We start from the raw sequence: 101,353 nt of genomic DNA, 5'->3' as shown, positions 1-101,353 counted from the left end.
AGAATCCAGACCTGAATCTGAGCTTCCCCACGAGTGCACGGTTCTGGTTTGAGACCCATCTCTAAACACTATGTACAAGGAACAAAACAATTACAGGATAGAACTCTCAAAACGTTTATAGCTGGAAACAGCCTTCCATTTATAGCAGGAAATGCACTGCTTCCAACCTAAATGGAATTAACCTGGTATCATTAAGTATCATCTCTCAGTGCTTGATACCTTGTATTGGCAGGGGGAGGAAGGGAATCATGCACAAAAGATTGGAACTGAGAATCCCCGAGAGAGTGAGCATTTTCCTCTTTTCCACAAAAGCTAAGTGTAGGGTGACAACATCTATTTTAATATATTAAAGCAGAGTCAGGCCAAAGATCTTGGGGGGAGGAGGAGGGGGGGGAATGCCAAGAAGTCAGTATGGTATACACCCTACCACACTGTTGTCCCCTCCACTGAGGGATAGGTGGTGTTTGGGACTTTGGAGAAGGTTGATTCATTGCTGGGAGAGAAATTATTGACAGAGGGTGAAATTTGGCCTTATGAAGAGAGCCAAACAAGGCATAGACCTTATGCTGGTTCACTGCTCAGGGCTGAATTTCATCCTAACATCTAAGCTTTGTGCCGCCTCTCTACATAGGGCCAAATTTCACCCATCATGTACACAAGTCCTGTTTACCTCAAACAATAGTGGCAAAACCAACAGCAAAGCTCCTCGGCGAAAGTTTCACTTCCAGGACTGCAGTGATAGTACTGAGCACTGTTAGCCATCAGATTCTCAAGCCATGTCTGTCCCTCTCTCCTTCTTCCAGAATTCTGGCTGCAGTGTCCTGCCTTATCCCCCTTTGTTTTAAATGTTGCAACCAAACACATAGTGGTGTATTATAAACAGTGTTAAAATTGTAAACTATTACTTTAAATGCTCAGGGGTTATTTCTGGTCCTGCTTGCAGACTAGAGGGCTTTGTAAGGAAGCAAGGGATGTGGGCCTAGCAGAGTCCATGGTCAGAGAGCCAGGCTAGAGTCAGGTGGAGTGGGTTGTGCTTTCTGTTTTGGGTTCTTTTGTGTTATTATTCTGAATTCTAAGAAATAAAGCAGTGTTACATTGTGACCTTTCAGCAAGAGTAATTTATGATTTTATGTAACGTGTGTGTGTGTGTGCGCGCGCGTATGCATGCTGGGAACGTAACACACACACACTTAGTTAGTTATTTCTCTTTTTTCAGGGGTGGGCAAACTTTTTGGCTGGAGGACCACATCTGGGTAGGGAAATTGCATGCAGGGCCATGAATGTAGGCCTGGGGCAGGGGGTTGGGGTGCAGGGTGTGGGAGGGGGTGCAGTGTGCAGGAAGGGGCTCAGGGCAAGGGGTTGGGATGCAGGAGGGGTGTGGGGTGTACAAGGGGGCTCAGGGCAGGGAGTTGGAGTGCAGGAGGGGGCTCAGGGCAGGGGATTGGGGTGCAGGAGGGGTTTGGGGTGCAGGCTCTGGCCTGGCATCGCTTACCCGGAGCGGCTCCAGGGTGGCAGCAGCTCCTGGAAGCACAGTTTGGCAAAATATGGCCTATGACACTGTTGTTATCCTGCTGGTAAAATATTTGTTTAAATAGACTTCTAGATAACACAGTTCCAACTCCAGCATAGTCCAGGTCTAACACAGTCTGTGTCCTAGCTGAAGGTTTCTTCGCTTCTTGGGTCACAGCACTGTGCAGCGTGGGGGTACTGTGTAATATATTGGCTCTGTAACACAAACCCCCTTACAACTCTGTGCATGTTTTATGAGTGTCTTATACAGCCATCTAGTGGCTGGCACACAGAGGCTAAGGGACTTACTACTAGCAGTCGATACAATTCTCCTTTGTCTTAAGTGGTAGAGGCCTGTGATTTTGATCTGAAAGACCAGGTTCTAGTCCCAGTTTCATGTGTGTGTCTGATTTATACAATCGTTGTTGTTTGTACTACATGGATTTGTTATAATGTCACCTTGCATAACACACCTGTGTACAATTCAGTACTAGTATGTAGTGATTTCTCTGCTTCTGGAGAAGTTCACACCTCTCTAGACATTGTCCAGCCATCTGTGACAGAAATAAATTTTATCTCCGGGGCTCATTAAAGTACTTCTGATTAGTAATTTTGCCATTGGAATGTACCAGTGTAAAACAAATAGCAGGTGTTTTCAGAAGATGTTCTTGGGATAGGATAACCAAAACTACAAGCTATTTCCCCCTCATGTTTTAAATTATATACATTTAAGTGCTTTGCTCTACAATTAATCCCCTGCCTGCACTTACAGATTTAGTCCTGGGTATAAAAGAAATGTTCATAAATCACAGAAGTATTTCAACCATCTCCAGATTTTGCCCTTTGGCATTGTTTAATTATTCAAATTCTAAGCTGATGGGTAATGGAATTTGTATTTAGAAATAACATTAAATCAGTTCCAGAGAGAGATAGCGTAAGTAAAATCTTATCCAACATCTTAATTTCTTCAAATGTTTCTTATCTAGCTCCAGCTGGAACAATGTTTTATTAATATGAACCACATTCTTTTTCAGTTCAAGGTCCAGAACATGGCACACTCCTAGGACTTTACATTAGGAATTATACCTATCTTACCATTATTGCCTAATCGAAAGCACTGCATGCTAATGTGTTTTTATCCTAACTTAGATATACTTTAATTCCTTGTTTCTGGTGGAGAGACCTGAAGCCCTGGGTAGTAACTAGAACTTGGCATGAGCTGCATAGTTCAGAGCTAGATTAGATTCATAGATTCATAGATTCTAGGACTGGAAGGGACCTCGAGAGGTCATCGAGTCCAGTCCCCTGCCCGCATGGCAATACTGTCTAGACTATCCCTGATAGACATTTATCTAACCTACTCTTAAATATCTCCAGAGATGGAGATTCCACAACCTCCATAGGCAATTTATTCCAGTGTTTAACCACCCTGACAGTTAGGAACTTTTTCCTAATGTCCAACCTAGACCTCCCTTGCTGCAGTTTAAGCCCATTGCTTCTTGTTCTATCCTTAGAGGCTAAGGTGAACAAGTTTTCTCCCTCCTCCTTATGACACCCTTTTAGATACCTGAAAACTGCTATCATGTCCCCTCTCAGTCTTCTCTTTTCCAAACTAAACAAACCCAGTTCTTTCAGCCTTCCTTCATAGGATCTGAATTCTTCCAAGGGTCTGGGTCAGGGGTCGGCAACCTTTCAGAAGTGGTGTGCCGAGTCTTCATTTATTCATGCTAATTTAAGGTTTCACGTGCTAGTAATACATTTTAATGTTTTTAGAAGGGCTCTTTCTATAAGTCTTTAATATATAACTAAACTATTGATGTATGTAAAGTAAATAAGGTTTTTAAAATGTTTAAGAAGCTTCATTTAAAATTAAATTAAAACGCAGAGCCCTCCGGACTGGTGGCCAGGACCCGGGCAGTGTGAGGGCCACTGAAAATCAGCTTGAGTGCCGCCTTTGGCACACGTGCCATAGGTTGCCTACCCTTGGTCTGGGTTCTTGATGATAGATCATTTCTAATATTAACCAGTTCCCATCCACAGCGCATAGCAGGTATGTGCCATAAAAAGCACACACAATGCTGCATCACATACCTGGTATGTTCCCTTTAAAATGCTTATTTCCCACACAAAGAATTATGGTGATTCACAGGGGCAGAAAGTGACAAAATGAGTAAAGCAATACCATGAAATCTCTGATTGTTGTTCTCCCTCTCCTCCCCAGTCCTTGTGCAACACACATTCTGGTCCCTGAGATGCAAAAAACTCACTTTGCACAGCGGTGGAGGCAGTTTGGCTGAATCTATCTGTGTTGTTGACATGGCTCATTAACTACTGAATATGTCCACATGAGCAAGACATACAGCTGTGTCCACATTCCTGGGCTTGGAATCCTGCCCTTGTTGCCCACAGTCAATGTATGCACATGATCGCTTGGCTACCCATTCTAATACCCATGTGGTAGGATGGCGTAGTGCCTACTCACAAGTGGTAAGCCAATTTCACTAGGGCACAGATGGACACTGAAGATGGACTTAGATTAACATCCTGCTTAATGCTGCTAGTGCCAGCTCCTCTGCTGCAATCAGTCTCTTCTCTATGACAACAATTTCTAAACTAAGGAATGAGTGAAACCAAAAGGGATTCACAGAAAGCACGTGTTTCACTTTACGGAGGATGTGGAATGAGTCATTTATCCCTGAGAGACTTTCCCTGAATATGGGTGTCAATGTGCCCTCAGTACCACCCTGGGCTGACTCCCTCTGAGGTCATTAGAATGGACCTCTTTCATACACAGGTGTGGGGATGGTGTGTCTTGACATTCTACACCATGCCAGCACCAGAGAAAGTCATTGAATCCTGAGCTGTAAGGGGTGACGGGCACGAGATGTGATTGGCTGAATAGAGTCCTAAACTGAGATTGCAAATGCATGCTGATCTCCTATATGTCTGTACAGCACCAAGCACTCTCTATATAACGATGAACAAAAACAAGCAATTAAGAACAAAGAGGGGAAACAAAGAAACCAACTGATCTAAAAGAAATAAATGAGAAGACGCAATCCATCTATTAGTCAATTGCAAAGGATTAAAACATAGACTAGAAACATATGTTATGCTGAGTTTAATGCTGGTCTGATTGTACAACTCTTACTCCTAAGAGTAACACCTACCTAAGTGGTAGTTCAAGGTAGCAGATTCTGGCCTCAAGAAATCCTTTAAATCCTATTCACAATTTAGAATGTGAATTTGTCCTGATTAAAGATTTGGTTTTCTGATTTTCCTTGAATTAGCTGAGCTAAAGGGAATCTGTAAAGAAGTGTCATTGGTTTCTTAAAAAGTGATGCAATGGGTCATATCGGTGATGCAGACAGCCATTAATGATCTAAATCATAAATGTGTGTCAAACACCAGTTTACAATAACCATATAGTACTATATATGGAACATATTATGGTTTCCGTCATTAAGCATGCATTCTTATAATACCTCATCATAGACAAAGTGCAGCCACAAAAATGATGCATATGGACAAAATATCAAATGAAATTATGGGTTTCTATATTGAAATGGAACTACTGACGATGCATATGCCAGACATGAATGACACACATAGTAGAATTGTTAGTAAACCTGAGGTAAACTATAAATACACATAAGACCAGACATCACACATTTTTTCAAGTGACAAACTTTGTATTAACAGAAACAAAAAACCATCACAAATCTAGACAGACAGTGCTGCTAAGTTATATGGCTGCATGATTCATTCCCTAAAGAAATCAATGTCAAGATGACATTTTCCCTCAGGCAGCACTGGCAGTGGCTTATAATTTGGGTAAACTTTCTCTACCCTGTAAAAAAACAAACCATCAAACCAAAAGGTAACCACTGAAATAGCTACCACTTAACCAAAAAATAGTATTTAAATGGAGCACAATATAAACCTGCATGAGTCAGTCTACCGTAAATTTTCAGCAAATAGTATGTGTCACAGGGAACAGCTTCTGTGTTTCCAAAGAATATAGACCTATATGGCACGCTTTTTAGAAACAAACTTTGTTCCAAATAGTAATTCCCTGCTTTCAATAAACCATTATTGTCTGCAACTAGTTCTTTCAAATGACACACACAGCCAAATAGAAGCATTGTAAAAAAAAAATGCCAGGGGGGTGCCTGGATTCATTACTGGAATTACAGAAAATATTAATAGATTTTTTTTAAAGAAAGAAGGGATCATTATTATCATCTAGCCTGACCTGCTGTGTAACGTAGACCATAGAATTTCACCAAATCATTCCTGCATCAAACCCATAACTTCTGGTTGAGCTGTAAGGTATTTTAACATCCCATCTTGATTTAAAGACGTCCAGTGATGGAGAACATGTCACATCCCTAGATAAATTGTTCCAATGATTATTTACCCTCATTGTGTTCATAAATAAATAAATAAAATGTGCCTTATTTCTAATTTGAATTTATCTAGCTTCAGCTCTCTGTCATTGGATCCTGTATATATATATGTGTGTGTGTGTGTGTGCATGAATACATAAATGAATCAATGGCATTCTTAGTGGTAATCAGCTTTTTATCAATAATTTTAGGGCCAATTGCAAAGTGCCATTAGTCCATACAGAATAATATCTCAATTACAACATATACATCACTTTTCATCCTCAAGGATCCCAAAGCACTACTCACCAGCCAGCTCTGGGGTGGAAAGCACATTGTTTACCAGTTCACATCAACAATACACAACAATATAGGATAGGAGGTGAAGATGATGATCATATAATCCCAAATCCAGGCAGGTGCAGGGGCCTACCTGTGTGGATCATTTTGCAGGATCATGGTCTTAAACTGAATTTAGATTGTGAGCTTCTCAGGGCCAGCATATTGTCTTCATGTTTGTCTGCAAACTAGCTAGAATATGCTGGTGCTATATAAATCAATGTAATAAGTAAGTAGAGGGGCTTTAGGGAGGCAGAGGGCAATTTAACTATAGAGTATTAGAAGCCGGTCACACCACATGCTCACAGAAAGATGGCACAGGTTGTTCGTCAATAAGAAGGAAATATTTTTTGCCCTTTAAACTTAAAAATTCAATTCTTACACAGACACATTTCCTCAAAGAGAGGATATTTTTATACCGCTAGCTAAATCAAAATGTGTTGTGATGGGGAAGGTCTTGCCCTAATATATTGTGACCCATCTCTGCTTACTACTTCTCTTGGCATAATAGTCTGGAGGTCCAAAGATTTTGTTCACTGCAGTAGATAGCGCACTTGACAACTCCACAACTGTCTGCATTGGTGTCTTTGGTATTACCTTTAATGTGAAGAGACTGCCAAGATGGGGTCTGGCTGTCTTCAGTGACCTTGGTTGTTCTTATTTGAGTCACCTTTGCTTTTTAGTCAAGGAGACTCAGTTAAAAGGGCTGGATCGAGATCTTGAGATCTTTGATATCATTTTTTGACTTGCTGTTATTTTTTGATGAGATTACAAGGATGGTCTTCTCTATAATGAGAAGCAGTGACTCTGAAAAGGACTTGGGGGTTATGGTGGATAACTGACTGAACATGAGCTCCCAGAGCAATGCTGTGGTTGAAAGGAGTAATGAACTATTTGGATGAATAAACATGGGAATATTGCGTAGGAGTAAGGAGATTATTTAACTTCTGTTTTTGGCACTGGTGCAACTGCTACTTGAATACTGTGTCCGGTTTGTGTCCATTCAAGAAGGATGCTGATGAATTGGAAGAGGGTTCAGAGAAGAGCCAAGAGAATGAGTAAAGGAGTGGTGAGCAACATAAAGAGCTCAGTCTATTTAATTTATCAAAGAGAAGGTTCAGAGGTGATGTGATCATACTTTATAAATACCTACAGAAATTTGATTAATAGAGCTCTTTAATCTAGGAGATAGAGGTATAACAAAATCCAGTGGCTGGAAGTTGAAGCTAGACAAATTCAGATTAGAAATAAGGTGTACATTTTTAACAGTGAAGGTAATTAACAATTGGACCATTTTACCAAGGTTGTGGTGGATTCTCCATCGCTGGAAATTTTTAAATCAAGGTTGGATCCTTTTCTAAAACATATGCTCTAGTTCAAACAGGAATTAATTCAGGGAAGTTCTATGGCCTATGTTATACAGGAGGTCAGACTAGATGATAACAATAGTCCCACCTAGCCTTAATATCTATGAATCTGCATCTGAATTTGTACTTTTTCAAAGTTTCAGGGTGCTTGGGTCTAGGGTTGCTTTACATTGCTTTATGACCTTGAGCAACTCAGGGTTTGAATTTCCCCTAATGGAAAATATTGTATAGAATTTAATAGAAAAGGTTAACTTTTCCAAGGGTGTTTTAAAACATAATAGAAAATTATACCCCTGCTACAGATTTCTATAGGATAGTGCAAAAATACTGTTAAAAGACAGTAGTTCTCGGCTAAATTCGATATGTTTTTAGACTAACAGCTATAGAACTCACTTCAATTTCTATAGATTCCAATTGGTTTAATATCTATGGAACATTCCTATAGAGTTTAATAAGGGTCAATTTCCCCATATGTTTAACGGAAATAATAATTATGTATGAAATTCACCAAGATATCATTAGCTTAATTAATATTTGTACAACACTTTGTGAATGTTAAGCCCTAGATATGATTTTTCATTTTGTTTTTGGAAATAAACTGAATACAAATAGCAAATAATGTAATAAAAATCCTGAGAATCATCTGGAATTGTTTCTCATGAAGACTGTTCTACACCTTTTTGCCAGGCAACAGGATTTTGTCCTTCAGGGCTTTCCTTCTGCCATGGCTCATCAATCTGAGTTAAGTCTAGTTCAGAAGCTCTTGAGGCCCATGTGAAACACAGGAGTGAAGCCAGTTTCTTAGGGAGAAATCACAAGGAGCAGCTGTTGTGTTTAATATTAAAACTCACATTATATGTTAGCAACATCCCAAATAAGGGAGCAGATACAGTTGGTTCCATCATTGTCTTAGCAGGAATATAGCCCTGTGCATTTGATTATGTGATGAAACCTGTTGAAGACCAGCAAAAATTGGTCAGTGAGAGTGATATTTATGGATTTGGTTATACTTTAAAGTGGTCAGTAAAAGCAAGGATTCTAATAATTCTGTCACAGAAAGGAAAATGTCAGTGCTGACTATACAGATGTTCTTGAATGGTTGAAGAGCATCAGTCTGGTTTGTTTTAATCTTACAAGAAAAAATAGTTATGTAGATGTGTTTCCTTAAAAGGATTTTAAACTTCTGAGCCAATTCCACAAGGCAAATTCCCTCTAACCTGTATCAGATGTTCTATGCTGGATGCCTTGATGAATTTTGCCAGTAATTGAAAGAGAATTATTTGAACACAAACTTTTCAATATATCTTTATAAATGGGAATGTTACAAACGTTTTTCTCCTAAATCAAAATGCACCTCTTCTTGGCTTCATAAGAAAATCTGTTGTCATCTGCATCTATGTGTTCTTTGTAGTCATTTGGGAACTATTAACATAATCTCTTGTTTTCTCTGCTATTATTTTTGCAGTACTGACTGACTGAAAAAGGAAGAAACGTGTAACTGTAAGCTGCCATTTGGAAAATCCAAATCTTTTGCAGAAGAGTCATGTGGAAGGTCCCTTCTCTGAACTTTTTGGTGGTCTGTTGAGTCAAGAAAGACGTAGGTCTGGTAATCCCCAAAGATGAACCAAGTAAGAAAAATAATTTATTTTGAAAGGATGTTTCCTCATCAGAGCTCATTGAGAGAGAATGTGTGGCAATTGTTGAGGATAAGGATCTTTTTTCTAGGAATATTCATGGCAGATATTCAGCCTTTCCACTGTATATCTAATATCCTGATTCATACAGGGAGGCCAGATATCCAAGATGATCAGGGCTCCCGAATTTTTTCACATTGAAGTCAACAGTAAAACTCTTATTGACTTTAACTGGACTAGAAGTGACTTCCCCATTCCACCTTTATGCTAATATGGTAGCATTAACAGGAAGAACATAAGAACGGCCATACTGGGTCACACCAAAGTCCATCTAGCCCAGTATCCTGTCTTCTGACAGTGGGCAATGCCAGGTGCCTCAGAGGGAATGAACAGAACAGGTAATCATCAATTGATCTAATCCCTGTCACCCATTCCCAGCTTCTGGCAAACAGAAGCTAGGGACACTTCAGAGCATGGTTTTGAATCCTTGTCCATTCTGGCTAATAGCCATTGATGGACCTATCCTCCATGAACTTCTCTAGTTCTTTTTTGAACCCTGTTATAGTCTTGGCCTTCACAACATCCTTTGGCAAAGAGTTCCATAGGTTGACTGTGCGTTATGTGAAGAAATACTTCCTTTTGTTTCTTTTAAAACTGCTGTCTATTGTTTCCCTCCTTTATTAAAAGGATTTTTCTACACTCAGACTCCGTGCTTGCGAGAGGGGAAGTACTGCCACTTAGAGGCACCAGGGGGGTGGTATATAATTGTCCCAGGTCACTGGGTGGGGGCTCGAGCCGGTTTTTGTGTTATTGAAATGGAACCCCTAGATACTGAACCCGGCCCTTATTGCTGCCAACTCAGATGGGCAAAAGAGTTACAATTATAAAAAATTCTTGTGATTTTTTTGATAATCTTGAACACCTCTGTTGTTGTTAGTAGGCCTTGAGTTAGAGAAGTGCCTTTTTTTTTTTTTGGTCCTATGAATTCTGCTAAGGTTTTGCTGACATACAACACTGAAAATCATAATTTCCCATCTCACTTGTACTGCTCAGGAAAATGTTGGCAGCCTGCCAAAGTAGCAACTGAACACAGATATTCTAAGGTTGGGCCCATGCTACCACCAAAGCATCAGGCTGATAGCTGCTGGAAGAGCAGCAGTGGGGGAGGGGTTTGGGGGAGGTCAGGCTTCCTTACACCACCTTCTTGGGCCCAGCACATGGAATGCATTGGAGATTTTTTTTATTTCAGAAGGTGGAGAAAACCACTAGGGGAGAGGCTGATCTAGATTTAATTTTGACAAATAGGGAGGAACTGGTTGAGAATTTGAAAGTGGAAGGCAGCTTGGGTGAAAGTGATCATGAAATGATAGACTTCACGATTCTAAGGAATGATAGGAGGGAAAACAGCACAATAAAGAAAATGGATTTCAGAGAGGCAGACTTTAGCAAACTCAGGGTATTGGTAGGTAAGATCCCTTGGGAAGCAAGTCTAAGGGGAAAAACAGTTCAAGAGAGTTCGCAGTTTTTCAAAGAGACTTTATTAAGGGCAAAAGAGCAAACTATGCCACTGTGTAGTTTGCATAGGAAGTATGGCAAGATGCCACCTGGCTTAGCCAGGACATCTTCAATTATCTGAAATTCAAAAAAGAATCCTGAAATAAGTGGAAACTAGGTCAAATTACAAAGGATGAATATAAATGAACAACACAAGTATGCAGGGGCGAAATTAGAAAGGCCAAGGCACACAACAAGATTAAACTAACTAGAGACATAAAGGGTAACAAGAAAACATTCTACAAATATATTAGAAGCAAGAGGAAGACCTAGGACAGGGTAGGCCTATTACTCAGTGGGGGGTGGGGAAACAATAACAGAAAATGTGGAAATGGCAGCAGTATTAAATGACATTTTTGTTTCAGTTTTCACCAAAACATTTTAGTAGCAATTACCTAAATGAATGCCAGTGAAAATTAGGTAGGATTAGAGGCTAAAATAGGGAAAGAACAAGTTAAAAATTACTTTGACAAGTTAGAAATTTTAAAGTCACCAGGGCCTGATGAAATACATTCTAGAATACTCAAGGAGCTGACTGAGGAGATATCTGAACCATTAGTGATTATCTTCGAAAAGTCATGGAAGACAGGTGAGATTCCAAAGATAATTAGATAAGATAATAAGGTGATAAGTAACAGTCAACATGGATTTATCAAGAACAAATCATGTCATACCAACCTAATAGCTTTCTTTGACAAGGTAACAAGCCTTGTGGATAGGGAGAAAGGGGTAGATGTGGTATATCTTGACTTTTGTAAGGCTTTTGATACTGTCTCGCATGTCCTTCTCATCAATAAACTAGAGAAATACAATGTAGAAGGTGGGTGCATAGCTGGTTGGAAAACCATTTCCAGAGAGTAGTTATTAGTGGTTCACAGTCAAGCTGGAAAGGCATAACGAGTGGAGTCTCACAGAGATCAGATCTCAGTGTGGTTCAATATCTTCATCAATGATTTAAATAATGGCATAGAGAGTACACTTATAAAGTTTGTGGACAACACCAAGCTGAGAGGGGCTGCAAGTACTTTGGAGGATAGGATTAAAATTCAAAATGATCTGGACAAACTGGAGAAATGGTCTGAAGTAAATAGGATGAAATTCAATAAGGACAAATGCAAAGTACTCCACTTAGGAAGGAACAATCAGTTGCACACATACAACATGGGAAATGACTGCCTAGGAAGGAGTACTACAGAAAGGGATCTGGGGGTCATAGTGGATCACAAGCGAAATATGAGTCCACAGTGTAACACTGTTGCAAAAAAAGCAAACATAATTCGGGGCTGTATTAGCAGGAGTGTTGTAAGCAAGACACGAGAAGTAATTCTTCCGCTCTTCTCCATGCTGATTAAACCTCAACTAGAATATTGTATCCAGTTCTGGTGCCCCATTTCAGGAAAGATGTTGCCAAATTGGAGAAAGTCCAGAGAAGATCAACAAAAATGATTAAAGGTCTAGAAAACATGACCTATGAGGGAAGCTTGAAAACATTGGTTTGTTTAGTCTGGAAAAGAGAAGACTAAGAGGGGACATGATAACAGGTTTCAAGTACCTAAAAGGTTTTTACAAGGAGGAAGGAGAAAAATTGTTCTCCTAAACCTCTGAGGCTAGGAAAAGACGCAATGGGCTTAAATTGCAGCAAGGGAGGTTTAGGTTGGACATTACAGAAAAACTTCCTAACTGTCAGGGTGGTTAAGCACAGGAATAAATTGCCTAGAGGGCTTGTGAAATCTCCATCATTGGAGATTTTAAAGAGCAGGTTAGGCAAACACCTGTCAGGGATGGTCTAGATAATACTTAGTCCTGCCATGAGTACAGGGGACTGGACTAGAAGACCTCTCGAGGACTCTTCCAGTCCTATGATTCTATGATTACTACAGCATCAGTAGAGGTTAAAAGACCCAGTAAAATAGTTGAGAAAAGGCCCTGCTCTTGATCAGTGTACAAAAACTGGGTAAATATAAAAATACTTTTTGCATTCACTAGATCTGAGTATATTCACACTTTCTCAGTAAAAGCTTTTTGACACAATGCCCAAAGGCATATGGACTTCTCACATTCACAACTAATAGTGTTTGTTTAAAACTGACTTTGAGACCTGACAAGATATTGCTGTAAAATGTATCCCTCTTGTCAGCCTCATGTTGCTTGAGAAAATATGCATACTTAGATATTATGGTGACAAGTGCTTTGGAAACTTAATCTACTAATGATAATAATAATAAAAAAGTGGGGGCAAAATTAGTTAGGGATTATTGTGTTCACTCAAGTGCCTTTGTCTGACCGATCCCTGGTGAGCTTGTCAGATCTTTCTTCTCTTGGTTCACCCCAAGAAGATACATTTCCAGGGCGGTGTATGGTTCTGAAACAAATCCTGCCTTCTTGAGGGGGTGTGGAAGGCATGAAACCACTGTGATTCTGCTTTCTAAGGGAAATAGATAATAAAGGGGCCAGACAGTGAGGCTTTATTTTCACTGCTTCATGGTGGCTTTCTTAGCTCCAACACAGAGAAAGCTTGTGAAAAGGATGAGGGCAGATACTGTCCTTACCTGGATGAGTTTACAGTCTTAGGGAGAGACTATGCAAATTACTGATAGCCCATAATAAAAGGAGCCCCAGTGCCATAATACTTCCTGGGGCTGTGAGCGCAGAGCCTCTGCCTGCTCACTGCTACACCTCTTGCAGAATGAAGCTTGCTCCTGATGGAATACAGGGGAAGATGGATTCATGGACACACTTTCTTACCTGCCCTGTTTAGGGCACCGTGGAAACCCCAGGAAACAGGGACCTTTAATATTTAATCTGGTCACATCTCTTGATATCATATCTGGACTGATTTTATTATCTCTTCCTTACACAAACTGTAGAATATCAACAGCAAATATGAATCCACAGCCTTCCATTCACAATTTGTTCTGTCTTAATGTCTCATACAGAGTAAGATTTTCTTGACATTTCCTGACCAGAAATAGTCACTTTATTTAGGTGATAATAACGGAGTGGGTATTGGGATGGCCTTTCCTTTCTTGGAGAGTTACCTGCAGGGTGCTGGAAAAATTTGTACAGTGTGGGTGCTGAGAGCATTGAACTGAACTATAAACCCTGTATATGATGGAAACCACTTCAAGCCAGCACCCCTAGTTCCAGCACCTATGGCTACCTCTGAAGAATTTTCAGGTGTTTTGCTGTGAATTACTGGGCCAGTCCCAAGAACTCCCTCTTGCATGCTCTCTTCTCTCCATCCAGAACACCAGGGATTGGATGAAAGAAAAGAGGGGTTGAAAACACACTTAAGATCAAATTGGTCTGAGTATGCAAGACTAACAAGCCTCTCACTGATATCTAGGGACCCCAAATTCTTCCACTGATTACACACATGGCTCTTCCATTGACATCAATGGGACTGGTGTGTGCATTACTGAAGGAAAAATTTCACCCATAGTCCTTATGACTCTTCCTTTAATATCTACTGTACCCATCGATGATATTGATGATGATATTAGTGACAGGTCAATCTTTTGTTGAGAATAACTGTTTTCAATAAGAGTCCCAGCCATTTAACATTTGTTTTAAACAAAAAAATGTAGGTCAACATCTGATTGTGCTCAACATTTTTACATAATGTGTCCCTACAAGCCTTACCATGGCAGCAGACTTAATTATTAATAGTGAATATTTTATTCAACACATTCAGCCTTTTATGTCCACAAAAAGTTTGATTTTCTTGAATCAGTTTGTTTTTTCTTCAAATTATCTGCCAAGAATTTCTGTTAATAATTCTTGTGGTACTTCCAATTTCTCATGCCAGACATGAGAGAGAGCATTAGATACCATTTCAGGGGAGGATTTTATCACTTGAGGGTTTGATCCAAAGCCTGCTGAAAGTCAAAGTGATTGTTGGTTGGGCAATTTCCCCATAAGAGTTTTTTGTACCAGTATTTGAGGAACTGACACGTCTCTTGCTATTTGTTCTTTATTCTTAGTAGGTTTCCACATGCCACGTTTATGTAACAGTTCTGCATAATAACTAAAACCTGTAAAAATCATCCATGCAATGAGTTCAAAACATGACACAGACATAGGTGCTGGAACTAGTGGTGCTGGGGGTGCTGCTGCACCCCCTGGCTTGAAGTGGTTTCCATCATATACAGGGTTTACATTTTGGTTCCATGGCTCTCAGCACCCCCATTATACAAATTGTTCCAGCACCTCTGAACACAGAAATGGTGGATGTTCCATTCTGAGAGGGCTTGAATGATCAGACTTTTCCATATCAAGTTTTCTCCATTCCACTCAGGAAGTAAATATTAAAACCATCTAAATAGGTAGTTTATAGTGTGTTGAAAATATTTGTGGGATGAATAGTCATTGGGTGGTTGTACTCTGGATATTGCTGTGGGAAAATGGACCACTCAGTGTACAGACAAATGCCAAAATGTGGTCTTGTGGATGTGATATAGAAAATAAACTCTCCTTTTAATCTGACAGCCATTGTTTACCAGTGCTTACAGCCCAGTAGATGAAATGATAAAATGTTGGCACACTTGCTTGTGAAAAAATATTGCCCTTTGCTTTCCATTGGCATACAACTTATTGGATCTGTTGGAGTAAGGCAGTTTCTTTGAATATTTGATGTGGGGTTTTGGTATTTGCAGTCAAGGCGACGTAAACACTGACAAATAGATTCAAGATGTCAGCAGATCTTTTCTTCATTGCCTTCCCCTCCATTTCCCCATCATTTTCTCACACAAGTTTCCCTTTATAGTTAAGATATTGCAAACTAGTAACACAGTTTTAAAGGGGAGGTGTTTTGTACTTCAGCAATAACCACAATAGATAACTGCTTTCCCCTCCTTCCCTTGGACAGTTTCATCCTGAAGTCTCCTAAAAAGTTGTGTCCTCTCCCCAATAGTTATACACTGAGGTACCAAAATCTCTACAATCACTTGAGATACAAGCAATATGTAACACTGTACATCTGCTGTAAAGATCAATATTACAACAATTGCTGAGGTGATTTAAACAATTTTGATGAGTAAGAACATAGCTCACAGTATACTATTCTCACTGAAGAAAACTACTTTAGTAACTAGCTTTAAGTGTCAATAGACAATAATTTCAGGGTTTACTCCAAATCTCTGTCCTTACCCTGAATCATTGTGCCTTGTAACTGCATCTCCTTGCAAAAGCAGGAGCTAATCCTGGTATCAGCTCTTAGCAGCTTGACTTCAGAGGTGCTGCACACCTGCAGCTCCCATAATTAGACTGAACAACAGGTGTGGATGCTAAGTGCCTCTGCAAGTCATGACACAAACCAATATTTAAAAAAAATAAATGATACAGAAAATTTGAAGCGTTCTACACCGGATCTTAACAATGGACAAAAACATGTGCCTTGCAGAAGGACGCTCATTTAAATGATATCTAGGAAACATCTCAACACCCAAATGGTTCTATGGAAGTATGAAGTGCTATTACATTGTGATACCTAAGAAATTAGGGTCTTAATAGCTTCTTTAAGATAGCCACTGAGTCCATTGTCAGCCTGGCTTTCATGCATATATTCCATGTCCATGTAAATTATTGTATGAGACTTTGTAAGGTAGAAACTACTTCCATTAACCACTGAGGCCTGGTCCTGCTTAATTTTAAGCATATGAGTAATCCTATTGAAATCAACAGAAATACACAACTGCTGAAAATTAAGCACATGTGTAAGGCTTAACTCCTTTTTCTTTATGTCCTTAACCTTCCATATAACAAATGTTGACCCAATTGTTCCCCAAATTTGATACCAAGAATGTGCTCTAGAGCTGAGACCTTAGCACAGTAAACACAGCAGAACTATAAACCTCTGAAAGAGAAGGTCGTAATGCACTGACCGTCCCTTAAATGATTGTGGCACTACCAACATCACTTTAACATAACCAAACAAAAATGAAGAATATTTTCAAATTAGCTCTATACAATTGCTTGCTCTATTTGGATCAGAGTAAATAAAACAGTCCAAATCCATCCCTGCTCTAAATCTACTAAAGTCAAATATGCTCCACCAGGGATGAATTTAGACCAAGATGTTAGATATACTTCGATTCCCTAGAATTTCATAATCTATGTATCAGAGGGGTAGCTGTGTTAGTCTGGATCTGTAAAAAGCAACAGAGGGTCCTGTGGCACCTTTAAGACTAACCGATGTATTGGACCATAAGCTTTCGTGGGTGAATGAAGTGGGCATTCACCCACGAAAGCTTATGCTCCAATACATCTGTTAGTCTTAAAGGTGCCACAGGACCCTCTATAATCTACGTAGTATCAAACATGCACGGGAACCCTGGAAGGAAAAACTAAGTGTTGCAGAAAGTGGTATTGGTGACTGAGGAGGTGACCATCTTCACTCACTGAGTCAGTAGTGAAATAATATCCTGCTGTGCTTCTGGAGTTGTGCCTCCCAGGTAAATCCTAACACTGAGGTTCGGAGACTTAACTACCATCCAATCATAAACGATCAGCTGTCACATTTCACAAGAAGAGCAATGTCTCCCTGGGGTTCCTGGCCATATTACATCTGGATAATTGCATACATCCCCTTGTTGCTTTAATTGGCTAAGGCACTTTCTTCTTTACTTCCTTCCCCTCAATTTGTGTGGCTGGCACAGTAACAATAGCTGCTGTGTTTCTAGAGGTGGCTGGCTCCGCTTGATCCCAGAGATGTCTGGCTGCATTTTAATGGCTGATAAAGTGATTCCTATATGTTGTATCTGTTAGTTTTCAAGCTCATTTAGATAAGGACTGTGCCACCTTTTGTGTTTGGAAAAGGTCCAGCCCATTGTCAGCCTTATCATAATAGTAACAGTTGATAAAGCTTCTGAGGTTTCTGCTATGCCAATCAATACAAATAATCTTTGTTACATATCACACACAGTAAGGATTACAAATAAAGTACCCCATGAACTTTCATTCTTCATCCAGCAGAGAAAACAGACAAGACCTCTACATGTCTTAACTTAGGCCAATCACTATATTTTAATTTTAAAGTATTGTTTTAACATTTCCAGCAAATTATCAGCCACATATGTTTGGAAGAGGAGCTCTCAGCAAATGCTCTCATCAGGAATGAGCAATGATTCTATACTTGGCAAGTTATTTTTGAAATAAGACAATTCTAGGTTTCCATTATGGAATAATAAGCATTGCAACTTTCTTTTAAAAAAGCAACATTTGTTATGGTTTTTTTTAAAAGACATGCAACATTTGTTCTGATAAACTTGGATTTAATTTTTTCCTTAATGCCACAAAGACATTTTTTTTAAATGAAAAATTAATTCAGTGCAAGTTTTAAAACTACTTTGAGGCTGAGAAACTGTACACCAAATTTTTCTCTTCAGCAGAGTTTTATGGCTGTTTATAATGGAAAAGTTGATGGACCCATAGCTATTGCTGTGCTATCAGATGCTGCTATAATTTCAGATTAATATGCCTCATGTTATTGGCTAGCTCAGCTGCCTGCATTGCATTCATTATGGTGTTACAAATTGCTAGTTCCTTGGGGATTTTTTTAATGTCACTATCTGCGAGTAGGCGTTTTGGTTTCTACTCCTAATCAAAGTGTTTCACGGGAAACACCCTCTTACTGATATTCATTACGGATCTGATCTTGGTGAGTGTCAAGTGCCTCTTGACTTGGTTCCATTGACTTCTAAGAGCTGAGGGCACTCAGCACCTTGCAGAATCAGGCCCTCCTTGACTTGTGTGAAACTTGTGGTTTCAGCTCACAGAGATTCAGGCAAATTACTTTGTGTTTATTTTTGGTCCTGATCTATGTTTGTTTTGCACCTCCTGATGTTTGTGCTTTGAGTTTCAGGTTCAAGTGAATCCAAAAAATGTAAAAGTGCTTCAAGAGCATCACATTTCCCCTAGCTTCACAATGAAAACATGTAGTTCTGGTACATTTTACAGAATTTTGATGCAATTATTCGCCCCTCCTCCCTCCCACCCCCCCAGCCCACACTGTGTCATATTTGCTTGAAACTGGAATGGGTTCAAAAGGTTTGTGAGTCTGAGCAGATCTTCTGATACACATGATCTGAGTTTTGAATTTGTTACTAACCACAAAACCCAACAAGTTTCATGTGAGTTTTGGCATTATCAGGAAAATTTCATATAGTTTCATTTATTAAGGGGCATATTCTTCCCTGAATCTTTGCCTGAACTCCCATTACTGTCACTAGAAGCTCTATGCTCTCAACAAGTATATCCCCTTACCTTATTCCCGTAATGATTTTTGGTTGTGCAAATACATCCTTCTAACACATGGACCCATATGCTTAAATGGATTCTCCTAACACATGTATCTGAATAAATGGTCCATGTTCATTCCCATTTGCAGATATGGGACAGTTGTTTATTTGCTGACTTTCTGCAAAGATTACAAGAGTGGGTATAAGCAAAGAATAAAACATTTTAAAGTGCCTAAGTGACTTAAGAGCCTAAATCCAGGTTTCAGAAGTTGCTTTGGGCTTGTTTTCAATGCAAAATTAACCTGAGTTATACCTGCCATGGTGTCCCTTAACTCGAGGGTGGTCGTGCTTTTAACCTGAATTGCTGGATATCAAGGGGTACAGGCTAAGCTGGAGTTAACACACCTCTGAGGCAGCACATCTTGTCAGCTTCTAAAATGACCACTCTGTTGTGTGAATGCAGGCTCAAGTACTGCTTGTCGCTTTCTCACAATTTCCCCCATGTGCTCCTGAAAGAAAAGACAAGTTCTCCCACAGTTCACTGGGAAAAAATTCATAGAGTGGCTTATCTTACTGCAGCACAAAGAACCCTGGGGTATGCCCCCAGCAGACGTAGCACCACACACGCGTGAGTGCAGCACCCGTGAGAACACAGCAACTCAAGTGTTATTTCACAGTGCAGCTGCCCTGACTTGAGAGGAATAACTTGAGTGTAGATAAGATTTAATCAAAACAGAGTGTGTGCACTAGGACCTCATCCACATGTTACACATTAAACAGACTGCAATATCCTCTGAAAAAGGGGTTTGCCCTATTATGAAATAATCATCACTACTGCCACCAGCACAGACGGAACTGAGAGTCAGGCCAAAGCATGCGTTTTCCAGTATTCCACCCCCTGAGACCCGGAGCCCGAAACACACAGGGTTCTTGGAACTGCCAACAATATTTGAATTCATGCTAAAACTGGACTTTTTCATTTTTTTAAATACTTGAGTCACATCAGTCAGTGCTATTTACAAATTCTGTTTATGGACACCACAGGTGGACACTGTGACTCATTACACATAAATACTAAATATAGCTGAGACAATCTGGGAAAATCCCATAATGAAAGAGGGAATAACTGCCTGATTGTTACATTTATACTCTTGGTCACTGGATCCCAGTAATGGAAATGGTATTATTTTCACAAAAATCATGTGATGGGATAGTAAGACGGTGAATGAGTGCCAAACTACAGAAGGAGAATACAGATTCCAAGCAGGGTATGGAGGGAAGTTGGTTGTACTGCAGTAGTTTGTAATTCCCATTTGTTGTAGAGTAGTCGGCAACCCAATCTATGTCTGCCAGGAGTTAAGGAGACCCAGTGTACCTCAGTCTGCGTGTATTCACACCTGCTCAGGAGGCCAGCACAAGATTATGCAGAACTTCAGTCCCACCTAAGACCTATTATGAGGATGTAAGTAGTGCATGGGATCCTCTGCACTGGGGCAAATTTTACCCTTTGTAGGTTAGAGATCCAGGGAGCTACTATGTCTGTACATGTTCAGAAACTCAAAAGAAGAATCCCATGTTTACTATACCTGGGTCCTGTTGGGATGGATACTTTGCTGCCAAGGGCATATCTACACAGCAAGTTACTGCTCTGCAAGCTAGGGCATGAATCTACAGCACGCTGGCTGCCACGTGCTAATGTCACTGCTACAGTGCACCAAAAGCCTTGGAGTGTGCTTGGCATACTACTTACTGCTTTTTAGGTTTTCTCTCTTCCTAGCTGCTGAAAGGAAGCTGTCTGCGGCTTCACTCCACCACCTACCTTCCAAAAATGTAACCATCTGAAAGCAAAACAAAGCACATTAATCATTCTCCTAAAGTTTACGCTATGCCTAAATTTTACATTCTTTCCCTGAATGAGCAATAAGTTAAGTACTCTAGATGCCCTACTGGGCATGGGGTAGATAATCAGCTGGACATGTGCGCCTACTGTGATGCTGTGGCCAAAAAAGCTAATGGGACAATTGGATTCATAAATGAGAATCTTTAATAGGAGTACAGAGGTTATTTTACCTCTGGATTTGGCACTGGTGTGACTGCTGCTGGAATACTGTGTCCAATTCTGGTGCCTACAATTCAAGAAGGATATTGATAAATTGGCGATGGTTCAGCGAAGAGCCAGAAGAATGATTAAAAGATTAGAAAACCTGCCTTATAGTGATGCACTCAAAGAGTTCAATCTATTTAGCTTAACAAAGAGAAGGTTAAAGAATGACTTGCTTACGGTCTATAAATATCTATGTGGGGAACCAATATTTAATAATGGGCTCTGCGTGTGTGCGTGTGAACCCCCTTGTCCCAAGGACTCTGCCCTCTGACTTTGGCAAGACAGGGTCATAATAGAAAGACTACACAGTCTGTCAGCCAAATTGTTGGAGAAATAAATGCTCCAGCAATTAGGTATCATTAACTTTTTTGTAAATGAGTCCCCACAATGTTGTGCTTTGATTGGAGAGGCTTTCTTTTTTAAACAGTCGAGATTTTTGTAATCCATTGTGTATACAAATTAAATTTTTTCTCCTAAAATAGAACTTTTTTTCAAAACTACCCTAGCCCTGCATCCAAGATGTTTCCTGTCCTGGGCCAGGTGTACACTACAGAGCTATATCAGTATAACTATGTTGTTTCTTTAATTTATTTAATTTTTAATTTATATTTATTTCTCCTGTTGACATAGCTACTGCTTCTCGGGGAGGTGGATTAACTACACTGATGGGAGAAGCTCTCCTGTCGGCATAGTACAGTCATCATTAAAGACTATATGGGAAAACAAGCCTTTAGTGAGCCCCTCACCCTCGTGTCATTTAAAGTTACTTACTTTGTTGCCCCCAGGGTGGGGGGAATCATAGTTTATTTAACACCTCTTTGACTTGCCCAAGCTACACAGGAAGCTTATAGCAGAATCCAAATCTCCTGAGTCCCAGTCCAAGACCATAACCACTGCATTGTTAGGGAGAAAATGGGAAGAAGTGGTAGCAATGGCACCTTTTTCAATACTGGAGCCAGAGGAGGAGCCCACAAATAGCAGAAAAGGGAACTGTTGCAAATTCATTACGTGTGCACCTCTGTGTAAGGTCTGATTGCTTATGCCGGAGGTGTTAATGTAACCACACACTTCCTGGGTCTGGTGCTCTCTCCCATCTAGTGGCAGACACCACTAAGGGCTTGTCTACACTGGCACTTTACAGCACTGCAACTTTCTTGCTCAGGGATGTGAAAAAACACCCCCCTGAACGCAGCAAGTTTCAACGCTGTAAAGTGCCAGTGTAGACAGTGCACCAGCGCTGGGAGCCACGCCCCTCATGGAGAGCTCTCCCAGCACTGTGCTGCGACTACACAAGCGTTGCCAGTGAAGATGTGCCCTTAGAGAGAGAGATTAAGGAGTCTGCTCTACAGCTATCGCTAATGGCCAAACAGCTTTTCGCCCATGCAGTAGAGGCTCATGTACTACGCTCTAAAGATCCCAGGTTCTATCCTGCCCGCCAACGACCGGTGTCTGTTGGTGTTACAAGTGGGAGCTCATCTGGGATTTCAACTGGAAAGTCTCTGAAGCTCTGGATGCGCTTCCTCAGCTAGGGGAAATATGTAACCCACACACTTCCTGTGTGTGGTTTTCTGTCCCATCTAGTGGCATTGACACCACTTAGAGAGAGAGATTAATGAGTCTACGCTACAGCCTTAGTTAACAGCCATATGGCTTTTAGCTCATGCACTAAGCTCCAGAGGTCCCAGGTTCGATCCTGCCCACCGACGACCAGGATCTGTCAGCGTTACATTAACATAGTTTTCATTAAAAGCTATGTGGTCTTTGGAATCATCCAATCAGGAAGCAGAAATAATATCATCTAACCAATCACACACTGTGTAAAGCACATTGGGTGAAATGCTGGCCCCACTGAAGTCAATGGTAAAACTCCCAATGACTTAAATGGGGCCAAGATTTCATCCATCATGAATAGTAAACCCTCAAAGCAATAGTGGCCGTGAAATATGTTCTCTCAACCCATTCATCAAATAATGCTGAATAAACAAGTGAATGAAAATCAAAGTCAGTTTGCAGATCATTCATGAAAACAAAAGGGTCCCGAATTTCTTGAATACACTGTTCATTGCAAAAAGTTCCCCCAGTTCTAATCACAACGAATAAGAGAGAGATAGCTGTGATCAATAGAAACAGCATAAGAGTAAGACCATGAGGTTGGACTATGGTAGCTAAAGAAATAAACCATTCCCATTAATCAGCTACTAAATTACACTGGGCTTAAATTCCTGTGGAGATGTCCTGATTAAGTATTTTTCCAGAACAGTGAGGTATCTCAAATGGAATGTGATGTAACGCTTTGCACTTCTACAGCGCCTTAAACAACATTACTTTGAGTAAATTATATGCTGTGACTTATGTGCTCAACTCTATCGGTTATGTTGGCTAAATTATTCACATTTTATATCTAACATATAGTAATGTCTTTGTTTATATATGCATCTTAAGCCACAATAATTAGGCTCAGTGATTTCTCTTTTCAGCCATTTCTTTTTAATAAAATGAAATGGAAATTTAATACAAAAATATATAGCCACTGTTTTCAGGTACTGAATTCTACTCACAGTAATTCTCACACCTGTCAAGTCTCATTTGGAACCTTCTTCTGTCATTTAAAAAAAATAGTCAACACGCCACATAGCCTCGTGTGTCATTTCCCAACTCTGTCTAAAGTTCTTAGAAAACAGATGTAAAATACAAACCAGAGCATGAACTGTTATAACCTTCAGGGTTTGGAACTGGTGCATTCTGCAAAATACATGTTGACTTTATTATAATGTACAAGAATATCATCAAAGTGAAAAGGCTGGGGATGTGCAATGATCTCACAGAAGTAATAACATCTGGAATCTAAATGCAAAAAGAACTTTGAAAATTGTTTTTTTTCCCTCTAGTACATAGGAAAAAGAACAAGCATAAACAAATCTGAATCCAAGGCAACAATGACGCTTTTTCAGTAAGGAAATATTAAGGAGAAAATTAGAAAAGGTGGGAACTTGTGCCTGAGGTTGCCTTAAAAAGCAACTGTTAAATTTCAATAAAGCACAGGAGATTTATTTATGTCTCATGTGATGGAATTTAACTATAAACAGAATCCCTATCGAGGGAGTCCTCTGCAAAAGAATGCTGAGGATCCAAACAGGATCAGTGCTTTGCCCAGTACATGAAGAAAGTGAGGACCTTGAGAGGTCATCTAATCCAGTCCCCTGCACTCAAGGCAGGACTAATTATCTAGACCAGTATGGTTATGGATCAGTATGATTCCACTGTTGGGTAAATTTGAATTGGTGTTGAAGTTATGTGCTAAGTGGCAAACACAGGATGCCTTGATCAGTGTTTTTACTATAGGACAAATTCCCAGCTCCTTAAAATAGACATCATTAGATCTTCTCCAGCTCAAGCCCTAATTTCCTTAATACTTAACTTACTATTTGTGACATGGCCATATTGAATGTGGTGTCTCTTTTCATCCCGAGCGGCCAGTCAAAGTTCGGGGCCCTGGGGATGTTCCAGCTGGTAGCTGAAATTGGTGACAGTCAGGTGTTATCTTTTGAAACAATCTCACCTATTTACAAGGAATGTACCGAGTCCAAGTCTGAATGCAGGAGGAACCAAGAACAAAAAGAGCAGTTTCTTCAAACTCTCTCTCTAGCTTTTTGTAGATTCACACTGTGCTCTCAGGCTACTGCTTGGCTTTCTTGCTTTTTGCCTCTCTCTCACTCACTCTCCCACCCCGCACTACTTAGCAACAAACTCCTGGGCATGTTCATATATTTCTTTTGTCCTAGGATGAAGCATATCCTTACAGGTGTTAATCGGAGGGTGAGTTCACACCTATCAATCTCAATGAGGTCTTAATCTACTAATAAGGTTTCACCTAGCTCATAGCAAATCTAAAAAAGCTAGAAAGACGTTTTCTCAGAAGTTCCTCCTCCACACAATACCGTTTTCTTAGGCTTGGTCTATACTAGCACTTTTGTCGTTAAAACTTTTGTTGGTCAGGGGTTTGAAAAAGCACACCCCTGACCAACAAAAGTTTCACAGACAAAAGTGCCGGTGTGGACAGTGCTATGTCAGCAGGAGAGCGTCTCCCGCCGACACAGCTATCACTGCTCACTGGGGGTTTTAATTACGCTGGCAGGAGATCTCTCTCCTCTTGACATAGAGCGGCTACACAGGAGACCTTACAGTGGCACAGCTGCAGCAGTACAGCTGTGCCGCTGCAAGGCCCATAGTGTAGACATAGCCTTAGGTGTGCAACCATTGGCTGAGAAGTTGTAGTACATCCAGTGCAGACACATGGCCATTCTAGGAAGGGATCACCACAGAGCACAATTAAGATTTATTTGTTTGTTTTCTGGCAGTATGCAACACATTCAGGGCCATCTAGGGAGTTCCAGGGACTGCTATAATCCCTGGGAATTAGCAATAACACATTATGGCAGGGTGTTAGGGGAGTAAGTTGATCCACATTAGCTTTTATTACACACAGTATCAGAAAGACCACATACTAGTACATTTCAGTACACCAGTAAGTGTCATTTACACTCTAGCATGAAATACAGGTTCAGATTCTTTGTTTCTGTTTATCTTTTAGTTTTTGTTCCACTGTCCAGTGCTGTAATAAAGAGGTTGTGATTCCAAAGATGTGGATTTGGGTCAGTGCAATGGAGATTTTTGGTTCTATTTAGAGATGGATCCCAAACAAAAATCTCCAGTGAACTCCCCTGAACTTTGGATATGTTGAAAATCCAGATTCTGATACATCTGAAAGTTTGCAATAAACCTCTTTGTAATTCACTGACTCTAAACATCCCTAAACTTTGAGTTATTTGAAATATGAACCCAGAGCTGAATTTTGCTGCTTGAGCCCATATCTAGTTAAGCAATACAGCATGTCTTCTGTGACAGTATGTATTGTTTCTCTAAATATGTTATAGAAAGCCAGGCATCAGTGGCAAGGTTGCTAGGGAAGATTTTAGGAAGACGTTCTGCAGAGAAGCAAGGATAGTGAGAGCTTTCTGTATTCTAATACAGGTCCATTCAATGGTGGAAGAAAGTGACTTTCTGTGTGAAACCCTTATGCCAGGTGTTGTCAGCAGCAGCAAGAGATGGGTTCAAAGAGCTAGAGATTCCACTTAAAAACTAACAAACACCAACAGCTCTAACGCCCGCCTAGAATTATTGAGATCACTAAATACCTTCTCTGGGTACCCTTAGCATGCAATACTTCCCCATTCATAAGCAATGAGTTTGTATGAAACTAGGAAAAACTTTTTTTGGGGAAAGGGAACACAGCATCAACTTGGGAAAACAATAATAATATCTATATGAATGGTAATAAAACACTTCCCCATGGCAACAGTCCATTTATTCTGGCAGTTCATTAACTCTGTTCCCCAACTGATGGTGTAAATGTCCAGTAGGCAAATATCAGTTCACAAGGTCACTTCCCTCTTCACCATCCACTAAACCTCACTCATGGTTTGGTGTCAGTGAATGGCACAGTTCCAGAATTGAGAGGTGTACTGTGGCAGGCCTTTCTCCAGTCTCTTGTGAAGTGCTGCTTGTTCCTGTCCTGAGGTTCCACCACCTAACCCAGCTATAGTGACTTCAGCTTTAGTTAGGAAGGGCCTCACCAGATTTCACTCAGCTCTGCTACTTCTTTCTGCAGCTTCACTGAAGAATACTCTTTGCAATGCATTGAGCCATGCTGTGCTAGCTCTCATCATGAAGCCCTCTCAATAGCACAGCATACTCAAGAAACAAAAAACCAGCAGTAGCTAGGACCCTTAAAAAGGTCCTATAAAGTTGGATCCCTTTGTCTGTACTGTTTAGTTCCACTACCTAGCCAATTCTGAATTTGTGTACAGTTATGGTGACTTCCAAAGTCGCATTGGAGGAATTGTGGCTACAACGCTTATGCAAATTAAGCAGTTCCATGGCCATTCTTCCTCCTAGTCACCAACAGAGAGCTCCTTACCTTCTAGAGCATCAGACCACAGCCTTACATGTGATTTACCATTGTTGCATGGTGTCTTCCTAAAATGCCTTCAATAGTGTTAGGTTTAGAGATTTCACTGGTGTGAATACAGATATTTGGCGATCATTTCACTGGATAAGACTCTGAAGGTGCATGATGGAAAGTATAAAGAGTTTTTCAGCTTAAAATCTATTTTATGTTGCATCTTATGTAACAAGTACAATATGTTCTGTGACTGTATTTAGACAATCCGTGGAGGGAAAGAAATAGAATTTACTGGCAGAATGGGAAAGTCAAAACACCAAGCTATTTTTGACAAACATCACTAAAAACAGTAGTATTCTTGCTTATAGGCATTTTCCCTGCAATAGGAAAAATCTATTCTGTTCAAATTTCACTGCATCCATCTCTTAGTATAACATTTTGTAAGGTTCTAAGTAGATACTACTACTAACAAAATGGCCCTGTTGGTAATAAGAATGAGTCACAGCACTGGTTACACCAACATATAGCCATGGATCAGAGAAAACAGAAATTGGTGAGGATTTTTCCCTCAAATCTTTGGAATTTCTGCAGATATGTTTTATTTTTGACTTGCTGCGGCCAGGCTAACTTACCCTCAAAGCGCCCCCTTGTGTTGGTTAGGGGTATTGCTGCTACCTTCATCTCCAGCATCTCCTGCCAGCCACCTGCCTCTGGTGCCATGTCCTCTGTGTCTCAGCCCTCTGGCCAAGTCACCTAAACTCAGACTCCTTCCAGGGTATCACAAACAAGTCCTAACAAAAATCCAAATGAAACTGAATAGCTCACCTATGCTCTTGGGCTGCTGAAGTCTTTACAAACCCTATCTTAGGGCTTCCCTGGCAGGAGCCTACACTGCCCCTGTAGTGCACTGCTCCCACTGTCTCTGTCTGTGTACCCTAATCATGGGCTTCTCTCAGCCACAGAGACCTGTCTCCTCTCTTGTCTCTCTCAACTGAGCTCCTTCAGTCTACCAATTATGGCTTATCTCTGCCCCCGCTGGCCAGGAGCCAGTTAGCAAGCCACTTCCCCACTTGCAAAGCATGACTAATTGGGTGCATTCGCTAGCCTTCAGGTGATGGGGGTTAAGCCCCATCACACTTGCCAATACCAGATACCCTTGTAACTCATCATCAAAAATATTTCTTGGCTTATTAAACCAAACTCCTTCCACTGATGTTTTATCAAAATTCCTGCATTTCACCATGTTGGAGCTTGATCCAGCTCCGACTAAAGCTGGGGGCAAAACTATCTCTAGTTTGGGACCATAGGAGTTTAGAGGGGTGACATAGGAGGTCCATCCTACCCAACCACTAAACCATAGCTGAACTCACCATAGCTGAGTTAGGTGGTGGAGCTTCAGGTAGGTGCTGTGCAGCCTCAACTTCCATTAGCCTCAAGAGGCTTCACTGAATGCCCACTGAAGTCAATGGAAAGGCTTTGGAGGCATTGGGTTAACCCAAGGGAGTTAAAGAAGCTCAACATCTTCCAGGATCAGGTTCTAGCCTTTTTAAACTGATAGTGAACAAAGCAAAAGCACTTTCACGCATACATAATAGAATATTCAATATCTGCACACCCCACATGTGCTGCATTATTCCTGCACACACTCCTTTCCGATTAGTGCCTTCAGCTAGCATCCCACTGAAATGGGTGGTAGATTTGGTGATTCTTCCCTGAAGTAGAATTTATTTGTTAATTAACTAGCAATTTTGCCTGATTCGTATTTGATGCATGTCTCTGAAGGGCATCAAAGAGGTATGAACCATGAGCTTCCTGAGCAAGTAACAATCATATCCTTGCATAGCAGGTGTGTATGTTGTTTGCCTATGAAGCAATACTAGAAAGCGTGAACTTTTCTTACCATATTTTATCTGATGCCATGGCTTCAGGAAGCCATATAGGGGCAGCTTCCAGGCTACCTTTAGGTGAGACTGTCCAGTGTCTGGCTCAAGGAAGTCTCACAAAACCTGGCTGAGGAGAAGGGAAGTGACTTGGAAATTGAATTGTAGATTGATTTTGACATTTATCACCGGTCGTAGTGTGGAAAGAGGAGCAGGCCCTGGGGGGCCACTACTTCCCCACCAGGCTGATAGACAGGCAGGGTTGAGGAATGTGTGGGGAGCCTTGAATCTCCCTTCCTGTAATGCACTGGTCAGTGGGGTGGCATTTAGGGGGGCATGGGAGGGCTCTGTCCCCTCCCCCCGAGTTTCAGAGGGGAGGTCTACTCACCCTAGCCCCAGATGAAGCTCTTAATTGCAACAGCTTGAGTGTGATATGTGATGAGTTTGGAAGCTGGGAGCAGCACAGCCTTTGGGGCAGGGAGTTTGTTTACAAACGGAGGCAGGGTGATTAAGATAACAAAAGGCTTATCATTAAAGTAAATTAAGGATCTGTAGATGATCCTGAAAGCATTGTCAGGCACTTCAGATAAAAGATAGGAAACAAAGGGTAGGAATAAAAGGTGAGAATGGAGAGAGATAAATAGTGGTGTCCCTCAACTGTCTGCACTGGGACCAGTCCTAGTCAACATATTAATAAATGATCTGGAAAAAGGAGTACACAGTGAGGTGGCAACATTTGTAGATGATACAAAATTACTCAAAAAGAACAGGAGTACTTGTGGCAGGTGTGGCCAGCTATCTTCGAGACACCACTGACTTCCTGAGGAAACTACAATCCATCGGTGATTTTCCAGAAAACACCATCTTGGCCACTATGGATGTAGAAGCCCTTTACACCAATATTCCACACAAAGATGGACTACAAGCTATCAGGAACAGTATCCCTGATAATGTCACAGCTAACCTGGTGGCTGAACTTTGTGATTTTGTCCTCACCCACAACTATTTCACATTTGGGGACAATATATACCTTCAAGTCAGCGGCACTGCTATGGGTACCCGCATGGCCCCACAATATGCCAACATTTTTATGGCTGACTTAGAACAACGCTTCCTTAGCTCTCGTCCCCTAGCGCTCCTACTCTACTTGCGCTACATTGATGACATCTTCATCATATGGACCCATGGAAAAGAAGCCCTTGAGGAATTTCACCATGATTTCAATAATTTCCATCCCACCATCAACCTCAGCCTAGATCAATCCACACAAGCGGTCCATTTCCTGGACACTACTGTGCTAATAAGCGATGGTCACATAAATACCACCCTATACCGGAAACCTACTGACCGCTACACTTACCTACATGCCTCCAGCTTCCATCCAGGACACACCACACGATCCATTGTCTACAGCCAAGCTCTAAGATATAACCGCATTTGCTCCAATCCCTCAGATAGAGACAAGCACCTACAAGATCTCTATCAAGCATTCTTAAAACTACAATACCCATCTGCTGAAGTGAAAAAACAGATTGACAGAGCCAGACGAGTACCCAGAAGTCACCTCCTACAAGACAGGCCCAACAAAGAAAATAACAGAACACCACTAGCTGTCACCTTCAGCCCCCAACTAAAACCTCTCCAGCGCATCATCAGAGATCTACAACCTATCCTGAAAGATGATCCTTTACTCTCACAGATCTTGGGAGACAGACCTGTCCTCGCTTACAGACAACCCCCCAACCTAAAGCAAATACTCACCAGCAACCACACATCACTGAACAAAACCACTGACCCAGGAACCTATCCTTGTAACAAACCCCGATGCCAACTCTGTCCACATATCTATTCAAGTGACATTATCATAGGACCTAATCACATCAGCCATACCATCAGGGGCTTGTTCACCTGCACATCTACCAATGTGATATATGCCATCATGTGCCAGCAATGTCCCTCTGCCATGTACATTGGCCAAACCGGTCAGTCTCTACGCAAAAGAATTAATGGACACAAATCTGACATCAGGAATCATAATACTCAAAAACCAGTGGGAGAACACTTTAACCTGTCTGGTCATTCAATGACAGACCTGCGGGTGGCTATATTACAACAGAAAAACTTCAAAAACAGACTCCAACGAGAGACTGCTGAGCTGGAATTGATATGCAAACTAGACACAATCAACTCAGGATTAAATAAGGACTGGGAATGGCTGAGCCATTACAAACATTGAATCTATCTCCCCTTGTAAGTATTCTCACACTTCTTATCAAACTGTCTGTACTGGGCTATCTTGATTATCACTTCAAAAGTTTTTTTTCTCTTACTTAATTGGCCTCTCAGTTGGTAAGACAACTCCCACCTGTTTATGCTCTCTGTATGTGTGTATATATATCTCCTCAATATATGTTCCATTCTATATGCATCCGAAGAAGTGGGCTGTAGTCCACGAAAGCTTATGCTCTAATAAATTTGTTAGTCTCTAAGGTGCCACAAGTACTCCTGTTCTTTTTGCGGATACAGACTAACACGGCTGCTACTCTAAAAATTACTCAAGATAGTTAAGTTCAAAGCAGACTGCGAAGAGATAAAAAGAGAACTCACAAAACTGGGTGATTGGGCAACACAATGGCAGAAGAAATTCAATATTGATAAATGCAAAGTAATAACAGAACTAGATAAGTTCATGGGGGATAGGTCCCTCAATGGCTATTAGCCAGGGTGGGCAGGGATTCAACACCATGTTCTTCATGTCCTTCACTTCTGTTTGCCAGAGGTGGGGAATGGGCAACAGGGATGAATCATTTGATGATTGCCTGTTCTGTTCTTTCCCTCTGGAGCACCTGGCATTGGCCACTGTTGGAAGACAGGATACTGGGCTAGATGGACCATTGGTCTGACCCAGTATAGCCATTCTGATGTTCTTATATAGAATCCAGATGTATCCTCTCCCCTCTGTAACCTACTAGACCCCGCTCTCCTCTCAGAGCTGAGATATAACCCAGGAGTCCTGACAGGGTCTCTATCTCCACAGAGTTAGTAACAAAGTAATAATATAGATTAAAATTTTAAACCTAACCATTGTCCCTTAAGTGACTTGCCACAAGATGTCAGAACATGTTGTTATTAGAGCTGAGTGGGTCTAGTATTTATTTAATTTTCTCTTTTATAAAGGAATTAGATATAGGGCTCCTGTCAGCTAATTGCTAAATTATCTGCCAAAAATCTAGAGTTTTCAAGTGCCTAAGAAGCCCCAGAAATACGGTTAAAATTGCTCCCCATAACCAAAATCTGAAATGGCGCCCCATCGTGAAGTTTAGCCCGTGCTGAAGGGGAATTGCCTTGCTGACCAAGGAAAGTCATAGACTGCTTTCCTTCCTGAAGCCAGGGGGAATGCACTGTGTCACTCAGTTATGGTTTGTTCACTGGCCTGTGCCTTATAAGATTATAAGCTTGCCATAAACCAGGCATTTTAAAAATGTGATCAGTGTTATTCAGATTCATATATAGCATCCAACAAAACGTACAGCCTAATATTTGGTACAGCATTGACACGATTTTAAAAAGTGGATTAGTCACATCCTTAATGACAGAGAGTGAGGGGAGCTCCTCTCTTAGTGCAACTGTTTCATCTGTTCGCATGCCCCACAAGAGAACAGCAAGTACATTGTGATGCACTATATTCACAATCAATAACAAGAAAGACCATTTTGTAGAACAAATGCTTAGATTCCAATTAAAAAGCCTCATAAGCAGTACCTGTGGGGAGATCCTAAATCTATGAAATGAATGGAAATGTTCTGTCCACAAAGCGATAACAAAAACAAATGTCTGGAAGTTAAAGCCTGACAAATTCACATTAGAAATAAGCCACACATTTTTAACAGTGATGGTGATTGTGAAAGTGAAATGAATTATATTAACGAAATAGAATGAATTAAAGAATGCTGCATGTGCCTTTAAGTAGAAATAAGAAATGCTGCGATCCAGTTGTCAGGAAAGCAGACATTAAGATAGAACAATTTCTCCACTTAAGGGCAATTGGTGAAGTATTAGCCTTAGATTGATAAGAGTTAGTAAGGAAGTAAGATATGCATGTTGTGCCCCAGGTAAATTTTACAATTTTGCTCTCTTTGTTCCTTTGTTTAGTTCGCGCCCTTTTATCTGTATAAATAAGACTGTTTGGGTCTTGCATGGGGGCTCACATTATCTGAATGTATTAGCAGAGCGCTGTGCTAATAAAACAGAGTGGTCTGACAAACTGTGAGTCCTGAGTCTATCTTTGACATGATTAACCAGTAGAACAAACTTCCAAAGTAAGTGGTGGATCCTCCATCTTTTCAAATCTTCAAATAAAGGGTATGTCTATACTTTGAGCTGGGTGTGTGAGTCCCAACTAGAGGAGACATACTCACACTAGCTCAGATTGAACTAGCATACTAAAAATAATGTAGCTGTGGCAGCACAAACAGTAGGAGGAGCTAGACAACCCACCTGAGATTCTCAATGTGTACTTGGGGCAGCTAGTCCCTCTCACTGCTCGTGCTGCTGCAGCTACATTCTATTTTTAGTGCACTAGCTCAATCAGAATCATGCCCCCAGTTTGAAGTGTAGACATACCCCAAGACTGGCTGCCTTTCTGGAAGATATGCTTTAGTCAAACACAAATTACTGGGCTCAGTAACTGGGTGAAACGTTATGGCGTGAGGAGATCAGACTAGATGAGCTAATGTCCCTTCTGACCTTAAAATCTATGAACCTTTGAATAAAATGACTAGTTATATTTTAATCTTTCTTTCAGCTACATATATTTTAGCAGTTAGCCAAGGCAGAATTTGGTTATTTCTAGTAAGGAAGTGACAGAAAATTGTGGGTAATAATGTTTCCTGGAAGCCCTCAATGGTCTAAACATCTGATGTGGTTGCTTTCATGGTTTCACTCATGAGGAACTGTGCAGTATGTGGAACATGAGTGAGCTCAGGGTCTATGAGGTCACACTGTACTATAGACCCAGCATCTCCTTACATAAAAAAAATTAGATGCAGAATTCTCTTCCAAGGACAACACCACACTGTGTCTTTCCCTTTGAAGTTATGCTTCGTAATGTGAAATTTCAGCTGTTGCGGGGACAATAGAAGGCCATATTCTCAACTGTGTCTAAGAGTGCAGCTGGAAGGTACAGGGGATTCACCAAACCCATGGTTGGTTCTGCACCAGCCCAGAACTTGGCATAATTTGGAGCAGGCTCAGATTGCTTAAACAGCTGTCAACATCCCTCAGCCCTTCAGGCAGCTGGGGGTTGCTGGGGCATCGGGACATCCCAGCCTTGGTCTCTTTTCCCCTGGACATACCCACACCAAGGTTTCTGAGACGGCTGCTATAGGAGCTGCTACAGTGGATCAGCTCCACCAGCAGATTCCCTTTTGCAGCAGGGGTCCTCTGCCAACAAGTTAGGTCAGCTTCATGCCAAGCATCTGTCTTCATATGTTCCTGCATGTTTTGCTGCTTCTACATATTAGATCAAATACAAAAGCAGCAGAGGGTTTACAATATTGAACTGTCAAGAATAATCCCTTTAAAGTCCTGCTCAGTGAGCTCCCGTCCCTCCTTCCATAAAAAACCCTGTGAAATTAGTTTTTGGCCTTCTCATCATACAGTCAGTCATGCAACAAGAGGGAAAGATTCATGGTACCAAGCACTATACTACTTTGTAAGTATTTGCATGATCAGGCCCCCAAAATATTAGAGCCAGTAAAGTGACTTTAATCAGCCCAAACAGAAACAAAGCAAAATTTGATTTCCAAAATGGAATGCTGCCACCTAAGAATATTGATAAATTACTCTAATTAATCTAACTTGCCAAACTTTCCAGCCAGTATCTGCTCTTTGGGTAAATTTACCCCTGGATGGAGAGTCTGTGCCGAGTTCTTCACACTTGGGGACTCCTACAATAACACTGAGCAATAGGACATCGGTGGAGCTGCCAAACTGTAGATGAGAATAAATCGGCACAGAGAGGCAGGCTGGGATCATTGGGATCACTCAGACTGAATAGCTGCCAGTCAGTGTAGAGGGGGCACAGATGGGAAGAGGTTGCTTTTCTGTCCTGTAGACTGTGGTAATGGACATGGGAGGGCTATGCTGCAGCTCCAGAGCTTATCCCTAAACTGGAGGGGAGTAAATTCCATCCTCCTCAATACCCCTCCTCTGTCCCAGCCCAGCCACATGTGGAAAGACACCATTTTGACTTGGTGTATTTCATCCATTCTGAATAGGATCAACACACAACCACACTCCATCCACCCTTGAGTTATAAAATCCGACAAAAAGCAGTGATCTCAGATAAACTTACCTCAAATGGGTCTGCAGAAGAGCCAGTAAACTATGCGTCATAGACTCATAGACTTTAAGGTCAGAAGGGACCATCACGATCATCTAGTCCAGAGGTCGGCAACCTTTCAGAAGTGGTGTGCCGAGTCTTCATTTATTCACTCTAATTTAAGGTTTCCTGTGCCAGTAATATATTTTAACGTTTTTAGAAGGTCTCTTTCTATAAGTCTATAATATATAACTAAACTATTGTTGTATGTAAAGTAAATAAGGTTTTTAAAATGTTTAAGAAGCTTCATTTAAAATTAAATTAAAATGCAGAGTTCCCCGGACCGGTGGCCAGGACCCGGGCAGTATGAGTGCCACTGAAAATCAGCTCGCGTGCTGCCTTTGGCACGCGTGCCATATGTTGCCTACCCCAATCTAGTCTGACCTACTGCACATTGCAGGCCACAGAACCTCATCCACCCATTCCTGTAACAGACCCCTAACCTCTGGCTGAGTTACTGAAGTTCTCAAATCATGGTTTAAAGACTTCAAGTTACAGAGGATCCACCATTTACTCTAGTTCAAACCAGTAAGTAACTTGTGCTCCAGGTCGGAGGAAAGCAGCCGCTACTGCCAGGACTTTTAAGAACACCCTTGGGGCAGAGGAAAGGCTAAAAGGGAGCACTCGGTATTGGAAATGATATTGGCTTTTAGTTAGGCCAAATTCATGGTCCATTTTGGTCAATTTCACGGTGATAGGATTTAAAAAATCATAACTGTCATGATTTCAGCTATTTAAATCTGAAATTTCATGGTGTTGTAATTGTAGGGATCCTGACCCAAAAACGAGTTGGGGGGAGGGGTTGTAAGGTTATTGTGGGGGAGGGGGGTTGCGGTACTGCTACCCTTACTTCTGTGCTGCTGCTGGTGGTGATGCTGCCTTCAGAGATGAGCAGCTGGAGAGAGGCAGGTGGCTGCTGGCCTAGAGCCCAGTTCTGAAGGCAGAGCCGCCACTACGATCAACGTAGAAGTAAGGATGGCATGGTATGGAATTGCCACCCTTACTTCTATGCTGCTGACTTCGGAGCTGGCAGTTAGCAGCCACCTCTCTCCGGCCACCCATCTCTGAAAGCAGCAGCACAGAAATAAGAGTGGCAGGGTATGGTATTAAGTATTAGAGGGGTAGCCGGGTTAATCTGGATTTGTAAAAAGTAACTTCATCAGATGCATGGCTATTCTCCCATGAAAGCTTATGCTCCAATACATTTGTTAGTCTATAAGGTGCCACAGGGCTCTTTGATGGTATGGTATTGCCACCCTTACTTCTGTGCTGCTGCTGGCGGGGCGCTGCCTTCAGAGCTGGGCGCCTGGCCAACAGCTGCCACTCTTCGGCTGCCCAGCTCTGAAGTCAGCACAGAAGTAAGAGTGGCAATACCATGATCCCCCTAAATTAAACTTGTGACCCCCCCCTGCAACTGCCTTGTGGGTCAGGACCCCCAAATTGAGAAACACTGGTCTCCCCCATGAAATCTGCATAGTATAGGGTAAAAGCACACAAAAGACCAGATTTCACAGTAGGAGACCAGATTTCACAGTCCGTGACTCATTTTTCATGCATTTCCATGAATTTGGTAGGGACCTACCTATAGTGAACCATAGGTACTTCCTGTGTGATGGGTGTTATCACCCAGAGCAAGTTGCTTATTTGGGCTCAATAATGAGATCTTCCCTTGGTGACATCCACTATGACAATTAAACCTGTTGACTGGCAGTCGGTGCTATATACATACCAAAGTATTGTGGATCAGCATCTATTAGCCTACATTAAAAAACAAAACAAAACTCAGATTAGGTGTTTTTACATTTTGCAATTTGTTATGACACATTTGTTTATAGAACCATAAGAGGGCAGCATTTCATCTATCATTCATTCACTCTCTCTTAGGAACTTAATAGAGGCATTTTCTCTAAGGTTTATCACATAAACGACAATGATTTTGATATGTCAGCTCTATTTGGAGCCTGATCCAATTCCCGTTGAAGTCAGTGGGAGTCTTTCCCTTGATGTCTATAGGCATTAGATTAGGCCTTCAGACCATTACGAATGACATCAAGAGAAACTGTATATTTAAAATATAAAGATATCATACATATCTCTGTACGTACTTAGAAAATATATGTCTGTTACTAATGTTGAAAGTGACTGACCATTTGAATAAACTATCAAAGAAGTAATTGATTCTCCATCTCTTCATGTTTCCAAATTGAGATTGGATGCCTCTCTGGAAGTTATACTCTGTAGTCAAACACAAGTTGGGCTCAATATGGGTGAAATTCTTTGGCATGCGTTAAACAGGAGGTCAGATTAGATTATCCAATGGTTCCTTCTAGTATTAAAAATCTATGAATCTGTTAACTGATACCCTGAACACAGTGCAACATATTATTATAGTAATAAGTTAAGTCCGTAAAACAATATTTAATATTAATGATAGATACGAGATGGTTTTTGCAAAATTCTAATTTTAAAAAATGGAGCACTGGAGGACTAAATACCTGATGGGATTGGAAATGGGATATAGAGCTGTTCACCTCTAAGTTGCTGATTCAAATCCAGCCCAGGTCACTAGTCACTGAAAGCTACTAGTCTTGTGACTGTATGATGTCCTAACTCTTACAAATTTGAATAAGTCAGCTCAGTGCGCAGTGAACAGGTGTTAACTGACATCTTTACCGGCAGTCTCAGCAGAGAAAAAGAGGAATGAATGGTCATGGAGACTGAACTTCCTTTTTTTTGCCTCTGCAGTGGTGAACCAACTCCAACTCTCATGGGCTTGTGATGAAATTGTATTTTGTTTGTTTGTTTAGATTATCTCCAGGGGAGGGAAAATTCTATATGTGTCTCACTGTCACTAAGGGTATTTTCAGTCATTTTAACATGTCATTTCCACATCACCTCACTGTGTCTTTCCCTTTGAAGTTATGCTTCATAATGTGAAATTTCAGCTGTTGCGGGGACAATAAAAGGCCATATTCTCAACTATGACTAAGAGTGCAGCTGGAAGGCACAGAGGAGTCACCAAGCCCATGATTGGTTCTGCACCAGCCCAGAACTTGGCATAATTTGGAGCAATAACAGGGACAAAATGTGGTTCTATTAAAATGTCCTGGGAACAGACCAATGGCAGCTCAAACATGCAGCATTCAAGCAAAATGAAATGCCTGAAATGCCCACACCCATTAGAAGAATACAAAAGATCCCCACGAAGAGATGATGCAAGGACAAGCAAAATACAATTTGATCACAAATCCACTAACCATCACACTTCATTTTTATTTTAATATGTGTTTTGATATGTGCAGCTATTAAACAGACATGATTTCCCCAGCCCTCAGTTTTATTGTCCATTAGCATTTATTACAAAACCATTATTGCTTCAGAATTGTTAATTTCCTATTTGAACTTTTGGTGAAAGTTTGCCAGTTTGGAATTTATTGTGGTGTTACCACTAGAAAAAAATGTGAAGCACTATTTAATTTCCTGTAACTTGCAATATAAAAAGCAAAAGTAAGTAAGTTTTGCTAAGGCAAGTGTGTATTTCCTCTTTTGGCAGAAATAAAATATATGAGTTCATTTTTAGCTCCCACCCCCTTTAAAAAGGCTTTGACTTGCCATTTTTTGGATCAGATGTTAATAAAGTTAGTCAATTGTGTTTCCTATGTCTTTAACCAAAAGAGTGATAATGTTTAGCACAGAATCCGCATCCTGTATGTTATTTAGACTCCTAACTTCCATTGATTTCAATGGAAATTAGGAGGCTAAATACGAAATGTAAGTACAATATTTATATTCCAGTTGATTTATTTTATAATCATATGGTAAAATGAGAAAGTCAGCAATTTTTCAGTAATAGTGTACTGTGACATTTTTGTATTTTTATGTCTGATTTTATAAGCAAGTAGTTTTTAAGTGAGTGAAACTTGGTGTATACAAGACAAATCAGACTCCTGAAAGGGGTACAGTAGTCTGGAAAGGTTGAGAGCCACTGCTTTACAGCATCTGGGTCCATAGGCGCCATCCCTGCCCTGCCCTGCCCCCATTCCAGCCTCTTCCCCAAAGTCCCCGTCCCAACTCTGCCCCCTCCCTGACCCTATTGGACTCCTTCCCCAAATCCCGGCCCCGGCCCCGCCTCTTCCCCGCCTCCTCCTCTGAGTGCATCGCATTCCCGCTCCGACCCCTCCCTCCCAGAGCTTGTTACACTGCAAAACAGCTGTTTGGCTGCAGCAAGCGCTGGGAGGAGAAGCAGGGACAGTGGCGCTCTCAGGGGAGGAGGCGGAGGTGAGCTGGGGTGGGGAGCTTGGCTGCCGGTGGGTGCAGAGCACCCACCAATTTTTCCCCATGGTTGCTTCAGCCCTGGAGCACCCACGGAGTCAGCACCTATGTCTGGGTCTAAGGCCCCCAATTCAGCAAGGTACTTCAGCGCATGAGTAGTCCCATTGAAGTCAATGGACTTACCTACGTAAAGTTAGATATGCAGACTTTGCAGAATCAGGGTCTTATGTAGACTGAAACTAACCCCTGTATAGCAGACAAACACAATACCTAAGCATCACTTATGTCCCGCCTAAGCCCTGTTTTGAGACCTGAGTTGGAATTTAATCGGTGCATAGGGCTTGTGTGTTTAGCTCATTTTAGAAAGAACATAAAAGGGGAGAAAAGGAAACAGGAAAGAGTGCAAATCCTGCATTTTCACATACACATGAGGTAACTGCCTGCCTAGCCACTCAACTGGGGCAAGTAAATGGCTCTGCAAGCACAAATTAAACCCATTATAAAAGTGTGGTCCAAAAAGTTAAATGTGAACTTTATGATAGTATAGCCCCAAGTATCTTCCTCCAGCTTTGCCAGCACCCATGGAATACGATGTTCTTCTTAAAGCCTGGGAGTCATGTGAAAACCTTAGTATCTCAGCTTTTGTTGGTAAAATAAAATAAGTTTCTGGCCCCCTGGTTACAGTATTGCCAACTTCAAGAGTTCAAAAATCGTGAGTTTGACCCCCCCCAAATCATGAGATTGTCTCAAGAGTCATGAGATTTTTTTAAAAAGATGATACTGTATTTTTAGGTCAGTCTCTTGATTTTTGAACTCCCCCTGGCCATCCCCAGGGTGTGTGCATGTGATAATGAATGTTGCCCACTCTCTCACATGTACTGGATAAGGTGATTTTGGCTCCTGCTGCAAGAGCTCTCACTCCCACATCTGCCCATCTCCTGCCCAGCCATTAATCCTGGCCCCCCATCAGTTCTGTCCCCATCCAACCCCCTTCATTCAGCCCCGCTCAGTACACTCTCCCAGTCCCCATCATCACTTACCCCATCAATTCACCCCCCCTTCTCCAGTGACCCCCACCATCCTTAGTTCACCCTCCCAGCACTCACCCCATCTGCTCAGAACCCACCATCCATACAGCCCCCCACCCCACGAGCCCCCACCCTCCTCATTTCATCCCCCCACTGCAGCCTGCAGGCCATAGTTCAGCCCTTCCTGCCTCACCTCTGTTGCTCTTCTTAGGGTTCTTCACCTTTCCCAGGCCTGGGGGGACTGCGGTAGGGTCCCCGCTCCCACCTCAAAGGCTGGCAGGGCAGCAGCTGCCCAGGCCTGATGGCTGGAGCCCTAGCCGCCCACGGTTGACCATGATTTCTAAGTAAAATTATGCCTCATTCATGATCTTGTGACTGAATAAAACTCAAAACCCCTGACATTTGAGAGCTCTATTGCAAGATCATGAGTGATTTACTTAGAAATTGCATTTCTCACAATAAATTTGTGAGAGTTGGCATGTCTGTGGCTATGGGGGGAAATGTTGAAAATATTAACCTGAATGCCTCTGAGAAGAGTGCAAGATAAAGAACCAAAAATGTATTTTAAAAATCTCATGATTTTTATGCCAATTTCAAGGTTTTGGAGAGCCTCACTCATGACTTTTGAACAGTTGGGGTTGTCAGTACTGGTCCTCATTCCCTGAATCCAAGGGTTAAATGCAGAAAATTTGTTTCCTAGAAATTTTGTTAATGTATTTTGTGTTTTTTTTTAATAAGCTTTTATAGCCCTTGCTTTGAGCACCAAACATCTCTGTTTAACTGCATCGGCCTGCTTAGCCCAAGGTGTCTGTTTTCTGCTTTCTGAGCTGTGCAGGCTGTGGACGCCCATGGATATTGACTCCTTCGACAGATGGCTGACAATTAGGGTGAACAGATGTCCCGATTTTTGGGTCTTTTTCTTATATAGGCTCCTATTACCCCCCCATCCCCGTCCTGATTTTTCACATTTGCTGTCTGGTCACCCTAGCTGACATATTCAGAGGGGAGGTCATCCTGCTTAGTGAGCAAAACACCAAGGAGCAGGTTGCAATGAAATAAAATGTACTCTCTAATTGAAACAGTAGTTTGGTTTTGTATAAATCCTTTTGTTGTCACAGTTAATGCACAAAACGCCAGGGCCTGTCAGCACCAATTTTCAGTCAGGCAGAGGGAATCGTGGGAACAATGTAAAGTTCTCCCTCCTTCTCACAAGCTGATAAACTTAATCCACAGCACTCTCGGCCTGGGAAGCATGAGGCCAAGCATAAGAACTGGCACAGTAAAAGTTCTGTGAGTGACAAACATTTGTAAATATCCTATGCCAGTGGTTCCCAACCAGGGGTACACGTACCCCAGGGGTACGCAGAGATCTTCCAGGGGTACATCAACTCATCTAGATATTTGCCTAGTTTTACAACAGGCTACATAAAAAGCTCCAACAAAGTCATTACAACTAAAATTTCATACAATGATGGTTTATACTGCTCTATATGCTATACACTGAAATGTGAGTACAATATTTATATTCCAATTGATTTATTTTGTATTTATATAGTAAAAAATGAGAACGTCAGCAATTTGTCAGTAATAGTGTGCTGTGACTCTTTTCTAGTTTTATGTCTGATTTTCTAAGCGGGTAATTTTTAAGTGAGGTGAAACTTGGAGTACACAAGACAAATCGGACTCCTGAAGGGGATACAGTAATCTGGAAAGGTTGAGAGCCACCTGTGCCATATGCTTGTAAGGTTTATAAATAGTAAATTTGTTGCATTTAGCTATGGAACTGGGACACCTTTGTTTTTGGTGAATGCCAGCTTTGAAAATACTCAATCTGCTTGGGAGCAATGGCAGCAGCCACTTTGCCTTCAGAGCTGCACCAGCCTATGGAAAAGAGACTCATGCGCTATGCACTCTCATGGAAACTTTACTTTTGTTCTTTCTTGTTGCTATTTTCCTGAGTGTAAATTAAATATTATTCAGATTGAAATTATACAGTTACTCCTTGTATATGCGGGAGGAGGGGCAGGATGGGAATCCTAAGTAGCAGCCCTAGATTTTGTTAAGAAACAAATCATTTTGGCACTGATTCTGACCTGTGCACCCTAATGAGTTTATTAAGCTAGCGGAGGTTATAAGTGAGAGCAGAGTTTGGCCCTAGAAACTGGAGAACAGACCTTTTAGGTCACCCGCAGACTAGTGTAAAATGATTCAAGTGACACAGGGCTTCTACAGCTTACCTTGGGAGAAAATGCCTGTCATTTTGCTCTGTTTTATTCATTTAATCAAAGTAGTACTCTTTGAATTCATCCTTTGCATTTAAAAGGTCAAATTCTAGCCTGGCTTACATTCTCCACAACTCTACCCTGAAGTAAGCTTGATTCTGCTATTGTAGAAAAGCCCTATAAGAGTTGATAGGGATTGAAACCCTTAGGATTCTGTAGTAATTATTGTAAAAACCTGCAGAATTTACTAAATAGTGATAATTAGGTAGGGGTTTGTTTGTTTGTTTGAACCATTCTATAGCAGGGATGTCATTCTCTAGTCAATTCTAACAGTTCAAAAAGCGTTTAGAAAAAAATCATTTTCTATTCAATTCTGATGGGCTTTTTCCAGGAGGAAATAGGCAAGCCCTACGGGAACTGCTAGTTATGTTGCAGAAGGAATTTCCAGGCTTACAAAGCTTCAGGGAGGTTGTTTTGATGCATTAGCATGCATTCTGCATTCTCGCCTGGTGTTCCACACGTACTATTCTGTGTCTCCACAAACTACTCTGGATTCAGATCACAATTATTTAAAAGAATTCATGGCAAAAAATGGGATACCTGTAGTAGTTCCTATATATTTCCATATTTCCTTCATTTCTCACAGACATTTTGTCTTTTTAAAGCAATATGAGAAGACGAAGCAGAGAGAGAAAAGGCCATTTTCTCATGGAAAATGTCTTTACTTTTTGGAGAGAAGTTCTCACAACAAATCAGACCGCTTTTCGCCATTGCCCTACTTTAGCTTGCCTTGTGTATTCAGTACAAACAATTTAAAGCGGAAAAAAACGAGTTCTTAGGCTGAGAGTTGTTTTTGTTTTTAAATACATTCTTTCTTGTTTGTAATCCTTCACTTAGAAACTTGAAGATAAAAATGCTTTTCCCTGCTGTTTTTGTCCTTTTCCGTATGCAAGACCTACAATCCCTCCCCCCCCCCACACCTCATTTTTCTTACTTTCCTCAGGCACTTCTGCCCCACACCCTCCCAGCATACAGCTGATTAAGGAGGCAGGGTTTCCCCTTCCAGGGCTGAAATCACCCTCATGGCAGTGGGGGAGTTGATAATGCAGAGCAAGGTTTCAGGAAAGATCAAGCTTATAGGGTCTGTCACAGAGATGTCTGAATCGCCCTTGCTGGACACTTACCAGGCCGCTATGTTTGTGTCCCACATGCTGGACCTGTGCGCTTTTAAGCTTCACTTGATCTGGGAAGGCTCCAGCACTGTCACTTTCTGCGGGGCCCACTCTCTGGCATGACTTTGTCTGTTACCTCTTCACAGAGGTGAGACTTCACAGTGCAGCTGCGGTAGGTCACCAGGACCAGTGTTGACCACCAAGACATCCCAGTTGCTTATGTACCCCCTTTCCTAGCGCTCCAACCTTAAGCACACTCTGCTTTACAGATTACCTCTCCAGGGACACATGAGAGTTGAAGCACATAACACACGGGCTTTGTAAAAGGGATGCTGACAGGGCCAGTGCTACCAATTAGGCAAACTAGGCTAGGGTTACCATACGTCCAGATTTTCCTGGACATGTCGGGCTTTTTGGTCCTCAAATCCCTGTCCGAGGGGAATTGCCAAAAAGCCAGACATGTCCGGGAAAATAGGGAGGGGTCTTGGGGCTTGGGTCCGGGAGCCGCTGGGGCCGGAGCCGGAGCCGCTGGGGCTGGCGCTGCTCAACCAGGGCCAGTGCCGGGCTGGGGCCAGGCCCGAGCCACTCGGCCAGAACCGGGGCCCGAGCCGAGCTGGGCCGGAGCCGCTGGGACCGGGGCTGGGGGTGCTCGGCCGGGGCCAGGGCCGGTACCCCGGGGCCCGAGCTGAGCTGGAGTCGCTAGGGCCGGGGGTGCTTGGCCAGGGCTGGGGGTGCTCGTCCGGGGCCGGTGCGCTCGCCTGGAACTAGGGCCAGGGCCCGAGCCGAGCCGGGCCGGAGAAGCTGGGGCCAGAGCCTCTTGGCTGGGGCTGGCCGGCCGGCCGCCGGAGGGAGCCGCTCGGCCGGGGGGGCCAGACTGGGCTGCACCTCCTCGCACCCGCCACCGCCCCAACCCCAGCCCCAGCCCCAGCTTACCTGCTACCTCCCTGTTTCAGGCTTCCCGCGAACATTTGATTCACGGGAAACAGGGGAGGGGGAGGAGCAGGGGGGTGGAGCATTCAGGGGAGGGGGCGGAGTTGGGCAGGGACTTTGGAGAAGGGGCGGAGTCGGGGCGGGGGCGGGGTGGGGCTGGGGGCGGAGTTGGGGCGGGGCCAGGGCCCCGTGGAGTGTCCTCCTTTTTTTTAATTAAAATATGGTAACCCTAAACTAGGCCGAGGGCACCAAGATTTGGGGGCGCCAAAAAGCGGTGCCCCCAATTTTTTTTTACATCGTTCCTATGCCCCCTCCCTGAGTGCACGGTCGCTGCTCCGCTTCTCCTGCCTCTCAGGCTTGCAGCACCAATCAGCTGTTTGGCGCCACAAGCCTGGGAGGGGAGGAGAATTAGAGCAGGGGAGGAGGCGGAGCAGAAGTGAGCTGGGGTGGGGAGCTGCCGCACTGGTCCCCTGGTCGGGGAGCTGCCGCGGGGGGGGGCGCCTCAGGGCAGGGAGGGAGAAGCTGCCATGGGCGGGGAGCCCCAGGGCAGGGGGGGGGGGCGGGGAGCTGCTGCAGGGTGGGGAGGGGCGCAAGGTGGAAGTTTTGCCTAGGGCGCGAAACTTCCTTGCATCGGCCCTGGATGCTGAAACAATTTACTCTGTAATTGAGATAGCACAACAGAGATATTGATCCAGACAAAACAATAAAACACCTGTACACGATTCCCTGCCTCAGTTTCCTCACCACTCTGGAGCATTGTTTGGGCTTAGATCAGAGCCCTTAGGCCTTGCTTTGTGCTTCTGGCTACTTCTCCCTCCCTCTAACATGGCTGGTGAGAGAATCCCCCTTTTATAAAGTCTCAGTCCCCTGCGTCATGTGAACTCCCCCCCCCTCACACGTGATGCCCCCCCGTCCCACCTCCCACTCTCCAGACCAGTTTTGTCATGTATTCAAAGTCCCTCACTAGCTGTCCCACTGCCTGGTTACTAGCCCACCTGCCAGGACCAGTTTTCTTGGTTTGTCCACCTTTGTTGTCCAAGGGTGCTTCCATTTGACAAGAAAACTATCAAGGTCAATCCTTCAGTATTAGCCCTGTGTCACCGCCCCTTCGAATTTCATCCCAAAATAGAGGTAAAAAGACAACAGAGAAGGCAGACTAGCCTTGCAATCAAAACGGAGTTTGATATAGTTCTAGACAAAGAATTAATAATCCAAGAGCATTCATACATTGTACATAGATTACCCAAATCATCACAGGCTCACCTTCAGATACGTGTGTTCACCAGCCACTCTCCCCTTTGCAGCTTCCAAGAAAATCTGTTTCTTCTTTGCAGACTGGAGGGAGAATCTTTTTACTTGTTGTTCCCCTGGAGGAATCTACTGCTCAGTACCCCAATTTGGATTGCTGCTTCCCTAATTTGACCCATAGTGATTGATGATCTTCTCTTAGGGCCTGATCCATGAGACTCAATGAGAGTGTGGTAGTTTGCAAGAAACTGCAGCGATGCATAGTTATTTTGCTCACTCATGATGGCAGCCAGACCAAGTATCTTGACTCCAGTGCTCTATTCCTGGCTGACATGGATGGTAAAATGCACCCCACGGCACTTTGCACAGTCAGAGAGGTAAAACCTTGCAAGGTAAGGATGGACTGAACAAAAGGACGTGTCCGGTCACTAGGAACAAAGAAATTATTTTTTGTAACTAATTACTTCTCTGTAGATCGCTTGGCTTTTTCTGGACCAACACTCCCGAGGAGTGTGAAATGCTTTCCACATTTTTTCCCCTGCATCTTCTGCTTTCTAAATTTTCAGGGCCAAAGGACAAAAGCTTTATTATGCCTGATGTGTGACCAGAGGCAAAAGTGCGAAAAAGTCTTTGGCGCATTGACTACACAAAGTGTGCTCTATTTGCAGCAGACACAGCAGGGCATTTCAAACAACTATTGCTACCCTCGTCTCATGTGGCACAGCTTCATTTTGTGCTCAAGACCCATGTTCTGTCTTGGCTCGCACCCCGGCAATCCCACTGACGTCAATGGGGCTGGAGAGGTCACACAGTAGGCAGAATTTGGTCCAGCATGTGCAAGCACATTTGTGACCACCTGTTATTTATGTATTTATTTACTTACTTGTATTGTGCCTCAGTCATTATGGAAAGCCCTTTGTGCTAAGAGCTGCACAAACACAGAGGAAGACGTTCTCAGATCTCCATGCAAAACCCTGGAGTGAATTAGTTGAATGAACAGTTCAAAGGGGCTGGCAAATGAAAACTGCATGTGCAGCTTAGGGGAGGGAATGCAATCAAGCAGATCCACTTTTTAAATGTACATGAAATACCCTGCAGCTCAATGGGCAAGGTAGAGGAACTTAGTAGGCCTGCGTGGAATGGATTTTGGGGATGGGAGACAAAGGAGATGCTATGTGGTGTCTGGAGTCACTGGAGAGATGATGTTACTTACCTTCTTCACAGGAATGATGTGAAGCCTATTTGAGATCCTTGGCATCATATATATTATTTTTATTACAGCTAGTTCCTTGAAATGTCTGGACAGTAACATTATTTACTTTGTCTCAGTCCCCATAAGGGAGATCAGACTCCAGGTGACACCCCACCTATCTCCTATCCAATTTCTGCCCCAACTACCTCAGCATTCACAGATCACTATTAAACCACAGGGTCTCCTGGGATAAGAACCAAAATGAAGCCCTTTCTAATAACTGCTAGTAGCTGGTGTCTAACTGATTATCTTCCTGGCTGGCAGCGAAGATCGGACATTCCTCAACACTGATAGGAGACCACAATACTCCACAAGGCTATCAAAAAAATTAAAAAACAAAACAAAAACAAAACAAAAAACAGTTCTAGAGCAGAATGGTATAGTCCCTCCATTAAGATGTCTGAGTGGATGGTTGGCTCATAGGGTTGCCAACCCTACAGGATTGTCATGGAGTCTCCAGGAATTAAAGATTAATCTTTAATTAAAGATCATGCCATGTGATGAAACCTCCAGGAATTCATCCAATCAAAGTTGGTAACCCTATTGGCTCACCTAACAGGGGTATTCAAACCAGACCCAGACATGACAGTGAACCCATGGCTGACACTATAGCATGAGTTCTCAGATGTCCATGCAAACCCCTGGAGTCAATGATTTTAATGAAGCATGCCATCCTGCCTGCTGAAATCCAGGGGAGAGGGAGAAAACTTGCAATATCTCCTTATCACACAAACATACAGAGTGGACTCAGACTGATGGCAATAAAGTTATATCAGTTGATCTTGAATTAATAGGACCATCTTCCTTAGCCAGTGCCCTGAATTACAACATCACAAGCAAATTAGTAAAGACTAAAATGAAAAACCTGTTAGCTGGAAAGAGTCGCTGGCTGAAACTTGTGTTGTTTCAGTTCCAATATTGTTTACTTTTGATAGATTTAAAAATAAATATGCTGCCTCTTTCAGAGCATTGGCTGTAACTAGAATATGTTGATTTAGTTAATGACAAATTCCTGCTTATCAGATACATGGGTTTTATTACTAAACTGGATTTTCCACAAGAAATGAAAGTTGTCAGATCGGATGCAATCTCTCTGAATCATATTGCAGGATGGCTTCTATCCACTTTGAGACAGATCAGTTTAAGGGGTAAAGCATGACCAAAAAGATCAGCTCGTCACTGAGTAAATAAAAGAGTCATTTCTTCAGATCTGGTTCCTCTGATATACTCAGTAGTCTCAGATTCTTACCTTTGCCTTATTTTCTAGTTCTTGCACTCTCTCTTCAAGTGATTTTTTAAAAAATTCTGAATACAGCTGTTAAAGTTGTCACTGTAACCAGAGTGTCCTCTAAATCTAATGTGATCAAATATTGCAGTGAGGATGCCATGTAAGAACCTAAATAGAATGGAGTACATGACTTTCTGCATTCTGAAGTTTTTAAGAATGTCTGTATTTCACTGTCTATGGCTGACAATGTGCTGTTATCTAACATTTTATGCACCAAGTCTACTTTTTTATGATTGTGTCCTTCACTGTGACCTTCAAATTCTATGATCCCACATCAAGATCTGCCTTGATGGGGCAAGCATCATCTTTGCCTTCCTGAATGCATAGTTTGGAGGAGGAGTTTTTCCTTTATGCATGTTTGCTCCACATATCTGCCCTTTAGTATTCCCAAGAGAAATGAGGTAAAGCTTCAATTGAAAAACTGAGGCAAGTCTGCTAAAAAGGAGTAGCAAACTATAGAGCTAAAATCAATACATCCTCTTATTCTGTATATATGCACAGCCAGCCTTAGTTCTCTGTTTTACAGTATAAGTTTTATTACAATAATGATATTAATGATTTTAAAAACTCCTCTTCTATTCCCTCAGTATATGTCTGAATCAAAACCTCTCCCTTCAACCTGCTGTCCTGAGTTATATTGGGATACAATCACTACAGTGGCATGATATTGATGCACCAAATTTTACAGCTGGAGTAATTGTTCTACTTCACTGACAGAATCTGAACCATATTTACCTGTGTTCCCTGCCTCACCACATTTTCTACCAAATGAACAGTGTGCCATTTCTTCAGTGCTCCATTTTGAAAGTTCTTCTTGGACATTTCAGATCACCAACACCTATTATAACTTTAGCAGAATTGTTCATTTTTAAGGGATTAGCCTAATGGCTCGGTAGAATGCCAAATTGCTCTCTTCTTGCAGCTACTATTATGCTTGCTTTCCACAATGTATCCGTTTGAGATCCTCCCTCCTTAACTGGACATAAATCTATTACTGGTGAAGCTCTTGGTGTGTTTTAAATGTAATCTCTGTTGAACAGCGAGTCCTGTGCTTGAAGCCAGAATTTTCCCACTGTTTGTTGATTGAACTCAACAAATATCTCATTGAGTTCCTGAGATGACTCAAGGTCACAACATTCACCTACCAGCACCGAGTCACTGGTCTTGACTTCTGAATTTTTCCAGATAGCAGACAGGCTTAAAGAGCAAATCCATTTATAGACCCAGTTATTATAATGATGCACAGGAAGAAAAATAGATTTATAACAATCATAACATACAAAATAGTAATACAAATACTGAGAATTAGAGCTATGGAAAGACAAATACTGGATACTGGGTCTATGACTACTACTAAACCAATAAACTGCTATCCCACTCGAAGCACACCATTCTAGAGCAAAACATACAACAGCAACAGATTTCACTCTTTAACGTGAAATATAGAAGTTTTATGTATTGATACAACCCTTGCAATTACTTCTTCCTGCTCTCTCCATAGTTCCTGCTCCCTGCATAATTGTTTATTGATTACTTTTTTAATGGAAACCAGCCATTTTTCCTGTAAGAACTACTTAGGTTTCTTTCTATGCAAACTGAAGATGTTAAACTTATTTCTAGAAAGAGGAAATCTTAATGTGTAAGCTTCTTTTCATCCTACAACTTTTAAACTGTTTTAAGGAAAGTAAAGTAAAAGCAATTAACTTTTAAAAATAATTTTAAAACTGTTCAAACACCCTCCTATGGGATGTGGTCACAAACATGATACTTGTAAAACACTGCTGAAAGCAGTTTGGTTGTCATGTGGACAAGTCTTTATTACAGGGTTTGCTACCTTGTAATATGATTCCATGCATTGCAAAGCACATCTTAATTAATTCCCAAAGGCAAAGTGGGAATGTGCTAAGGCAGTTGTGAAAACATTCTAACTGCAGTTTAGACCTTGTAGTTCTGCTCTGAAAAGCGACTCTAAAAATGGCAACGTGGGATTCTGTATTTATTGTTGGTCCATGCTTTCCAGATCAAATATGCTCAGGTATAAAGATTTTTTTCCCCCTTACCAGCCACGGTCTCACCTTGAGATCCAAAAGTTAAAGCTTTCTGATTCGTGCACCACCACCTGCAAGAGATTCTGTCAGCAAAATGCTGCCTTCCTTTGCTCCTGGCCAAAATAGGCAGACTTTGGCCCCATTAATTCTGGGGAGAATCAGTGACCTCAAAGAGAATCCAGCTCCCTCACTCAAAATTGTGTTAGGTTTTCAGTGATAATGGGAGTAGAAACATAGTAAAAACATTTTTCACTAATGTCAGCAGATCTGACTCTGAAAACACAGAGGGAGCAGAACTTTTGAGGAAAAAGATGCCATTTTTATATGGTCACTTTTCAGACCATAACCACACTTTAAGCTAAACAGGTTTTTTTTAATGTTTTTTTAAACTTTGTGCTAGTGTGTTACATGGCACAAGAGACTTTCATCCCTAGAAAAACCCTGATAGGTGCTGAACAATAAACTGTATGTATTCTATTGGGGGGAGGGATAGCTCAGTGGTTTGAGCATTGGCCTGCTAAAGCCAGGGTTGTGAGTTCAATCCTTGAGGGGGCCACTTAGGGATCTGGGGCAAAATCAGTACTTGGTCCTGCTAGTGAAGGCAGGGGGCTGGACTCAATGACCTTTCAAGGTCCCTTCCAGTTCTAGGAGATGGGATATCTCCATTAATTTAAGCTATATTAGTAAGTATACATTTGCATTAGCTCCTATTGGCTTTGTCATTTTATTGGGATGGGCCCAGATCCTCAAAGGGATGTAGTTGTCTACCTCCCATTGATTTCATTTCTGCTGAAGTCAGTAGGGACCAGGACCCTAATTACTTTTGAGGACCTGGGCCATAGAGACTGAGTATTCATGGCAGACAGCTAGAGATGGGAAGATACTCACTGAAGTAAGTGAAACGATTCACAGATTCGTAGATTCTAAGACCATTGTGATCATTTAATCAGACCTTCTATATTGCACAGGCCATAGAACTTCCCCAAATTCCCACTGACTTCAGTGAGTTTTCATTCAGGTCCATAAAGCAGAAAAAACATTACATTGAAATCAGGTTACACTGTTCTGCTACTCTCATACTAACAGTAAGTATGTCATAGGCTGGAGCTAAATATGAGTTTGGTGCTTTGCATTTCTCAGTTGGGAGCAGTGAACTTCATCCACCTTCAAGACATAGGGCGAACTCACATCATGGGTTCCTGTCCACAACCAGGAGAAGGGACTCAGCAGTGTAAGCCTCCTGCAGCCTTTGCTTCACTGGGATGCTCAGAACTAAATGATAAAATCCCCAAAGTGGGCAGGACTGACCCAGGAAGGGCTAAAGTGAGGCTGGTTGGGATGGGGAGCAGTCCAGATTTAAGGTATGTCTCCACTGCAATAAAGAGGTGTGATTGCAGTACACGTAGACATATCTGAGATGGCGTTCCTCTAACTAGATCAAAGCTAGCTTGAGTAACAATAGTGGTGTAGCTGTGGTAGCATGGGTGGTGGCAGAGGCTGGCTGCTCAAGCATGTACACAGCGTCCTGCCCTCTCCTCTCAGTGCTAGGGTTTCTGTTACCCTTTTCCAGCTTCTCCACTATCACATACAAACAAACCACCCCTAGATCAAAGCTTGCCTGGGTATGCCTACATAAGCTGCAACCACACCTCCTGATTACAGTGTAGACATATCCATAGCTCCTGGCGTAGGCAGCTGGTGCTGGAGAGGCTGCTATGAAATTATGGCTTAAAATTGGCTTCTCTGTGAAGCCCCCCTCTGGCGCAGCTGGCCCATGTGGCTGAATATAGCCCATTTTAAAAAATATTGGTTTCCAGAAGAAATTTAGGGGCAGAGCCTCAGCTGGTGTGAATCAGTGTGTAGCTCCTCTGAAGTCAGAACTAGGCCAACATGTATCAGCTGTGGATCTGGTCCAGAGTGCCTTGCCAACATGTAGGTTAAAATATAGATCTAGTACATGATAATACATGTGTTAAGGGAATAGAAACCCCTAAAAGTAAAATATTACAGGAATCGTTGCAACACACCTTCCTGGTGCATAAATCATCAATTAGCTCTTACATGGCTAAATAACAGAAGCATTTCCTCTCTTCTCAGTGCCTTGGTTTCTGTTCCCCTTTTTCCAATTTCCCCACGGTTACTTACAAACAAATCATCGTTCAAGTTCCTCAGATTTTTACACCATATATCAGGTGTTGAAGGGGGTAATTGAGGATATTGATTTCTAATTTAAGAACATCATGGCAAAATGTCTGCTAGGAAATGGTTCCTGCATGTGTGCAGAAGGATTCAGATACACTTTCTTTGGTCTGTTAAAGTGGTCACTTCTGTTATATTACTTAGTGTAAATGCATTTCCTGCTTAGGAGCTTTTGTCACACAGTGTGCAAGCTTTCACCTCCCCAGGTTCTTGCCAACTCCCCACAATTCTGTGTGCCGACTATCAATAGGGCAAAGCCGCAAAATTCAGAGCCAAATTGGTATCCGGATTTCAAACACTCCAAAGTTGGAGTGTCCATGTATGACGTTTTGGTCCATTACAAAGAGAGAGATGTGAAATGTCAATCCATACCTAGGTATGGATTCTACCCCAGTTCCCCCCCAAAAGTTTGGGGTATGGATCATGGGTTTGATTTAGACCCACTGTTTACTCCCAGCATTTGAAAGCTATTAGATTTTAGTCCTCGCCAAAATATTTTTGAACTTTGTGTATTTTATGGAGGGACAGAACGAGAAAACTGGAACACTTCGAAAAAGTGATCCTGCTAGAACGGGGCAGAGGGCATACTAAAGACTTAGGATCTAAAGAGCTGAAACTTTTCCCCCAAAGTCAATGGCAAAACTCCCATTCATGTTAAACAGGCCCTAAGGAAAGTGACAGGCTTGGTGCTTCAGTAGTCAGCATGAGTGAAGAATAACAGTATTTTGCATCTCTCTAGCACCTTTAAGACTAAGATTTCATCTCAATAAGTTTCACAAACATTAAATAATTAATCTTCACCACAATCTCCAGTTTAAGTAGGGAAACTTAAAACCAAGGCATCAAAGAAATTTGCCAATTTCTCGTCTCTGATGTAAGAATTTAGCCCCACTCTTTCCCCCTTTCACAATATCTACAGGTTTCGGGAAGGACATATACTTCCTGCTGGTTATTTTTTTTTTTAAGGGAAATCTTCTTAGTTCCAATTGGCTCTGATCCTGCATTCTTTGTGCATGCAAAACTGCCCTGGTTTCCAGAGGTACTGAGCAATGGGAGCTCCTGGGAGTTCTCTGAAAGTTTGGGGCACACAAGGAAGGCAGGATGGGGCTTATGGTGCCTACAGAAAAAAACCCACATATGTACGTACCCTGCCATCTATTTCAATTTCAGTCAAAGGTAGTGAAGAAAAGACCAGGCTCACTTTGAATGAGTGCTGACCCCCACTGACTTCAATGGGGCTAGTCCTGTGAGCAAGGGCTTGCCAGTGTAAGGGTTCCACAGCTGGCGCCTTTGTTTTTTTTTTTTCAGATTATGAATGTCTTTGTCCTTTCTGGCTAGAATCACTTATAGGAAGAATTATCATTATCCTTGGAACTTCTGCATGTTCCAAGCCCTGTACAGCTAGGAAATAATTCCACCACTACTGCACTCCCCCACGCCTTCTGCAAAGCCCCCCTGTGCTGCCTTCCCCTGTATCCTAGGGGCTGAAGAGACCTTTACACCTGCAGGCGACCCATCCAGCTCTGTGGTACCCTCATGGCCCAGGAAATCACCGCTGAGGCCCCCGGCAAAGCGAACTAGGGTGGATGGGGAGAGATGAGGTGGCTTGTTACTTTCCTGCATTAGAAGGGAGGGGAGCTCAGTGGAGTCCCCTGGTTCCCTATCCACCCCCTGCACTGCAGCAAGTCACTGGGCAGCCAGGTCCCTGCCCTGCAGGATCCCCGTCCTCCACAGCTTTGGGAAGCTTGCACCAGCAGATGCAAAGCGCTATAGCTCTCTGCACCGCAGGCTGGACGGAGGAGATATTTTTAAACCTGTCTCCTATTAGCCCAGGGCCGCCGATGACTCGCTCTTGCGCTGCCTGAAGGTGAGTGACTCCCCCTCCCTAGAGAGAGAGGGCAAGGCAGGCAGCCAGCAGACACCGCCCGTCAGAGGCCAGCCCCTGACACTCCCTCCTACGTTTTCCAGCCTGTGGTGAGCTCTGAAAGGGTCCCATTAAGTCATCAAGTTTTACAGTTCCTTAAAAAAAAAAAAGTTGGGTGATGGACAGGGAATGAGTGATCAAAACTGAGCTAATGCTTCCTGTTGGAGCAGGGGCTATATATATAACGTGCCTTTCATGTTGGGGGGATGTCAGCAGCAGGCTGCTAGGAGACCGGAGCTTTCACTAACTCCCTGTCTAGCGTCCCAGCTCCCTGAGGTTTCTCACACAGACCACAATGAACAAGTTCCTGTGCTGCACGCTTGTGGTAAGTCCCTTCGCTGAGGGAGATAGGAGCCTTTGGATGGCTGGGGCTGCCCTGAGAGGTCAGGCTGCAGATCCACTCTTCCCTCGCTTTTTCGTTTGCTCTTCATGCTGGTAAACTTGTTCAGGTTCATCACAGGGGGCTTTTGTGGTAAGATTTAAACAGGGACGGGCGCGTCCAGCGTCAGGAGAAAAGCAGATCCTTTAATCGCATAAGGTATTGGCATCATTTGCTTTGCATTCATGTTCTTTCCTGTCTTACTCTTCCCGTGTCTTACCAGGCTCACATCACTCTTGTATTAGCATGAAATATATTAGCTGGCAATGGATTTTTAGCTGGGGATGTTTCTTTTATGACTTATTAAAACTCCATATTTGCCCTATCTTCCTAGTCAGTGTTGGTTATTATTGCACTAATGCTGATCAGTATCTCCAGGACTTGGGAGAACATTCTTGCTTTAGGACTTTCTAAACAGCTCAAGTTTGCTTTGTATACACAAACATATGATGAATTAGTAGCAGTGTCCCTCATGTCAGTGCAGGAAATGTCATTGCTGCGGCAGCAGGTATCTTGTAAGCCCCTGCTTTTAGTGGGTTGGTGGATTTTTATATTATATGTATATATATATATATATATATATATATATATATTGCTCTAAGTATACCTCTGGTGGTCTCAGCACTGTAACAAACCTTTTAAAATGTTGTTTAATCTATTTAGCTGTTTGGAAGTTAAAATTGCATTACATCAATTTTTAAAATGTGTACAAACCTACTGTGTAATAAATATTTAAATAGTACTTGGTTGTTATAAAAATGGACTATTACATATTCATATACAGTAACTTTTCTAGACTGTCTTAGCAAGTATTGTGCATTAATGTCCAGGTAATCTCTGATAGAGTTAGAACTGAGTTACACTTATTCTAAAGTTCTTTAAAATGCATGTGTGTGTATATGCATGTAAAACAAATTACAAGATTTCCAGTCACTGATGAGTAATGCATGTGTATTACTTTGGGTAGAATTTCCTGAAAGAGTTTTTTGAAAAATAAACCGAAGTAATTAATGGGGGCTGGAGGAAAAACAAAAATTGTTATGTTTATGGTCAGCAAATTGAAATGTGAGACTAAAACCCTTACCTTATAGTATTAAGCCTTTTTTGTTTATATAAATGCACAGGAAGTTAATTGTGGAATGTCAGCAATAACTTGTTACCAACTTGCCTTCCTATCTGTTTGTCATAATGTAGTATCATTTAAACATTTTAATGTAATAGATTCCTAGTTGACTGTAATATAACAAACTGGTACATTTTCTAAACTAACAATTTACAATTAAATTAAACTTGATCTTCATTTTAGAGCAGCACTGATGTCACCAACAGACATTCACGCACCAAGGAATGTGAAAAAATGCCAAAAAGTTGTTACTGTATCCTGTTTCTAATCCTCCACTTTATCCCATCTCCTAAATTTGACTTCTCTCTCTGCTATTTTGGATCTCTAATATGACACCCTTTTCTTGGTGTGCCTGTCATGTATAGGCAGCCATGGCTTTGCAGCCGTCTAGGGTTTGAGTTTTCTTTTCTTTTCTTTTTTTATTACTTTGTTTGTTTGTTAAAAATAGAACACTGAAGTTACCAGGAGAACATTTGGAAGAAATTGCTGTGACTTTAAACTAGAGCTGTTGTTTTAATGTACTGTAGCAATTTTGATGCTTTCTCATTTATATTTCTCTTTGGTCATGATTCAGCCTCTACATTGAATAGGATTGCTACTAACTCACCATCTTCCTGAAAAAATATGCATCCGAAGAAGTGGGCTGTAGTCCACGAAAGCTTATGCTCTAATAAATTTGTTAGTCTCTAAGGTGCCACAAGTACTCCTGTTCTTCTTTTTGCGGATACAGACTAACACGGCTGTTACTCTGAAACCCATCTTCCTGAAGAAGAGCTCTGTGCAAGATCGAAAGCTTATCTCTGTCAGCAGCAGAAGTTGGTTCAGTAAAAGAGATTACATTGCCCACCATGTCATCTTCCTGGAAGAATACTGTGTTTGTAGTAGTAGTAATTCTATTCAGTGTAGAGGCTGCATGTATCCATGACATGAATTCATACCCATGACATAGGTTTAGGTTATTTCAGAAATTTTGCTGTCACTATAAGATGGGTAATTTTAACTAGAGATTAATACATGATTTGCAGAGCTGATGTATCTTTCCAGAGATGTTCTGTTGGTTGTTTTTTTCCCCCCCTTCACTTCCTCATCCCCACAGAGATTGTGAATCGTAGCTCTGAAGTTCACTATTTGTCAAACCCAAGAGCAGCTGTCTGTCTGTTCAGACAGCTGAAAATGGAATAATACTAATTTAGACTTTCAGAGAGCCTTTATCCACAATTCTTAAAGTAAAGGTGTACATTTGTAAATACTGATGAAACAAAAGCTCTGTAAGGTAGGCTACATACCTCATTTCACTGACGAAGAAACTGAGGGCTTGTCTACACAGCAAGCTACTGAGCGGCAAGCTGGTGTGCTGTAGATTCAAATCCTGGCTTGTGTAATGTCCTGTGTGGACACTGCCACAGTGCAGTGAAAGTCCCTGAGTGCAGCTAGAGTACCACGCTTTGAAGTAGCAGTACATTAAAACACACTCTGAAATGATCATAGCACAGCCTTGTAGCAGTGTCCACATAGCAAGGTAGTGTGTGGCAAACCGGTGTGCTAGAGATTCATGCCCTGGCTTGTAGCGCAGTAACTTGCCATGTAGACAGCCCTGAGACAAAGGATATGTCTATACTTACCCGCTGGTTTGGCGGCAAGCAATCGATCTTCTGGGATCGATTTATCGCGTCTTGTCTAGACGCGATAAATCGATCCCGGAAGTGCTCGCCGTCGACGCCGGTAATCCTGCTCCACAAGAGGAGTAGGCGGAGTGGACAGGGGAGCCTGCCTGCCGCGTGTGGACCCACGGTACGTACCTTTAAGTTCGAACTAAGATACTTCAACTACGTTATTCACATAGCTGAAGTTGCGTATCTTAGTTCGAACTGGGGGCTTAGTGAGGACCAGCCCAAAGGTTAAGATCCACATCTTTCAAATACTGGTGCCTATAGTTAGTACCTACATTCATATTTAGCTACAGTATCTAAATAAGTGCCTGGTTGTCAGAGGTGCTGAGCACATGCACCTTTCATTCAAGTGAACTAGGTAACAAAGTTTGAAAATGTGTACCCTAAATAACTTGCCTGGGTTAATATAGCAAGTGTATGACTGAGACAAAGAGACGAACCAGATCTCCAGGTTCTCAGCCTTGTGCTTTAACCACCAGCCTACTCCCTCTCATGTAAAAGGGAAAAAAGTATAGGCTAGATATCTTTCTAAAAGATTAAGTTGGACAATTCAATAATTAAGAGATCTCAGTTTATGCAATTAGGGTCTGATCCTGTGATGAGCTGGAAGGCTCTGTTAATTGATTTATACATATACTTGTCATATAGCTGTTGAATTCCATTTGCAGTTTAAGGATATCTTCTGCATTTTTCCAGATGTGGAGAATACTGTACTGAATATGCTGCAGTTAGATTCGATGAAGAATTCAACATCGAGTTTAGGCTGTTGAGTGCTTTCTGGGACTGCTTCTGCTCCCATTGCAATCAGAAAACATCCATGTAACTCCAAAGGGTCCAAGCCCTTTATGTAAAAAAGAAAAAGAAAAAAAAAGATGATGATGGAGTTGTGAAAAACCTTTATGAAGAAACCCCAAATCAGATAAAACCTGCTTGGTTTTAGCTTCTATTGCACACCTGAAATGCAGCCTTTGTTTGCCAAAAGGTTTGCTGAGTTTGGGCTGAGGTTCAAGTGCACCCATGACGAATTAGGACTTTGGGTGGAAAGCATGCAAAGCTCAGTCATTTTACAAGTATTCCATGGCAAAACAAGTCAAGCTTGGTGATTTCAGATGGGTTTCACTTTTGGATTAATAACACTCCCCAAAAAAGTAACAATCAAGAGGTGCAATCCCACAAGAAAGAAAGCCTGGAACATTTTGCACAAAGCAAGACCACATGTCTGTACAGATCTAACAATTACCTCCTTAAAACTTGATACTTTGAGGTGTCCACTGCCTTTAGTTTCCATTGAAGTCTTCGGAGTTGAGGTTACTTGGCATCATCCAGGATCAGGCCCATAGGAAACATAACATAGTTCCTATTAACAAGTAAACATACAAGTATTTGAGACACCACAGATTTTTTTTTTTAGAACAGTCGATAACCTGTGGTATCACAGATAGTGTTGGGAGGTAATTGATGTTCATTTTTTAATGATGTAGATGGACTAAGATATCAATCATTCTTTGTTTGCCTGCACTGGTAAAGGTATTCCAGTTTCTAACAAAAAGGTTAATATACAGTGGAAAGGAGAATTTTGCAATCCCTGTGAAGTATATATGAAAAAAGGCTGTGACGTAAATTTAAAGTGGATACAAGACTTTTCACACAATGTATAATGAAACCTCAGGACTCACCACGATAAGATATTTCGTGGATAAAAAGCTCAGCAAGATTTGAAAAGTACTAGATATATCTATAAATAAGAATAGCACCTGCAGTTACAACAGGTGAGATAAAATGTACAAGGTCTGTCAAGACTCCTGCTTCAGAGTATGAGATAATCATGAGCGGAATTCAGGAAAATAAATTTTGCCCATGGGGTCAAATTCTGTTGAATTTACTCAGAGGTGAGTAGTCCCAATGAAGTCTTTGAAGTAATTAGGATTTAGTAGTAAGGAAAGTGAGAAAGTTTAGGCCCAGGCTTTTAGTATCTCAGTTAGCCAGGTGACAGGATTCTCCTCCCATTCCCTTCCCTGGTCTGAAAAATTTTGCATACTGCCAAAGACAGGATGATAGGATTAGAGGGCCATTGATCTGATCCAGTTTGGCAATTCACTATGTGCTGTTTTGACTCACTAAACTATTAGTAGCGTGAAGGCTCTTTAATGTCATTTCAGGTATTTCAATACTATAGGCCGTATTGTGCCACTAAACTTTAAGCAGGACCTTCCCATTGATTTTAATTGAGAGTTCTGTTTAGGAATTGATGGCATGATTTAGCCCTCTGTTTTCACTTCATTCAAATACTTTGAAAAGCAAAGCCGCAGATTTCTGAGATTCTAAGAACATTAGAACATAACATAAGAATGGCTGTACTGGGTCAGACCAATGGTCCATCCAGCCCAGTATCCTGTCTACCAACAGTGGCCAATGCCAAGTGCCCCAGAGGGAGTGAATCTAACAGGTAATGATCTCTCCTGCCATCCATCCCCACCCTCTGACAAACAGAGGCTAGGGACACCATTCCTTACCCATCTTGGCAAATAGCCATTAATGGACTTAACCTCCATGAATTTATCCAGTTCTCTTTTAAACGCTGTTATAGTCCTAGCCTTCACAACCTCCTCAGGCAAGGAGTTCCACAAGTTGACTGTGCGCTGTGTGAAGAACTTCCTTTTATTTGTTTTAAACCTGCTGCCCATTAATTTCATTTGGTGGCCCCTAGTTCTTGTATTATGGGAATAAGTAAATAACTTTTCTTTATCTACTTTCTCCATATCACTCATGATTTTATATTCGTCTATCATATCCCCCCTTAGTCTCCTCTTTTCCAAGCTGAAATGTCCTAGCCTCTTTAATCTCTCCTCATATGGGACCCGTTCCAAACCCCTAATCATTTGAGTTGCCCTTCTCTGAACTTTTTCTACTTTGCATCCATTACAAACACTGGCAACATTTTTGACAAAATGAAATTGAATCATAATTTATCAAATAGGAAAATATGCTTCAGGATGGACTTGGAATACAAAACAGAAACAGATTTATCTCTTTTAGTAAATTAAACATTCTCCTATGGTCTGCTACCCAAACCACAAAGCCAAGCTAAATAATAATATTTTCATACTCTGAAAAGCTACTTTTCTTTCTCCCAGCGAAGTGATTTAAGGGAATGATGCTTGAATGATTTTGCTGTATTTGCAGTATTTTTGCTGTATTTCATTTTTAATTTAACAGAGAAAAGCAAGCAGTTATTTGTCTTACATTTGAAGATAAAAGGAAAGGGTGTGTACTACTTTGCATGCCCAAGGTCTGAAATAAAGTAATAAGATCACTTTATTTCTCTTTCTAAAGCCTCTTCTAAAGGCTCAGAGAAAAAAAAAACTGTCTGATGTTGCATTTGGCAGATCCTCTGACTTCTTTGTGCAGATTGATGTAAAGTGTGTGTGAAAAAATGTTGCTTTAGGCCCATGTGTTGAGTGGCACTGCCAAAGGATTGCTTTTTAGTCTTCTGTAACTAATTTTGAATGATTTGTTAAAAGGCATTAAATATGTTAAACAAACCATACATAAAGATAGAACTATTTGAAATTTTGTTTAAAAAATCATCTAAGTTAGACATAGACCTTAGAGGGTTTCTGGGCATATCAATTATGGCTAAAGAATCATATATTACTTCATTATTTTTCATGCCATTAATCAATTAAAAAATTATATGAAAGTCTTTAAGATTGATCCCAAATCTTCTTGGAAGAGATTAAATTCTGTGCGATGTTTAGCACCTCTTAGCAAGATTGGACCTTTAGGGTCCAATAGGAACCTTCATAGGATTGGACCTATGATATGACATCAGAGATCAATTTGAATTTCACCCACAAGGTGAGTGGATATTGTTCTTTTTCTAATGCATATGGCATGAGATTTTTTTGGTGTACAAATTTTTTTTTTACCAGTATCATTTCAGAATTGAATTTTTTTTTGTTTTTTTGTTTAAATTGAGCCTTAAGTTCCAGCACACTGAGAAATAACCTCTGTTGACTTTACTCTGTAACAAACCATCTGTTGCTCTACATTTGTCCACTTGCTGAGTTTGTAGTTACAGTGTAAGGGCTCAGTTCCACAAGGTACTCAGTATCATTGATTTCAGAGGGTGTTGGGGGAGTTCAGGGAGTACCCTACAGGATCAGTCCTAAGTTGCTGTGTCCGGTTGGCTGTTTTCAGGTAGTGCCCTGATTTTCTGTGCAGTAAATATTGGTCCCATTCATGGTCCTAGTTTCCCACTCCTCGGTCCATGGGAGTCTTTCCATTGACTTCAGTGGGAGTTGGATGAGGGTCTGGGCCAGCCATGGTTGTGTGCCCCTGGAAGGGAGATAATATAATGGAGATATCCCATCTCCTAGAACTGGAAGGGACCTTGAAAGGTCATCAAGTCCAGCCCCCTGCCTTCACTAGCAGGACCAAGTACTGATTTTGCCCCAGATTCCCAAGTGGCCCCCTCAAGGATTGAACTCACAACCCTGGGTTTAGCAGGCCAGTGCTCAAACCACTGAGCTATCCCTCCCCCCACATGGGGAGCCATGACTACTAATGAAAGGAGTCTTGTCCAGCACTGCTTGGTCTGAATTTTGGTGGCCAGGGGGGTTTTAAATCTGGGCATAGAAATCAGGGGAATCTTGAAAGGATTCTCAAGGATCCAACAAAGTACTTGCAAAGACTAAGTCCAGTGTTTTTAGTGTTTTTTACCTCTGCTATGTTTTTCTTTAGTACTGTTTTTTCAGAGCCTGTGTCTGGTAGTAGCATTGAATGGCAATTGTGATTGAAAGTGATAGTCGTTATATGTACAGAGGTTGAGGCTAACTGTTGAGTTCATGATTTGGGGCATAACTGGTTATGGTAGACTCCTTGTGCAGTGCCTGTAGGGTCTATTACAGGAGTGGATGGGGGAGGTTCTCTGGCTTGCAATGTGCGGGAGGTCAGACTAGGTGATCATGATGGTCCATTCTGGCCTTAAAGTGTATGAATCGATGAGTAAGGGATTAACTGGATGCCCATTTATTATAGTTTTCTTAACCATTATTTCTGACTCACATAAATTCAAGACAGACTGTTTTTTTCTTCAAAGTAAAACGTGCCTGTTTTGGATTTGGTGCTTAAGTAGTCATGAGTTAATGTGATCTAGTGCCAAATTCTGCTCTCAGTGAAACTGTATTGAAGTCAATAGACTTATAGTAGTTTAAAAGTCCAGAATTTTACCGTTAGTATTTAGAGTACCATGAAACGGTAAAAGGTCCAAAGTCTAACTTTAAAAAAAAACCTAACTAAAGCTCTGTTTCCTCCTACTTAAAATCCTCCTAAAAGACTTTCAATTGCAGTATTGATGCCATCTAAAATCTAAAATACTCTAAAATCTTTGCTCAGGGTAGGACACATTTTCACCAATAGGCATTCAAACAAGAGGTTTTCAGTCTGTCAACTTATTGTGTTTTTTCAGATGACAAACATATCAAAGCCTTGCATGGTGACAGGTTTCAGAGTAGCAGCCGTGTTAGTCTGTATCAGCAAAAAGAACGAGGATATTTGTGGCACCTTGGAGAATAAGAAATTTATTTGGGCACAAGCTTTTGTTAGCTAAAACCCACTTCATCGGATGCATGCAGTGGAAAATACAGTAGGAAGATATATATACACAGAGAACATGAAAAAATGGTATGGCAACACCCATTTTTTCATGTACCCCGTGTATATATATCTTCCTACTGTATTTTCCACTGCATGCATCCGATGAAGTGGGTTTTAGCCCACAAAAGCTTATGCCCAAATAAATTTGTTAGTCTCTAAGGTGCCACAAGTACTCCTCGTTCTTTTTGCAAATACATCAAACTTATCTCTGGAGTTCAGATGATGGGCTGCAAATCTTCAGCTAGTGTCAATGGGCTTCACTAACATTAGTGGAACTATGCCCCATTTACTCCAACTGAAGTTCTGGCTCATCGATATAGTTAATTCAATATACTGTTTTTTCTGTTTAGGCCACCAGCCCAAAAACTGAGGCTGTGCTTTCATTTAGTCTAAAATGCCTGTTTCTTATGGGTGGAGGTGGGGTGCTTAATATTTTCTTTCAGCCTATTCTAGCCACAGGCCTTTCACATTAATAGGAGTTTTGCCTGAATGAGGAATAGGCTTAGTCCCGGGAGGGGGTGGGGGGCAGCCATCTGCTATATAGATTACCATGCACACCCAAGTTAGGAATGACCCAAAATCAAGCAGATGCAGAAAAATGTAAGCTCTTTGGGGCAGAGACTGTGTTTTTGTTGTGTGTTTGAACAGCACCTGCCACACTGGGGTCCTGATTCATGAGTAGGGCTCCTGGGCACTCTTCTAATACAAATAATAAATAATAATAATGCTGTGTAGTGCCTTTCTGCACATTCTTCTATAACACTTCTGAAACTCAGGTAGACACCTAACTGTGGATTCAGGAGCTTAACATTAGGCCTTCAGTTTACACAGTTCTGACTAGAATGCCAAAAGTGTTGTATCTTAAGTTGTATCTTAAGTGTGTTGTATCTTAAATTGAAGATATTCCTCTGAACAATAGATTTCCTTGCCTCGGTCTTAAGGGGTCATTTTGCTGGGCCTACAGAACTGTGGGTAAAGGGCAATGAGACATGGGAATGACGTTCTGTGAATGTATGGATGAATAACATGGCACTGGGTTCAAACTAAGTTTAATATCTGCTAGAACATTGAGACACAAATTTGATTTATACCTGTAATGTTACTTAAAAACCTTTAATGAAACAGAATAGCATGGTACTATGTACTTAAGGGTGAGCCAATGAGCGACAGTCTGGATTATTTCATTTATACATCTGCACAAGGTGTGTTTCAAGGAATAGAAGAAGAATATTGCCTAGTGCCTGTGATGTTTTTTTATTTTTAAAACAAACAAGCAAACAAACAACCTGGCCTGCTGAATGGTCTTTCTCTTTTATATCCACATTTAGATTATTATGGGTGCTGCTCCACTACAAAAGGGTAGAGATTCAAATGAGTAGATTCACCCATGCACAGGTCTGTTTGGTTTTTTTACCCCCACCAGAATGGACTTCGGTGGTCCCAAAAGCTATATTTGTATTAACTCCCCTCTGAACCTGGCTGGAATAATTTGCTTATAATTTTTAATGAGTTGCATCATTTAGGACCAGATCCTGTAAGGCAGTGAGTGCCCCCTCTCTTCCTCACTGTCTCCCCTGCCATCTGCCCTGATTATGGGAGCTGAGCTCTTTGGAAAAACTGCCCCAACCCCTACAACAAAATCTCATACTTGCCTCCCCTATGTGGTCTTCTGTGGAAATCGGCAGCTAGTGACAATGGGCCAAATCCTGCTCTCCTGGGTGCTGAGCACTCTGGGAAATGTGCTTCTGTGTGCACAAAGAGAGAATGAATGGTAAGCGCTAGAATTCTACAACTGCAGTAAGAGATGGCTTGTCTTTTATGGAAGCATTCAGATGCATTACAGTGTAGAGATATTCTGTACCCAGGACCTGCTGTAATTTCCATTCAAGCTGCATAATAATTTTCACATAATGCCAGCTTCCCATCTGCACTGAGTACTATCTGAAGCTCTCAGAGCTCCATAAACATCTAAATTACAGCATTTGGCTTAGAATTGTCATTTCAGTTTCTCCACCTCACGCTGAAGTCTGACAAATGCTGCTCTAATGTGCTGTGTATGCCCATGCAAGTGTTTAGGATATTCAGGAGGGTGGTTTCATTCTTGCTAAATGAGCTGTCTGATGAAGAGAAAAACAAACCCTAAAAGGAATCTTGGACTGTTAACAGCCACGATTTATGAGATTATCAAGGCTTTTTTCTTACTAGAGTAATAGTCAGAGGTTTACCAAGGGTGGGTATGTGGCTCATCAGTGAAAAGCAATTCATTTTTCAAAAATGTACTACACCCTCTTTTTAAATAGCTTCTGTGAATCAGATACAGACATTTAAGAAAAATAGAGCTGTAAATCATCAAGACAAATTCGAATTAGAAATAAAGCACCCATTTTTAACAGTGAGTGTGATTAACTATTGGAACAAAGTACTGAGGGAAGGGGTAGATTCTCCTTCTTATTATGTCTTCAGATGAAGACTGAATGCCTTTCTGGAAGACATGTGTAACTATATGCATCCGAAGAAGTGGGCTGTAGTCCACGAAAGCTTATGCTCTAATAAATTTGTTAGTCTCCAAGGTGCCACAAGTACTCCTGTTCTTCTTTTTGCGGATACAGACTAACACGGCTGTTACTCTGAAATATAGCATGCTTGTGACCATCATGGAGTCCGCTCTGCGGGCAGCTACAGCCAAGAAAAGGCACGCGTAGGAATGCAGCAGGGAAACTCCCTTCCACTCGGAGGTGCTGGAACAATTTGTATAGTGGGGGTGCTGAGAACCATTGAACCAAACTATAAACCCTGTATCTGATGGAAACCACTTCAACTCCTAGTTCCAGTACCTATGCTTCCACCCCAGAAACACCTGTTCCAAATCCCCCAGAGTAAATACACACACACACTACAGTGGAATAGTACAATGAATATAGGAAAGGGAAATACTTTATTTATTTACTGAGGGATGAATGGAGAAAAACAACAGGGGAAAAAGATAGGGGGAACAGTAAAACAGAGTTACATCTAACATGAGGACCCATCAGGCTGGTGGTACCACAATATAAAAGGATAGACACTGAGCACTGCATCTAGATTCAAATGTTAGGAATCCTGGGCAGAGTTCCAGTCCAGCAGTGGGTCTTCCTGGTCATCTTCCGCACCAGTAAACTTTCCCCAGCAACCCCCTCCGGTGCCCTCTTCTACTGCTCTGCACAAACCCACACAGCGCGACAACCTCCCCACTTAACTAGCTATAACTTCCTTCCTTATTCCCAACACAAGGTCACAAGCCCTAGTACTCACGGTCCCATGCAGCGCTGGGTGACAGTGATACTGGGTCTGGCTTTGGTTTGGCCTTCTCCGGTGATTCCTTCTTGTCACAGTGTTCCTCCTGGTTCCTGTCCTGGGACATCCCTGGTCGGCTGCTCTGTCCCTCCCAAGCTTCAGGCTGGTTCTCAGCTGCTTCTGTACGTGAGGGCCTGCTCAATTTGGGGCTCTTGTCTGGAGCTCCAGAAACACACACTCCCCTGTGGCTTTCCCTACCGTAACTCCCCTCCCTTTGGAACAACTAGGCCTTCCTCTGCCTCAGGTTTTAAAGGAGTCGTGCTCTCTAAACCCCGAGGGAAATACACAGGCTTTAGTCATGCACAGTTTATTGGGCTCAATGAAAGGGTAACTGGGTGAAATTCTATTCCCTGTGTTATATAGGAGGTCAGACGAGATGATCTCATAGTCCTTTCTGATCTTAAAATTATGAATGAACCTATGAAAGCTATGCTTCCATGGGCAGCACATAATGGAGGCTGGGAGAGGCTAAGCCTCCCCAAACCTCCTCTAATGCTTCCCGCCATGGCCCCAAGGCTGGCCTGTGGTGGGGCTCAGTGCTCCTCTGGACAACCAGGACTCGGACAGGCAGGCGGGCCAGGGTGGATTGGGAAGGTGGGTGGGCCAGGGTGGCTTGGGCACGCTGGCCAGCCGGGGCTCAGGGCAGCTTGGGTGCACGGGCCAGGGTGGCTTAGGCAGGCTGGCCGGGGCTCGTCTGGGCCCAGCAGGTGAGAGTGGAGGGATGGAGTGGGGGCAGGGTCTTGGTGTAATGGGAGGGGCATGGGGCTAGCCTCCCTGAATGGGGGGTTCATGCGCCATCCATGTGTGCTGCACTTCCATAATTTCCTAATGGAGGACTGCGTAAATCAGGGGAGGCAGAGAAAGCCTTCTGACCCCTAACAAAGCAGCGGTGACCAAAAGTCGGTACAATCTGATACATAGGTGCTGGAACTAGGGTCGTTGGGTGTGCTGCCACACCCGCAGGCTTGAGGTGGATTCCATTATATACAGGGTTGACAGTTTGGTTCAATGTCTCTCAGCACCCTCACTATAAAAATGATTCCAGCACCCCTGATTAAATAGCTGTTTGGAAACCAACATGATAATCAGGTGATGGTCACATGTCCACTTCTCCCATTGATACCAGTTTTGGTTTTGTACCTGAGGTTTTGCTTATGTAGAGTGCAAATCTGGTTCCCTTGAATGAAGCCTCAATACGGAAGCTAATGCTGAATGGGCATAGAATGTGAGCTACCACTTATACCTAGAGATGGCTCTTCAAGGTCAGGGTAAGGGTATGTTGGTGGTGGGATGGTGTGGAGAAGCTTGTGGGTTGCCATTGCCTGTGTTACATTTGTTCTATGTATCAACAGAGAACTATGGAGCTAGAGCTATCAATCCAGCACCACTGTTGGACAGCCAAATATACTTTAAATAAATAATGTTCTCCTGGTATAAAGCTTCATATTCAGTTCTCATTATAATCCATTCTAGAAGATGAATCCCTCAGTAACACACACGTACTTGTTTTCCACAAATAGAGGTAATACATAGGACCTGATTCATATAATGTTTGTAAAACCAACAATATATAAAAGAGTAGCAATGAACACAATATTTGGCTGGAGCAGTGTTCTGGGTCCCAGGGCTATACCCATACCTACTGACATCACGTGTATCCCAGCACTTTATGCATGGAAGTAAACAAGTACACTCATACATTTTGTTGATGCATTACTGGAGAAACTGCAAAAAAAAATTGTATTTAGATGACAAAATAATGACATTCCTCAAATGACTGCAGGAAGTTGAACTGATTATTCATAAGGTAGTTCCCAGTATAGTGTTAGTATTGTTACAGGTGCATGTGCCTTTTGGATAAGGCGTAAAAGTGAGATCCCATGACAGGAAGCATTAGCCCTAGTGTTCTGGGGCATTCCATCTTGGGAGATTACATTCTACCCTCCTAAATCCTCCCTGCAATTTCAGTTAGCTGCAGCATTTTTCACATCTGTCTAAAACTATTGTTTAGTGTTGCTGTTGGATATTAAATAGCAGTTACATTTTATCACAGGAGTGACTGAATGTCAGGGCTAGATTAAATGAAAGGAACTTAAAAAAAGCATGTGCTACATTTATTTGATTGTTAAAAATAAATATAGGGAAGGAGTGTCCTTTGAATTTTGATCTACCTTTTTGGTAATAGTGCAATCTAGTAGTTTTTTTCTATCACAGCATAATTAAAATTGCTCAACAGTACAATAATATATTTATCAATTCTGTTGCACTATAAGTGTGCATGATGGTTCACGATACAGATGGCCTGATTCTCCTCTCACTTACATCAATGTAAATCAGGAGCCATTCCACTGAAATCAGTGGGTCGGATCCACGGTTGGAGCAAACAAGCACTGCTCCTTGGCCTACTGGAGTTACACTAGTGTAAGCGAGAAGACAATCCAAATCCACAGTCCTGTTCCCAAAGCATTTACAGTACCTAAGAGCCCTCTCCTGCAAAGAACTGCTTAAGGGATTTTCCATTTGTTAGTTAATGAATAGACCCAGGAAAATAGAGGGGTATCACCGTAAAATCATGCTATTTAATTGGTTAGGGTTAGAGTGGACTTTGTTGGTTTCAGAATATTTTAATAGTTGTAATACGGAATGCCTGATTTTTCTTTCAAATATTAAATTTTCTATGATAATGTAGCCACTGGAGAGTGGGAAAGTTGGTTCATGTTCTTATATATTGCTGCAGTACATCTTTTTTTAATGACTTTGAAGAGACAGACATGATTAAATACATAAGCACATAGAACTGTAGGGGTTTTTTTTGGCTGTGCTGTATTATAGAACTAAAGAGAACAATATTTTATTTTCCTTTTACTAGTTCTTGGATATCTCTGTTAAGTGGACAACTCAAGAAACCGTTCCCCCAAAGTATCTCCATTATGACCCAGTAACATCTCGCCAACTGATGTGTGACCAGTGCCGGCCGGGAACCTATGTAAAACAGCACTGTACAGCTACAAAAAAGACTGAATGTGCACCATGTCCAGATCAGTACTATGCAGAGGACTGGAACAACAACGATGAATGCCAATACTGCAACACAGTGTGCAAAGAGCTGCAGTATGTGAAGCAAGAATGCAACAGTACACAGAACCGCATCTGTGAATGTACTGAAGGGAGATACCTTGAGCTAGAATTTTGTTTAAGGCATACAGAATGTCCTCCTGGATTTGGTGTAGTACAACCAGGTACGTGTCTTCTTTCAATATGCAACAGAATTAATTAGAGCTGTACAAAGCATTAAAGACTTGTGGCACTTAAAGATTAGGAAACAAGCTTGTCCAGATGAAATTACAGACTAATAAATGGCAAAGCTAATACAACCTGTTACCGTTGTGACATTGCTTTGGACTATAGCCAAAGGAACATTTCTCAGTGGAATACTCTGCTCCTACTGAATGTGTAATTTAATGGCAGTACAAATGTAGCAAATTGCACTCTAATGAGAAACATGATGGATAGCCTCTTTTAAAGGAACATTATCTGGGATACAGTATTTCTGTTCTGTCATTTTGAAATCTGCTGTTTTAAGCCACTGTGTATCTTGACAAACACCAGAAGCATTAACTGATACAGTACCAAGAGCATAATTATAACAATATTAATGTAGCTCTAGAGTCAGAGCAAAATGTGGTAATAATTAATTACCGGTCTCCTAAATGGGAACTGCAAGAGAAACCATTATTATTATCATCCAAAGACCAGCCAACTACTTCTTTGTCAAACAAGCTGGTAACATGCTGTATGTCTGTGAGGGATAAAGGCCGTAGCAATGTTGTTTTCGTGGAGCATTTTCTTCATTTTAGACAAAATAAATTGTTAAGACTAAGTTCCTGTCTTGAAACAAAATATTTTGTCATCCTGCAAATGACTTGGCCCAGGCTAGTGCCAACATTGAATGTGGCCTAAAAGAAATGGAAGCTGGCATTCTGCCTAATCATAGTTACACCATATCCTTCATGCTACTGCATAGATCTATATGGCATTTAAATTGTTTCATGGGCTCTGATTGTGCAACAGGATCTACATGCACAGACTTCTATGCCTGTGTTGAATCCCACTGAATTTTGGGTGTAGAGATCCATGCAGGCAAAAATCTATGGATTTCTGGGCATAAGGATTCATGCAGGTTTGGGGCCATAGTTATATCACTGTTAACTTTGAAACTCTAGGAGCAGAAAAGCAAAGGATAATGAACGGGAATTTCAAAAGTAGTTAGCATTGGCCTACCTCTATTCCTATTGAAGCCAGTGACAGTTATATTATTGACCTTAGTGGGAGTACAGTTAGGCCACCAGTGAGTATGTTTGAAAGAAGTGAGCTGAGGGTTTAAGAGGATCCAAATTCTGAACATTCAGCTCCTTATCGATTTGGTATAAAAATCAATCTTCCTAGCACTGAGTAATTACTTTGGAGACTGTATCATTGTGTGTTTCACCTGAACAAAGATGTGTGTGTATGCTCTATGGTTGTGGATGATGTAAATACACAGCAGGGTTTTAGATGTGACCAGCAACATATGTGAATTTGTACTTTTTATGCAACAGAAGAGGAGGGTTAAAGAGTTATTGTCGATGCATGGTGGTGCTGTCCACATCTGGTCTGACTGATGTGGCTGTGCTGTGCATACTAGATTAAACAACTCAGTCTAGTAATCCATCAGTCAAGTAATTTGTCCTTTATTAAAACAAATAAACTGTTTCTGACAGTAGCAGTAGCAGATTCACATGGCTATGATGTGAATAGCCCGTAGAACAGACTTTTTTCTTCAGTGGTCCCTCGCAAGTCTTCTTCCTGTGATTCAGCATCGGAGGATTTAGACTCCCTAAATCTCTCAAAATTGCATCTTCCAACCTCATTTGTGGTCAGTCCCATGCTCTGATTCCTTTGACCTCAGACCTACAAAACTTCTGTAAAAGTGTATCTTCTGCACATTGGACATAATTCCATCGTTGCTGTCATCGCTGGTGCAAGATTGCAACTTGCCAGGATTGTCTAAGTATCTCCTTGTTTGTGACAAAATCAAACCAATGGCTGTTAAGAATATGCCACAATTTTTGATACTGAAAACTGTTTAGTTTCCTCTCCATAGTTGTTTTTAACTGCCATGTTTCTGCTCCATATAACACTTCTGCATTAAACACTCATATCTTAGTTGTCACACAAACATTCCGCTGCCCAAACAGAGGTCTTTGAAGATGCTCAAATGCCACTGATGAAAGAATGATCCGACATATAACTTCTTCGGCTATTCAATCTCCTGCTGTCAAGCAACTACCCAAATAGACAGGTTTCAGAGTAGCAGCCGTGTTAGTCTGTATCCGCAAAAAGAAGAACAGGAGTACTTGTGGCACCTTAGAGACTAACAAATTTGTTAGTCTCTAAGGTGCCACAAGTACTCCTGTTCTACCCAAATAGACAAAACTATTCACCCATTCAGTCTATTGCAATCTACATACAATATCAGCAGGTCATTCATTTCCATTTTATAGGAGGTATACCTAGCTTTGGTTTGTCATCATTGATCTTAAATCCCATAGATTCTGTAGTGTGTCGCAACTCTTCCAGCATTAGCTGTAGTTGGTCAGTAGTCTCTCCAAGTAAAGCAATATCATCCACATACTCAAGATCCTCTAAAGATGAATCTTTAAGTTTCACACCTTCTACTTTGGCCTCAAGCAGGTTTCTCATCATATTGTCTATTAGAACATTAAATAATATAGATGAGAGACCGCATCTCTGGAGTACTTCTGATTCTTCTGAAAACCAGTCTCTAATATAATCTTTGACCCTCATACGGCTAAATGTACAGTGGTACAGGTCCTCCACTAGGCCCACTAAGTCCTCAGGCACTCCATACTGGTATAGCAGTATCCACAATTCTGATTGATACACTGGGTCAAAAGCAGTTACAAAGTCTGTAAATGAGGTGTTAACTTCCTTTGGTCACTCTAGTCATTTTCAATAACATTTTGCAGACCGTATATTGCATGGACTGTAGGTTGACCTGTAAAGAAACCACACTCATTGTTTTTTGGTTGAGATAGTATTTCAGTCAGTTCAGTAGTATGATCATACACCCCTGCCCTGAGATAGACAACAACATTATTCCCCTATAATTTGAGCAAGCTGATTGTTCTCTTCTTTTGAAAAAAAAATGATGCAGCTGTTTTTTCAATCTTCTGGAATGTGATCAGTTTCCCAAACTTTAAAGACAAATCTGAAGCCAATGAACTAAATCCGGGTCTCCACTCATTAGCAGTTCTGATGAAGTATTGTCAAGACCAGGTGCTTTATCATTTTCTAACTGTTTGACAATAAGCATCACTTCCTCTAATGTCACCAGCCTGTTTTCTACAGGGTTCATTTTTGGATGAAGTTGTAGGTTATGCCTTGATGGGTTTCTGTTCACTAATTCACAATAATGCCAATGCTTAGGTTGTGCATCAATATCATGGCAGAATTCTCCATTTTTGTCCTTAACTGGAAGAAGCTGTGAGAATGGATGTCCAATTAGGACTTTCAAAGTGTCAAATACACATTTCTGATCATGTCTTTTAGAGGCTTCCTCAATGCACTGTGCCATACAAGTCCACCATTGCTTACAATCACTTCGACAAGCCCTCTTGACTACTTATTCAAAACATTTCTTTTCCTGTATTGCCTATTTCCTCCCCTTGTCATTGACTCAACTCTGACTTTCCAGTGCATCCATTCTGTAATTCACCTCTTTTTTCTCCTATAATTTGATGGTATCATCTTTAATCCAATGTTTCTTTTTCATTCTCCTTCGTCCAGTTGTTCTCCAGCAGTCTCTGTGATAGAATCCCGAAATAAAGAATCCCATTCTTCCTTCACGGTACACAGCTGGTTATCCAATATACAATATTTGTTGGAAATCGCTACCATGTAGCTATTAACAATTGCTTCAACATGAAACTTATCAACATTGAAGCATTTCAATGCAATACATACATGTCTCTGGCACTTCTTTGAATATCATTGTTGCTATTAGAAGCAAATCAATACTCCTAAATACTCATACATCCCAGAGGAGTTTAGTCAAGAGCGTCTGAACTAGAATGTGATCCAAGATTTTACTGTCACCCAATTCTTGTGCTGAAACCAGATACCATTAAAATAGTCCAATAGCTTGATAGTATCTGATAAAATAATACAGATGAATAATAACGATTAAGGCACAGGACCGGGAGTCAGAAGATATAGGTCATATTCTCAACTCTGCGATAGTTTCTTGTATGATCTTCAGGCAAAATCATCCAACCTCTCTGTGCCTCATTTTCCTAATTTGTAAACTGGAGTAATAATAGTCACCTCTTACACAGTGTGTTCTTTGGCTTAACATGCTAATGTTTGTCAAGGACTTCATGATCCTTGGATGGAAGGTGTTATAGAAACGTGCAGTAATAAGAATAGAGGCAGGTACAAACTTGAGATTGGTTAGTGCCTAGAGAAGAGAATGAAGGGAAGGAGACACAGGAAAACAAAGGAATGTCTCAGAGATAAGTCTTTTTCAACTGTAATGCCCCAATCTCCAAAGCTGCAGAACTGCTTTCCTAGTCATGCTCATACAGAAAGAGGCAAGGGATTAAATATCGTAGGAACATTAGCTGAAGCTTTTAGTGCTACACTATTCGTTGGTACGCAGATTGCAAAAGCATTGTTAAATAAGAAGTTTGATGTAGTGGCTTTTACAGCTAGGTTAGAAGCAAGACTCAAGGGGCCTGAAACAAAGTACACAAGGATGTCCATTTGGAAGACGCACAAAAGAAGTCTGGGTTGTGTGGGAAGCCTGCTTACTGTATCCATCAAAGGATAATAAAATAATGGCTAACAAAACTGAAGTCATCAATCCAAGACCAAGCCAAATGTGTTAGGCTTTGAGAAGAAGACAAATGATCTAATCACATAATCTTTTGGAGAGATGGGTTCCCAAACCACAGCAGAGTGCATCAATTAAACAGCAATTAGGCCTCAAATAAGAAACAGAGATACAGACTCTGGCAACACAATTACTTTTATAATCTTCAGGTTTTTAAGACAAGGCAATTGCTGGAAAACTTAAAGACAGTGAACCAAATTTTGTTCTCAGTCACATCTATGCAACATCACTCAAGACAATGTGTTTGCACTGGTGTAACTGAGGGTGGAGTGTGGCCTTAGTCTATCAAAAATATCCTTCATAATTACACATGGAAACAATGTGGTCCAGTGGAGAATCGGAATCTGACTACTGTTCCCAGTTGCCACTGCCTCAGTGTAACCTTGAGCAAATCACTTAATCTCTCTGCTTCTCAGTTTCCATATCTATTACTGCAGATAAAGGACAATTAACCATCTTTGTAAAGTACTTTGAGATCCATTGAAGTATAGCACTATAAAATTAAGTATATTAAGTATATTTTTCTTCCTTGATCTTAGTCCTGGCATCCAGGCTATGAGGCATACATTGGTGACACTATAAATCTTTCAGTGGCAAGGGAATCAAAGCAGAGGTCACCCTCCTGGCCAAATATTAGGTATGCTACACCATCAAAGCATATTTATTCTGGGAAGTGATCCTACTGTCAGACTATTAGACGCTGTTAATTTAGCAGCCATCCAAGAGAGCTCATTGCACATGATTTGTTTCTCTTGGAAACAAAAGGGCCTCACTCTTCTCTGGGACTGTTCCTATATTTGGACTATAGTATATATAGCCTCTTTCTCCTACAAAATTGATTCTGGCAACTGGAAATGTCTTATTTTAATTAATTTTGTAAACTGATCAGATTGTTTCTCACACTGGTGCTCTATAGTCTGTTTAGTTCTTGTAATTTACTAAGGTTTGGTATTTTGTAGTTCTAATAACATATGCCTCTTACTTTTGAAACTCATTTTAACTAGAATGTGAGTTCCTTCGAAGGACTGATAAGGAACTAGAATTGAGCCAAAATTAGAACCTCAAAGCAAAGTATCTTCAAATTGCAAAGAAGAACAGGAATTTAATCTGTTGACTTAAATCAGCCATTATAACTTTGATTCTAGGTCAGATCAAAACTACATGGGGCTTGTTTTCTGGTTTGGGTATGGATGCAACTGAAATCACACAGTAACATCTATTCTCCAGACATTTCACCTCAAAATGACATAAATTACATGAGATTACCTGACCGTACAAAGGTGGACCATTTTTCAAGAACAATCTTTGAGATCTGATCCTGTCAAATCCAAACCAAGCCTTTGCCACTCTCTGCACTATGGTGCCCAATAATGTGGCAGACTTCCTAAGAGAAATCCACTTGGGAGTTAATGCAGATTAAAGCAGTGTTACCTCTCACTTTGCACCTGCTATTCGCCTCAAGCGGGCACCAGGGGGGACAGTCAATGGCAGCACACATTCTAAGTGAGGGAGGCTGGAGGAGCAGTGCAAAGGTGCCATACTGCTTTAACCATGTAGAACCTGGGACTCTGCTGGGTTTCCAGATCACCCACCCTATTCCTTTCCCATTCAGAGGAAGATACAGAAGAAACTCTGCATGGAGTTTCCATGTACTTTGTCACCCCCTGCAGGTATTTTTGGGAATGAGGACAATCTATCTCCATCTCCCAAAATATGGAGATGCTAATCTCTTTGGAAGGAACAACCTGAAAAAGCAGCATATCTGTGGTAGGGGAAAGTCCACCAGAAATTCTCTTAGCAATGGTAGTTGATGCCTGATCATCTGAAATGTGCAGATCTCTGTCAGTTGGACTTTCATATTGTTTACGGCAGCTGTCGTTGCATAATATTAGCAGATTAAAAAGGCAAACCTGTATGTAGCCTTCTGTGGTGCATTATTCTGTCACTATCTTTTAGAGGGTTGGCTATTGCAAAATTAATTTCTTTTAAGTAATTGTATAGAATCACTTTTGATGTTCAGATATGCTCTCCTGCACATGTTTTTACTCATTATCTAGTAAAAGCAGAAGTTCTGCGTTTGAGTATATATAAATATACTCTTTATTTCTTGGCTACTTGAAAACTCAGAGATTCATATCCTTTTGTTTCTAAGGGAGTCTTAGAAATGTAAAATTGTAGTAAAGGTGGATTTGCTTATTTTAACGCAAACCTCTGTGCATTTAGCTTTTAACAGCAACTACTCCCAAAATACACTAGATGGAGGCATTTTCAAATGCAAATATAGTCCTCAATTCCAGCAAAGAATTGAATAATAGACTATAGACTAATAGACTTAAAGGTCAGAAGGGACCATGTCTTTAATGCATCCTTATTCGATAAAGCATTTACTCATGTGCTTGAATTTGGGCACATACTTAAGTCCCATTGGTTTCAGGGAGACTTAAGCATGTGCTTAAAGTTAAGAGCATGCTTAAATGCTTTGTTGAATAGGAATGTACTGCTCAATTGGGGATATATTGTATGAGCTTTGATTTGAGCCGGTATTTTCCTTTGATAGACTCTTCGTAGTAGCTGCCTAGCTTAAGTTTCATGCATTAATCTTCTCCCTTTCAGTCAATGCGGTGCAGTAATGTTCCATGTTTTCTCAGTTATTTAACTATTATATTATAATAGCATATATAAAGAAAGGGAGGAAAGTCACCGTGGATGAATGGTTTTAATTTAAAGGCCAATATGTAGACTGGGGTAGGCAATCTATGGCACATGTGCCAAAGGCAGCACGCGAGCTGATTTTCAGTGGCACTCACACTGCCCGGGTCCTGGCCACCGGTCTGGGGGGCTCTGCGTTTTAATTTAATTTTAAATGAAGCTTCTTAAACATTTTAAAAACCTTATTTTACATACTTTACATACATCAATAATTTAGTTATATATTATAGACTTATAGAAAGAGACCTTCTAAAAACGTTAAAATGTATGACTGGCACGTGAAACCTTAAATTAGAGTGAATAAATGAAGACTTGGCACACCACTTCTGAAAGGTTGCCGACCCCTGATGTAGACAGTATTCAAATTATATTACAGAACACTCACAAAAAGAAGAACCTGCTTGCAACAGATTTAAATAAATGGGCTGAATTCTATTCAGTTACAACCAGAGTAATTTATTTTAGGGATCATCTGCACAGATGTAACAGAGCAAAATTTGGACCAATGTTTTGTGCCCGTTAATTGATTCTCAGAAAAAAATCTATATGGAGGAAAACTGAAGGTCAGACACCTTTTGTAAACATTTGAATAGAGCCAAGTTATCTGATGCTAATTTACAAATGTATGCAAGGATGCAAGGATGAGAAGCTCGTGTGTTTAAAAACATTATTTAACATACTTCTGTAGCATGAGCATCTGAATTTGAGAGAAAAGTTTTCAAAATTATACAAATATCTTCCAAGCAAGTGTTCATGTAGGAGTGAGAAAGCATGAAAATCCGAAGTCATGGTTTATTTTTTGCTATTTTCTTTCCTGGTACACAAAAACTCACACACAATATGTATCTTTTGTAAAAGGTAGTGGGTTTTGTTTTTCTAAAGGCACCCCTGAGAGTGACACCATTTGCCAGAGATGTCCAGAAGGATTTTTCTCAAATGAAACTTCATCCAAAGCAGCCTGTGAAAAACACACAAACTGCAGTGCACTGGGTCGTAAAATAGCACTGAATGGCAATGCGGTTCGTGACAATATGTGTCACGAAAACACAGATGCATCAGCTCAAAAATGCGGAATAGGTATGTATAATGCCAAAGTGTCCCGACAAGCATTATTAAAATGGGATTAGCAATGGCTATGGTAAAAATTATTAAAACTGTTAGGTGCTCAGATACTACGGTGATGGGCAAACTGTAAAATTCTAGTTACTGTCAATTAGATGATATAGAAGGGGTAAGAAGCCTATAGTGGTATGAAATAAAGACCAGTCCCTTAATTTAAACATGTTTTTAAAATAGTTTTTCTTACAATTCTGGACTCTCTATGTTTTGTCAGGGCCAAACAATTTCAGAAGAATTCAGACACTTGCTTGGATCATCTTGGTTTATTTCACCAAATCAATTCCCTATCATTGCAGGGGCCTCAGGCATTGGTGTACCCTGCTCCCTTCTGTTCTGTGCTTGTGGCATACAATAGTTTAGTCTCTCCTGAAAGCTGTAATTCTAGTCTATCCAGGTTATTGGCGTCAGTGCGGGAGGAATTTGGTGGGGATTAGTGTCCTATGATGTGCAGGAAGTCAGCCTAGATGATCTGCTGGCCCCTTCTAGCCTTGACTTCCAGGACTTAACCTATCTTTTTCTCTCTTATTTGTTTTTAGATGTAACCCTATGCGAGGAAGCACTTTTCAGGTTTGCTGTTCCTGAAAAACTCACTCCTAACTGGCTGAATGTACTAACGGACGGTTTGCCTGGGACAAAGATTAATGCAGAAAATATAGAAAGGATTAAACAAAAACATAGTTCTCAAGAACAGATGTTCCAACTGTTGAAATTATGGAAGCAGCAAAACAAAGAACAGGATATGGTCAAGAAGATCATTCAAGGTAATTCAGACAGCATAGCAAACACAGTTAGAAGTAACTTTTCAAATAGCACTTTTGTAATCTCCTGGGGCCAAATTCTGCCCTGGGTTGTGAGCACACTGCTCACACTGACACCAATGGGAGCTGTGTAGGTGTGATTGTGTGCAGAACTTAACCCTTTATGTTCAACAGAAAGGACCAAATTCTGCCCAGACTTCCAGTCTATGTGATCCCATTGAGTAATATGTATGGAGTGTAAATCAATGCCCCTTTGGGACCATAAGAGTAGGAAATATTGTGATACTAGGGTCCATACTGCCCTCATTTACACAAGAGCAAGAACTAGAGAAGTCAGTGGGAGCTGGGTGTGTACAGATCAGGGGAAACTCAGGCTCACAGTATATGATATAAGTAGGGCCCTACCAAATTCATGGCTGTGAAAAACACGTCACGGACCGTGAAATCTGGTCTCCACTGTGAAATCTGGTCTTTTGTGTGCTTTTACTCTATATTCTACAGATTTCACAGGAGAAACCAGCATTTCTCAAACTGGGGGTCCTGACCCAAAAATGGGTTGCAGGCGAGTTGCAAAGTTATTATAGGGGGGGTCTTGGTATTTCCACCCTTACTTCTGCACTGCCTTCAGAGCTGGGTGGCCAGAGAGTGCTGGCTGCTGGCCCAGGGTCCAGTTCTGAAGGCAGCAGCACAGAAGTAAGGGTGGCGATACCATACCATGCCACCCTTACTTCTGCACTGCTGCTGGTAGTGGCGCTGCCTTCCAAGCTGGGCTTCCGGCCAGCAGCCGCCGCTCTCCGGCCACCCAGCTCTGAAGGCAGCACTGCTGCCAGAAGCAGTGCAGCAGAAGTAAGAGTGGCAATACCACAAGCCCCTTACAATAACCTTGCAACACCCCCTCCCCCCCATTAACCCATTTTGGGTCAGGACCCCTACAGTTACAACACTGTGAAATTTCAGATTTAAATATCTGAAATCATAACATTTATGATTTTTTAAATCCTCTGATCGTGAAATTGACCAAAATGCACCGTGAATCTGATAGGGCCCTAGATATAAGCAAGGCACTATAGGTGCTGGCTTGAGAGACCTAAACCCTTTAGATATCCACGAAGAGGAATATGTGGGCACTGGCAAATCAAAATCTCAAACATACCCCTGCAAACATGCTTTTCTCTTCTTGGAAAGAGTATCCCTGCTCATTCCTTCACCTCTCTGCTGAAACTGCCACCATCGGTGTCAAAGGTGAGATTATGATGGCAGTTTTTGTGATGTTAACACTTGTTGCTGGAGTTTTCACTGAAAACCACCAAACCCTTTTCACATGAGCCACCATCAGCAACCATCAGATTTGAATGACTTTTGTTCTATAAGGAATGGATTTGAAATGGTGTCCTAGAGAAACCGTTTTTAATCTATGTCTGTTTATGCCATTGTAACATGTCTGTGCTGGAGCTGATGCTATGTTGGAACCAGTGACAGTTATAGCTAAACTGTCTAGGCATTTCCTGTATAGCAGGAGTAAAATAGTTGTGTAGTGCAATGTAAGATACAGAGCCCTGCCTCACGCACTATACATCTGACAAGATGCACATTACAAAATTGTAGAAATAAATGTGTGATAGCAAGTATGTGCGTAACTTGGGACTACTTATATGAAAAAAGTTACACACGTGCTTAAGTGCTTTGTAAGACTGAGGGTTAAAACAACAATGATAAAAGGAACAGGAGTACTTGTGGCACCTTAGAGACTAACAAATTTATTAGAGCATAAGCTTTCGTGGGCTACAGCCCACTTCTTCGGATGCATATATGCTGTAGCCCATGAAAGCTTATGCTCTAATAAATTTGTTAGTCTCTAAGGTGCCACAAGTACTCCTGTTCTTTTTGCATATACAGACTAACACGGCTGCTAATCTGAAACCAATGATAAAAGGGTTATTTGGAAATAAAACTAGGAAACATTTAGTGGGTACATGTCCTTTTCTGACTTTAGAGTTTGTTTTAAGCCATTATAAAATAGTAATGAATCATATTAATGTCCCTCCTTGATTTTTGTTTTGTGTAGATATTGATCTCTGTGAAAACAGCATTTTAAAACATATTGGCCAGGCTAATCTAACCTTTGAACATCTCAACATTCTGATGGTGAGTTTACCAGGAAAGAAAGTAAGAAAAGAAGATATTCAGCACACTATGAAGCTGTGCAAACCTACGGAACAAATTCTAAAGCTTCTTAACCTATGGAGAATAAAAAACGCTGATCAAGACACAATTAAGGCCCTAACGCATGGGCTGAAGCATTTGAAAGCATACCACTTTCCCAAAAAACCTATCCAAAGTCTGAAGAAGGTGGTCAAGTTGCTTCACAGTTTTAAAATGTACCAATTATACCAAAAACTCTTTTTTGAAATGATAGGGAACCAAGTCCAATCAGTAAAAAAACGATGTGTCTAATTCAAGATATTTTTCCATACATTCTCCACTATTTCCCCCTAATTACTGTTAGCAGTAATTAACGTAGAACATTGTTCCCCTACATTGTACGTGACTATTTATAGGAATTATGACTGGAATGGCTCTAAGCTCTCAGAGCTTAGAGGGTTTTTTTATTATTATAAAGTCACTTCTGTAAAAGCTATAATCATTTGATGACATTTAGGTCCTGATCTGCAGCCTTTGGCATCCAAAATTGAAAAGTACCACTGAAGTCATTGTGTGAGCAAAGAATGTTAGACCAGGCCTAATACAGTATTTACTATTTATATGCATTGATATAAAGGTTTTCGTTGTACATATTTATTAACTTAAATGGAAATTATATGAGACTTAAATTTAGAAAGAGAAATGAAATACAAACTATATTTTCAAGATAGACTAAAATTATCAAGTATATTTTTAAGCAGAAATTATGTAGCATTTCCTAAGAGATCCTACTTCTTTACTTTGTGGATTTTTAAAAAATTGTTACTTAGTTTTATGTGTATAAGTTGTGGTATCTTTTGGTAGGAGTTGTTTAATTTATCCAAAGTTTTTAACTCAAATAGTATAAGAAATATACCATAAATGACCTGAATATTTAAATATTCTGTGAGAAAGTGAATGTACCATATTTAAAAACTGGATGTTCAGATACGATTCTAGGATCTTATTTTATAAAACAATTAATTTTTTCAGTTTACCTTTTGTCTGTTTATGTGGTTTTTCTCATCTGAAATGTACAAACCCAATACAGATGTTTTCCTGTAGATTTTGCTCCCTGTTTTGAAGACATAGGGCCTGTTTCCCCAATGCCCCATGTCTTGTGTAGTCACTGATACCTGAACAACACAAATGCAAAGGGATTAGATAACACTGGTATTCTCACCTGGTAGCATTGTGCACTCACTACACGGGGGTCAATGATTATACAAGGTATGAAGCAATGGAGCATCAGGCTTATGGTGAGGCTTAAACAGATCTGACGCAAGCAGGTACAACCCCATTGAAGCCTGATTTCAGTTTGGACTGTAGCCTGATTTGGGGTGTGTTAGTTGTGTTGATTTAATTCATCCACCTAATTTAATTTCATCTACTTAATTTCAATTAATTAACTACTAATTTTAATAGTTTTAATACTGATTATTGTGAATATTAATTAGTATGGGTTTCAGCTCGCCAATTTGTTTGATCAGAAGATAAAGTTCGTCCTGAATCAGGCTTCACAGAGTTTATAAAAGGAACTTCGGGGGTATGACAGGAAGTTTACACTGAGACAGATGTAGTCATAAAGACCTTTTTATTAAAATCAATGAAGATATTAAGCAAATGGTAAACCAATCAGAATTACAGAGTTACACTTGTATCACAGTTCTTTAAGAGATAGATATATATGAATATAAGATTATAAGCTGCAAAGTTAATTAATACTCACACTCTGTTTTGATAATAACCTGTTGTTGACAACACCTTGGGCGTTTTCACACCTCTGGCAGAGGAAGCTACTGCAAAGTTGTTTACTCTCTAACTTAACTTTATATGTCTTAACTAAAATAAAATATAATATAAGGAAGATTACATCCCTTTTTAACTTACAGTCTTGAAAAGAAATGAAGAACGGCCTATCAATAGTTAATAGCCGTGTAGGAGATGGGTAGCATCGATACGTAATTGAAGGTGGAGGCAATGAAGAGTAGACAGGAGCAGATAGGTGGGTAGATTGCCTGTCTAATGGCGAGCTGCCTCGTCTTTTTATAGGGCATTAATAGGAAATCCTTCCTCTTATGCCCAAATTTCATTCCTCCCCCACGGAAATGTTAGGGTACACCTACCCCATAGGCTAGTATGTATGTGCGTATGGATGACAGGTATGTACGCACTTGTGGTATATCTGTTAGACTTGTGGGCAAAACCCCCTTTTCCCCCCCTTTACTGCTATTGGTCCAGGTAAAGGTCTCTAGACATCTGTGTGGGTGTTTTGCCTAATTTTACTTTTCTGGGTAAGGGTCTCAAAAGGAGTTAACTTCGCATTAGCTTAACATACAGGGGTTTGGCCTGCAGGTAGGTCTCTTGCATTACAGCCAAACTTACTTTTAATATAAAATCTATAAGCCTAATACATCACATATTCAAATTTAAAAGAAAGATATATTTATACAGACAAGCAAATTAATCCTTAGGGCTATACGACCATAGTAATCCTTGCAGAGTCCACAACCTTTGAACATACCACAGATTAAGAATTCAAGAAGGGAGGATGCACTGGCCTCAAAGAATTGGAATGCCCCATTCCACAATGTCAATGCAAAGGGAAGCGTGAAGATATGGCACCACAACTATGCAGCTTCACAGGCCTAACCCTTGTGAGTAGGGAGTGTGCAAAGGCCCTGGTGCTATTAAAAGCCCATGTGCTATAACAGTGGCAGCCAGTCAGCTTGGGATATTTTAGGTCAAAAGACTGGAGAGGGTTGCTTGCCTGATTGCCCCTTTAAACCATCTATACAAAGAGACAAGGTTGGTGAGGTAATATCGCTTATTGGACCAACATCTGTTGGCTAGCGAGCCACACAGAGCTCTTCTTCAGGTCTCTAATATCCTGGGACCAACACGGCTACAACGACACTGTGTATACAAAGCCTGTTCACTCAGGGTGTGGTGAGCCAGGGGAAGGAAAGGGACAGCAACATTTAGTCCCAAATGAGAATTATTATTACACTAGAAGTGATGAAAACTTTATATACATTAAGCAAAGAACAGGAAAGAGGCTACTGCAATATACAATAGATTTGGAAATATGCACCAGAAGAAATTTCTTTCTAGAGAACTCAGAATTGAAGCATGTTTAAAAATGTTTGTTGTGGATGTTTAAGTATGCAGGAATAAATTCTCCTTGATATTCTGAATGAGATGGATTAAAATCTAATTTAGTGTAGCTCTACTTTGAAAATATGGGTTATGGGCATCATTGCTATCAAAAAAGATTCCTCTTACACATTAAAAGCATGTACATGATTTAAAATGAATATTATAATAGAAGTTGTTTCAACTAAATTATAATAAAAGAACTTAAAAGACCATCACAAAAGAGAATCAGATGATTTGAAAACGAGACCTCATATCATGTCAAGACACTTTTCTAAGTGTAAAACCTGGTTTGGATGTTAAAGGCATTAAAATCAGTGTACTAGTCATGCCATTACAGCATTATAAAGTGAAATCCAACACATTCTCCATAAATATTTGTCTTAAAGAAACATGATCCAGATCAATTTAATCCATGAAACAATTCAGCAATTGCTACTTCAGTTACAGTGCCAAGTTGCCATACAATTAAAAGCATCTTCAAAGTCAATCTAAAAGCACTAATAGACAAGCAGAAAACTCAGTTGCTTCTTAAACAAGTATTTTATTTTAACAACATACATCTTCAAAATGCGTACCTTTGGACTTCTATATCAGAATGAAATATTAATAATTATTATCATTTAAATAGCATTGGAAATGTACACAATGCTTCGCACAACATAGAGTATGACCTTGGGGAGATTTCAGGGACACAAAGGACAGTTAGGCACTTAACTCTCATTAAAAGTCAATGGGAACTAGGCATCTAACTGCCATTTGTGCCTTTAAAAAATCTCCTCCTTGCCTAAATACAAAGTTGCAGCTGTTTAACTAAAGATGCATTACTTAAGCAATGTAGTTAAACAGGTGCATACTCATGTGAGGGCATTCTTAAAGCCGTTTAAACCTGGTTTATATTAATTTAACTTAATTCTCTAAGGAATCTACTTAATATTATGAGTGGACAATGCCTAGGACATGCTGTTGCGTTCCACAGGGAGTGTCCTGCCCAAAATAGACAAGACCCAGCATAATAAGGGAGGCATAAGGCAAGAACATAAATGGAAAGGATGCTCAGGAAAACTGTGTTTTCAAGGAAGGGTTTGAAGGAGGAAAGAGAAGGTGTGCACTAGCAATAGTGGGAGAGCCTTCTACATATAGGCGCAATATGAATGAAGTGCAAACTGACAGTGAGGAAGTTAGAAGGAGTAGCAAGGTGAAAGGACAGGGAGAGAGAAGAAAAGCAGAAGGAAATGCCAGCAGACCTATAAGCAGGGGTGCTGTTACAGACCATACCATTCTAGCCTTCAAGGCAAACACAAGATAAGCAACCCTGAGCTCCATCTGTGCCAGTCCCAGGGCCTTCCAGTTATGCTCAGTTACACCTGTGCAACCCCACTCTAGCTGAGGGGATAATTTTCCCTGCAAAATCTCTCTTAGTGGGGATGGTGCATGAAGTTGAAAGAATACAGTCTGCTTTTCATTTTTTATTCCTGATTTTACCTCACTCCTTTTCTCCCCATTCTCTGCTCGCTGTGCCCTCATTTCTCAGTTCTCTCATTCACGCCACTCTCTGTCATAAGAAGGCCCATACTGGGTAACAACAAAGGTCCATCTACCCCAGTATCCTGTATTCCAACAGTGGCTGGTGTCAGATGCTTCAGCGAGAATGAACAGAACAGAGTAATGTACTGAGTGATCCATCCCCTATCTTCCAGTCCCAGCTTCTGCAAGTCAGCGGTTCAGGGACACGCAAAGCATGGGGTTGTGTCCCTGACCATCTTGGCTAATAGCCATTGATGAGCCCATCCTCCATGAGTGGGATGAGGGGACAGTTAGACAGAGCACTATGAGACATCACAAGGGGCAGCAGTGGGGAATGGGGAGCAACAGGATGGGAGGCAGCAGAGAAACCACACAAGAATAGGAGATGGGGGACAGGGCAGGGGCAATGACTTAGGTACAGTGGTGGGAACTGAGGACCCACAGCACTAGGAATGGGGGAGGGGCAATGGAGAAAATAGCAGGGGACAGCACTGAAGACAGAGAGAGACATGTAAAAGTATACAGCCCAGAAAATAACTTGAAGAGCAACTAGCAAAAGATGCAAAAACTAACAGCAAATTTTTTTTAAATACATCAGAAGCAGGAAGCCTGTCAAACAATCAGTGGGGCCACTGGACAATCAAGGTGCTAAAGGAGCACCCAAGGAAGATAAGGCTGTTGCACAGAAGGTAAATAAATTCTTTGCATTGCATTGCATGGCTGAGGATGTGAGGGAGATTCCCACACCTTAGCCATTCTTTTTAGGTGACAAATCTGAGGAACTGTCTCAGACTGAGGTGTCAACAGAGGGGTTTTTGGAACATATTGATAAATTAAACAGTAATAAGTCACCAGGACCAGATGGTATTCACCCAAGAGTTCTGAAGGAACTCAAATATGAAATTGCAGAACTACTAACTGTGGTATGTAACCTATCACTTAAATCAGGCTCTGTTCCAGATGACTGGAGGATAGCCATTGTAATGCCAAATTTAAAAAGACTCCAGAGGCATCCTGGCAATTACAGTCCAGAGAGACAAAGCGGACGAGGTAATATCTTTGATTGGACCAATTTCTGTTGGTGAGAGAGACAAGCTTTTGAGCCGCGTAGAGCTCTTCATGTCTGAGAAAGGTACTCCCAGCCTCACAGCAAATGTAAGATGGAACAGATTGTTTAGCATAAGTCATTAGCACATATTGTAAGGGACCATTCAGGGTAAAGTGGCCCATTAACACCTCTTCAGTCATAGAACAAAAGTGGGAATCCACCAGTGCTCTGAGCCAGTATGGCCATTTTTTTGTTCTTCTGTTCTTAGTTTCGCCCTCCATTTTGGGGACAAGTCACACCGCATTTACACTTAATTTCTGTTTCTTCTCTGCCCCCTTCCATTTTGAGTGATGTTCCCTCCTTGCTTAAAGTTACTCCTAACATATCTCATCCCCATCCCCATCCTCCCCAGTGCTATAAGGTGCAGTTTCTTGCCTCTTGCCACAGAATCTGTTGGAAGCTGCACTAGGTAGCACCACCTAGTAGATGAAAAGGGTCAGAGACCCAAGGTCCACAGACGCAGTTAGAGGAAGTGACCAGCACTGGAGCTGGCTAGAACAGGCCGGAAAGATGGACACACCTACTTATGGCCATACCCCACGAGTTGGGAATTCCTGCTATACAGACTTCTAAGAGCATGGTCAGGTTCTGTGGTTCTTCTCTGAGTGGAGGAATGCCCGATGAGTTAGAGCTGTATTGAGGTTTTACCAGCCTGCGCTTGAGATAGGCACATTACTCAGTGGTGAAGTCAGGAGTGAGCTATGCTGGTCATCCCAGAAAAGTTTCAGCCAAACCTTTCTACCACACCACACCACACCCTCTTGCACTCTATATATGCCACGTGTTACAGGAAAGTGGTTTCAGGAATGTTAAAGAGCTATTTAAACAGTTTTTAATGGGATTGTTTTTTCATATCCCTCAGCTTGTAAAGGCAGGTGCCTTAGACTCAGAACCTCAAAGGTATTTAGGCTCCTCATGTCCATTTAAATCAATGGACATGAGGAGCCTAAATATATTTGAGAATCTGGGCCTTAGTTACCACCTGTCCCACTAATATTCTCTAGATCTAAAAAAAGGTCATGAGTTTAAGGCCCAATATCTTGGTTCTTCGAAGAACTGACATTTTTAGATATAGAAAACCAGTCACTGGTGCAGACCTGAATTTTGGCCTTCTGGAACGGGGTAAATTTTGGTGAGTGGAAGGAAAATTCTGTATCTGGGGGAGAAGGTAGAAACAAGATGTTGGCGCAGGGACTGAGTTTGTTTAGTGTTTGTACAGTGCTAGCATAATGGGTCCTGGTCCCTGACTGTTTCCTAGCTGCTACAGAAATACAAATAATAAATCCAGGTTGATTTAAAAATAATGTCAGCTATCTGAGAGTTGCTCAGCGATTTGGATAGCTGGAGCAGTCAACTCCAGTGAGGTGATCAAAAGTGCATGATAAATTTACTTATTTCTTGTCTTTGAAATTTATCATATGGCTATCACCTACACATACTCGCTATCTAGGTATATCTAGATATCTATAAATAAGGCTACGATTCTGTCATGGAGGTCATGGGTTCTGTAACCACCGGGACTTCTTCTGGGGCAGGGCTGGAGCAGCTATCAGCCCAAACTGCTGAAGCAGCAGCTGCTGGAACAGCTGACCAGCGGCCAGCCCCAGGGCTGCTGGAACAGCTGACCGGTGGCCAGTCACGAAGCTGCCGGAGCAGCAGTCCCCAGCCTACCAGAGCAGCAGCTGGGATTGGGTCAGCCCCTGCCGCAGGAGCATACGCGGGGCTGGAGCAGCTGCAAGCCCTGGCAGCACTCTGTCTGTCACCCCGCCCCCTCTTCAGGGTATTTTTAGTAAAAGTCAGGGACAGGTCATGGGCTTCCGTGAATTTTTGTTTATTGGCCGCGACCTGTCCGTGACTTCTACTAAAAATAACTGTGACAAAATCTTAGCCTTACCTATAAGCAGATATAGATATAAATATAGCTATAAACTAACACAGCGAGGTGGGAAAAGTAGATTCTTTTTTTGGAAGCTTGATTGGCTAACTTTAAAATATCTAAATGGATTTTTTCCAATCTTCTAAAAATACCCAACTTTGGCCTCGGGCCAAAGATGAGAAATTTCCATGCCAAAATACTGTTTTGGAGAAATAACTGTAAGGAAAGGTTTTGAATTTGTCCTTCCACACCTTAATTAAACACTAACAACTCTACTGCTAAATAAATATGGATACAAAATGTACGGGACCAATACTTCAGTCCTTACTTATGTGAGTAGCCCAAGTGGATTAAATGAGGCTACTCATATGGGTATGGGCTACAGGATTATGTTTCATGATTGAAAAGAGTGGAATAACACTATTTATTTTACAAGTCTAGTCTGGTCACAGAGCTCCTAAGTACAAAAGTAAAGCAGAACTCGAGTGAGGCCTGTTTGGTCACCCCAAATACATAAAAATAGTTTATTCCACTTTCATCATCATTATGCCTGGTATTTATGGCAAGTTTGCGTAGGATTTCTCTTGTTTATTTTTTCATGTTTAAAAAAAGTTCTTTCGTACTAGCAGGTTGTTTTTTTTAATCATCATGACCTTTGGTACCCAGGAGCTTATTTAAAAGCAACCACATGATGAGAGAGTGTGGCTTTGGCAATTTTATATACATGAAGAGGACAGGGTGTGGGTCAAAAACTGTGGAATATGGCATGTTCTAGAGAATATTTTCCCTTTCCTCCTTAATCTAGGAAAAAAGACTTCACTCAATATGAAAATAAACAAACATTTACCAGCAATGAAATCATATTTCATTCTGGATGCCTAGAATTCTGCCAGGATTTTGTAGTCATTTTTGTTGTCAGAAAGGGTCGCAGTGCAATGAAGTTTGAGAACCATTGCTCTAGAGCTAGCATGGCTCAAGTGAGAGCGTTCACACTGCAAAATAACACTCAAGCTGACAGAGTGATTGGATTATTGCACAAAGTAGTCGTGTTTGCAGCTGACAAGGAGTGCCAACTCCAGCCAGTACCACTTGATGCTCCTCTCCTTTGCAGGGAAAGAGCAGCACAAGCTGTCAGAGATGGTCAGGAAACAGCAGAGAAGAGGGTGCAGATGTTGGGGTCAGGGGTGCACAAATTAGCTTGACTGTTTTTACACCTGGGGATGCTCTAAACTATGCCAGCTGGCTGTGGTCAGCGGGGACCATTATGCCAGTTGAGAATATGTGAAGCCCAGAAGTGCTCTGCCCCATGACCCTCTACACATAAATAACAGCCAGCTATGCCAGCTGGGGAATCCACTACAACAAGGGAAGCCTCAGGCGCCAAATTTTGGTATTTTCTGGCCTCTTTGCTCCACCACAAAGGGGCCTGAATACAGAAGAGAATTTGGCCCTTTGTTTATAATTTGCATTTATTTTTAAATAAGGCATACATTTTTAACAGTATCAGAGGGGTAGCCGCGTTAGTCTGAATCTGTAGAAAGCAACAGAGGGTCCTGTGGCACCTTTGAGACTAACAGAAGTATTGGGAGCATAAGCATAATTACATTCATTCCTTTTGGGTCCTGAATGTGGGGAGGCTGAGTTCTGTGATTCTGGAGCCTGACCTCCCTGAAACAAGTCCTATTTGAACTAGAGCATCTCTTTTAGATGCAAGTAATGGACATTTCCAGAGGCAGGTATAAATCAGTATGGAATTTATAAATCAGTATAAATTTATACCTGCCTCTGGAAATGTCCATTACTTGCATCTGAAGAAGTGAAGTTCTTACCCACGAAAGCTTATGCTCCAAATACTTCTGTTATTTTTAACAGTGAGGGCAATTAACCATTGGGAAAGTTTACCAATGGTGGTGGTGGATTCTCCATCACAGGCAATTTTTAACTCAACCATGGCTATTTTTCTAAAAGAGATGCTCTAGTTCAAATAGGACTTGTTTCAGGGAGGTCAGGCTCCAGGATCACAGAACTCAGCCTCCCCACATTCAGGACCCAAAAGGAATGAATGTAATTATCAACTTCATAAATCTTATGATGAAGAAACATAAATAATAATAATAACGTAATGTTTACAACGCAACATGGTTATTTTATAATCCACATACATTATCTTCACATCTATACATAAGCATACATAAAAAAACAGGTCAGTCCCCACAGAAACACATTGAGAAGAAACTCAGAGTTCCCAAAAGCTTAGGTTGAGTTCACCTGAGTCTCAGTTAAAGTCTTTGATCTCCAAAATCTATACACTCGGCAGAGTCAAAAAGCAACATCTTCACTCCACTTGCTTGTCGGAATCTTCAGTTGGGATCCAGGCAGAATCTCCTCTGCTGAAATCACTACTAGCCAGTCAGCTGACAGATTAACCAACCACTCAGTTAAGTGTATAGATTAAAAAAAACACTGTTACAAGAAAAATACAAAACTGAGAATAACAAAATATATGACTCCTCCTCATGATCACATTTAAAGAAATGTTGGTGGATCATATTAGTTGAGACACTTTAACTAAAATAGTTTGGAGAAAATCAAACAACATTCAAAGTACACAATTAAAATAAAAGAAATTATTTTTCCCTCCCAATTTTCCCTTTCTATAATTCACTCTGCCAGGGCTTCCCTGTGGGAGGGTTAACAATATCACTAACCTCCTGCAAAATGCTTCAGAGTTAAGGAAAACTCCTGGGGTACGTCTTCACTACCCGCCGTATCGGCGGGTAGCAATCGTTTTATCCGGGATCGATATATCGCGTCTTGTTAAGACACGATATAGCGATCCCCGAACGCGGTCACCGTCAACTCCGGAACTCCACCAGAGCGAGCAGTGGTAGCGCAGTCGACGGGGGAGCCGCAGACGTCGATCCTGCACCGTGAGGACCCCAGGTAATTCGATCTAAGATACTTCGACTTCAGCTACGCTATTGGCGTAGCTAAAGTTGCGTATCTTAGATCGATCCCCCCCCAGTGTAGACCAGCCCCTGGTTTCTGCTCCTGTGGCTCAACTTCTCCCAGCCCACACAGGGCACATGGCCTTTTGAAAAGTAACTGCCCTGACTACATGCCCTCATGGCATAGGCGGTGGGCATCATATTAGGGTGACCAGACAGCAACTATGAAAAAATTGGGACAGGGAGGGGGGTAATAGGAGCCTATTATAAGAAAAAGACCCAAAAATTGGGACTGTTCCCATTAAAACTGGGACATCTGGTCACCCTACATAGACTGGGGGAAGCTGTGCTTCCCCAAACAGCCAGCTGTGGCCCCGTCCATGCTCTGCCCTAGCAACCCCCACTTCCTTCCCCCTACCCCCACTTCCCACTTGCTCAGCGCAGCTCCAGTCTCCCTGTGAGGTGGCCCTGGCTCGGGCTGCGCCGCCCACCTTCCCGTGCTCCAGGGCTGGGGAGGCTGCAGCCATGCCACCCGCCCTCCCGGTGCTCCGGGGCCGGAGGGAAGGCTGCAGCTGTGCCGCCCGCCCTCCCATCGCTCTGGGGCTGGGGAGGGCTTGGGGGCACTCCAGGGCTGGGGGCACTAGCTTGGGGCGGGAGCCAGCGGCTGCGGTGGGGCTCTGGGCTCCAGCAGGGGGCGGGGGCGGAAGGGGCGCAGCTGGGGGGAGTCTGAGTCCAGCTACAGGGAACCTACTGAGCATATCCAAAACTACCACACTGAATTCCAGAAACTTCTGGATGTGCAGTGCTAATTGTGCAGCTGCCTAGCACCAACAACCCAGACACGTTCACGTCTATCTCTGCCCAATAGAGCTCATAAAGTGCTATCTCCCTATTAGGCACGTGGGTTACAGTTGGATACTGAAATTTTACATGGCTACATAATGCCAGAAGCACTGTTGGGCCTAGAGTTTTAAAAAAACACCATTTCTGCATATCTTAATTGGGAACGTATCACACATTTAGAATTCCTCAAGGTACCTTCAGAAAGCTTTCATAACAAATTATTGATTCCCTGTCATAATGCATTAAACTTGCAACTCACAATCCAACAGCATAATCTGCAGGGAATTTGTATCACAGGGGTAGGGGAGGGAGATGAGAAGGAAGTCTGACGAAGACTGATGCTTAAATGTAGAAGTTCTGCCTGAGGAAGTACTGAAAAGCCTTTGTTTACAGCAGTTAATAAAACTCAGAACCAACTGCCATTAACTGAGATTCGCCCTTCAATTAAACATTCTCAGACAATATTTCTACATGCCCAAAGAGATGCTGCCTTTTCTAAAAGAAAAATAAACTCTATGACAATCCATGAATAGCACAGTTAGTTCTCAGAGTAGCAGCCGTGTTAGTCTATATCCACAAAAAGAACAGGAGTACTTGTGGCACCGTAGAGACTAACAAATTTATTAGAGCATAAGCTTTCGTGGACAGCTTATGCTCTAATAAATTTGTTAGTCTCTAAGGTGCCACAAGTACTCCTGTTCTTTTTACAGTTAGTTCTGAGTGTTCGGGTTATGTATTTGTTCCATTAAAATGATTCTGCTCACATAATAAGTCTGTGTCTGCTTTCTTGGGGATCAAAAGGCATTAAAAAGATTTCCAAATAGGTTAAGTATCTTTAAAGATAAAGGAAATATGGATCTAATTTAACGACATTGATCAATATTTTCCTATCAGTCACCCTCCAGTAAATAATAGGATTTTGGAAAGATACTTCAGTACTGAGACTGAGATATTAAAATGACAAGATGTTGGTAACAATTAGTGGTGAGTCAGAACATGGAGCTACTCTTCTCACAGGGCCATGTGTTCTATTCCATGTGTGGAAGGTGAACATTTACTTGAATAAATCCATGACTTCCAAAGGCAGCCTTAAAGGTAGCACAAAATGGAGAGTGGGTGCAACCTGAAAACCTCCTGGAAGCAGGAGATCTGCAGGAACAGACTGGCCCAAACTCCTGGATCTATGTCTAATGTGTCTACCCTTATGCCAGCTTCCCTGTCCCCTGTCCTTCCCACTCCAGCAGTGTGACTGGCTCAGTAGATGTGCTACCATTGACCCCACCCCCACCCCCGCCATACCGGCTGCATCCTGCCCTCACTGAGTTAGAAGCTGCAAGACACAAATCAATACCACAAGGAGCAATGTTAACTTTGTCAGGGATTTGCACCAGTATGGGTTTGCTAGTGGAGAATGCCACCAAGAGTGCTGTATGCTTTAGCCTCCCCCCGCCCTCTTGATGGTCACACCCCCGATTCCCAGAAAGCTCCAAATTCATGTTAGTATCTTGTGATGGGAACACATGCAGTGGAGGTACTACTTTGTGCTACCCTGTAGTTGCACGCCTTTGCATCCAATCTATTTTTTCCATCGGGGTGATACTTGGACCTTTAAGCAGAGACTGAACAAATGTTGAATGCAGCACTGTAATACTGCAGTGATTAAAGCAGTACCCTGCAGTATAAACCACAGCACTGGAGGAGCACTCTTGTACACAGAATAAAGAGAATCAGACAAACCGAATACCTGGGTTATGTGAGTGGCAATGATTAGGAAAAGTCTTAAGCTAAGAAAATGCACCTCTATTAAGAATCTATACTACTCCTCAGTGTAGTTACTATAGGACATATGCTCCAGTTTTTCTGGAGCAACAACAAATCTGATAAGAAAATCTCAATCCTGTTGCCTGACAAATCTCCGGCAAGGCTAAAGTTGTGACAAAGCTTATATAGCACCGAAAACACTTATTCAGCAGTTTCCTGCTTTAGACTCCCAACAAAACGTTTAGAGTAGAAATAAATACACACTTCCAAAGTGGCCTACTTATGCAGCATGTCAAATTTAATAAAAAAAGGAGTATCTCTTGCTCTTATTTACTAGTCAGCCATGTTCCTCTTTTGTGTGAGAACATTTGGATTTAATATTGGGCTCTGGAGATATTCACTGTTGTTTAAAAGGAAGTTAGTTTCAATGGGCCTAATTCAGAGATGGAGGAAACCTCTGGTCAAAACTGAAGGGAGGCTTGGGGTGATTTCTCTGCCTCTAGTGGAATTCACCACCTTACTGCATCCATATAAGAGATAACTATCTCTGGGGTACATACAAATACTTCTTAAGAGCAATTTTTTTTCATGTGCCAAGTATGAGGTGTTTTCCAAAAAAAAAAAAAAAAAAAAAAAAAAAATCCCAGAGAGATTTAACAAGCTGGCAGTGTTTGCTTGAAACATCCTATCCTGTTAGCAACTGTTGACCCTGCAAGGACGGGATTAGGGCTCTGGTTACTCATTGAAATAGATGGCTCATTACCCAACCTATATAGAAAGAAATGGGAGAGTGGCTTTCTAGAGAGGAAGAAGCACACAGACATGGGAAAGCAACAGACAGCCCCGGGGAGCAGGTTTGAGCTGAACTTTATGGTCTGTTAGTGTTAATAAAGGCAAGGAAGGGTGAGAGTAGACTTGTTTGTGATATAAATGTTTGCATAGTCTCTACCTGAATGCATGTTACTGAGGTCCTGTGAATGTCTTATTTTGATGAAACTTGTGTCTAAAGCCGAACACTGTAGCTTGGGGACTATCTCTGTTCTTACCCTAAGCAATGAAGAACACTTTTCCTCCTCACATTCAGATCAGTTCTCTGAAAAAGTTAGCAGTCTTTCTTGTCATGAATAAAAACTGAACTGGATTTGAAAAATGAGCTAGTTACCACTGAGGTTTTAGAACTTCTTGCTGTTTGAGGACATAAAGTGTTGATGTCGGCCGCACCAAAGAGTAAGCCAGTTTCCAACTTCCTTCAACCATATTTTTCACAATCACAAATAACAGTAATGTTTAAATGTTTTTTAAAAATTGGTTTATTACAATTTAAGGATCTTACCCTGTATTCCTCGCAACCCCCAAATTCTCATTGATTTAAGGAATAATTCTGGGTCTGGAAAATGTGCTTGATAAGTCATAGTGCAGCAGGCTATAAATAAGTGTTATATCTCTGCCATTGGCAGTCTGAGAACTCAGCATTACAAAGGCCACTGCTTGTAGAAAGATGACGAGCGTTTTAGACATGAGAATTTTAATTAAAAATGTTATTTTTAAAGTTTACTTGAGGCGAGAGGGCCTTCTTATCTTTGCAGCTCTTGGACTGTGGGGCTGAACCAAATGGCTACAATTTAACTTTAAATTTAAATGTACTGCATAGGATTACTCAAGCCATAACTAAAATGTTGGGAACCTACCCAGCCATTCAACATGCTAGGAGTCATATTGAACCACTGGCTAGAACACTGAAAAGTAAGTAAAGAAATGTTGCTACAATTCAGATATCAGATTCACTGGCTTTCTACTCATTATTCACAGGCAAATGTTTAATGATTGTTCTAAAGGGGAATTCTGACTCATCATAGACAGACACTTCACTGAATTTCTGAAGGGTTATGTCAAGGTGGAAGGTTTCAGTCTGGTCTCTGCAGACTTTCCCTCTATTAGTTTTGGTTCCTCTTTTCTGTCTGCATACACTGCAAGCTGAAACTTAATCTTTCTATGTGAGCCTGATTCTAATCTTGCTTGGACTGGTGTAATTCTGCTATAACTCCATTGACTGCAATAGAGTTGTTCTTAATTGACAACAGCATGAGAGACAAATCAGGTGCTATGGCCTAATCTACACTAGCTCTTTTCCTCCTACTGGTGCAGCACCAATGGTGCAGATGAGGCACCACGAGTTACAGATGATCTAACCATCTTGTGTAGACGAGATAAGAAGACAGTGGCTAGAATTCCAGTCACCACCTGAGAGCTCTTGCTACAGTAGCTTCATCGCTAGTAACAATGGTGGGGAGTTCCAGGGGGAAAAAAGACTAGTGGCTAGTTTCTTTATGAAAGGAGGAGAAATGATATCACTAATTAAGCTGAATCCTTCTTGTAGATGGTGAATCATGTTTTCCTGTGTATTTTTGGGACTTATCAGAAATTGTTTCTTTTTACATGCCAGATTAATCCCAATGCCCCAGGAGGGGGAAAAAAGCTTTTAAAATTAATTTATTACATGTTCTTGACTACAGTTAAATACTCTCTTTTGAGCATTGCTGCTAATACCAATATCCTGGAGTTCCAGAAGATTTGCAGTTGTGGTTCATTTGAATATGAAAACAGAGTGGCTTGGATTTATCATTCTAAACACAAATGGCCAAATTGAGCCCTGTTGTAATTGACTATAGTCAATGGAATGGTAACAATTCACCAGGGGACTGCATGTGGCTTGAAAATTCAGGAACCCCCTTATTTATAAATAATCAGCAACACATTTATTGAAGCTTCTGAAAGGAATGAATAGATCTGTTTCTCTGGAAGAATGGGATGCAGCATTTAAAGTATCACTTTACTCCGTATGTGTAGTCTGGATATTTTCTAGAAGTTTCTCCCATTAAATGAGTATATAATAAGCTGCATGTGATTTACATACGGTGCATGGCTTAAGAAACTAGTGGGTGGTATATTCAGGTGCCTAACTCCTTTAGGTGCGTTAGCAAATCTCCCCTAGTGTTCCTAAATAGCCAACTTTCCCAGGCCTCCACCAGTCTACTTTTATTATGATAAAAGTAACATTCTCAACTTTATCTTTTTGCTTTCTTTACTGTTCTGCTAATGGTCTGAGCAATGTAAATATGGGGCCTTGGGTTCACGTGTTTTCTCATTATGATATACTGTATGACTTGGCAAATAATACTTAGGATTTATATGTGGCTAGATTATCACAGACCGTACTTGGCATGCAGGGGAGCAATACCTCCTGAGCAAACCTGTTCATAGTGTGAGTCTACCTGCAGTGAGGAGGTCAAGGGCTATTTGTCTGATACCACCTACGACAAGGAAGGGGATTGTAAAGGACAGGGATTGAGAGGATCCCTACCTCCTCCCTCTTAGTCACTGACAAGGGCAGCACCTGCTCTATGACAAAGATGGGACTGTCTCTGAGGGCTTTTCTACACATGGAATTATTCTGTAATAGGTACTAGTTTTTACTTCACACTCTACCTTAGTCTGAATTAACTTTCAAATTGAAGTGTAGACAAGCCCTGAGTTGCAATTTTGTTTTCTTGTCTGCTCTTAGAACATTGTAGCTACATTCTGCCTCTTATTCAGACCAGCTTGTCAAGTTGCATTCTAACCCAGTGTGGTTTTCATAACAAGATCTAGAACAAGTCTACTCCAAAGTTACAAACCTAGGTAGGAGGTCAAAAATACCGTCTTGGAATGACCCTTACAGAAAAAAGTCAGCCATTCACTCTCTCATTCTGCTTCTTTCACCTGAGTTATACATTAATTTTTCCAGACAGAAATGAGTCATGTTGCTGGGTGTAATAAAATCAACAAACAATAAAGGGCTACTATTATTTGATGTCATATGAAATTATCTGATACTTTAAAACTTGTAGCAGCTTCACTTTCACACTAGATATCAGTCTCTTAAAGTGGTGGTTTATGGCCTTTCATACAAGAGGTGTGAGTAATACAATAAACTTCCCACTCATGAACAATCTCACAGACTTGTTTAGATTTAGAATCTGGTGTGTCTAGTAGCACATGAAGAAACCCATTTTTCCCCACTGCTGTCTATCCACAGCAAGATGTTTGATTCCATCATAAATTGTCTCCATGATGGCAGCATCCTGCCATAGGTCATTCTTTGTCCTCCACACCTTCCCTTCTCTCCAGATGAAATCCAATCTAAGATGTAATTTGTGCTTCTGCCATGGGGTAGCCTGAGAACGTGGCCAAACCACTGTAGTCATCTCTATCAAATTAGTCTGCAATCTGTTGACCATGCAGTGTAGCATTTCTGCACAGATTACACAGTCTCTCTAATGAATCCCCAAGATTACTCACAGACAACACTGGTGGAAGGCATTCAGCTTCCTATTGTGTACTTCCACCATCTGCCACATTTCTGAGGTGTACAATAGTGTTGGAAAGACAATAGAGTTGTACAACCTCATTTTACTGTGTAGATGTATCATCTTACTCTTACAGAAGTTTGACAGATGGGAAAATGATCCACTGGCTTTACTGATTCTTGCCTTCACTTCTTGAGTGAGCTGCCCATTAGCAGATATTGTACATCCAAGATAGATAAGCATCAGTTCTTTCATACTGTTATCCATCAATCACACATGTGCATTCTCCCCTTATTCCACAGTCTTGGTCTTCTGCATACTGATACAAAGTCCCACTATACCAGCTTCTGTTTTTATGCTTGTGATGGAGGGTCCACTGCACACGAAGCCTGAAGGTGGTAAGATGTTTAGGAGAGCCAATTTCTTCTCCAGGCTGCACCTGGAGGAGAAGCCAGGGAACAGGGATTAATTAGAGATAAGGCTCCACTGGGCAGGAACAGGTGGGGCCTGTACAAAGCCCAGGAGCTGAGAGCAGAAAGGGGCTGCAGTGAAATAGACTGAAGTCACTCCCTGGTAGAAGGGAGATATGTTTGGGGCTGTAGAGGCAAGTAGCCTACAGTTACTTCCTGGGAGGAGGGAGTTGTATGGCTGGAGGAGAATCAGAAGGTACGGAATGGCTCAAGGAAAAGGCAGCAAGGTCCAGGATGGAACAGACCTTGGCTGCTAACTAGAGCTGGAATGTGAAGTAGAGGGTGAGCCCGGGTTCCCCTACCAGCCACTGGGAAAGTGGTACAGACCAGGCAGTGGATAATGGACTGCCTGGGACAATTTGCCCTGAAAGACTTTGATGCCCCAGAAGGGGAGGACCACAGTGACCTGGCTTGAGGGCCAAGTCACAAAGAGAAAGCTGTAGCTCCTGGAATTAGAGGGGCTGCAGGGTGAGAGAGGATGATGGGTGGAGAGACAACCAGAGGTGGGTGCAGCAGTTTACATCCTATCCAAGACGATAGTGCAAAACACTTTTCCAGGTGCAGATAGGAGGATCAGCCCTCTCCATTTATTGCAAATAAGCTTGTGACAGAGTGCTGGGCAACAGCAGCTGAACCAGCACCAGGGTCACTGCAACTCCAATTGGTTGCCTGGGGGTAAACCCAACAATGATAACAGTGCCTGATAGCTGGGAGACGGGCTAGAGAGAGCTGCCAAGCTAATTAACCCATTAGCCTAGACAGTAGAAAAGGAATAGGAAGAAAGTGGAGTGGAAAAACGGTGAGAGAACCAGGTTGTGAGTCAATCCCACAAGAAAACTCTGAGGGAGAGATCTACTTCTCTTATCCTTGACTGAGGGGGGCTGAAGATGACAGGCAGTTCTAAATAAGGTGCTCCACAACAATGTACAGCTGGTGGGGGAACAATGAAAATAAAACACTTGTGGGGTTACAAGGTGAGAGTCTCTGAGGGGTTCACGTGCATGTGACGAAAAAGACAGGAGGAAAGCCTTGGCTTGTTTTAGGGCTTTTACAGATCACACCTCTTCTCCAGTCTTTAGGATATACGTCCTTTTCCCAAACCATTCTATACAACCTGCACATGTATTTCACCATCACTTCCTCTCCAGCTTTTAATATGTCAGCATCTATCTTATCATGGATGGATGCTTTACAACTCTTCAGTTGCTTTGTGGTCTCAGTTACTTCCTCCAAGGCTATTACTTCTAGTGATATAAGTTCGCTATTTCTTCACCTCTGTCAATGTGTGTTAATGGGTCTGTCTGGCTGAGCATAGCCTGGAAATGTTCCATTCAACGGGCTCTCTGTCCTTCCTCTGTGGTTAGGCCTATAGGCTCAACCCTGGAATATTGGGGCTCGGCATTCAGAAGCTGGCTTGCCCTCTATGTGAATTAATGCCTGGAGAAAATTTTCAGCCTGAGTGTTCTCATCTAACATAAGGACATAGGCCTAGATT

General features: G+C 41.5%; 1 protein-coding gene across 3 annotated transcripts; it reads left to right on the top strand.

The window, feature by feature from the left end:
• The first annotated feature begins 9,120 nt into the window (after window positions 1–9,120).
• TNFRSF11B (TNF receptor superfamily member 11b) lies at window positions 9,121–82,820 on the top strand. 3 transcript variants are annotated; one of them, XM_065586063.1, is made up of 5 exons: window positions 9,121–9,231; window positions 69,972–70,341; window positions 78,648–78,842; window positions 79,421–79,645; window positions 81,708–82,820. In XM_065586063.1, exons 1-5 carry the CDS (start codon window positions 9,223–9,225, stop codon window positions 82,094–82,096), a joined length of 1,188 nt encoding a protein of 395 aa, XP_065442135.1. In that variant the 5' UTR covers window positions 9,121–9,222; the 3' UTR covers window positions 82,097–82,820. The 3 variants fall into 3 exon arrangements, with proteins under 3 accessions (XP_065442135.1, XP_005303439.2, XP_042716959.2); XM_005303382.5 differs by lacking the exon at window positions 9,121–9,231 and adding an exon at window positions 54,906–55,264; XM_042861025.2 differs by lacking the exon at window positions 9,121–9,231 and adding an exon at window positions 55,141–55,477.
• Window positions 82,821–101,353: the final 18,533 nt, after the last annotated feature.

This window comes from Chrysemys picta, chromosome 2, assembly GCF_011386835.1.
Source record: "Chrysemys picta bellii isolate R12L10 chromosome 2, ASM1138683v2, whole genome shotgun sequence".
Lineage (NCBI taxonomy): Eukaryota > Metazoa > Chordata > Testudines > Emydidae > Chrysemys > Chrysemys picta.
Note: the sequence above shows the minus strand (reverse complement) of the source record. Positions and strands in the feature narration are given on the sequence as shown.

Excerpts from the sequence above, each read along its gene's own strand:
- TNFRSF11B (XM_005303382.5), top strand. The coding sequence starts at position 55,235 with ATGAACAAGTTCCTGTGCTGCACGCTTGTG. Across the intron at positions 55,265-69,971 it reads TCCTGTGCTGCACGCTTGTG|TTCTTGGATATCTCTGTTAA; the intron begins GTAAGTCCCTTC and ends TCCTTTTACTAG. Across the intron at positions 78,843-79,420 it reads AGCTCAAAAATGCGGAATAG|ATGTAACCCTATGCGAGGAA; the intron begins GTATGTATAATG and ends ATTTGTTTTTAG.